Source organism: Leuresthes tenuis, unplaced genomic scaffold (assembly GCF_036924035.1).
Source record: "Leuresthes tenuis unplaced genomic scaffold, fLeuTen1.0.hap1 SCAF_24, whole genome shotgun sequence".
NCBI classification, from domain to species: domain Eukaryota; kingdom Metazoa; phylum Chordata; class Actinopteri; order Atheriniformes; family Atherinopsidae; genus Leuresthes; species Leuresthes tenuis.
In genome coordinates, this window is record NW_027325378.1 from 3,884,628 (window position 1) to 4,028,806 (window position 144,179).

Consider the following 144,179-nt stretch of genomic DNA (forward strand, 5'->3'; position numbering starts at 1 on the left):
GAGCATTTAATATGAAGTTAAAATTAGAGTCAGTGAAGACTGCAATCAGTGGGTGGCTGAACATTCACATGTGAGCTGATAATATGTTTCGCCTGTAGAACTTTCTGTACTTTAACCCACGTTTATGGAAATAAACTGTGGCACAAACAAAGAACATTTGAGAGAACCTCAAAAGAGTTACTGATGTTGACACAACTGGAAAGTGTTTGAAATCTTGTTAGTGAAACTTTGATGATGGTAGTATCATGGCTTGGGTGCATTTGGGAAAAAAAAGCTTGTCATCATTTATGGAACAACAAACTGTGAAATCTGTCTGTGAAGTGAACCTTAAGAGACAGTCGAACATCTGGCAACACTATGAAAGAACAACATTGTTTTGAGCAAAGGATGGTTAAAGGAGAAGAGAGTTAATGTTGTGGAATGGCCAAGTCTTGACCTTTAATATAAATGTTGTGGAGGTACCTGAAGCGAGCAGCTCATGTGAGAAAAGTCATCCACATTCTGGAGTTGAAGCCGTTCAACGGGGCAAATGATACAACAAATGTTTAGTTGCAGGTGCTCTAAAAAGAAGCCGCTCCAGAAACTGAAAACAAAGGTTTGTTCTGGTGATTTGATTAGTTCTGTTATATATGCAGAGAACCAATCTCCTGGATGGAGCATTAGTTTATACATTAATTAAGGAGATAAACTTGATGGATGGATCAAAAATTGTAAAGAAAATGTTTGGATAAAGTCAGGTCATTATTACTACTGTTTTTATTAGCAAACATTGTCCTATTTCAGTCAAAAATCTATGTTTCTGTTCAGAATATGGATTGTTTTGAACATGCTTTAATTAAGTATTTCAGTTCATGCTTTGAAAGATAAAACAATCAGTGTCACATTAAAGTAAAGAGTCATCTCTCACTGACTGATGTTGATTTAACAGTCAACATCACGAAGAATTATTTTCAGCTGATTCAACGTGTTGAAAACAATGATAATGGGGTCTGTCGCTGTCCGTGGTACTTTACCATATGCTTGCTGTATAAGAGCCCTGAAGGCTTGTGGAGAAATATGATGATGTTTTAGGTCATATTTATGCTGAAAGATAGAAAATTAGAGAAGGTTTACAAGCCCTAAAGTGCCACTGTACTTCTAAAACATGACCATCTAGGAAAAAAACATCAAGAATACTACGGCCTGTAATCGTGAGAGATAGAGTGAAGGAGTGATTGGGGATAGATAATCAGAGCTCATAGTCAGGGAGTTGGATGCTGCAGAAGTAAACAAAGACCAGTCTGACTTTGTCAAAGACCAAATCTCTGAAACAACCAGCAGTATTGGAGATTCATTCCCACAAAAATGGTTTGGAAACCGCTATCTGAGTGCAATCGGGAAGATTTCATTGGATTTAAATTAGAGATTCAATTAAAAACTACTGCTTTTATCACTTGAATCCTCCATGACTTCAGATACATGTGTCTTTAATAACCTAGCAATGTGTTTTGTGCTAAAATATGTGTCAAATATCAGAGAGGTTGCGTAGTAATGACGTCGGTATCCATAAAGTCGTAGTTAGACAAAAAGCCTTATCACTCCCACACATGCACATGCAGTTCTTTTGTCAGTCCCCACAGAAGAGGCAGTATTAAAACACATCCACAGCTTTTGACTGCACCATGCAGGCATAGCTAACTTGCTGTTGAGCGTGACGCTTTGTCTCCATCAGGTCTTTCAACTACAAAAGTCTCATCAAAATTAAAGGAGAAAAATGTATTTTTCTTAAAGATAAGAGTGAATTTTATTCTCCTCCATCTTTTCCCCACTGACCCCCTCCTCTCCGGCCTGTTGAGCTCCATAAATGTGCTGAGAACGAGGCGGCAGTATTAAAATGTCGGTTGTGGTTTCTGGTCAGAGACGACTTTTATTTGCATCTGTGGGCACATTCAGATACCCTGAAAGAAAGCCCCTCAGCCTTTTAAGGAACTGAATGTCAATTTTATTTTCAGCAAAAGGATAAAAACATCATTTGCACAGTTCTGCCTCTTTAAAATAAATAATAATACATATCGGTTGCACATGTGCACACCCAATAGAAACATAATGTGTTTCAGCTAGAAAAAAACCCAAAAAACTGGCACAATATGATTATCTTACAGCGTATCCTTTCACCTCACCATCAAATATTCAAACCATACATTTTTTTAACACTTCATTTCAGAATGACAATATATGCTGGACTCTGCAAACTACAGAAGCAAAATTAACGTACTTACAAACTGCAACTTCACCCCAGTAACGGCTGCCACTTCAGAAACAAATGCCTTTTTTTTTCTACAGTCTCAAGTGGCGCAAATCTCAAGCACAACGATGACGGCTCCATCAGCACGAGCCTCTGACGCAGCGCGGGTCCACCTGCCTCGTACACAAGCAGAACAACTAAATCCTGACAGTTATATAGCTGAGAAATTATACATTGGACTTTGCAATAGAAAGGCGGAAGAAGAAGAAACAGACTGAAACACACACTACATCGCAACATCTGCAAAATGTATTGTTAGAAGAAGAAGAGAAATTATGTTTTCCTGTTTCAGCCGGTGGTGACATCACACTGATGAGTGTCACTCTTTTTAGGATTCACATCACTTCCTTAACACATCAACTACGTGTTTATACTGTACTGTATGTGCACAGTTGCACTTCATATAGAGTTGAGAGGTATGACTGAGTCCAAAAGGAATTTGGCTCCGGATGCAAATGTTTATGACAACAGCCCCTCAACACCCTGCTCTACCAAAAAAAGCAGGAAAAAGAAAATAAAGGAAACATATAAATCATTCTCCTACATACGAGCAGTCAACTGACTACTGATTAGCTGCCAGGGAGACAGCGTTTCATGAGAAACTTTTAATGTTTTTTTAGCACAAAGATAGCAAAGGAATGCATCAAAGCAAAGAGTGCTGGGCCCGTGCCCATCGCTGGAATGAAAGGACAGGTGCCGCCCTGTAAAAAATGCCCCAACATGTAATGCATTCTGCAGTCAACACTTGGACTCAAGCCAAAAAATCTGAAACCTTTAATGTCTTCTGCACACAAGGTTTCCTCCTCAGTCAAGCCACTTTTTGAAGTCTGTGTCAAAACTCACCATGGCATTCTTTTGAAAATCCATACTGGGAGGTAAACAAACCAAAACCTTTGAAGTCAAAGTGTTTTTCTTTCAATCTCTTGTGTTGTCTTTGAATATTTTTCCTCCGGTGCACTAAGGCGGACAAAATCATTTTCTCTGACAATAAATTACTTGTATATCTTAAAATCCGAGAAATGTTAAGAGAGACATTTAGGGGCTATGAGAAGACGGTGGCACCGTCGCTGTTGCCATACAGGTCGGCCAGCTTTTTAAAGCGTGGCCCCCAGTTGCTGAGATAGTCATAGTTCTGATCCGAGTCTGTACTTAATGACTCCAGCGAGCTTAGCGACTCAGCCACAGAGCCGCTGCCTTCAAAAGCGTATGTCTGCAGAGAATCATACGGGGGAGCTGATGCGTCCACGTCAGCATCCTTCAGTCGCTCCCAAATAAACTCTCGAAACACCACGTTGTCTGGCAGGGATTTGTAGGATGGGCGAGAAGTTGATGGGTAATGAAAAAAGGTAGGAGTATCCGGCGTGACATCTCGCCGTACGCTGGGATCTCTGATGACATTGAGGTTGCGTAGAGTAACCATGTCAAACGCCTCCGTGTCCTCTTCTCCTCCTCCCTCATCGTCATAACGGACGATGTTCTCTCTGATGTCCCGCTCCTCCTCAAGAATAAGGGGCTCCTTTTTCCTCCGGCGCATTGTCACAATTAGCAGAACCATCACTGGGGAGAAAGGGAGAGATGGTTGAGTCAGTACTGAGGGCTGAGAAGATGCTGGAACCAGTGACTGAAACGGACACACAGATATTCAACACAACAAATAAACAATTCAAATAATGAAACTCAACTGATGAAACATGCTTAAAGCACAATTTAGGCCCTAAACTAATAAGTATTTTGATAATCGCGGATTTTTCTGTGCATTTGCATGTATTGTCCACTTGCATACACCATTTTGGGACTCGGGTATTTGGCTTCTGATGTGCTCCACTATCTCCCTGGTGTACCATCACAATTTGAGCCAATTTCCCCTTTCTTGACAGGGACCTAGCCAAGGTAGCACTGGTGCTAGACTTACTAACAGGACTTTTGCGCATAAAAGAGTTTCTTGCCAATTATATTGCGTAATTTGAGTATCAAATGGGGTTTTATTCAGCACAATGCAACATGAAACAACCCTCCAGTGACACATAACCCAATGCAAACCACTTCTTGGTTGGACCTTGAGTTGAGTGTCTAGGACATCGCTGTGTTATTTGACTGAGCTGCTTCGCCCGTGTATTGATATAACATCACCTCTCAGTCCTGTCAAAATAGTTGATGCACACGGTACGCCTTAGCTTCAGTTGTCCCTGTGTGTTTTCATATGAATCGAGATTTATTTTGTAAATGATGCTGTGGAGGAGTGGAGGAAGGAAAAAGCCTGTTTTTAAAAATAACCTTTCCCATGTGTACTTGGCCTTAGTTACATTGAGAGGAAGGTGGACTTGAAGTCTGACTCAGACTGCAGGTTAACTTGTGGTTTCTGAGAGTTTCTAAAAGTAGCACGTCAGTTATCAGGCCCTCGTGGAAAATAAACCAGCCTGAAAACTTTTCTTTTCGATAACTTTCTTAGGGATGACTCAGGTGACCGTGAACTGTTCTTTGGTTATGCTGCAACAGGCCTCGACTCCTGGAGCTCCTCCCATTGATACACGGAGCATCTTTTCTCACTCTGCTCTCTTTACACTCCATGTATATACGATATTATTCTTATTTTTTGTATTTTACTTTTTTCCTTCTCAGCAGGTATGCCTGGCGTTGTGGAGCCTGTTGAGCCCTGTTTCCTATCCTGTCAACCCCTAACTGGTCAAGGCCCGAGAACCACCCTTCCTGGTTCTGGTTCTGCCAGAGGTTTCTTCCTGTTAAAAGGGAGTTGTTCCTTTCCACAGTCGCCACAGGCACGCTCAGGACGGGAGATCAGACTGAAGACAAGTTTCGGTGCAATCTGTTGGTTTCCTTAGCTAGGATGTTGTTTTTTGAATTGGCTCTACATGAATGATTTGGTTATTTTTTAATTAATTAATTGGAATTAACTGGATTATGATTACAATTAATTGAATTCCAATTAGCTTGAATTGGACTATATTATTTAAGTGCCTTGAGATGACATTTGTTGTAATTTGGCGCTATATGAATAAAACCGAATTGAAGTGAATTAAATTAGAAGAGAAGATTCAATGTCATCTGTTGGCTTACTTAGCTAGGCTACTTTTTATGAAGTGGCGTCAATTTGGATTTTAATGAATCCTGAACTAATATTCAGAATCAGATGTCAAAGTGCCTAGTAATGACTTTTACTGTGAATTTTTACCACATAAATAAAACTGAATAAATATTTTAAACAAATATAACATTCAGTTTGCCACCCCTTCCTCTCTGCTGTGCTTCAGCTCCATCTCAAAATCGGTTGAAAGTGATGCTCTGTTATAAATACATAGTTCAAAGATAAACTTTTTATTTAATATGGTATGGTATGTAGTATTGTGCCTCTCTGTATTTTCCACCACCCACATTTAGCTTCAAGACTCTTTCAAAACTCCACCGAACTGGAATCCATGGTCCTCTGAGATCGTACCAGGAGCCCTTCTCCAGCCCTTGTTCCCTCTCCCATACATTATTACTGAAAATAACTACGCCCAAGCAAACTGGCAAATGTCTAATGATCCCACATCCATCAATGTCAAGCTGATGCCAGAGAAATATCGTTCAGTGGGTCCATATTTCTTTTCCTGCTCGGGATCGAGCTGCTGCTTGCGGCAGAGAAAGAGGCCCAGGAACCAAATTCAAAGACCACTTCACACCCTGTAATAAAGGAGCAAATAGAGGAGATGGAAGGGAGGAAAGTGTCACATGGAAAGACGGCAGGAGATGAATGGGCAGCCCTTTCTTAGCTATTTGGTGACTGCTTGCAACAGAAACTCTTGTATCAGAACTAACCAGTTTTTGTGAAATACTTGAAATGGTCCCTCCAGTCGAATAGTACTTCGGAAATATGAGACACTTTTTGGTGCTCTGAGACAGGCCGCCAAACATTTCTGTGGGAGATTGTTTCCCCTGATTTTAGGAACTCAAGTCATCCTAAATCATATTCAATCCAGTAAGGCTTCTTGCACAAAGTGGCACATCCAAATTGAATATTCTCAATGCTTTCCAGCAAAGCTCTTTTGGGTTTAAAGCCTAGAAGGCAGCCACAATACGTCATAGACTGAAAGCAAGCCAACACCCAGTTACTACAGGTGGATGGCCGAGCATACAAATCGTCCGTGTCAGGTACCGAGGGTCCTGTAAGATGTGATTTCCCACCTAGGCAGTTAACCGTGATACAACAGGAGTCCACTCTTTACAGCACATGTACTGATGATGTAAACTATGCAAACAACAGAAGAAAGGGAGATCAATCCAGCCCTACAAAGGCTTGTGTGTAATTGAATTGTTTAAATGATCTACCCAACACAATCAATAGTGAACAAGGTGAATTTTCTGTGCTGTCCTTTTCTTACCAGCAGACATCACTTTCTCATTAGAGAACTTCTATATGTGCTGCTTGATTCTGGGGAACACGGGACTGATTATTTACTCACTCTGTCAGCCTCACTCCCTCTGAGTGCTGCAGAACACTTTAAAATAGACGTATTCATCAGCAGCTGTGATGCTGTCTGATATGACAAGAGGCCTTATGTTGAGATACTAATTAATGGCAGTTCAAGTGTAAATGTAGTCAATTAAATAGATGAAGCAAATTTTAAAAAAAATAACCTCACCCATAACAATTTATTTGACCTTCACAAACCTTATTCTGAATAATAATTTCCAATCAATATTTGAGTTTTATTTTGATGTCACATGAACAAATTATGACTTGAATCTGTGTAGACCAGGTACTTTTTAGTCAAATCTGATCAAATTCCATCAACGCAGTCTGGAAAACACCTACAGGTTTTTCAAACTAACCAAACAAATGATTTGCACAGCGGGTACCAGAACACGTTGCCGATTATAACTCAAAGTGATAAACAGGTGAAAAAAGTCATATCAGTTCCCTTTAATGCAATTATTGTTATTACTGCTTTAGTGAGGCAACAGAAAAACCCTTCACCACCTTCCAGAGAACACGCCAGCTTAGGTTTTCATTAAAAGCTCGACTTATTCGTGGATTATTTCAACAGCTAGCTAATATAAACACTGGATGAACTGTTACATGCAAAAAAAAAGCATGGATATGGATATGGAGTCGAGGGTAAATGTGAGCCATCCAATCAAATGTGCAGGTTTCAACTGCCTCACAAGCACAGATTCAACCCTTTGGAATTAAGATGGCTCAAACTGTTTTTCTCATTAGAAAATCTAATTATATTCAGTCGTCGGGAAAGAATCTTTGCATTTGAGGAGCTAAAAAACAAGAGGCAAACATATACTTTAATTTTCATATAATCAGCTGATTAATTATCCAAAAAAAGCTGTTTTTTGAACAAACTTTTAATTTGTTATTACGAGAACAAAGGACAACTCACGTGGAAAAGAGCGAGCGGGGAGACAAAGGTGTCTGGTCACATAAAGAGGTGTCCTGACAGATGTTGCACTCCAGGGATGTGACTGTCTGTTGCAGCTAAATGCAAAATGTGATGCGATGCAGAGACAATCGCAATAAGCGCACGCAGTAGCACTGTTTTCCATCTATAGTCCCTTCTTTATCAGTGCTCCTGGATGCTTGCTGCATGATTAAAGCAGCTTTTTTATGTCTATGCTCTTGCTGATATTATCAGTCACACTGTTATAACTGAGCATATGTCAAGATTAGTTGTTTATTAGATCTTTTTTAGCCACGTCAAGGTTTAAAAAAAAATGCTGTAAATGGGCTTTTCCAGACAAAGAAAAGGCTGATTTCCTTTTCTTTTTCTGAATATATTTTCTCCATGACAGAAAGTGCTGTCGTGACAATAAACAACGACACAGTTTACACATTTCTGTGACCACAGCAGAGCTAAATAAAGACACAGAGGACTTACAAAGACAGACGAATGGATATTGAGATTTATGGAATGAGTCTGATAAGCAACTCAGATTCTCAGATAAAAATAACTATCTGGAGAGTTGGAGTGCTACGTAATGTCCTAATTGGCCCTCCAGAGGACTGAGCAAATACCTGACCCGTACTGGGGAAAAAGATGCAGGATCTTAACAAGATAATGATCATCTCAGTTGTTTAGATGTATCTTCCAAAGTGGCATATCATTAAAAAAAAACGGTTTAAATGACATTTTTCAGAGACGCAGTTGTGTTCAGGCATTTTCAGGGCTATTAATGCAAGAGGCACAGGACAAGCTCGGTAATTAAATCTAAAAATATCAAGCGATGATTGATGACCACTCAGCTTATGGGCATGTAGAGCAAATGCGAATGCACACACAGCTCTGAGTGGTTTATAGCCTGGCAGGTGAAAACTGCACATTTTCTATCAGGCAAACTGACGGTTACGAAGACAAGCAGAGGAGTAGCATTCGGCAGGGCTCTCCACACACAACATGCATTGTAGTTATCAGACTCGGCCATGACGACAGATAACTGGAATCAATGCTGCTGGTGGGAGTGCGCCTTCCTCTCCCCTGATGAGAAGGAGAGAGATGGATGGATGAAAGGGAGGAAAGGGAGAAGCAAAGAAAGCTTATTCAAGAGTGACAGCACCTGAGGATGACAGCGGCAAGACGCAGCTCAGCTCGATTGTCAACCGCAACAACACAATCACCCGCAATCATGGACTCAATTGCTACCTACAGACTGAAAAAGATCTTGATGGAAGACTATCAAGGAAGATAAGAATAAAGGGCTGCACAGAGTGGCCATGCATAGGATGTTCATATGAGGGAAGGAGGATGTCTCTGGGCTAATATGCACAAAGGAAGTATAGAAAAAAAAGAGAAAAAGCTGATCCGATTGAGAAAAACTGACAGATGGGGACAATGAAGCATGCAGTCACATTCACACAAACCCAGAGACAAGGTGACTTAGAGGTATATTAAACCAGAGGCCATTAGTTCTAAGCATGTGGCCTGAGGCCATGCTGTGTAGCATAGAGTCGGCTTTCATTAGAGACTCTGGGTTCGGGGTGGCTCTGCAACATATTTTCCCCTGTTGCTCTTTTGAAGTTTCCATTTATCAGAAAAAGTGCTCTCTGATGCAGTGAAAGGCAGGGAAACTTCACGAGAATAAGAACAAAAAGCGACGCTAGACTCCATCAGAGATCTCATCTCGGTTATTGTATGCGCTGTTTAGATGCCCCTCTGCATTCAATGAAGATCAGCTAAGCGTTAAACTGTGACTCGGCTCTGATGGGGTACAGCTTTGTCTGTGGGTTTTATGAGCAATAATGCTGCCTGGAGGTGACGGCTCAGTGCTGCATCATCTGTGAGAGTATGTTAATGAATTCTCATTTACTAACATCTTCACATTTGGTGCTACACAAAACAGAAGCAGAGTATCCTTGAAACACAGTACTTGTCTGTGTGACAGCCTTGAATTAAAAGAATACACTGGCATGTAACTGAGGGAAGCTGTCACGATAGCCCCTCTAGATGACCAAGCAATATCTAGCATGAGTCAACTCTTTTGTGCTTAAATTTGGTGGGAATAATCTCAGCTGGCACAAGATGATTTGAAAAAATATAGATTTTTGTGTTTGATTTAGTGAATGTGTTCATACTAGTGAAAAAATAGAAGCTGAATGTGCAGCAATGCTATCACAGCCAGTTCCTCCTTTAGACAAACAGTCTTATTCCCTTACATTTCTCCAAGTCTGGACCAGTAACTAATGATCTTGAAGTCAATGTGACCGTATAGATTTGATCAGCTCTTGCTTCAGAATTCATTTTACCCCGTAAGAGGGTCAACGAAGCACTCGGGCAAAAATAAAAATCCTCCAAAATTCCCCAAAAACCCAGAGCAGTGACTCTAGCTAATTGATCTTGTTGGCAGGATTACAGCAATGTTTCACTTGTAAACACCCAGGGCGTTTATTCAGAGCTGGCTTACCGAGGTCACATGTATTTATCAGACAGGAATATGAGGGAATATCTCCCGCTAGGTTTGGCCTGTGCAAGACCTCAAGATGCAACTCTGTTTTAGCCAGGCTTCTCTTCGGCTGCCCGGAGATAAGTCAGCATGGGTGATAAACACTGAGGTGTGCCTGGGATCATGGTGCAGTACTGTAAATCTGCATCACCTCCACTTACATCTGGACCTCAGTCTGAACTGCAGAGGTTGTTAGCCGAAATATATTCCCATTGCAACTCAGAAGACAAATGGAGCAACACTTGTACGCTGTAAGTTCAGCCAGACTACAAGGAAGTGCTGCTGTGATAATGTAGAGTCTATAAACACACTGCCCACTCTGTAGATTTGCTAAAGGACTGAATTTAAATGGCAGCACAGGAGGTCAGGATTTCACTGGAGAGTCACTGAGCTTCTTTTTCATTTTTCCCCCTTTGTGAAGTTAATGTTGAAGATAACACTGAGAAAAGATGAAAGTGTTACATCACAAAGATGCTCCTATTGCCAGCTTCAGCAGTCAGACCCTAACAGCAACCCTTATAGAGTGGTGGAACCAACAAAGAAACGAAAACCAGACTTTCGCCGTACAGCCTCTCCCCCAGGCCGGGCTTCAAGGAGAGATATCTGGCATCCCTAATTTTTCACTTTGTCTGGCTTTTCACTCGAGACCAATTAGTCTTGGGAGACCCTACCAGGGACAAACTGCCCCTGACAACATGGCTCTTGGGCTCACCGGGCCATTCACACCCTACAAAACCTTAAGGTGGCGTTTCACAGATCGATAAATAGATTCACGACTTGCATAGGCGACAACATGGGGTGTCCTTCCTGAAGAGCTGGAGTAGCTGGCTGGTGATAAGAAGATCTTGACCCTGTAGATAATCACTAGAAAATGGATGGATGGACAAAGATAGATTTCTTTGTTTGATAATAGGACTCTCTTTGAAGAAAAACTGATGATGGACCAATCCAATCTCACGGCAAAGGTTTATCGTGCAAAACTTTGCAGTTTCACATCGAAGGCTCTAAAGTACACAAATACTTCTTCATCTTCACTCTGTTTCTACTGATAAACAACTTGAGTTTTGATCACCAAGTTGACATTTATCATCAGCATGTCTGCATACATGTTCTTATGAGAGCATGTGCACTTCTCATGTGTTGCTCGTGATTAATTTGCCACAGGAGCCAAAATGGAGGAAGGAGGGAATGGCATGAGGCACCAGTCCCTGAACTATAACCATTTCTATTTCTCTCTTATTTGTAATTTCTTATTTTTCTACTCTGCTGTCATCCAAAAATCATACAGGTTAGAAGTTAAATGTACACGGTTAAGGATTAGAATTAATATACATAGTTAGGCCAACAAAATACCGTGCGAGACAGCCTGAGGATGTGTTACCATCTTACAGTATATAACCATGGATCATATCAGACGAGTGGAGCGTAAAGTGTAAAGATATTCACTGACAGTTTCTAAACCTTTACACACTAAATAGTATTTGATAATACAGGAAAATACCTGCTGGGTTAATCACTAAAAAGAACAATCATTAGCTGCAGCCTCATTCATGGAAACAATCTGAAGACGTGGAGCTGTTTGAAGGTCTAACAATGTTAATGTGCTGCATTCTGCTGCTTCTCTCTTGCTTTTCCTGACTTTGTGTGTATGTCATTTATCATATTTCCAATTAGGACCTCGCAGTTTGACCGTAAACATTTCAAGCTGAAGCTTAGCAACTTCTTTTTCCACCAAACTAATGACAGGATCTGCCTCGACTCTGTTCAGTCATTGCTTGTGCAACATTAGCAGCTATTAGCTGGTGCTGCTGGTGGTGCTGCTGGTGCTGCTGGTGCTGGTGGTGCTGCTGGTGCTGGTGCTGGTGCTGCTGGTGGTGGTGGTGGTGCTGGTGCTGGTGCTGCTGGTGGTGGTGGTGCTGCTGGTGCTGGTGGTGTTGCTGGTGCTGGTGCTGCTGGTGCTGGTGCTGCTGGTGGTGGTGGTGCTGCTGGTGGTGGTGGTGCTGCTGGTGCTGGTGGTGTTGCTGGTGCTGCTGCTGGTGCTGCTGGTGCTGCTGGTTACTTTAGCACTTTTCCTGACAATGCTTTAACTTTTACTGGGTGTTATTTTCTGCAGCCATCTAATAATCTGCTGCAACAGAACCGACATTAATTTTAAAGCTCTTATAAAGTCATTTACACGAGGTTGTCCTTTAATTGCTGAAATCTGAGGACACGAAGCATTTAACATAAAATGTAAATTTACTCAAGTGGAGAACATGACTTTGCAGTGCTTAAAAATATACTAGAATGTTTTATTATACTTCTGCTCCAGTAAATTGAAGAGCTTATTTCCCCACTACATTTATTACAGATTTAGTCACAAGCAATGTTGCTGTAATAGAATTAATAACCAAACTGTATATCGAACAGCTCAATGCTTAATGAAGGGGGCAGCTTTGCATAGGCGTGAGTAGAAGAAGAAATCTCTTGTCTTAAAAGAACTCCATGCTAAAGTTTGGGTTGCTTTATGATAACTTTTTTACAGTCTCAAACCTTAAATGGATTTTGAGCCGATGGCTTTTTCCCAGTCTTTGTTAGGAAAAAGCAGGTGGTGCAAATTTCAAAGTTTTATAAATACTTGAACCATCATGGATTCCTTTAAGCAGCTGCTGAGCACTCAAAGCACGCCCTTAAAGCAGGAGAACCGTTGTACCAACATTACAAGGTTATGAAGAGACTTTCTCAGATCATTAGAAAGACTTTCAGGAAGATTTCACAGACAAATGAGGACAATATACTGGCTGTGCAACACCTCCATCACAAGAAATATTCTCCTGCATTGTCTACTCACAATTCAATGTCGGAAGTTTGATGAACGAATAAAAAACAAACCTTGTGCAAAAAAATGGAAAACAAATCAAATCATCATCCGACTGACCTTCAGACATACAAGACAAAAGTATTGTGCCCGAACATTGGTTTCTAACTCATGAAATGCACAGAAGCAGGAGGAGAAGAAGCAGTAAATAACTACTTAACTATTTAACTTGTCACTGTTGCGGGCCACTAAGTGTCGGGGGGGTCGGCATCTTCCTCACTTGGTCCCCCCACATTTGCAGCCTTCATCCTGAGTAAGCTGCAGTTGCTTTGTTGTCCCTGACATAGGACACGTTACTCTGAGCTATGATGTCATGGCGTTGGATTTGTTTCGCCTGGTTATTTATCAGGTAGCATCAAAGAAGCGAAGGCAGCAGTAATGTATGCAGTGCACAAGATGAAGCCGCCACTAAATCATTGGCCAACATCATAGCTGAGGATGCCCTTTAAAACTGGAGAGAGGCCGGTTTATAACGAACCGATGAGAGCTTCTGAATATGCTCTCATAAATGATATTGTTTTGGCTGACAGAGTATTGATGATCCCTTATGGATCTTTGTGCTTTTTCAATCTTTATGAAGCATGACCCTGCTTATGTTCCTTATATGCAGTCATAAAGTTACGCCGAACAACTTCTCACGCTGGTCCACACTTCATCCATCCATTCATTTTCTATACCGTCAATCCGTCAGTCGGGTAGCGGGTGGGCTGGAGCCTATCCCAGCAGTCGCTAGTCCACACTTATACTTTGTAATTCATTTTCCAAACAAAAGCACCAAATGTGCGATAAATGTGGAAGATGACTTTGACTGAAAGCATTAGTTCAACTTTTCTAAATGAAGTAATTTGGTGAAGATCATAGCGTAATCAAAATCTGATCCGGGAGCATTTCACGGGGTCAACTAAAAACCAACTAATTCTGAGTAACAAAAGCTGTCTATTCAGACTACCTTAAGAGCTCCGAGTGGAAGGTTTTCCAGTGGCCCTTAGCTGACAAAAACATATTAAAATATTAATGAAATGAGTCTGTAGCTTTATTCCTTTTGGAGTTGTTCACAGTAGCCTGTCCAAACTGATGCGTAACACTCTAAGCACGGAAATGAATGTCAGAATTGACCTTTTCATTTCGTATTTGTTCATTGTTGGATTACTGCTGCGGTAAAGTTAGAGATCCAAATGCTAGATTGATGTGAAAACCACACGAATATTGTAAAAATGGAGCATCTGTAACCTCTTTAAAAATATAGCAGCCCACTCTGACTTTTATACCGATCTCTCAGGCTAAAAGAAAGCAAACATCTCTTACTCTGAGATCAAATAGGTCTTACCCAGAAGTGTGATGATGCAACCAAGAATAGCCAGGAGGGCGCCTGTGCTCAGGCCAGTCGCGGTGTAGGCCACCACTCCACAAGACACGGCCACGCCGTCAGAGTCGCAGTCGCACACGCGCACCGAGAGTGTGTTTGTGCTGCTGAGGGCGGGACTTCCGCTGTCCACAATCAACACGGGCAGTCGATACACGGGCTGCTCGCGTCTCCTGAAGCCTCCTCGCTTTGTCAGTATAGACGCCGTGTTGTCTGCAAAACAGAGTAAGAGCAGAAGTGGCAAACTGTACTTATCGTGTGAAATGAAGAATGAGCTTAACTCTGATTCCGTTCTTTTCTTTGGTGCTGCACTTTGAAATGATTTTACAGTATCAAAACAGGAATGCCAACAGATGGTGTCATTAACACAGTTCATTATACGACACGCTGTGGCGTCTCTCCCTCGTCTTGACCACCTGTTGGCTCCTAACAGCTTTAATACGATGCTAAGCCTCACATGAAATCTCAGCGCATGAGAAGCAGCGAGAAGAGAGCAATTTGTCACAACAGCGGCTAAGAAAGAAAAGGCCTTCCATGACAGTTATATCAGGAGACTGAAATGCATCATCAAACTGAGCGGTGACAATTGAAATGTAGATTTTTCCTTGAAGGACAAGTCCTTTGTTTGTCAGAGGGATATACAGATTGCTTTCAGAGTTCAAAGAAAAGAAGGGAGAAATGAATATAACCCCTCTGTTATATTCTATTGTAAATGTCACATTGGTAAAATCTGAAAAACATTCTGATGGATGAAGCAAACCACCTAATGGCTCGACACACGCTGGCATGGGTTGGGAAAAAAACACTTTATGTGATAAATAGATTCGTTCTGGGAGTAAATATGAAACATTATGCTGAAGACACACAGTATATAGCAAACTCAGCACAAACTGAACTGTTGAAAGACTTTGGAAACAGACAGAAACATCAGGAAGGTCAGATGTTTTGGACAAGTCAGAGAAAAGCGACCCGAGCAGGTTAAATGCCACACCTAACTGGGGAAGCCATGTTTTTAGGGATCTCTCAGTCGACCGTGTGCTTCACTAGATGGACAAATCACCCTTTTCCCACAGCTTTTCTGAATCTTTCACAGCTGGGATGAACTTTCCTCAGACTCGTTTTAAGCTGTGGTTTCCGCTCTGTCCCATCAGGAGGACCTGATCCCCAGTTTGAGAACCACTTTGTTAATGCGTTCTGAAAAGGATTAAAAGGAGGAAGAAAGCTGGCTGCAGCCCTGCACAGCATACAGAGCGAACTGGAGTTAACTTTGCAATCTAAAATCTTAAGTTTCATCGTGTGCAGCAGGTGTTGGTCTCAGGTGATAAATATGTTCAAAAAGCGAGTGGCAGACTCTCGACCTTATATTAGATTCTTTCTACATATACCTTTATCTGCCATCTGTAAACACCTGCTCACCCAGACTGGAACAGCTTGCTCCAGTCATGTTATTATACCAGAATCTTTCTGCAACTTCATACACTGATATATAGTTACCTTTTGCAGATACTGTCAATCCGTTCATCCATCCATCCATCCATCCATCCATCCATCCATCCATCCATCCATCCATCCATCCATCCATCCATCCATCCATCCAGAAATTTAAAAAAAAACTTTATTCTGGCACTGTACTAAAAATCTTTACAGATCCAAAATATCAGACCGGATCTGAAATGTCACGGTTGTTTCAGATCAACGACCAGGTGGTCGTATTCCAGTCAGGATATCGGCAGTTTAATCCCCAGCCTGTTGAGTGCAAATATATCATAAGAGGCGCTGTCCATGTGTGTGTGTGTGTGTGTGTATGTGTGTGTGTGTGTGTGTGTGTGTGTGTGTGAATTAACCACACTGTAACCACTCGATCTTATCAGAAATCCCCTCAACTTCAAAGGAATCCGAAGACAATTAGAAGCAGCATGGTAAGTTGTCCCCTAACAAGCAGCAATATCATAAAACTGTCCTGGAAATGGATCTTAGGTATGACAAAAGAAATATCAGGAATATTTAGTTATATTCTCCAGCAACAAGAGTGTCATGTAGAGCAGTAGCTTAACTGGATAACAAATAAGCGTCTTGGGGCTGATTGGGCAAGAGGAAGGTTTTCTGAGCAACTATATCCAAGCAAAGTCTGTGATTTAAACTACAAAAAAGCAACTTTTGATAGAAATTAGGCTGCTCATTTCATCAGATATTTAAATCACCACTGGGATTACGACATATTACATGATTACAGCTAGAAAAGGGCACTCGGCTTCAAGTGAGCAAGTAGAAACACTGTCACACAAAGGCAATAAAACCTCAGGACTGACACATGTATTGGCCCATTTATAGAGAGAACTTAAGGGAAGCACCGTAAGAGAGACCATAAGACATATAGGAGACTCAGAAGAAACTTTCTTCAAGCCAAATTACACTTAACCTGCAAAGAGGTCACATTAAACATCCAGTTCAACATTTCTGCTCTCCGGAAACACCCGACTGCTCCTTCAGAAACTTAACAGGACAGCTTCAGATGAGCTCCCACACGTGTGATCAAAACAATCAACACAGGGTCTCACCTAAGAGAGTCTGTGAGCACTTCTTTCAAAGCAGGAGGGATCTGTGGAAGGTTGTAATTATTGAGTCAAGCACAATTCTCATGGCTCTCTAAAGGTAAATGTAAGTTTTCCTGGGGGAGAAGCTCATTTTCTTCATGTACCCAATGTTTTCTGTGTAGCAGATGATGATGGCACAGAGGCTGAAGGAAAGGTTGAAGTTTTACTGGAATGTAGCAGCAACGCACTGCAGCGCAAATTGGTTATTTCAGTTGCTTTCAGTTTAGACGAATAAAAAAAAAAAGGATATGGTAGGTGGAGTGGGGGGCATTGTTATAACAGAATTATGGTTTCATTTGGCAGGCCAGGAGGCACCAGTTACTCCACAGTTATTCTTGTGAGTTAGCATGCAGTGGATTGTGGCCAGGTATAGAGAGCTGAAGTGAGCAATGGCCAAAGTATCAATTGCATGGCTGCCAGGCTCAATTGAAAGGACGTAAGCAGCAAATAGACCACACCTAACTTTGCCAACACCTTTCACAGACTCTGAAGGCCACTTGACATTTTCACAGGGGAGTTTTTGATTTTACAGCAGCGTGCAACAGGACTGATCTGACACTCTTTGGAGCTTTGGTGAAATATGTGCACCATCTATCCCTGATTTCCTCTGTTGAGGGCACATGAGGCACATCCACACTCTCTCAGAGAGTTATGTTTTAGGAGATTTTCTGTTAAAGTTTCTGATTTTTATGGGGTTTTTTCTGTGTTTTTCAGTTTTTGTCCTTAGTGTTTGGAGTTATTGCTCTTATTCTAGTTTATTCTTTGCTCAGTTCTTGATTTCTGTCTTGTCCACTTTTTCTATTGTAGCCTGTGGTTACTTATGAGGGCATTTATTCATTCCTTTTTGTTTCCAGTCTTCTTCTAGTTCTGTGAACTACAATGATCATCTTCACATGGACACTAAAGAAGGGAGAAGGGTGGTTTCGTCAGTGTTCGTGAAATCTAAAAGCACCCAAAGGAATTAAATATTGTCTGTTTCATGAACAAATTACGTAAGTTTGACCAATAATTAGGGATGCACAATCCGTTTTTTTCACCTCTGATATGATATCTGAGATTTAGTATCGATCCGGTACCGATCCGATCCGATCCGATACCGATCTGATACGATACAGAAAAGCAGCAAGGAATTATAGTAACAAACGGTAAGTTTCATTGTGTGGAAAAGACTGGGATCATTCTTTTGTGCAAGGCAACATCAGACTTGACTTAAATATTTATTTCCTATTTTTATTAAAACAAATAAACAGATATAAATATACTGAATTACTTATTTATTTAATAATTGTGCACCAGGAAAACAATCTTAACCATAAAAATATAACAGGTGTAACTGCTTCAGTCGGTGCAATTAGGCATTCAAAATCCAATGTAAAACAAAATATTAAATAATAAAGAAGCTGAAATTGAGAAAAGAAACAATAATTTCACTAGCGAAGTTGGTAGACTTTCTAAATGAATAGCAATCAGCTCTTTGTATAGTTTAGTGCAAATGGGAATTAAACATCCATTACAGAAGCATCAGAACAAAACAATAGCTTCTCGGCCCATTGTCACGATACCTGATCTCGAATTTTCTTCGATATCGGTACCAATATCTGATCGAAATATCTGATCGGTGCATCCCTACCAATTTTCTATTAGTAGTTTTTATCTGAATGTTATTAATTCCAATCATGTGAAAGGGGTTGAATGAGCAGCAGAAAATGGATGAAAGTCTTCACTGTGTTGATACAGGCACAAAGACATAATTCAGAGTTTGTGGCCTACACAAAATTGTAGCACATATTGTAAATTGGTCATTTTCTAGCCTCATCAGTACAGTAATGTTGCACAAATGGGCCATTACCCATTTGGGTCCCTCCAGAAGAGCTGGAGGAAGTGGCCGGGGACAGGGACGTCTGGGTTTCTCTGCTCAAGCTGCTGCCCCCGCGACCCGACCCCCGGAGAAGCGGCAGATAATGGATGGATGGATGGATGGATGGACAAAAGGTTGTCTTACCTTTGTTATCTCGCAGAGTGAAGTTGAGGTTGCCTGCAACAGTAGCAGCCAGGGCAAAGTAAAAGCGATGACCACCCAGAGGTTCGTCCTTATCCACCGCACTAATGGTCTGAATCACCTGAGAACAACAAGAACAAAAAAAGACATTTGAGATCAACTAACTTGCTGATCTTCATCTAATTTCACTGGATGATTAGGTGTTAACTGAAGCTGTGAATTGTTTAATGTGTGTGTGCAGAAAGTAGCAGCTTCTCTTTATTTCTCAGCTTGAGTAAAGTATCGTCATCAAACGCTAGTATATGCATCAGTTTTTACTTTGTCATAGTTTTATACACATGGAGACATAAATCTTTTTTTTAACAGGCAAAGCAACAATGTGCTTGAATTGGTTAAAAAAAGAAAAAGAAAAATCATTCTGATTGATGGAAAAGGTTTGTTTTATAATGTTTGGCTGTGGTTTCGAGTCATTTATCTCTGAAGTACAGTAAGTGCTTATTTGGCAAGAGCTTGGCAACCTCTTAGGGATGAAGTGTTTTCCTTTGTGGAAGTGATTTCTAAAAAAGCAAATCATTGCACATAGATTTTTTTCTTTCCTTTAATCCCAGCACTCAGACCTCGACACATTCGCTGTGTTCAATATTAACCTCTTGACAGTTTGCACCAGAAAAAACACCAGATCAGAAATGTTTTTCAAGCTTTTTCTCAAACTGGCTTTTTCTCAGGTTCAGGCTCAAATTGCTTTGAGTTTTTGCTCAACATTTAGTCAAAGTCGCTGATTAAACATTCACATTTAGCACAGATTTAAGCAGAATTTCACTATAAATACAAGTATCTTCAGGAACTAAGCTACACCTCCTTATAGTTACCACAGATAAAGATGCTAAATGACTGACATCTTTCATGCTACAGTTAAGGCTAGATATGTATATACCACCTTTACATGAGACAGGAAGTTCCTGCAAATGGATGTTATACTACTCTCCGTGTTAACTGCTTCCTTTAGGATGTCCTGTAAGCTTCAAGCTGGGAGAATACAGCATGCACAGTTTCATAACGACAACTTTTAATATGAAACATTAAATGCTTTAATGACATTTCAGTATGCAATATATATCCAGCTGTGAAATTCAGTATGAGATTGGAAAAATATCTACATATTTACATAAAGACATAAAAAAAATCCCGGCTGGCGTTCTGTGGGGTTTTTTGCGTGACTTTGCAGACTTCAGCTGTGCAGTTTACATATGTTCAGCTGCTTGTGAGATGGGCTAAAAGTGGTGACAATTTAGCAAGAGATATCCATGCCTGAGTGATGGTTAAGACTAGATGAAATATTGAAATTACATCTAACGCTAACTGGAAAATGGCACAGAAGGCTCTCGTTAGGTAAAACTGAATCTCTACCAGAGAGTAATGTGCAATTACAGTTAAAGCAAGTAAGTATTTTACATATAAACACTTAAAATATCAACATCAGACACAAAACATCCCCCATACGGTGTAATTTAAGGACAAATTAGACACTGAAAGTCTTTTTTTTGGTGGTTTTGAAGTAGGGCATCTACAGGAACTGACTTCCCTTTGGAGTCAGACCCAAGATGTCATACGAGGAACTGCGGTTTTGGCTCTTGAGTGTATGTGGGCCTCACGTTTCTCCCTCAGAGGGTTGCTGCTTGGATACACCCATCTCTGAATAACGCTTATAATTACCATTACAAAATGTATGCACAGTGAGGTGTTTGTCACGTTTGACACAGTTGCCAACAGTTGTGCAAACTGCTCCCCAACCTGGGAACTTTCAGACATATTTTCACCTCACACTGTACGTAATCGAAGCAGTCCAACACCAAACAAGACTTTACACCTCAGAGTGTGTTCCCTACCTGAGAAGTTAAGGGATGTTCATGATCACCACAGTTTACACGAACATCCTCTTTAAAATTATTAATCTAATTATTCACTATAAATGCCTCTAATCAATGATAGCTGAATTAAAAATCAATTCATTTTGACACATAAAAACAATCCACTTCATTAATAGTTGATTAACAGATCACAAGGGAAGTCAGAGGATCTTTCAACCCTGTCAAACGCCAGAGGCAATGGGATTGTGTTCCAGAGATGTCTGCTGTCCACAGATTTATTCTAATATCTGTAACACCATCAGACATGCTGGCCTTGAGCGCCACATTAAAACAATGCCAGGTCAGTCCACTGCATGTCCTTACACTGATGCTGTCCAAAATAAATGCGTATGCAATGCAGTCAAGCATGTCTACTTCATTACTAAGAATGAAAGTGACTCATGATAAAAGCTGCTCTTGCCTGAGGCAACGCAAGACAAGTACTCGTATTTGTGAGTTTAAACAAATGATTGCCATTTGTTTTGCCCCACTTCATTTTATCTCTAAACCCAAGACTTGAGAGATTCATACACCCTTCATCATGCAACCATGTTGACTACTGTAGAAATTTCCAGAACATTTAAACTGCCAAAAGAAGCCATATTATCTTCACGCACCAGCTTGGGCTGTACTGATAATTTTTTCATGAAAACACACAAGTTATCTCTTTTCAGGAAAAAAAAAAGCTTTAATTTCAGTATCTGGCAGCAAAGAGAAAAAAGGGAAAATCTCTCTTAGTACATGCTGTACATGAGAGGCACATCACACACCAAGATGCCATATGGACGACAAATGATAGCTGCCGTGACGGCCATCAAAGTGGGTGTTACTGCAGCAGTGTCCTTATAAATTTAGATCAAGCCTCCTGAATCTTTTGTAGGCAATCGAGGAACTCAACCCTGAGACAACTCACACCCGTGGACGGCATCTAAGAGATTCTTAAAAGCAGTTCACACTAAATTATCACATCTTCCAGCCCCAAACAGCTGCAGGTCCAACTCCAAGACAGACAGAAAATTAAGAAAAAAAGGAAACAATTTAAAGAGCGACGAAGAAGATAGAAAAAAATAATAAAAGCCAATGATCCATCAGTGCTCAGACGTGGATTATCAGTTGTCAGCTGTGATTAAATGCTGCTGGTTACAAGCTGTCAGGTATTAAGTGTTTGTGTAGGTGGCAAACGACATCCTGCCAATTATCAAAACTGGCAGGCGGGGTGAAAATTCATGAAAATCTTATTCTGTTTATTAGCAAAAATAGTTCATCAGCAAAAGTAATCTCAAAGTATGATCTTTGTTTACAGTCCAGGGACATGAAGTTGGATCAGAAACATAAAAATGCTCAAAAGCATTTGAAAACGTGTGTGTATGCAGGCAGAGGTGATGTTTGCGTCAGCAGCAGACCAGTGACAGATGCAACAATTGAGTACCTAAACATGCAGCGTATGCATGCTCGACTGCATCACCAAAGCTGCCATTGATCCTGGGATCGTAATAACTCACATGCCTCTCACTCTCTTATGGAAATTCCACATCTGATAGAAAGCATTCTTTGTGGTTCTCATGCTGACGATGAATACTATACACAATTTGAACCCTTTGATGTCCTTTGAATATCGCAGATGGATTCGGAGCTTATCTCGAGGAAGGTTTCCATTCCTCTCTGCTGAGGAAGAGGACTGTAAATCATCTCTAAATCAAACACTTTGTAATGTATAACGCCTTTCATTAGTGTTGCTCTGATGCAAGGCATTCCGGCAAACCTTTGGTGGGGAAATCCTCTAATGGGTTGAGTAGGAGATAGGAGGAGAGAGGCATGGCTGTAGACATAAATTCTCTCTGAAAGACATTAACGGCATCAGCCGACTGGCGCCTGTCGCAAGGCACGACTGAGGAGGCCAATGAATCACCAAATTAAAGGTTTCTTGAGTTTGCACTTGGCTGCATGTCAGATCAAAGAAGATATTAAAGGACAGAGATGTCTTTATTTGTCACTTTGAAGCCAGAGTAAAAAGGAAAATACAAACAGAGACCTGAATGCATACTTATCTTTTTAAAGGAGAAATACCATACAGGCTGCACGGTGGTGTGGTGGTTGGCACCGTCGCCCCACATGATTTGCATGTTCTCCCTGAGTAACCGTGCGCTTCCACGGCTTCCTCCCACCATCCAAAAACATGCATGTTAGGTTGATTGGTGTCTCTAAATGGTCCCTCGAAGTGAGTGTGCATGGTTGTGTGTCCCTGTGCAGCCCTGTGATGGACTGGTGACTCGCCCAATGACAGCTGGGATAGGCTCCAGCGCCCCGCAACCCTAAATTAAATTAGGCGGGCATGAAAATGGAAGGATGGATGGAAATACCCTTTTTGCTGAAGTTGATGCAATTTTCTGACATCTTCATGACATGTCTATGACAAGCTTTGGTTAGAAAAAGAAAAACAAGACGATGAGAGCACTGCAGGACCCTTCTTCACCAGGTCTTTAAACCTTTGTTCATGGTACCTTGTTTTCAGGGGTGGAGTGAGCCACTAAACTCTATTTAAACTCCACCCATCTCTATTTAGGGGGTATCAGTTCTAGAATCCTGTATTACTATAAATTTGAGCACAAATCCCACTCAGTAACTCTTGAAGCATGTTATATATTACGACAGAGCATACAGTACTGACTCTCACGCTAATGAAAAATACATACTTGACAAGTGATTTTATTTTCAGATTCTCAAATATTTTCCTTATTAGCAGTTCAACCACAAACAGTTAGCACTAATCCCCGTCATGCATAGGACAAGGCACATGTTGGGGAAACACCACACCACAGATAAGAACCCAAAGTAATCTAACGGCTACTATTGGTTAATACTGGGGCTGTCAAACGATTATTTTTTAATCGCGATTAATCGCAGTGTTCCATAGTTAACTCACAATTAATCTTTATATTGAAATTATAGAGTTAGAATCAAATAAACGTGTTTATAAATGTGTTTTGTCTTTTATTTCTTCTTGCAAATAAAAAAGTGCATAGACCCACTTGACATGTCTATTTAAAAAACACAGCACATAAAATGCCACAACAATGTGGTTAAAACTGAAGAGGTAGTAGACAACAGGACCTAATGACAGTTAAATGAATGAAAAACTGCAGTCATTAGACACATCAGATTCAGATCGCATCGTTAGCCCTAGTGAATACTTAAGGTGAAATCCCATTAAGGTTTGGCTAATGCAAATCAAAATGTAAAACTTCTGAGTAGAAGAAAAAGAACTGCAATTAAATGTCAGATTTCTTAGTTGGGATACAGAACATAAAAAAGTACCAGGGGAGCATTATAAGCTCATTTCATTCTTAAGACACTCATAAATGCTGATGAGAACTTACTTTTAATAGAGTTTAAACTTCTGATGTATAGTGAATGTGGCATGATTCGAAGTTGAACTTAAATAAACATAAAAATGGAAAGACTGAATAAATTGATAATAAATGAAGAGGGGAGTGTGATATAACATAACCCTGCAAATCTGAATTACATATTCCATGAATTAGACATTCTCAGAATTACACCATGCGACCCCAAACGAAGCAAACGGGTGGTGTTTTAAAACATTTGAGTTGGTAATCACTTTAAACACCAAAATAAATGGTCACATACGCATAATTTATATAGAAAATGGTAAGATGTGCATTTCCATCCAGTCAGGGTAGCAGTCAGATATTAAATTAAGGAAAAAACATGAAAAAAACATGATCGAAATAAGGGATTTATGTACTGAAGGTTTGGTCAGCTGACACCTTAATTGTTTCAATCACATGCTTCATATACATCATGACTTCTTAACTCAACTCCAAGCCAAGTTTTGAAAATTTCAAGTAGGATTACTGATTATACTACAATTAAATAAAACATACTGATAACAGTACCTTTTTAGGGCTTTCCTCCAGAGGTGAAATGCAAAAGTATTGTATACGGCAGTTCAGGCAGCTCAGATGTGTGCTGCCTAGTGTCCAAAGTACAACAGCAAACAATTACTGCAGACCACAAGCCTTTGGAAATAAAGGGGCTTCAGAGCACACGAGCACCATTTCTTGTTTGTTCTGTCCTAAAAGGGCCATTAGTCAAGCCGATGAAGCTTGTCTGCAGTATTTTAATATTCTATTTTCTAATCAATATGTTTGGAAGATAACGTAAAACAAAAAACAGAGAAATTTACTTTTTGTATACTTAAAAGTTTTACAAGAAAAGAATCAAAATTATAAGGAAACTGAAAAAAATCTCTGGTGTGGACAAGGAGAAATCTAATGATTAGCATAACTAGCATGAATAGCATAACTAGTTACTATTACTATTATTATTATTTAGTTATTCGCTAACCAAAATACTTAGAGTTTACGACTTCATTTAGAGAATTAAGCAGTTTTATTGCAACGCCTGTGAAGTCTCTGACACCAAAGTCAGAAAACACTTTGCGCTATAAAGGGACTGAAAACAGACAGCAATCCAGAACTTTCTCTAAACTCGGTGTGAATAAGGTTCTCATTTTGTGTTCAGGAAGCTATTTCATGTCGTTCTCATCTACGGACAAAGTTTAATCTAAGTTAGAAGACGCATGTATTGTCAACAGGAAACTTATACTGATAGTTGACGCTTCCTACAGTGTTAACAACAGTCTGATAATAGAAAACGTTGAAAGGCTTTGATATACTTCATCATACAGAAGCACAGCAGTAAATGACAAGAAAACAGCTTGAATATAGTATGACCGGGTAACAAAGAGAAATGTATCTGTTTCAGAACTGAGTGTTAATGTGAAAAATATTCAAAGCAGAACGTATCTGACCACATATTCGGATGTAAACGGTTTTGTGCAAATGTCTCATTTTGCTTCCAAGCAGCCAGACTTTCTAAAAGCCTTTTTTCTTTTGGACAATGGCTTCTTTTTCACTCAGTCCTGTCCTTGCCCCTGACCATTTTCAGAGGAATACATATAAATAAATATATTTTTTTGTATTTTAAGCTACTTGATATGGGAACGTGGAGGACAAGGCCTGGAAAACTAATAACAGATGAACAGTATCTCAAAGTGATGCCCTTAAAAAATAAGAAAAAAAAAATCCTGCAAAGGCCTGAGAGATGCATCTGGACCTTCAGCTGATCCATCTACTGTTGGCCCAAGTCTCATCACTGAAAATCAGTGGCAACAATCCTCCCCAGAGCCTGGAAAAAATGGACAAGTGGAGGACGAACCAAGAAGTGTCAGGCCTAAAAAACTATCTACAGCAGATGAACAGGATCTGAAAGTGATGTCCTTAAGAAAGAGGAAAAAATCCAGCTGTGACCTGACAGGACCTGAGAGATGCATCTGGACCTTCAGCTGATCCATCTACTGTTGGCCCAAGCCTCATCAGAAATGGTCTCCATGGAAGGGTGGCTGTCAAGAAGCCGTTCTTAAGGAAGGGAAACAGGGAGAAAAGGCTGAGCTATGCCAAATGACACAAGAAGTGGACTGAAAATCAGTGGCAACAGGTCTTATGGAGGGATGAATCCTCCCCAGAGCCCGGACCTCAACATTATTGAAGCAGTGTGGGATCATCTGACAGAGAACGGAACAAAAGGCAGCCCACATCCAAAGAAGAGCTTTGGGATGTCCTTCAAGAAGCCTGGAGAACTATTCCTGAAGACTCCTTAAAGAAATGACAGAAAGCTTGTCTCAGAGGGTTCAGGCTGTGTTGGAGAATAAAGGAGCTCAGACCAGAGATTCACTTTAAAGCTCTTAGAACTGAACAAATGATTTGTTTCTGTCTTATATGATGCATTCATGTTTGCACATGTTCTAATAAACTGCTGCAGCGATATCACATCCAAAAGAGTAGGAAATCAATTCATTCTTGTCCTCTTTTAGGAGAAAGAGATTAAGAAAACCTGTTTGAGGATATTCTCCAACCACAAGTGAGTAGAAAAAAGGTTTTGTACTTTTATTAAACTTTTTCCAAATGCTTCTCATCCCTCTCTGTGAGCATCAGCTATTGTGAGAAAAAACTTTTGCCTTTTATCCAAAGCCAAATTCTTGATCTGAACTTTTTCGACTGAAGCCTCCACTCTCCAGAGCGTAGTTATTTAGATTCCCCAGATATATTACCACCTGGGTGATGGAGCTGAACTTTCATAGAAGAAATCCTGACTGTTCACTCAGCACTCGCTCGCAGTAACTCCACAAATAGCATCTCGCCAAGAAAAACGTGTCAGTTGTGACTGGTGTGCCATCCAAACAATCAGCAATTTACTCTCCCAAACACCTAAAGTGTGTCAGTGAACTGCAATGACCACAATTCCCTGCAACCGTTGCACAAAGCATCTGTGCTGCCCGGAGTTGTGACTCAGACTCTAACTCGATAGACTGAAATAAAGCCTCTTTAATGAGGGAAGTAATGTCAGCTAATGTAGCATGGCTACAAAGACGGATTACAATACGAATGATAATGAGCTCTGATCACACTTTCCTCTGCTAATAACAGCAAAGCAAATACTGCAGTGCATTTGAATTCATTTTCCTTCAGTTCTCTAAAGTCTCCGGTCTAGTTAAAAGCATTAGACTGTCTTTAAAGCGTAATTATCAGATTCTTAACGGATGCGATTGGCTCTACAGCTAAGAGGCTTATATTTAAGCCATCTAAAGTCCTGTTGGCAGACGAGTCACACAATAAGATCAAGCCAGCCACTTCAAAGTTGAACCAAGAGTATAAATAAGCATTGCATCTAATAGGTGGCACTCGTTGTTATGGTGATGACAGGGCATGCTGTTTTCACACCCTTCACTCTGTGCTGCCTCTTATGACAGCGACGCCCCAAACATCACCCTCTTGTGACACCCATAACTTTTCTCACCAGCCCATCAACTGCACCCACTCGCACATCCCAAACCCGCTTTCACACAGACGCACAAATGAACGTGCAGGTGCTGTATTGGCAATCAATATTTACCGTTCCACAAACGACATCTTTCAATCTCTCCATTCTTTTTATCTGCAGGGCACCTCACGAGTCATTTGCTGAGACTCGTCTTGTCACAAGCGTGTTTGCTGACATGATCCTGACAAGCCAAAACTGCTCAGGCTAAGTCATCTCCCGGTGAGATCTGAGATTAAATCTTTTTATAGAAAAGACACTATGCTGCCACACACTTGTGTTTTTTGTGCCCCTTACGCCGTGACATATGGGTTTTCATCTTCTCCTGTGATGCAACACCTATAATAAACTGATAATTTGGATGGTGGCTGGATGTGTGGAGACATTTTCTGTTGTTCAGTGACTCGTGCGACAGTTGAGGATGCGCTCTAATTAGAGAAAGGTATGGGAGGTAGTTTTGGTCAGAGGAAAAACATGACAAGAGCTCCTGCTATTGAACAATGTTTGACACTGAGGGGCGCAGAACGAAAGCCCTTCCAAAAATACAGTTTTCACAGCATTAAAAATAGTTTGTGTGCTCTTGAAGGGTTTTAAGATGGGGTCTGACGACAGAAATCTAATTTCAGAACAAAAGACTCATGCTGATGAACAGATTGAACCATAGCACTGTGGAATTTTTGTTTTATTTAGGGTGCCAAAGAATAAGTTATTCCTAGGGATGCCCCGATTGCTCTTCTGATGATTGGAAATGACTGATTTTCAGCTTGACTGGCGACCAGCACATCAGGCACTGAGAAATATAAAACACATCATTTACATAGACACAGACAGACACAAACCCTTAAAGGTTTTCATTTTACTAATATTCTTTAAAAGAGCCAGAAAGTGGGAGTCTGAAGTTTTATAAATAATCTCCTCTATACAGCAGATGTGTGTTGGGAGGCGGGTCAACTTCCAGTCAAGCAAGATCTATTTCTGGGCTAGCGGGGTTGTGCAACAGTTAGCGTTGAGAGGGACGCCACAAACGGCTGATAACAGATTGGAAGGGACGAGCAGGCTTTGCTTATTCCGTACGGAGTGGAGCTCACCTTTTCTTTTACGACACACACATGCACAAATGTAACATCTCATGGGAGATCTGACACTTAGAGCAAGAGACATGATTAACCGATTAACTGCATGCAAGAGAGCTGGCAGCTCACCCTCAATCCTGCTGGGCAGGGTTAAGGTCCACAGTCAGGTCAAAGATATTATAAAAAAGTTGTGGTTATTAGGACATTTTAGTCCACTAAAGGCTTGTTCTTGATCTGCCTTAAGGCCAAAACACTGATCTATAAATTTGAATCCATATGGAGCCAGAGTGTGCAACACTTTTTTGTATAATTGTCCTAATGGTTTGTTCCCAGCGATCAGCACCTCACTATAATGTTTGGTATGCAATGCTTTCCTGCTTCATATGCTTACAAGCCACCTGGCGTAACTCTTGTTTTGAGCATACACTGTGAGTATAAACCCACAGCACACATCAAAAAAGAGTTTACCATCAGAAAAATGAAGTTACACACACTATCACTGGCAATCGGTAAGGATTTGGTTGCATTGTTTAGGTGCAGGTGTACGCAGGTTTAACAGTAGAGCACATTTTACTAGTAGTACCAACAGGGTTGGGAATCAAAGCTGTTTCAATTAACTGGTGCCGCAGTTTTCATTTTCAAAAGAACAAATACAAACACATTATTTCAAAGGAGAGATTTGAGAAATTTTGACCAGTTACCAGGCGACTTTTCTATTCTAAACTGGGTAATAACAACATATAGGTTAATGCTCTAATCTGGTTCATAAGGGGGGAATGTAGTGTACCATCTTTTTGGCTGAATGTAATTTGTACAAATACATCTGTCCAGTAACCTGCTGCAGTTTCAGAGAAAATCCACTAGTTTTTTCTCTAGTCGGAGATTTCTTATGACATCACAGTTGAATTTTGAATTAATAAAAGAAAAGATTTTGCATGCTGTCAATTCAATTCTTTAAAAGAAAAATCTGAAGGTCAGATATCTAAAATAAAAAGAGAGTGCAAAGCGAAAGTTGCATCTCTAGCAACAATTAAACATGATTTAGACTAAATTTGAGATTGACATTGGCATAATATGTTTGTCACAGTCCTCCATTCATATATGTCAGTTTTGTTACTCAAAAAGAAAACACTGTTTAGTTCCATTTTGTGGCAATCAAGCACTGTGAGTTTTGCACCTCAATTTTAGCTAATTCAGCCTTGCATCCTCACATCAGCTGCTGCAGCGCTAACTGCTGATCGTGCTGGTAAACGGCTCAAATCACAATAATTAACTAGAAGGATGAAAGGGAGCACAGTCCTCTGCCAAGGCCAGTGCCCAGTGTTGCACTTTTAAGGAAAATTATTCATGGTCCCTCTCTTTTGCTCCGCCTAAAAGTGTAGTCTTGCTGTCGGCAAGAAAAACAAACACCAAAAACAAAGATCTTGAATTATTTATTGTGCCTAAATTCCATAACTCTCCAGCTCTGCTTTTTCAAGCTTTCAAACTTCATTCATCCCAACAATCCCACATTAAGAAACTCTGCAGGACACTGCAGGGATTCGGGGAGGGGCAGACAGCAGACTGGGAGCAGCAGAATGTCAAGTCCACTCATGTATGTAATGGTTACACTGAAGTGATTGTACAATGTGACCCCCCTCCCTCCTCATTGTCCCCACTGCCCCTTCCACCCCATCATGATATCAATTAATATCATGGCAGAAGACAGACGCACCGATGAACCGTAACAAGTGGCTTCTCTGGAGAGAGCCAGTGCCGTGAGACTGCCTTAATTAGGCCTGAAAAATGGCAGGTTATTCCATCCCTGCGTTCCCTGTTAAACTGCACTACAGAGCCACAGAGTCAACTCTGGCCCCAACTGGCAAATGTTATTATTTCATCTTAGTCGCAGCTGTGAATAAGCCAATGGGCGTGACAGCCAGTGGGCGCCAGAGATTTTTTAACAAAGTCTTACAGGAAAGCACGTGTGGTGACTACAGCCGACGGTTCACTGCTACAGCCACACATGCTGTACACAACATGAGCCTTTTCATTAATTAGGAATCAGGGAGGTGGAATATCTGACAGGTAATGAGTCCACCCAGTCTGGTTGCTAACAGACAGCCAACACCTAGTTGTAATTCAAACTGTGTTTTCACATTCAAATGTCAACCTCTCTCCTTCCCTTTGCTCTGTATGTGTTTTTGGGTGTAAATTTCATCATGAAATTTCCATCTTGCCTGCCTTCATTATGCAGTCTGGAGGTGCTATCCCACTGGTGCACTTCAGTGTTGCCTGACAGAAGGCTGGATTTGAAAGAGACTAAATAGGAATTGGAATTAGCGAGACATAAAAACAAAAACAAGTCGCTATAACAATTAGGTGAAAGAAAGGACAAACCCTCCCCCCTTCCCTCCAAAAGAAACAGGCTCATTCATACGAGGTGCAAATATATCTCAGTGACAATATATATTTAAAGACTCTATACAGTCATTACAAATAAGGATATGCACCTATGTCACTGCTTAAATGAGACACCTTAAATGCTTGAATTTAAGTGTAGATAAAAAAAAACAATCTTTGTTATGTGTAAGCTCAGTCGTGACTTGTGAGACAGTAAAAATATTCTGGGGCACACTTTTTGCTGCTTTAACAGTGGTCTGTAATAACCTTTCTACAGTTACTCCCTCAATTTATAACATCAGGAAAACATTGATTTGATTTGAAATCTTACGTCCTTTTTGTACAAATTCACAAAGAGGATTCACTGGATCCTCTTTGGTTGTCTTGATTATCAATAATGCAGAGCATAAACTTATGTTGAGGTGTCGTTCCACTGTTATGGACCTCGTCTGTGGAACAGCCCACCAGAGAACCTCAGAGCTGCAGACACTGTTGATGTTTTTAAAATGAGGCTCAAGACCTACTTTTTTAGTTTAGCTTACAGCTGAATTTTATTTCATTTATTTATTTTGTTTTAGTTTACTTTTATCTATTCATCTATTATTTTAAACATTTGTCTTTTAATTATTTTATTATATACTTATTTATCCAGTGTTTTTCCTCACACCGGGGACTATGCAGGGTTGTTGCTGTGGTGATCGCCCTGGTCGGGGTGGGGATCCTGCACTGCAGCCCTGGCTGTGGTGTGGACGCCGGCCAGCCCTGATCTGTTGTGGTTGTCAGTGTGATGTTGAGTGAGTTTATGTATGTATTGATTTTATTATTGATTTGATTATGTAAAGCACTTCTATCTAAATAACATTTGATTTGCTTTGATAAGGAGCATTGTTACGCGTGCTCTTTGCATCAAATGTAAACACTCTGATGCGGTTTCATGAACTATAAACAGGAGATGCTAGAAAAGCTCATCACGTCTGTGGTTTGTCATAATATTGTCAAAAAATGTGATACTCGGAAATCTAACATACCAGATGCAAGTGTTCACTTCAAATCCAGTTCCAGGATTCCAGTTGAATCTGAAGTGCATTTGAGTCTCTTCTCTGTACTTTCTGTTATTTTGCAAAATGTTTAAAAGCAGTTATAAGCAGGAATGTTTGTCCACACGTTAATGTGTAAAATTTTCACAATCTGGGCTTAAAAATGGTAAAATGACAACGTTTTTGAAGGCAGTGTAGTCCGTGACGATATCTAGTTCTCTAACCACAACCTTTTTAACATCTAAACCGAACCACATGCATTAACTGTAACCATCTTCTATGTACTTTTAACTCCTAACAGTAACCATGTGTTAGAGTTTAAAGGACCATGGAAAAGGTGGTGCACGACGGAACTTGAAATGTATAATTCACATAGTTTACGTGTCTGTTTTGGCTTTTCTTTTTTTATTAAAAAAAGGTTCTCTTACAGGTTTACATGTGAAATATTACACGCTATGTACAGTATGCATTATATTCTAATTATCTTCTATATTATATGTACTAAAAGCATCATCAAATATTTTGAGAGTAACTCTTTGAGTAAAAAATCATTTAATCCATCTAGGAAACTGGACGTTTTACTGCAGCTGAGTAAAACAGAGATTTTGCAAACTATTCTATATGTTGAGAGCGTCTTCACCATTACCAAGTTAACACCAGCTCCAAGCTACGGAAGCTCATTCTGACTGCATCACTTTCAGCCAGCAACGACAGAATTTTAATGCATCATCTCGTTGGACGGACGAGTTTACGGACCTTCGATGGTAGCAACTCCTCACTTTCCAGCAGCTGGGCTCCTGGCTACATGGAGGCGTAGCTAAGCTAACAGTCGGGTTTGGTGAGCCACCAGTTGGCTTCGGCTGCATAATTACAGATGTGTGGTACCATTTCCTGCTGAGGATACTGTCTGGCAGGCTGGTATTATTGTACAGGAATTTAGTTTCAGTCTGTTCGACATAATTTATCAGCTGCTACTGGGAAGAAGTGTACAAACTACTGTAACTGCAGAATTTGACAGGTTTTAGGCAGTTGCTTCCTTTTCTTTAAATATAATCATTGAGCAACTACAAATGGTAGAATGCATTCATAAAAAGGTTTGCATCTCTTAAAGAGTGTTTATTTATGACAAAATGTAATTACTTTTCAGTTCAGCGATACCTTGAAAAAGCTCCAAGCAGGCTGATTCATATATGCTGATCTCAGAACCTGTAGGGTTGTCTGGCCTCATAGAAAAAAGAGCCATGCTGTGGTCAAGCATTATGCACACGGGAAAAAAAACAAACAGAGATGAAATATAGTGTCTCATTTCTGCAAATGAAATCGTTTGCTATTTTTGTTCATCCTCTCATGAGCACAGTGACAATCAACTCTGAAATATGAATGCAAATAGCATTATTAAAAGAGCCTAATAGCCATTTCCAATACAATGCGTCATTCTGATCAATTGGACTTATTCAGGGCTCCACGCCTCCTTTAGCCTTTGCCTCTGATTGTATTTTCCAAATGCCAAGAGCAGATAAATCGCTGCCACAAACACAAGTCATTTAGCAACAATGGAGCAAAATGTGATGCATGGACACAGCTTCTATGCCTTCCTTCTCTTCCTGGAGAAAGTCTCCAAGCTCTGAATCCCATCTGCTCACCACTCCACGATACTGCAATGATTTTCTGCCCTGCTACCCCCCTGTGGTGATCATCTAATTACACCAGGCTTTAGAATGACAAGTCATACCTTCATAGAACACCACTCCATCCCACTACTAGATATAAGATTCAGCTGTGATATTACTGTGGATTTAAACTACAGCCAGAGTCAGAAACAGTCATGAAAAATGAATGAGAGTAACATCTCTAATGAACGGTAATGCTTGCCATACCTGCTATGAAATCCTAAAGCTGGGTCTCCTCCTAATGATGCTGTTTATCTGGCATAACCACAAACTGCAAAGTGGATACTGTGTGTGCACAGCAGATTTGTTTTGAGGAACAGGAGACTTTTAATGGCTGTGAAAGTCAGCAGGCTGTCTTTGTGTGTCAAGCCTCAAACGAGAGAGAGAAAGAAAATGAAAAAAAGAGGGGAAGCGAGACCAAATGCAGAGAGGCTTCTGGGTCTTACCTGTCCTGGCATGGCATTTTCACACAGGAGAGTTTCATAGTCTATGGCAAAAACCGGGGCGTTATCATTTATGTCCATCACTGAGATGAGTGCGATGCCTTTCCCAATTTGGGTTGGGTCCTCTGAAAAAGAAAGAGAAAAGAGAGCCCTGGTTTGTGTCAAAGATTTCAGCAAAACTTTTCTTTATTTCTGCCTTGATGTACTTGGTCAGATTATGGATTATTGATCTTTCTCTGGTATTTTAATTAATCGCAAAGATGATGGCAAAAGCGCTGCTGTAATAAAATGTGAGGCATGCTTCCAACAGCTGGCGTCGTTACCCACTCTGCTGTGGATCAGCCTGAGTGATTAGAGTCGGCGCAGGCTTGTTGTCGAGGATGACAGCATCTGTGATCGAGCCATCTTCTACGGAGGGGCTTTGCGCCTCTGTCTGGTTGACACACAGCTATGGCTAAATGGCTGCGTCTGAGTGGAAGATGATGATTTAGTCTGGCGTTGCCACGATGCCGGCCAGAGAAGACGCTCTGACATTCGGGCCGGCTGATTTGATGGTGATAAAAAGGGCGCATGGAGCCTCGGGCCACAGACTTGTTGTCATCAGCGTGGTCTGGATGCAATGTGAGTGACCACAGCTCAAATGCACACACAACCGTCCGCCAAAGTCCCTGCACTCTCTTCTGTTACAAGGAACCCATTTACTATAAATATTGTCACAAGGCAGTACAGGGCAGTGGATTTTGTCGGCAGTCCTTGAACTCAGAGATGTTCTCAGCTGAAAACAGTGCATGAGTGTCACTATGTGTCAGAAGTCAGTACCTCATGCATGAGGGACTGTTGTGACATTTCATATGGCTATTAATATATGCTGCCTTCTCTTTGTTGCTATATCAGGCAACACTCACACTCGGGAATCAACCTAGGAGTACATCTGTGTGCTGTGAGATGTAAATAAAAACACGGCTTTGAAGCAAAGAAGCGTAAAAAGGTTCTGAAAAGAAGAAAAAAAGAACACCCTTTTCACAGAGTTCAGTCTCAAGATATGAAAGAAGAGGAAGTGCCAGGCTGGCAGGCTGCTTGTCTTTTTTAACTTATACTGATGTGACGCAGCTGTCGAAATTGCTCAGACGATGATGTGCTGATGATTGTTGTCCATTGTGTTTGCAGGCTGGCAGTGGAATGATGGGAATGCGAGTGAAAAAAAAAGGTGTTCGTGTCCTTGGAGCATTGACAGATGAACAAAAACGGCACGCGGCACTTCTTCACATCACATTAACATTGTTCACCCGTGGGTGAGACCGCCCGCCCTTAGTCAGCATCTTGTCCCCACAGCTCAAGGAGACATGGAGGTCAAAACGACCGCTCTTGTGTGTGAATTAACATTCCCCGACAGCCCTACAACAACTCCACACAGTAATGTCCTCAGCGTGGTCAACTAATAGGCATTATAAAGTGGAAAGATTTGATATACTCTCTCTTTGAGCCTAAAATGTCAATACTCTCACTAGTCGAAGTAGTGGACGTAGAAATAAAGACACAGCAGTATTCTATTTGTAGCACACGGCCAGTTTTTGATTTTCTTGCTGCATTTGGTGACATTTAAGACACCTTAAAGAAGAAGCTGGTAACTTGGATAAAAATATCTATACCACACTTGCTTAAAAAGTCACTGTGACGCTGAACTTTTGGATCTCACCCACCCATATTACGCTTCTCTATGCAGGGAGAAAATCTAGAGGAAGAGCTGAAGCACAGCAGAGAGGGAGGAAGAAGAACAGCTTTGTTAGCACAAACAAACACACTGTTTAATCCAGTCTTTACCGCACTTGTCCACACTTTTTAAAGAGAGATATTTGCTCCAGCTCAAGGGCCGCGTTAAACCGTTGTTGACCGGTTTTTTAAAACGGTGACAGAAAAATGTGAATGCTATCTGTCATTTTGACAGATTGCAATTCACACCCCTGGCCACTTGGTGGCGAATGAGCATATTAATTAGTAGGGGTGTGACGATACACTCAGCACACGAGACAAGACGAGACTTTAAGAAAACTACCAAGACAAAAAGATAGTTTTGACTGGACCAACAGACTTTTATTTAACTGAGTTGCACATGCATTTTGAAATGTTTTATTATAACTCTTTACATGCATGATGTATGTGAGCTTTTAATAAACTTCTTCTTTCACAAATTAAAACTAAATTGCTGCGGTGTACGGCTTTATTCTCATACAATGCTTGCATTATGTCCGTGTTTTATCAGTCACTCTACTGCCATTTATCATTTACCCAAAATGCTGCCAAACAAACAAAGTGGCGAGATTTGAAAGAGGCTGCTTACTGCTTCCTCTCCTTCTCCTCCTCTTCTTCTTTTCCTTCCTCCTTCTTTAGGTTCTGGTAGGCTAGACTTAGCAAAGGCGCATTGCTGCCCCCACAGGTCACAAATAGAAGTTTAGATAGCTCACAAATCTCGCGAGACAGATTTTTAAATAGAGAAATATCGTTGAGTTTAATCTCACGCCTATTAATTAACTATATTGTCTCTCTTGATGGATGATGACCTCGTTGGCTTCACTAGGAAAAATGTCGCGGCAGCTGAGTGTCCGAAGTCTCTTCAAAAAGCCCAAAAACGATGATGGTGTTGAAAAAAGAGGGAGTGATGCAGTGGAAGATGAAGGGCACGCGATTCAAGTCCATGCAGACCAGGAGGAAGGTGTGATACTGTGCATTCAGGCCACAGCAGGTGAACTGTTAATATTTTAAGTGCAGTCGTTTAATTTAATTGTTCATTTGTAGCTACTGGGGCCACAGTAAAAGAAAAAGTTACATGTAGGCTATAAATCTGCTTGATGTGTGATGGCACGGTGTGGAATGTTTGGACTGAATATTAATTAAAAATGAATGAAAATGAAATGCTGTTGAACATATGTCATTATTATCATTTTTTAAATTCAAGCGACGGGTGAAAATAGATTATGACAGGCTTTTATGACCCTGTCAGTCAAAATGACCTCTGCTCCAGCCCCTGAAAACTTGACTTGAATCGCATGCCTGCTTATGACTGCTTGGGTATAACTGGACAGCTGTTCAGTGAAGCGGTTCAGCCAGCTGTTTATTCGGACTCATGTGGCATTTCTGAGAGCATTTGTTGTTGGTAAACTTACGAATCTCAATGGCGAGGATGGTGAGGTTGTGAATCAAGTTGGCTTCCCGGTCCAGTGATTTGGCTGTGCTGATGACCCCAGTGAGAGCATCCACATTAAAGAAACGCTCCAAGTCCGTGTTCCTGTCAATGGAGTACCTGTGGGGGGGGGGATTACACTTTTAAGAATTGCTTTTAGGGGTATTGAGTTAACATTTGTTTCCTCTGCGTGTATCTGCCATAAAATCTGATATCTGAAAAACAAATAACAACAATAAATTTCACCAACTTGTAATTTAATAGCACGAGTGAAACCAACCCCTATTAAATTCTGATAAATATTAACACTGTCTACTTGTCCCTCAATACACAACTTTAATCAAGCCCTTTCAATACACATCAACTCATATTTCTGGAGAAAATTACAACTTCAATTAGCATACATCCAAGGGGTATTATTGCAGTGTAATTTGACTCTCGTGGCTGCATTAGTTCCACAATCATTTTAATTCAAACAGATGGGAGTGAAATATATTGCTGATTCTGATAACAGTCACAGGGGCAAAAAGAGGCAATCTAAAGCTACAATGGTGCAGTAATTAGATTTTCTGATTAAGATTACTAACAATCCTAACAGACCGAGCATGAATACCATACAATATTCATTCAATTAAGAAGGGGTTGGGATCTTGAGAGTAACATCACACAGACTGACAATTCGAGTGCTTGTTTTGAGTCAAATGCCACGGCACACGTATCAAGCCTTGACCCTCCTGCAGGAATGCCCTTCTCTTGTTCAAGATGGCATTTCACTTTTGCAAATGCTGCACTCCTTGGCCCACCCACCATCTGGCACAGTCTTTGTGTCAGCCACATGGGGACTTTTTAAGGCTCTGTGTTTGTAGATAATGTGGAGGAGTTGATTGAATAACCCCTTTATTTGACGTTTCTTCTACAACAGCCCACTTGGTAAAATAAATTCTGATCTAATAGCAGAAGGATCAGTTCAGTGTACCTGATTGCACTGTTGGATGTATCTGGGTCATGGGCGGAGACTCTCCCTATTGAGGTACCCACTCTGGCGTCCTCCGGAACAGACATCTTGTTAAGAGGCACGGAAAAGACTGGTGGCTCATTCACATCTTCCACCGTCACTTTGACTGATGTCGTGTCGCTAAATGGTCCCAAGCTCAAAAAGTTGGAGTCAATGTTCCTGTTCGTGGCTTCTATTCTCAGAGCAAAGCCACTTTTTGTCTCAAAGTCCAAAGGCTGAAAGAGGCAAATACACAAAAGGTAACAACACATAGGTTGGTTAAACTCTGCACTGCACTGTACGACTATGGATATTCTGCTTTTCCAGTCAAATGAATCATTCACATGTACGTAAATCTGTACATCATTCATACAGTGCTGCAACACAATGAAGGACAGGGCCTTCATTGGCACCTTATATTTTAACACACAGTCAGACTTAAAGTCATTTGGTGAAGGATTATTGCTACTTTGTTCTGTGAAAGCCACAGCAATGATTTTAAGACAGGCGCCAACACTGTGAAAAGCACTCTGAGATGAATGTGTTTGAAACATTTTGTCTGGCTTATTGAACTCTCCTCTGCAACATATAATATACTGCTGGAGCACATTGATTTGACACTTTCATTGTCAGAGAGTCTATCCAATGTTGTAATTGTCTGAGTTTGCTGCAAAACAAACAAAGGATCAAATTGGCTGGGCTGACAAGAGCTGCTTGTGGCCAAAAATTGCTATACCTCTCCAACAAAAGAGCAGCAACAATGAGCTGTCAAATCGATGTGGCCCAGGGAGGCCGTTTCAAGTCTGAAACCCTGAATTTTGACGTTTCAGCCATGAGCTCCAAAGTATGCAAAATGAGGTAAGAATGTGCAACAAATTTCCTCCACAGACGAATAAGTGGCCCATTTAACTTGACAAGTTTATTTGTTGCTGTAGTCAGAAGTTAAGAGTAATACTGGTGAGAGTGAGGTCTGAACTGTTGTGCTGGTAAACCTGCTCAGGACTGGAGGCTGTTTCCTCCGATTGGATGATTTGCCCTTTGTGATCAGCGCTTTATCCAGACAGGATTGTGAATCAAACTCTATTCCAAATAGAAGTTAATACAAAAATGCCTCATACTGGCTAACCAATTAAAAGTTTCAAGTCGTCTTATCAGTTCATCCATAGACAAGTCTCGATTTCCCCACTGAATAAGCTGCCAATTAGCAAAAAAGGATACACGAGGACTAAGAACTGATCAGGATAAAATATGAAAACATTCAAATGATTCCCAATCCTAAATCCAAAGGAGAAAGGAGAGCCTCCATTAAACGAGCACAAATGATCTTGTATTTTCAGATCTGAGTAGGCAAAATATTCTAAAAAAAAGAATCTGTTAATCACATGGAAACTATTTCATCACTTCCTGTTTAACACTACAGTATCGGACCACTCAATCATCATTACTCCCAACAGGCATTTCCTACTTATGTTGCACTTAGTTAAGATAATAGTGTCACAACATCCTGTAACATTCAATTACAGCACTGGAGGAAATGCTGCAAAGACAGGAATAGTTTTATCCTTCGAGTTTGTCTTCGATAGAAAAAATCCATTAAAAAGACCCTTATCAACACTGTTCAACCTTGTAAACCTCAGGTCTTTTATTTCCAAATAAAGATGTTAGCAAAAACATGGTTTCAGTTTTCTAATGTTCAGTAAGTCATTCAAACTAATGGGTGGATGAATGAGTGTAAATGGAAAGTACCCATTTTTTTCATTCTAAACTCATACTTATCAGGACATAATACAAATAATTTGTCCTTACCAAGTCTTGAAGTCAGGTAAATACTAACAACCCCCTGTGAAATTATTCAGCACTTTGTTTTTCACACGGCTGCAGTTTGAACTGTAAAATATAAAGCTGCAAATTTACATGTAACATCCAAATCAAATGAGTGCCTCATCGGTGTCTGTGCAATAATAAAACTCCATGTGTTCATGTACTGTTGCTGGCCAGCTTATATACAGATCTTTTGTCTTACTGACGTTCAGGAGCGCGGGTTCAGCACTTCTCTTCTGACTGAGATACTACTTCTAACTCCTTACCATTGACACAGACAGGTTTTATGCCCTGACAAGTGTGTCTGTTGTGCAAGCTGCACCTTTTGCAGGATGATGACCCCTTCTTGTGTGTCTTCATCTGTTGTTATGTTGAACATGCCGGGCCCGTCACCGTCCATGATCCTGTAGTCCATCTCGGCATTGGAGCCTATGTCAGCATCTGCTGCTTTGATTCTGGCCACCACAGACTTCACAGGCAGCGACTCCAGCACTGTATACTGATAGCTCTCTGGAAAGGGATTGGAGAGGATGGTTGTAATGGCAGGAATGGAACACGAAAAGGCAGGAAAAGTGAGACATAAAACTTTTTTTGTTTCTGCTTCTACCTGCAATACAAACAGCGGAGAAGACAAAAATTAATTAGTAAGTTTAGATAGCAAAACCAATTTCAGTTTTCTGTAAGTTTGACTATGAGTGGAATCTGTAAAGCAAAATAGAAGAATTCATAATTCCTGCCTGAATGTACCGATAGGCTCTCTGTTCAATGAAAAAAAAACAAAAAGGCGAGAAGAAAAGAACAACAGGAGTCACGGTAGGTCCCTTTGTCACATTTCACAGGATGAAATGTCCACTCAAGGATTCTATTACTCCGAAAATCTCCATTGTGGTCCCTGAGCCTTTGTTTGACCCCCTGGATTTAAAGTACTCTTATAAGAATAAAGAAAGGAATCATATTCATAATCATAATCTCTCCAATCACCATGGCAGAGCTCATTACCAGACCTTTCTGTGTTCCTCACAGTATCTCCCTCAGCCACCGTCTAAATGCTAATCTGCCTTACATTGTTTGCTGCCATGTAATCTTTATAATGGCTTTTTAATTTGCCATGGAATAGCGGCTCTTTAAAAGACCAAAAAATGACTGTCCTCCCTGCCGTATTGCCCCAGCACCTACCTCCCCACCCCTGCCTAACCCTGTCTTCTGCTGCCTCTAACCTTGGCTTCTTTCCCTCTTCTTGCTGGTGCCCCTGGATTCTGTCTGCTCTGATGCTCCATAATAGCGTATCGATTGTGACCCACGATCCTGTGAGCGCAATGGCAAGAGCAAAACCCAGAACTCCTCTAAAGTTCTTTCTTCTCAGCGTGACAGCGCTGGGTTAAAACGACACTGATGACTTGTTGTGCAAACTTGAACCTTTCTCTCCCCCAAGGGACCGGCAAATTGATTCAGCGTCATGGCAGGCCAGCAGTGGAGTACACCACCAGACAGCGGTTGGGCTATCAGCGGCAAACCGATTGCCGGTGCTTCGGATTATCACGAGAGGCACCGCGTGCCTTTGAATCTCAAAGCTCGGCCTGGAAGCCATTAGCAATCCATGAAATAGGCTGACAACAAAATTGATTGATCCTGGTATTCAAGGCTGTAGCAGACATCAGCATTGATGAGGAGTGAGCAGGGAGTTGCACATATTGCAGGAAATCTGGCTTTTAATTTTTTTATGAGACCAAATGTTTACTGAAAAGAACAAATGTAAGGTAGTAGAATACAGAGAGAGCAGGATTAGGAATGGCGTGAACAAGGTTTAATGTGCTTTGCTTGTAAGACACATTACAAGAAAAATAGCTTCTTTGTTAATGATAACTTAACAAATGTAAAATCCCAGCTTTTGTGCCTTTGCCTTCATTGAATGCCCTCATTTGTTTCTCTCAGTTCAAGTGGTCTTTAAGTGATAATAGATCTTTAAGCCATATTCATCTGAAAAGAAAAAAAAAACTACTTAAAATGAAGCACTGAGCTAGTGCTTTTATTCTGATTGCTAAGTAGCTGCTGAACAATGTATGTACAAACTTAATCAACCATGTGGAGGCAATCAGGAACAGCGTCTTACTGTGGGTGAACCGCGGTGCGTTATCATTCACATCTGTAAGCGTCACCGTGACGGAGGTGGTACCGGAGAGGCCGCCCATTTGGCCCACCATGTCTTTGGCCTGGATGACCAGCACATACTGGTCTCTTGTCTCTCGGTCCATGTTGGGCAAAGCAGTTCTGATGACACCTGCAGATACAACCAGAGAGGAAGATGAGGATGAGTCATTAGTGTCTAACATGCTCTACCCACACATACACCAACACGGTCGGTCCCATCTGCATTCATTTGAACTGGTTCAGCATGTTAGTACTTTCAGCTATATATCTTAGCTTTAAACATATCATTATATTAAGTTATTACTTAATACTCTTCCCTGGTTTGAAATTGTTTTAGCTCTGGTACCTAATAAACAGGCAGCTACATCTATTTAATACTTGGAGTTTTTGACTACTACTTCAAGAAAATAGTGTTTTATACATTCACATACCTCTTTACAACACCATTTCAAATATTACCATTTACTCACTTAGGGCTAATGCTCTTATCTGAGCACCAGTGCCTTTATTTTGTGGCTCCCAATGAGTAGAGAGCGCGAGCGGTTGTGTGTGCTGTTTCGCCTTTTTTGCACAGCTGAAAATCTTTCAGACTGTGGCTTACTTTCAGAATAGTTCAGTTTTTACAGTCACCCAATCATATGGGCTGAAACTGTCACCGTGGTAACCACTAAAAACAGAAATTACGAGCTGGAGGTTCTGACATCTCTGACAGAAATATCTGAACAAAAAAAAGCCCATTTGTATGAGCAGATCAGCTAAATGCTAAATGTCAAAGTGCCGAACAAACCTATAATAAGAATCAGGCACCTTCTAATAATAGCTCCTACACATTGTTGTGTTGGATTGTGTTGATTTTGGATTGTGTCGCACGCCACAGCTGCCTGATTCAGATGAGACGAGCTAATTTAGTTGTCAGGATGAAAGGAAGTGTCCTCTATTAACTTTATATGGGCAAATAGGCCTAAAATGACATCATGCATAGGGGTAAGCTAATGCTGAAACAGGAAAAGGGGAGACGTGCTCAATCGTCTTCATGTTGTTATCAAAGAAATTTTAAAAAGCGCTTTCTTGGTAAAACTTTTACCCACTGCAGCAAACAATATCCATTTTCCAATTATTTTAAGCATGTATCTCTTAGTTAGCAAGTCAAAATTGTATTTATTAGCTAATAGGTTCAGCTATTAACTCATAGGTTTAAAATGTAAACTGAGTGCTTATTCCTTGTATTTTAAGGAAATTTTGCAGCATCTGTAGTAGATTTAAATTGGTTACAGGTTTAGTTTTTTCTCCACTCTTTTGTATTACTTCTTAGCAGCATGTGTGTCTTTATGTGGCGAATAAACATGTGAGGACCCATATGGTTTGGTCCGCAGGTTTCCATAATTGTCCTGTGTTAATTGCCCGTGTGCCTTTGCTTGGGTGGGTTTAATGCAGGATCATTTCATGACTAATTCATAAAATGCCAAATGGGTCCAATTCATGTCGCTTATTTTAAGCCCACGAACACATTTCCCATATTTCTGTTATAGCACACGTATGGAGCCTACCTTAATTGGCCCGTGTGATTGACCCAAGTGGGCCCCAGATGAAGGAGCCAATTTAGGCCCACATCTATCCAGAACCCATGAACCCGAGCACCGTCAAGATGGACAATTAACACTGGGCCAACACTGAGTCTGTTCACAAAGTGCCCATTTTTCATCACATTCATTATCCACAAAGGCCCCATGTGATGCACTAATTCACTCAATGTCCTTTGACCATTTGCTATTTCAGCCTAATTTACAATAAAGAATCATTTTCAGAATACTGTTCAAGCATGCATCATTTAGCTTTTTAATCCTTGTTTTTATTTTCAAACACTTATCCTGTGTTTCTTGCTTGAAATTTGATACTTTAAACAATCTAAACTATCGATTAGCTAAGAATGCTAAACGTTTTTGTCATTGCTTTAAGCTACTTTCAGTTGTTTATCGGTCAGGCAACGATATTAAATGTTTACTCCTCTTATCAAACAAACAATTACAACTTATTTGCTTATTTCAAACATTTCAACTGTTGTCTGTTGTTACTTTTAGCATTTAAGATGAGCAGTTTATCGACTTCTTCCACCCATCTGTTACCATCACCTTCCTACCACAGCGTCTCCTTGAAAGTTCAAAACCTCACTGAAAAACTACCTTGACTAACAGCACAATGTGCTTCTTAAAAGTCTGACGCCCTTGTTGTTCTGCTTAGTTCTTATTCCTTTTAGATGTGCTGTTCTTGTAGATAATATTCAAGTTGGACTATTAACTGCGTTGGCACCGCTCTAGTCCCAGAGGGATCTATTCTTGTCAAAGTGGATGATCTGAAGATATCATTTCAGACTGTAAAAGATGGTTCACATCAATCTTTCAAGAGGCAATTATGAGAGAAGTTTGACTTGAGGTGAGAATCCATTGTGGCCGTTGCCTTGTTTACAATGATTTGTGTGTCGTCTTTGCCTGAAAAGGGCTGTCATTTCAAACGGCTTGATAATCGGATGAGGGACGAGGCTAAAGTGAGCACATACAAGGCGACACTTTAGCCGGCAGGGTAGGCATCATCTGTCTGTCTCCCTGTCATGATTGATGTGTATCAGAAAAAGATAAGAGATGTGACAACACTGGCACAAATGACTGCCATTTATCTGTTTGCACCTGAGCCACAGTGTGCTGAAACAGTGCCCACGAGCACAAGATATCAAAAAGCTTTGGGAGAAATATTTTCAGTAATAACATTTTTCTAATCTCAATTTTATCGCTTAACGACAAAGATGATTATTCCAGAAAAATTAAAGCAACACATTTAAATGCAAAGAAAAGTGCCCTAATCCTTCAAAAGCAATCACTGTTGCTTTCAAACTTAATGACTTACCACACAATGTGTTTCATTCATTAAATGACACTTATTAAAGATTCCTACAGAACATGGAAGATTACTCATTAAAAACTACACAAAGCCACGGTGCACAGTTCCTGAATAAATGAATCGTACTTAGTTGCTGTAACATATTCAAAGTCTGGTGAGGGAGATCGAAGGGGGGTCTATTTAGAGCTGGAACCTGATGAATTTCTCATAATCAAACACAATCTTTTAAGGGAAAATGAAAATGTGGGAGATGTCTGCAGGTGTCACTGAAGTGGAGGTGGAGATTTATCAGATTTTTTTAATGCACAATGGGTCATTAATGTGTGATGTTAAAGGTAAATTACAGAGACTATAAAGTGTTAAGCCTTTCTCAACTGAGTCGTGACATATGGCTGCATAAACAAAGTGAGCGTTTAGTAAGACTTTACCAAATGTCGAGTTAGAGCTGTACTGGTAATATGAAAAAGAAAGTACACCCTCTTGCCCTTGGCAGGTAAAGACAACCTTTGGATAAACAGCACATCCCAGATTACACAGAGTCATTTATCATTAAAAAATCAGACGTATATGTCACATGTTTGTATGCTGCTGCAGGTGTTTGGCTGCACTCTTCTTATTAATGTTGCTTCAGTTCATTGAGATTTGCAGGAGTTCCTTTATTCACAGCTCTCTTAAGGTCCTGCCACAGCATTTGAGGTTGACGTCTGGACTTTGCAATGATCCAGTCGGACGTTTGGTTGTAGATCTGCTGCTGTGTTTGGGATCATTGTCCTGTTGATGAGCCAGTTTCAGCCCAGCTTTAGCTGTGGGACAGATGGCCTCACATTTGACTCTAGAATACTTTGGTATCCAGAGGAGTTCATGGTGGACTCAATGACTGCAAGGTGCCCAGGTCCTGTGGCTGCAGAACCAGCCCAGATCATCATCCCTCCACCACCGTGCTTGACAGCTGGTATGAGGTGTTTGTGCTGACATGCTGTGTTTGGTTTCCTCCAAACGTGCTGCTGTGCATTATGACCAAACATCTCCACTTTGCTCTGGTCTGTCCAAAGGACATTGTTCCAGAAGTCTTGTGCTTTGTTCAGATGCAGCTTTGCAAACCTAAGCTGTGCTGCCATGTTCTTTTTAGAGAGAAGAGGCTTTCTCCTGCAGCCCTTCCAAACAAGCCATCCTTGTTCAGTCTTTTTCTAACTGTGCTGTCATGAACTTTGACTTTTAACATGCTAACTCAGATGTAGATGTGTGATGACGTAACTTTCCATGCTTTTGCAGTTTCTCTGAGCATTGAACGGTCTTATCTTGGAGCGAACTAGCTTGGACATTCACTCCTGTTAAGACTGAACGCTACCTTCTTTTTTCCATTTGTGAATAATATTTCTCACTGTAAAATGATGAAAATTTGCCCAGCAAACTGGCAAAAACTCAGCTTTTATAGAGGCGCTCACACCTGTTGATGATCAATTAATCAAACAGCGCACGTCTGCTACTTGCCTTCGGAATCCCTATGGAAGGAGTTACAGATCATTGTGTTCATGTCTCATATAGGAGCAGAAATTAAGGTTGAATGAGCAAAATCATTTTGTGTTGGGTTTTTAATCAACTCAAAGACTGTCTGTTTTCCTAAATACCAGTGATGAAACAAATGAAACTAACTTATCTAATCTAAACAATTACCTCAATTTACTCTAATGTTCCATTGCTAAACATAACAATTTCACAATATTGAGTAATTTAATTATTTTCAAAGTCATATTTTTCAATCAGAAAAGTTGTAAAAATGAGATAAACTTGTGTAGTGTAACATATCTGAAAGATGCGAGCAGTTGTTTCACTTCCACTTTCAGTGAATATGGTTTAACTTCCAGCCAAGCACAGTTTTACCACAGTCAGAGGGTTAGTTGCTGTTTGCTGCAGCCACCGCAGGAGAAGAAGCTCAGCGATGGTAAGTTGCACTTCCCCGTGTCAGTGTAATCATGAACAAACAGGAAAGCATATATACATATGCAAAAGATATGTGTTTGGTTTCTTTACTGAACAAACGTTGTTGTCATCTGGTTTCTGTGAACTGGGCTGATGTAAGATGCTGTGCACACAAACGTTTCCTCCTCAGCCAAAGACTGCAGCTCTCACAGCTGCATGGCTCGCCTCGTTCTCATCCCTTTGCTTTAAACTGAGCAAAGGCTCCTGGGAGACCAAATGTACGAGCGCAAATCGAGAAAAGTGGACAAATTTCTGACTGTCAATCGCAGCCGCACTTGAAAATCAACAAGTCCCTTCAGCATTTAATTTCTTCTCACTGCAATCCTTCGCTAATGTCATTACAATCCCTCCAGCCAGCTCACAACTGTTATAGGTCGCTCGAAGTAAATGGCTCAGTTACTTTAATCATAGTGAGCTGCACACTTTCCTCTGAAATCCCAGGCAGTGGGATAACGCTTGTCAATAAAACAATCATCTTTATCTAAGAAAACATGCCTTTTCAGACTAGCATAAAATAATGAGCGACGAGGGACGCTGTCGCAGAGCACTGAGGGTAAACACAGCTGCCTTTCTCTCCTAAATGGCAAAGTGAAACAAGTCATCTGTTTCAATCTTTATTTTTTTAACTAAATCCACTGAGAAGTTATACTTCTATGTTTGTGCTGTGGATTCACCCATCTGCTCTGTTTATCTCTTATGGCCTTTCCCACCTATCTCCTCTCTGATGCTTCTTCACACGCCATGTAACCCAATTAAAGAACACCAACCAATGCTGCGGAGCCTCACGCAGTCATATCTATGAACCTTGTTTACTGAGTTACATCAGATAGGTGACTTCAATCCTGCAAAGTTCCCTAAATACTAGCTAGATGCAAACAAAGCAAAAGTTTTATGTTCTCTGCTTCATAGGAACCGAGCATGCATGTCTAAACTTAAAAAGAGGCATCTTTAAACAGTCAGGGGAAGTACAGCTGAGGAGCAAGCTGGGTAATGGTTGGATTATCATAACAGCTGCCAAAGGTGGCTCCTAAATGGTTAAATAAAAAGATGTGAAGTTTGTGCAGCCAGCAGTGAAGCAAATGGATGTTCCCACTAAACCACAGATAGGCTTCACACACAATTGATATACTTATTTAATATCAGCTCGGTGCGCTGCAGTTTGAGAAATATTGGCTGTGGTTAATGATGCCATGATTTTTGATTCCAGCAAGCTAAAAATAATAATAATAATATGCCAGCAACATGTTTCTCCTCCTGCCTGGCCAGAAGCAAGCGTACTTTTCATCGAGCGACACTGCTGATCTACAAGGCGATGTCACAAGCCTGTTGTTTGTCTGCTGGGTGCCAGCCCTATAGCTCTCTATCTCTGTTACCCCGTGCGGCGCTGGTGTCATTCCTGGGGAGCGGCGATGATTAAAATCCTTCTGTCGCTGCCGCGGCGCGGCCTCGCATTGCGCCGTGACTCCTTGCCTCCGGTGCGCGCCAGACGCATTGTAGCCACGCATTCATCTAGCTGTCTCCACACCACTGGCGGCAGACGGGTGGGCCACGCTCCCTGCTAAAGCCCGGATACTTGACATTTGTCTTGTGAGGAGGAAATAAGGCTTTGGAGGAGCCCTCTGGCTCTGCATGCAACTGCGAGATCTCCTGATGAAGGTGAAGAACACTTAAACATGAAGGCTGCAGAGTGTGATTTGCGGAGCCCTCGGGCGGTCCACTTACAAAGAATAGATCCCATAACACAGAAAAACAAGCCATACAAACAGGGAATAAAACCTGCAGCCCAGGTAGTTTATTACTGTCTGACATTCAAGCATCATGCTTTAATCACAAGTCACTATAGCGACCCAGGGATCCGCAAGTGTGAAAGAGCCCCATGCTATGATGGCACAAAAAATAATAATGTTGCAGAAGCACAGGATCCACACGTTTGTATTGTTAATTAGAGAGGAAATGTGTTTGTCTAGCACACAATCAAATGTGCCTGCTGTTTGGGATCACAATTAAAAAGATTGCTCCTCCCACTCTGTATTACCTGCCTGAACAGCAGGAGGCAGACAGATATATATCCAGCCTTCAGCTGTAATATTCTCGATTTAGTGGAGTCGCCATAGCAACAAAGCCACAACGACACGCACACACTTTTAAAAGTGGAGGGTCAAGAGAGGCACACACGGTTCTAAGAAAAACATATTAATATCTTAATCACTGCCTGATCAAAGCAATCCCATCCTCTCCTCTCCTAACCCTCACAGCTACAGAGTACACAAGGATTGGACATGGCCTTTTCCTTTTATTTGAGCGATCTCGGTTTAATTAGACTCTTAGTCTGAGAAAAGACAAAGCTCAGTCCATCCAGACTCCCTCATCCTGAGTGCCTGTCAAATTCAGATGTCATACCCGTGTCGTTTTGAGAGGCATGCCGTGTCACATCTTAAATAGCCCTCTCAGAAAGTAATTGATCCTCTCATTTGGACACCTGGCATTCCCTGCACACTAAATATTTCTCTTGTCATGCCAGCTATTGGGGTTTGTGAGCATGCATGCATGCTTAGCAGTGCTAATATGCATGAATAATTGTCTCTGAAGGACTTTCCATATTGCCAAGGTGTATGGGGCTGGAGGCAGCTGCTTAAACCTCCTTGTTCCTGTCATCAATTAGAACACAGTCCTTGACAGCATTACCATTTCAGCTTCACCTTCAGACCAAACTACAAGCAATCAGTCAAGATATATTACAAAGCACAGTCTTAACTGAGCACCTTTAGGCACAATAACGTATGTATTTTGCTGGTATTGCGCACTGCCTCGAAGTTATTGGAGCTATTTGGGATTAAGTACTTTTCCCAAGGGCACCTCGGAGATTCAATTTGGAATTAGGAACCAAAGTAAAGAGACTTGTAAGATGCAAGAAAGCCAGGATGCTATCCACCTAACGTCGGCTCACACGCATCCCTCCCCTGACCATTAGCCCTCTATCATTTAATCGCTAGTGCAGTATTGCAGTGTACAGCTCAGAGTGTATTTCAGCTCCGGCACTTTGTCAAAGTCAGTCGGCGCTATGGTCCAGGCGTGCTCTGCAAATGGGACTAATTAGAAACGTACAGAGACAGAGGCGCAACGCTCATTACACAACACTCAATCCTGGACTGCTGACTAAAAGCTGGTGTCTCAGCCCCACAGTGTATTCTGCAGGATGCATTTATTGACTTTATGTTAGCGACTCAACGGTTAACAGAAACTATGTGGCCCTTTTCAAAGGCGCTTTGAACAGAGCACAGGATTTAATATCTCTAGAGTGTAATCCCGAAACACTGAGGCATGGAATGAACTGTCATTAGAAAAGTTGAATACAGCTGTCACTTGCACAGATTGTCTCTGCAACGAGCTTTTTCTTTTTAATTTTCCTTTTTAGCTACTTGTTAACACCAAGGTCTTCTGTGCTGTTGTATTGGACTGTTATCAGCTGATCATCCCTCTCCTCCCCCTAATGCTAAGACTAATTACACTATCAATTTCATGGCTGACTGCCTTTTACTCCTCCCAACTTTCATTACAGTGAGGTATAACTTTTGCTAACAGCCACCGAAGCAACAAGTGGTAATCAGCAAAAATGCTGAATGCTTTAATTAGTGTGTATCAGTAGCAGAATTACAGCAGAGCCATCGAGTAAGTGAATTTAAACCCTGCTTACACATCAGCACACATCACGACTGATCTGATCACCGGGCGACAGCTCTAAGCATAGGTGGGAACGCGATGATTTTGAAGCTGGCCTTTTTTTAACAGTTCAAACATGAAAGTCGAAACACACGAAACATCATTCAAATGAAACCTGCTGTGTTGTATTTAGCAGAAACAAAAGCGACTGCGAGTGCAGTTTACCCAGTGGGTCTTTCTCTGTTTGACCCGCATGTTTAGAGCCAAGTCTCACCTTTAGCTGATCCACAAAACGGGTGTTTAGATGGAGCATAGCAGAAGTTAACGTGCACCAACAGAGGGAGGGCAAATGTGTTGTTTCAAGTTACAAGGCACACACTGTACAGCCTGCGGATGTATTGCAGGCAGTGAAGTCAGTTTTTACAGTGAGCTGAGTGGTTTCCAGTTCCTCAGGCTTTTTCTTTACGATTCTGCACAGAGACTGACTCAGTATGACAGGTGCAAAGACTTTAAAAGTCTCAGTCTGCATGTTTTTATGTCAGCAGATCTCATTTAAATCATTTCATTTGTTTGAGTTCTTCTCTCATTTCACATCTATTGCCCACCAAAGCCCATTTCTATGACAACATGCTCCTGTAGATGTCTATGTGTAAAAGCACAGCAATGTGACCTTAATCTAAATAAGATCATGGTGCTTGCTAGAGTTGCAGATGGGATAACCCACTGATATTCCCATTCACATACATTGTTTGCACCCATCCAGTCTTAATAACACCCATATCCCTCAAAACAAAGAGCATTAACCTTCTTGGGTGTCTCCCTTGCCTTCACGCTCTGTTTTTCTCTCCCGTGTTGCCAGATCTTGTGACAGAAACAAGCAACCTGATCTATGAAAACAAGCGACTGTCACTGTTTGTGGTGCAGTGAGGACAAAGTACACGTGATGCTCTTTTTCTTCCAGCATTGTTCGTGCACCTGACTGCACTCCCCCGATGCTGCCGCTGAAAACTCAATGCACACTTTAGTTTAGCCATCAGCGGATTACGACCTTTGCACGAAAGCTCCAGATAATCAGGCAGCAAACCTAACTCCTGTAACTGTTGGAACTTGGTATCATAAAGATATCAAAATGAGAAAACAGTTGAAAGTTTGTAAAAAGGATAAAAAGGCTTTAAGATGAGATGTGAGTTAGTTTGTTGACTTGTGGGGTGTTTTATCCTGAGAAAGTGCAACAGCAATCCTCGCAACATCTTTATATCCGGCTCATTAGCCACTGCCCTGCCGAGGCTGAGCTACTTCATGCAAAGCACACGAAATATGGACCATCCCATAATATTAGGCTTCATCCTCTGCTTCAAGAGCAACACATACACACATTACTGCGATTTTATGAATGTAGTTCCAATTTATGAACTGGTGAAAGGCACTGCAATGCAGAGATTTATGTTGCTTATTTTTCACACTCAGGCAGACACAGAAATAAGTGGGATGCTCAACAAAACAAACTCCTCTGTGACCTGCAAGGTTCACGTGGACGTCCAATAAGGCTAACCACTGGAGGAGACAAGCGCATTCAAGAAAAATAAACGTACGTTACAAGAAAGGAAATAACTTCCTACTGTGCTGGCATAATGGATGTGGTGTCAAAGGAGGAGAAGAGGCTGTGAACAGCTGTGAATCGTGCTCAGTAGCACAGAATTCCTATGCTGTTTTTCGCTTTCTGGAGACCTCCAGCTAATGAAGCCTCCCACTGAACCTTTCACTTCTCCATGTGAACATGTTTTTTGGGAACATTTACGTGTTTTATATCCTCTGAATGAAAAAGTTTCTCACTGGTTCTCTTTAAGCTCCAGCAGTTCCTGAGGGACCTCTCTGGTGCTGTGAGTTCTTCAACTTGCTCAGAAGCTAAAACTTCTGTGGGCTAATTAATGTGTTAATATGCTGTGATCACCCTCCTCTTGAGTTCATACTTCACTTGTTTGTTCAGTACCTTTTAAAGCCATAAACACAGCTGGTAATAAAGCAGCTGAGGGCTGATCAGGTTATTTGTCAACCTTTAAGCCACAAAGTAGTTGATATTCTGAATAAATCGTCCTAATTTAAGCTCTTTATTGACTGCAGACACACCTATGTCTACATGCAACTAATTCATCAAATTCCCCTGATTTATTAGACTTCCACAAATAAACCAACACAAAGTGCTGCTTTAAAAACCACTTGATACCAACAAAAGGCACAAATAAAAGCTTTTACAGCTTTAAAAGTGTACTCATCTGCATTAACTGATTTATATGGCTGCTTTGACAAAGCCCAGTAAGAGATTTCAGCATGGACATATAATAGAGATTGATATGATATTGATTAGGCCCTGAACTTGTAATATTTGTTTATTATTTTTGACCTTGTGAGTCCAAATCTTGACCGTCGGTTGCTAAATGCTTCACTATGTTTACCAGCCAGAAGCCTTGATGGCAAACACTGTTTGGGCCAAACATGGCTCACATCTGCAGTTTACTTTGGCCTTGAATGATGGTGTTCATACAGCCAAATTCAGCCACATTTCCACAGACATGCCCCAAACATACATTTTCTTTGGACCTTTAGGCCATATAAAACTTGCCTGTGCCATAAATGAGCTGCAAGTGTCAACTTTAGCCCAGTTTAGACCCATCTACAGGCCTAATTGGGAGCTAACTCTAGTTCGAGGTGAAAAGCTGCAAACATGATGCAGAATTTGTCTTTTTTTGCTGAGTAACTATTTTAGAATGAAAAGAGAGACAGAATAGCAACTCCCAAATTTCATCAATAAATCACATTTACTTTACTGCTGCAGTTAACTTGTGTGACCACTAATTTATTTAGGGAGGAAAACTATGATGCAAACTAGTCCCCTTATTCTTTCCCTTTTTAACCAAATGTTTTACAGGATTGAGCATGAAAAGTAGCAGCTGAGAGTATAGAAAACACAGTAAATTCTCACATTCTGTTGGACAATGGCAGGTTTTATTAACCTGTCAAACAAGAGCACACACAAACACACACTTGCAGCTAAATGTGCACCCAGATACAGCCTCTGGGCCCCTGCCAGCACCACGGCTCATTGCTGCACATCCCTGGCCGACCACAACTTGGCTCTGTTTTCATTCAGGCAGAAGGTGATCGGATCTCTCGACTATAAGATGCAATATTGATGTCAGACTTTAATAGCATGGATGGCTGTCAGAGGAGCGTGACTTCAGGTGAGACGAGATGCGAGGAAGCATGAAGAAATGTTCACTTTCACTCAAATAGAACAATCATTTTGATTATCACTTGTGATTATTGTATTTCTCACTGAACAGCTAACGAGAAGCAGGTGTAATTGGGAGAAATATTATGAAGCGCTCACTTGGTTACCTTCATCTTCTTTAAGTTATCTTTCAACAACGACTACCTCGGGGAAATAAAATACCTTGCTAGAAAAAGAAACAAAAACTGCTTGTTTCCTGTTGTGTCATCATCTTTGAACACTGAAACCTCTTTTTTTTTCACAAATTTGCAGCCTCCTGTACTTTTTGTGTCCATTTGTGGTTCATGTATTTGATTTTCTGTGAAGAATCTCAGCAGCTCTCTTCACTGAATAATGTATCCAAAAATACCAGCAGCTTAACTGACTGGTGATCCAGCAGAAATATCTGAAACTGGCAGAGCACTGATGAAAATATAACCACTCGCCTCTGGCTCTTCAACGCTCTCTAACAAAGTTTGTGAGAACACTCGCACCCACTGATGACTCTTGAATGAGATTTCATTAGATCAATATCAATTAGGGTGAGAGCAGACATTTACATAAATGATGTTCAAACGGCATGTCTGTCCCATAAAGTCCCCATTATTCTCATATCATGTTTTTTAGACTCTCAGCTCAATGACCAGAGCCCGTACTTTCACAGCCTCAGCTGAGGAGTTTCATTAAGCTAAGTGGATTCTTTGAATCCCGAAGGTTGATATTTGGAAAGCTTTAATGGGATATGATTGCTTGCTTTAAGTGGACTGTGTTCCTCCACAGTCGAGCTTGATGATCAGCAGGGTTGAGTCTGTATGTAAGTACATTTGCAAATGAACACGCTGCAGACGGTAAGTGAAACGATGTGTGTTAGCTTACCTACGTTTTAGGTTTTATTCAGCTGTCAGTGTGTCGAGGTGTTTGTTGTATCACTTCTGATAAAAGGGCCACTATGTTGACTTTAGAGAACTTTTTAAATAAGTAGATAATGAAAAGCATAATTGTTATTCTAATCTCATTTGATCTAGTATGACCGTTAGGTTATGGTGGCAAGTGTTAGCAATCTTTAAATTATCCATCAATTTGTCCGCTGCTTATTCTGTGCTTGGATGCCCGAGCAGAAGATCCCCAAACCTCCTTTTCCCCAGTCGCCTCCTTCAGCCCGTCAGAGGAATACCTTGGCGCTTCCAGACCAGTTTGGAGATATACAGTAATGCCTCCTGTTCCTGTCTGCCTTAAGACCTCCTTCTGGTGGGACATGAAACAGCTTCCCCCTGGGAGAGGTCTGAAGGTCATCCTCACCAGATGCCTGAACCACCTATGATAATGTGGTATAGCAGCAACTCTGCTCTGAGAACCTACCAGATGACCGAGCTGGTCACGCTATTTCTTTTTGGTTAATTTCAGCCGCTTGTATCTGCAGTCTTATTCTTTCAGTCACCACCCACAGCTTATCCCTATAGTTAAGAGTTGGAACGTAGCATTTCTAGTAAATTGACAGCTTTATCTTTTGGTTAAGCTTTCTCTTCACAAAGACAGACTAGTACAATGTCTGCAGATGTTGCACCTATGCATCTGTCAGTGTCCTGTTCTGTTTGAGCCCCACTAGCTAATGACATCCTGAGAGACTCAAACTCCACTTGAGGCAGACACCTGATCCCAACCCAGAGTGAACAATCCACCCCTTTTCCATTTGCAGTCCATGCCATCAGACATGGAGGGTTTAATCCCATCCTGGATGTTTCCCACTCAACTGCAAACTGCCCCAGTGCATGCTGGAGGTCTCCATTCTATGAGACCTATGGGACCGCTAAAGGAAAAACTAAAGGAAAATGGGCTGAGGCAAAGTGGAGAACTGTTCTATGGTCGGATGAATTGAAAATTTGAAAGAATTTAAATTATTTTTGTTAATCACAGCGTGCTCTGGACCACAGAGGAGAGCGATCATCCAGCTTGTTATGAGAGCTCAGTCCAAAAACCTGCATCTCTGTTGGTTTGGGGATCCATTAGTGCCTCTGGAACTGGAAACTTGCACATCTGGAAAGGCACCATCAGTGCTAAAAGGTATATACAGGTTTTAAGGCAGGAATTTCCACATCTGGTCCTACGCTGTCCTGCAGGTGTGAGACGTTTCCCTGCTCCGACACACCTGATTCAGATCAATGCATCATTCGCAGGCTTGTGCAGAACTTAACAATCTTTCGAAGGGATCCATTTCATCTGAATCTGGTGATATTGCCTTTTCAAGCTGAACTGGCTTCAAATCAATGTGCATCAAATGCAAACTGCTGGGATGAAGTAACACCTACCTGTTTTTGGCTCCACGGAAAAGTACGGCTGACCATGAATGATGCTGTAGACCACCCGGGCACTGTTCCCATATGTTGGGTCATCTGCATCTGTGGCTGCCACTTGTACTACCATGGTTCCTGTGGGCAGACACCTCTCATTAGTTTCCAAGACAACATCCAGAAACCAAGTCAAACAGAGCTAAATGTGGAAATGGTCATATCAACAGAACGTGTGACCAATTCTACTTGAAAAGGGATGAAAGGGAGCGATAAAAATGCAACTTCTGAGACACAAAAAAACTGTATCAGTCATTGTATTCATGCTTTCTTCTTTTATTGAAACTGGTGTTTAGCTTTGTATTTAATTTTTTTATGAAATTTGTTTGAGTGAGCTTAAAGCAGTTTTCCACAGACATGTTAAGCGGAACCAGAAGATCTGACATGCACCGTGTGACTCTTAGCCTCAAAGGCTGCTGAACAAACAAAGCTTTCTGTTGTTGCTATAACTCACAGAGAGACTGAAGCAGGATAAAAGTCTAATTCTGGGCCTTTAGAGCTCATGCCATCATCATTATTAGCCATTTGCTTCATGCAGTTCAGTTATCAACACCCTTTCTAGTAAATTCATTGAATCTGCAGCTCATCTCTGTATCTAAAGTCACTTTTACCGAACAAAGACAACAAAGCTAAATCTCTTTATATTTCTGGAAATAATCTGAAAACTGCAACTCTGTGGTATCAAGAGTTTACTTTGTCCTTCAGCAACGTCACAGGAAGACTACATCTTTTCATCTTGTACTTATTGGGGCTGAATTAAACTCTATTAAGAGTCTCATGTCATAAAGTCATGTAAAAAGACACATTTGTATGTCTGAAAAAGATCTATAGCTCTAGCTTCCACAGATGGCAACCCATCACGTTACATATTTAGGGTCTAAAGCTGGAGAATATGTATTCTTCTGCAGGATGGAAATCGTAACAATGAAGACAGATTATATCTCCAGGCAAAAACGCAAGTTTAAAAGCCTGCAGCATAAACATCTGAAAGAGTGTTCAGGATGCTCTGTCAAATTCTCGTCTTAGTTCACAGTCTGACAGATACTGTTGTTTAATAAAGTGAGTCCAACCTTTCCTGAAAGAGTGAAAACAGACTTTGATTTGATCAAAATAGCTTTATCCATCGCACTTTTAGCCTGGGGTCATATGAAAGAGAAGCCATTAATGCCGTTAAATAATTCTAAACCTGAAAATTATAGCAACTTTCTGGTCCATTGTATTTAATATCATAGCCTCAGACCTTTTTCATTAATTTCAAAGACCAACAAATCAAACCAAAGCTAATTCCAAAAGCACTTTATTGACTTTATTGAGTTTAAGGTATGTATAACTCCCATCAGTCGTGTGATGGACAGGCGACCTGTATCCTGCCTCTAACCCGATGGCAGCTGAAATAGGCACCAAATTATGCTGAAGTTAAAGTCTCCAGTGAAAATCAGTGACAACAAGCGGTTTGCATCCAGATGCATTTATTACTGCATTCTTTATAGTCAAATATATTTGCCATGTGTATCTTGTAAAGCCATGTAAAAAAGTTACACAAATCTCACAAATGTATTCTTTTCATAACCAGAATTTAATCAGGAATCTTTAGAAGAAGTAGTTCTGCCGGCGGATGAATACGAGACGGAGCAACGTTCAAGGAAACAAATGGGGCAGAGCCTTTGAAAACCAGTCAGCAGCCATCCAACACCGACCCGTTATTTGTAGGCGCAAATCGAAAAGTGGTGTTGCCAGATCTTGTGTGAGAAATAAGCAAAAAGATCTTACAATTATTTGCATTCAATCATAGATCACCAAAAAAAAAGGGGAATGAGAAAATAACTGAATGAAAATATCTTTGGAGGTGTTTGAAAGTTCATTGAGTGAAGGAAGGAAAGAGTTTTCAAACCTAAATAAGTGAGAAAAATTCCAGCTCAACTTAAGTTAAGGTAACCTTCACAAGAATTTACTTAAAGGGGAACTCTGGTATTTTTAAACCAAGACCTTATTTTTGGCATGAAATACATTCATCTACTTACCGAGAACAGTTTGGTGAAAGTCGGTGTGTGTAGAAATCCCTCCGTTAGCTTTCCTGTAGCCGCAAGTAGCCACATAACAGCAGCTATGAGCTAACAGAGCTATAGCACACGTTCATTCATTCATTCTTCTTAAAGTATTGGTGAAATAAAGACAGATAATGCCTTATTTAGAGGCTGCATCCTCTAAGCCCCGTTCACTCCGTTATATGGATCTGGAGGAATCTAAATATCTCCCAAAGGACGCCGACTTTTGCCAAACTGTTCTCTGTGAGTAGATAAACTATTTCATGCCAGAAATAAGGTCTAGGTTTTAAAATACCGGAGTTCCCCTTTAAGTACGGTAGTAGAATAGTTTATCAAATGTATGCAGGCTTAACTTGTATACCAGTTATAAGCCAAGTAAGTATTTACTAAGCTTAAAATAAATGTAGTACAGTACAAAGCACAATAGTTGCCCCGAAATACAGTGTAGAGGAAGTAGAGAGCATCAAAAGGTGGAAACAGCAAATGTAGGTGTCATCAGGTCAAACCGACACTTTGCACTGTCATTTAAAAAGTTAAGATACAAAGAATCATTTTGGAGTTTTGTCCACCAAGTGCCCCCCTAAATCCCAAGATATCCACCCCGTCTACAAGAGGAAAATTTGTTCTCAAACTCAACTGTGAACTCTGCTGACAACCGACAACTGTTGTGCACACAGAACAGCGATATCCTCTCCTGCATTTCCTCTCAGGCAGAAGACAGAACATCAAACATGACCTGTGGCGCTCGCCTCTTTAAACGCACCAACTGACGTGCCTCAAGCTGGCAGTTGTGGCTCAGAAGGTGAGGCTAAATCACGTTTGAAGATTTTACAGCAAAAACATAATCAGCAACAATCAGCACCAATCAATTTCAATAGGTCATCCATTACGGTGTAAATGAGCCTCGTTATTCCGACTGGGTTAATTTAATGGGTATAGATTTAATTTTTTTCATTTTAATTTGAGTTATTATGAGAGGGAGAGTCATTTTACGTCAAAGGATTGATATCCATCTGATAACGGGGTGGAAAAGTCATAAAAATGGCTAAATTGCCACAAACAATCATAACGGTTCAGGCGGATCTTTTTATTTTTGCTATTAGACTGTACGTCAGTGTTGGTCTTAAAGCTGACGCCTACAGCAGTCTCACACTCGGTGAAATCATCAACACCAGACATTGTTAAAATAACCTTGAAAAGCACCATTCTCAGTGAGAGTGGCTTTTCCAGTCTGTCACAAGAAAAGCTCGAATATTTCACTCTACCTGGCAAAGCCTGAGCCAGTATTCCAGCATGTGACAGAACGGGCTGTCTTACAAGATGGCGATATTTTACTCTGAAGCAAACATCCCAATAAAAATCTCACTTTCTAACATGAGATGTATTTTACAGGCTTTTACAGAATGAAGTGATCATGGAAATTGAAGATTAGAGTCCTCCATTCTGGCCGTAAAGCAGAATTAACAGGCTCTGGCCCTGGATGTGAACAATATAACAGGGGAAAAAAAGCTTGGGGGAACTGGAGAAGTTATCACCGGGCCGGTTGTGGAAGGACACCTAGATTATATCATCACCTCTTAGTCATGACAGGTTATATTACAGGTAGTTTAAAGCACCAAGGTCAAAGGATGACTGTATGAAAGAGAACCCGGGCGACAGCAGAATCTCTGTTATAGGTTGATAGTTAAAAATCACTTCACACAGGGTGCGGCAGATGAGGTTGTAAATTCATATTTAGTGCAGAATTGCGTTAAGCAAGTAAATTTTTTAGCTGTTTACTGTTGTTTATTTGCTCTGTGAGTCTGACAAACATAGACATAAACAGATGAATATCCTGATTTTTCAACCAATTCTTTCTGCTCCATCAGGCTGTCGTCTGCTGCTTAATTAGCCCCTTCAATATGTGTCCATCTTCACTGATGTGACAGGCCCAATCTTTGCATTTCTTTATTTATTCTATGCACCTGTTTAGTAATACAGGCTTCGTATTCAGTTCTATGTCTTTTGCAAGCAACTGTCATCTGCCAGTAATGAAAATAAATGTGGCGTGCTTAAACTGAACCGGAGACAGGTATTCTTGAGCCACTCGCACATGCGGGCAGCATGCACCTGTCCCTTCCAATACGCATTTGTGATTGCAATCACACGTCGTTAGAGGAATTTGAGTCAGGACGTGACGTAAAGCAACTGTTGTATTAATGTACTGTGGAGCTTTGAGAGCCCAAATGCTTGAATCACTCAGACCGGACATTAAACAACCCTGCCAGCTCCCTCGTACAAACTGTGCATAATGTCCGACTGGCAGCCAGAAAGTGTTTTACGGGGGTGGATACGCTGAGGCCGTTACTCTCGTCAGGATGGAACAGACACTGTAGCTCAGTGCTGTGTTTCCTGCATGACACGTAGCTGCAGGGTACAACGTTAGCTTGTTTTGATCACACTTATTTACATACGCAGGCATGACTGCCATGTTTATGTAACCCTTGATTGATCAAATAAGATCAGGAGCAGTTTCTTATGTTCAGCCGTCTGAACTATTAATAAAAGTCATGACAGTTTCTCATTTAAAGGAGGAAAAATGACAGATATCTTACAGTTTCCTCGTTACTTAAGGCATTTTTCCAGAACAAAGTACAGTACAGTTCGACTCAGTATGGCTCTTTAAAGCTTTGCTTTCAACTGCATCCACGATTCCCTCGGTGATCAGCTGTTTATCATTACAGCATGTGTGAAGCAGCAGTGGCACTGACAAGACACACAACTTCAATGTGTTTGCGCGTTTTTAACTCACTACGGTGCTGAGCTCCGGTCAGCGGAGAAACAAATCAAACTGTGAATCCATACTCGTGGTTAATAAACATGTTCATGTACTCATTACTCATACCAACAAGATGCGATCCATGTGCACAAATGAGATATCCGTGTTGCGAATGCCTCCTTGACCAATCAGTGCTTTGCAGTGTTTCCACATCTCCATAAAGCAGCTCAGCTCGCTTGGAACCTCAGCTGAGGTAGTAAAAAAGTAGAGGTTGGTATCAGTAAGTATTTGCATGGTCAGAGCTGGGCGATAAAACAATAACGATAGCTATCAAGGAATAACTTTTCCTCGATAGAGATATGAAACATGGTCGATATACTTTTCGATAGATTACATTCGTCCATCTTTTGACAGACAATACGAATAGCCAATAACAACGAGAGTTGCGCTGTGCTGAACCAATCACGTCTCTGCTTTATCCAGCGCCGTATGACAAAAAACAGACACCGTGATATTACAAATGCAGTAGCTTATTGTATTGCAAAATACATGCTACCAATAAGAAAAGTGGAAAATAAGGGGTTCAAGTGGTTTCTAAAAGTTATGGACCCGATATATATATCGATATCGACTGATATAAAAAAATATCATGATATGACTTTCTCCCATATCGCCCAGTCCTATGCATGCTACTATCTACAATGGAGAAAAAAAGAAAGCTAGCCATACTGTACCAAACCAAACCATACATAAGTTATTTAGTCCCTTGTTTTGGGGTTGTTTTAATTCACAGGACAAGCTGGGATGCTGTAGGGCGGGCTGTGGAAGTATTGTTTTCAAAGGCGATTTGTATTACATTCAGTTTGTATGAGAGGTTCTATACAATATGAGTATATGAGTAATACACGGGTGGTGGCCGTGACCATCCCTCTTGGCTATGCCCCTGCCAATATGGAATACTGATGAAGTTTCTACTCATGTGACTGCAATAAAGCCAGAAGTAGACACACATCAGAGGTTGTGTTTTGTTCATATCAACACCAAAATCACCACATAAATCCAAGAAAAGGAAAGATAAGACTGTCTCAAGTACACTTTTCTCAGGCAAACCAAACACAGGCATGTGTGACATGCCCACAGATCTCCTGCTTTTGATACTGTTTATATGAACATCTACTCTAGGCATTAATTAGCACTGTGTTTTATCATTTCCATTGAGCAAATGCACCCAATGTCCATTTGAATAGGTGCATCTACATGATCTAATCATCAACAGTGATTTCCAAGATTAAACCTTTAATACAATCAGAAATGTGAAGATTTTAATCGTATGTTTACACGTTTTCTCACTGGACAAGGTAGCAGCTAGTCCCAGAACTATTTGGACACTTCATCAGGGCGAATAGGGTTCATAATGGTGAAACATATTCAAAGGCATCACGAACAGAAGCGCCAGAATAGATCAAGTTACAGCTTAAAAATCCAGGATAGTACTGGAAAACCGTTGTTTGGGCACAACAATCAGCTTGCATTAGAATGACAGGAAGAAGAAAAAATGATCTGCTCTGAGGCATACGACATTATCTGTAAAACATCAGAAGGTGGTATGACGGCACGGGTATGCATGGTTCCTAATGCCACCGTGTCATTATGTCATCACTGGCTATTGATGATCTGACAGAAGACAGAAGCAGCCGGATGAATTCTCAAGTGTATCTGAATAAATTGTCTGCTAACATTTAGGAAAATGCAGCAAATCTGGTTGGGCGTAAATGAAAGCAAGCCATGAGTTTTCAAGGTAAAAAAGTTATACATAATGCGATTTCAGAGTATTGAGAAAAGTGAGGCAGTGAAGGCACTGGGAGTATTTTCTGTATCTAAACAACAGCAGAAAGGAGTCACAAAGAAGAAGATCCATTCTATAGCAATGTCTATAGGTTCCACACCTCAGGCAGTCGTCGCCTGCCTAGAACTTAACAAAATGAGAATTTATTTTGTTAACTATTCCAAAACCCTTCCATTAACCCAATATGAACGCCATTAAATTTAAGCTTTGAGCTAGCATGTTAAGCTCAGCAAATAATGTCTCTTATAGTCCAAATATTTGTGGGGTTGGCTATTAATCATAGGGTTTGTCTACTGTAACCCGTTTGGATTATTGGAAAAGGTCTCTCTAATGTAATCCACTGTAATTAAGATGTAATTGAATTTAAAGAGTTAGACTGTTAGACTGTTCATCTGTACCTGAGTGAGTTCATCTGTTTTTGCTCCTTTTCATATTTATGAAAAAGAGCAAAAACAACCCCTAATCTTAACTTGTACTAAAATATACATATATATATATATATACATATACACATATATGTATATTTTAGTATACATATATATATATATATATATATATATATATATATATATATATATATATATATATATATATATATATGAATGAATCAACTTTCCCTAAAGTGGAAGGAGTCTTTCATTTCCAGAATTAAATGACTATTTCCCATCCTTGATCTGCGCTCTCATGAATTAGACAGGAAATATGACGGCTGGATATAGGACTTCAGAGTAGTAAATTCAAAAGCTGTGGCCTTGGGTTGACATTACATTCCCTATGCTTGTAATGAGCCCTCAAACTGCTCCTTTGGCCCTTCGCTGTGCAGCTGAAGAGAGCCAGGCCTCATGATTGTCACACCTCTAGCTGTCCTCGAGCTCTCTTGTCTTTTACTTGACATCCCAGCCGTGATTAAGACAAAAGCCTTCAGAGATCCTTGGGCCATAAGGTCTCAGTGTGTATGGACGAGCTCTGCATCTAATTACTTTAATTAATTAAATTCATGATTTTCCCTAAATTGAACCCATTCATCACCGGCACAAAGCTGTGACCATTAATGATTTAAAGACACCTATAAAGGAATTATTGAGGACAAGAGGTGCTCGGCCCTTTCCTCTTCTTTACTGCATTGATAATTGCTTTGGGCAGTTATTTACAAAGAGAAGCGATGCATTATACTCCTGCTGTGCCCACAACCCGTGATGAAGACCTTTACTGGAGCTGGAAGAGTAAATAAAGTGCCAGGGGTGACCCTGCATCTCAACGCTTGTGGTGCGAATGTGTCCTCCTCTGTGGTTCACGCAACGAGTTGCCGTCTTATCTCGGGTCGGACACAAGACTCCGAGCCCTTGTACTCTAATCCTCTGGTTCCTTAAGCCAGAGCTCTGTACCTCCCGTTGACAGTCAGCTGTGTAATCCTTCAGAGATCTCTGTGCCTGTGCTGTAAGCAAGGCACTGGTTCCCTTGGAACGCCTCCCTGTGCCACTGTACGCCTAGTGAAATTTTCATTTTGACTTTGAACGTTCTAAAAATGTCACTGTGCCTTTGTTTTCACTGATTTCCTCCTGGATGGTAACATGTGTTTGAAGTACTGAGGGGAGGCTGACTTTAGGCATATATAAAACAATTAAATGTGACGCAGGCGACTGGGTTTGAAATTATCTATAAAATAATCTGTGGTGAACTATAAAGATAAGCCGTATAGCCTCTCTGAGCTCTTTTTACCTGTTTTCAATCACTTAATTACACCACACATGTCATTTTTAACTGTGCACATATACTCTTTTTGATTTTCTTTCCTTGTCAGTTTGCCATTGAACTTAGTTTAGTCAAGCCATCTTACAGTTTTTCTAATTTATTATTCCTTGTGTTCCCAGCTTAGTGCTTCCATTTGTGCCCTTTTAATATTTATCTAGTTTTTGCATGTTTTGCTCGTACCTTTTTCCTCCTGTGTTGTTGAAATGCTGACAGATCATACTGCCGTAGAGGCTTATGTTGAATCTGCTTGATTTTATTTCCTTTTAATCTATATGAGTATGTTCAGAGCCGATGCCAGTCTTTTGATGTAGTTGTTTTAGGGAGGTTTTCACTGTGAGACTCGGGAAAGACTGACTATATGATTAAATGATTGCAGCAGCTACTGAGGGAGAGCCATGCCACAAAACATGATCTTGTCAGACCACTGTAAATATGGCCCCGGGTGATCTGACAGATACATCTGACATGTGTCAAATCCTTTTACTGGTATTTTTTTCACAATTGTGACAGAGAAGGATGTCTTTTGTAGACAGTGTGAGAAAGATTGCTGTTCACCTCTCATATTTAAACAAAATTTCAAGCTGTCTTTTCCTCTGCACAGCGAGGCTTTGCTTGGTGGGCAGCGCTCACTCCCCCACCTTGACCCCAGTTACCACTTGACTACTAAAGCTTCCACTTACAGTTCTCATAGTGTTTCATTGATGCTTTCTGACAACATTCTGTCTCTCATTCCTTTTTCTAGAGGCCAGTTTCACTCAGTCTTCTTCAAAATGCCAAGAACTGTGTTTGCAGTTTACCTTGCAGTCTGATACCAGAATCTTTAGTGTTTTGAAGTGACTGTAGACACTTCAGACATCGATTATTTTTATAACTGACACTGCTAGGTGTTATATGGTCAGTCTGAAAGCATACACCTTCAATGTCCCAATATAATACCCGTGAAACAATACAAACTTGTTTTAACAGCACATGGGGTAGTGCTCTCAAATATGAATGCAAAGTTTAGAGCATTGTTGTCCACACTACTAAATTAACTAAATCAAACTAAACTAAAAGAAATCAGTTCCTTTAGTCTTTTATTTTTCACATTTTCTAACTTTCTCGCGACAGAGAAAAAGGGACAGTGGCTGATTTTCAGACCTTTGCGGAGGTAGATAAGATCGCTTTCACATGCAAGTATCGGCCGATCGCCCAAAATTAAGGAAAGATAAGATCTGTTTCACACGCAAGTATCGGCCGATCTCAGATCACCCAAAATTAAGGAAATCGGGGCCAATCAATCGGCCAGCACTCCTAATTTAGAGAGAAATTATCTGGTCGGGTTATGTTCACATTGCGTTTTATACACACCGTTATCGAGGTTTAAAATCATCTCACCATTTGTGTTTATTTCTTTCTATCAAAACCGAAGAGTTCAGGTCACCCTTTTCTGTCTCTTGTATCCAACTTATTGCTTGCCTCCACATTGCCGGTCATAACTCACTTGCGATTAGACCAAAGCTCCCAGTGTGTCTTGGAGCACCATGGCCCCCCCTGGAAGAGCTGGAGGAAGTTAAGGATGTCTGAGCCGCTCTGCTGACTGTGTTGCCACTGTGAAGAGGCAAGATAATGAATGGATGGAAATGTGTTCATTTGGATCAGACATTTTCAGTAGGCAGGTACCTGAAAGCTCTGGCTAGTATGAACACCAATTTGTGGAAAACTGCCTGTGGGCTTCAAACCTGATTCAGACATTAGTTTACTTATTTTTGCAACCATGATAGCATATTTGAAGGGATAAATATGTAAATTACAGCACATCGAACTTCACATCACAATATAGTAAGCCTGGTCTTTTTAAAAACACCAATTCATGATCAGCATTAGCCATTTCCTTGGTGGCACTTTGCAATGTACTTTTCTCCCATAATAATATTTATCATTTTTATGTTTTCTCTCTATTACTGGCATACATGTGCTTGTCAGCTATCACGCCACTAGTTGTTCATTCTGCTGTTCACCAAACAGTACAAGGTCTTCCTTCTCTGTGTTTTTGAGGATCTGTCCTTTGAACAAACCTTAATTACCGATGGAACTAAGGCTTGTTCAAATTTTGGCTACATATTTCATTACAAGATTTATTTTCTGGGCTTAAGAAAGAATTTGAAATGTTTGAAAAGTTCCCATATGGACGGTTGTGGGGGCTGAAATGAAGAGCTACGTGAGGCTCAGTGGTTGTCGCTAAATTTCACAATCTTGGTTTGTGAAAAATTATAAAATAAATATGTGAATGGGGTATTTTTGGATGACCGTGAATATGTCTGGAAGTATTAATGTCGCATGGGAATCCCTACACCAGGTGGGGTTCATCCTATAGACTGAGACGGCACATAAATCTGAGAGCAAACACTCACAGGTCTACTCATCTCGCCATACTTTTCCGCTTTGCCACGCCTACCTCCTCAGCCAACTCAGCTCACCTGTGCATCATTAATCTTCCACTCTCCAAGTAAACCAGTATATAGAAGAATAGAATAGATAGAATAGAATAGAATAGAAAAATACTTTATTCATCCCCCAGTGGGGGAAATTCAAAAAATATATATAAGCTTCCCCAGTTCATTCACTCCTTATTGGATTGTCTTTGCTGCTCCTTTGCAAGACCTTCCAGCCTTTTTCCCTGGTTTGATCACCTGCTGCCAACCGTGCCTGAGTATTGTATTGTGGACTATTGCTGGCTTACCTTCTTCGGCCTGTTTCCTGTGGAGTTTTATGCCTGCTTGGACCTTTAATTTGGTTTGGACTTGTTTTCCTGCTCCCTTCAGTCAGAACTGTTAAATAAATCATATTGAGAACTGACCCAGCTTGAGATCTAACACCTCCCGCTACACAAACTGAGAGACAACCCTGAATAGAAGAAGTAATTTCCTTCTTCCTTACTTTTGGACTTGAGACTTTCACAGTTACAAATCTTTGACTTAATACTTTAATAATTCCTTTTTTAATTGACCTTGTTCCTGTGTCGTTTGCTTTTATTTTGTTTCTATGTCTCAGTGTGTGAATTTGTGGTCGTAAATGAGCACATAAATTAGTTTAGGATCAACAGTCCCTAAATTGCGGGGAGTCTTGCAACCTAAATGTCTTCCGGTTAACTTTTCTCTCAAAATTAGGTTTGAATCTCCACTCCAGTGTTGTTGCTATAACACAAACCATCTCGGAGGAGGGACAGATAGTTTTTCTGGCAATGTTTCCACCATTTTGAACATACAGTATTTTCCATCTAAAGATGATCCTAGAAATAATCTAAACCAGCTTTAGTAAACTGATCAAATATCTAAAACACAAACTGCTAAAGCACAGCTTATCATTATGGAGGTGACTGTCTTTCTATTTTTTTTCCACATCCACCTACTAAGTAGAATGGCCTCGGGATGTTGTTGTCACTCATTTGCATTTGCTTGCATTATGAGCGTGAGGAAGACCGGTCCAAAACCTCAGAGGAAATCTTAACCGTGTGGTCATCGAGGAGTGATTTTAAAACAGACGGATAAAAGGAATACCTACAGTATTAAATGCTAATGTGATGTCAACAGGATACGAACTGCCAAGTCTGTAGAACAGCTATATATGCATAACACGTTTATTTGCTCTGGGTTAGATCACTAATGTGCTGCCTGGTTCCACTACTTTTCTCCAGACTGAAATATCTATTATCTATGATGTTAAAATGACAGTCTTAATGTTTGATTCAAACATTAAGGAATGTCGGAGAACAAATTAAAAGGACTTTGGCAATTACTTAATTATACCACTGACTTTGGTGAACCTTTGACTCATCCAGCACCAAAAATCTGTGAAATATCTCTTAATCCAAATAGACACATTAGAACATTAGTCATTCATTAGGGTCAATCCTAATTAGGTGAGTGATCCGCCTTTATTAGTGCAACAAATGCTACTTTCATTCTGTTCTGGGAGTAGCATAGCCACTGGGACTGGGACTTAACCTATGGATACAACCACAGAAGGGAAGAAATAGTCCATATCTAACATGTTTATCGCCATTTCTTGTTAAAATTTGATGTTTTTGGAGGCTTTCTCAGATCACCTCCCCAGCACTCTACAGCCAAATCCCTGTAAAATTATTACGGACAGCATTCAGCTGAGAGCTCCAGCCATCAACAGGTTACACTGAACTGCTTTCTCAGCAGTATTAGTATCTTTACCTATGTCCTAAATGGTATTCTAAATGGTACAGCTGCAATTTTCTGACCACTCTATTTTTTTTATCAGGAATCAGTTACTTGTGTCGGGGTTCTGTTTGGTGTTTATGTTTATTGTGTTACTGTGAGAGATAGAATGAGTGGTCAGACTCAAAAAACACTACCTAATGCCTGATGTGGATACAAGAGAGGCAGAGCATCATGGACACTCCAGACATTACAGATGGCCGAATGTGGGCTTGGTGTGCAAGAGCCCCTATGTCTTATCCCAGTGAAGGGGAAGGTTGTAACAATGGAACTTGTTGTGTCATATATTTGGTGTACTCAAACACCATCAGCTCTGTAGGACCAAAGCTGAGCCCTTTTCAGCTTTTTAACTGTGTTATTTTTCGGTGCATAAAGCTTAAATGCATAACAAAAGAATATATGCACAAAACAATCCATGTGTTTGTTTTAACAGTAGGTTTCAAAATGCAAACATGTTAAAACAGCCTGTAAGTGAGCTAGAACCATGTTGAATAATGAAAACCAAACTAATATTGACCTGACTTTATACAAACTTTGTTTCGTTTACATTTTTTTACCTTACTGAATAATTTATAGCCTCCTGCTCCATTCTGCATGCCAATGCTGGGTCGTCTCGCGTATACTGCTCATTGGAGTCTGCAGGTTGTCTTTACGGTGTGTTCAAGTTTCTTTCCCCTGACGCCGCCCACATGGGGAGGAGGTCTACCATTACTGCTTGTTCTTGGCATTGGTTTATTTTTTAATACAAATAAGTGAGGTGAACTAAGACCATGTCACAGAGTTTCTTCAAAACAAGCAACACTTCAACAACTTTCAGTGGTCCGCTGAGGCAGACTACAATCCAGAACAATGAGCAGTTGTTGACTCCATAGGCTACAAAGCCACACGAAGAACAATGTTATTGTGTTACTATTTGATAAATGGACTGTACGTATGTTGTGCTTTTCTAGTATTCCAGTTGACCACTTAAAGCGCTTTTAAACTACAAGCCAAATTCACCCACTCACACAGGTTAAACAGCATTTTCTTTATCACAAACAGTCACACACCGATGGACGCATTAGAGGTAATGCAGTGCACAAAAAACAGACACAGTTTTATTCATTTAATCAAGGTTACAGTGGTGACAGATGTAAGTCTGCCACAGGGGCAATCAGAGCTTAGAATTAAAACATCTGATCCACTTTTCTTTGGCTTGGAATTACCAAAGGGCATTACTGTCTTTTTCTGCCTCAGCTCATTTGCTGCAGATTTAAGCAGCTATGCAGGTACATCGCTGTCAGCTTTTTATCTCCCACTATCTAGGAAGACAGACAAATGTAGTAGCACAGAGAGAATGTGTTGTAACCACCATCCCCTGTCAGACAATTTTTAGGCATCTATAGCAGCATGGCAGCTTGAAATAAGCATAAATGAAATTCCTCACATTTCACTTGAGAGCTCATCAGGAGTACTTTCTCATTTAAGACAAGTCACCAAATGCAATCTTTAGAATGAAACTGCTTCCTTTTAAACCCTTGAATCGGGTTAATGATCAGATACGTCTCAGCCAGAGTGAAAGTTGCCTTTTACTGATTGGAACCAACGTGCTCTTTTGCACATGCGTGAACCACATGAGGTTGACATCATGCGTTTCCTGCGAGGGTTCAAACGCGACAACAAAACAGGTCTGTTTCTGGGAGAGCTTAAAAGCTATCTTTTTTAACAGCTCCATCATCTGAAAGGCTGAAAACAAGTCGGAAAAGTTGAACAAAGCTGGAATCCACCGATCGACCGACCTTAGAGGAAAGACATCCTACTGCAAGGTTGAAAGTCAAATGAAATTTAGTCAGAAGTCAATCCGACCCAGCCAGTTTTTTATGGTAACTGTTTGCAACATATGATTCAGCTTCATCTTATTTGTTTTCCATTCTTCTTCCTTTGTTATAGCTCACACAGATCAACAAGCATGACTCACGCTAACAATGCTTAGAGTCACCAATTCACACCAGTGCACGACAGTAAAAGGTTAAGGAGTGAGTCTTAAAAGTCTATCACCGTTACCGTGACGACACGTCATGCCATTACCACTTAGAGAAGTGATCCCCGGCGGTTTGATATTTAGATTGACTCATCCTCATCTTCAGTGACCAGAAGGCTCATGACTGCAGCCATCGTCCCAAACCCTGCTCATGGTGGGAGCCTCCGTCGGGCATGTGTGTCTCGTTTGAACGTACAGAGGTGGTTAAAGGGGTTAAAGTTGGTGCACCACTTACACTCCTCTGGTTTGGCAACAGAGGTATTAAAGTCAGTTGACTTTGCAACACCAGCGTTGAGCCGTCTATGTTCAGTCTGCATAAAGAAAGGGGAACAGCAGCGGCTGCCCGCTTTGGGAAAAGAGCTTCATTCTAAGGTTATAATGGGAGAGGAGCCACATGTTCCACTGAATTTCTATAAGTCAAATACTCCAATACTTCAGCGATTGTGAAGAAAGGTTATGGCTTGTTTTTATCCTTACTAGTCCTCTTCTTAATATCCTTACTAGAATTATCACTCACCCTTACTCATGTGTGCTGCCATTACAACGAAAGCAAGCCTGAACACAGTGAAATTAAAACGTGAAGTCTTAAGAGGCTCATGACAGAACGTGTTTAAGAAGGAGCTTAACCGAGCAATTTCACGTGGAAGATTGGGAAAGAAATAAAATCGATCACCTGCTCCTTAGTTTTTATCTTTATGGTGAACACGATGCTTCTGCTTATTTGCTTCCTTTCAATTTTCACCCTTTTATTCTCTAATTCTCATATCTTATTCTTGAGGCCTCTCGTGAATAATTTGTATTTCCATATGTGCAACACAAATACCTTTTATTTGCCTTGACAAATGTTCCAAGGGGACGGGATGGCTTCAGGAATCAAAACAAAAGGATTTAAGAGCAATACCTTAAAAGCAAAGATGTGCGTGCTTTCATTAATTGACTAAATTAGTTAAAAATAGGCCGGTTCAATAAGCACATTGTCTGAATCTCCCCCAACAGGCAAAGAGATGAAGTCAAAGAGAAATTGGGACAAAGTTATGGCTCTATATCAAAGACAAATAGGTAGGCTCACCTAAGGGCGACATCTCTGGCACCCCTGCCAGGTACGGCCCATCGAGAAACTTGGGCTCATTATCGTTGATGTCCTGCACCTTAACCACAAACTCAGACCTGGGCTCCACAGGTAAGTTGGTGAGTCGGTCGACAGCTTGAGCTTGAAGGGTGTAGTAAGCCTGGGCCTCGCGATCAAGGCGCTTTGTGGCGTGGATGTCTCCGGTGTTTTCGTCAATGGTGAAGATGGAGGTGGCGCCCTCGCCAGATAACACATACTTCACCTTTCCGTCCCCTTTGTCCACATCTGAGTGCAGCTGTTGAAAGAAAGGAAACCAGAAGGCAGCCATATAAAACACTTAATAATCCGTTGGGGCAAAACATCTTTCATATTTTAGTGGTGATACTTGGCTTAATAAAAGATGACTTGAGGGCTTCTGTCTCACAGGACTGCTGCACCAGCAATGATTAAATTATGATTATACCAGAAAGGTTGATACTACACTTTACCTATTCAGAGATAACAAGCTCAAATTCGTTGATTGGACTGGATTAGAATTTAAACCATGTTGCATTTTACTACATTTCACATCGTTCGCATAATCTAACACATTTCAAACTATCAAACGCAGTCAAAAGCTAGAATGCATTATAAATTATTTAACATTCAAACCATGTAAAGTTTCACCCACATGTCAGTACTAATACACACAAAGAAGAACAGCAAATACATGGTGTTTATTGGACAAACATTCAAATCAGATCAAAAGATCAAAACAGGCATTTATGCATAATTTAGTTTTCACAAAACTCACCATGATTTGCATTTTGCCACAAATAATAGAATGAAATGCAGCCACTTACTGTAATGGCAGCATTACTAATATAATGGTCATTATAAATCGAATTAGTGATATTCTATTAAACCTCCTTACAATAACAGGCTCATCTAGAATGATGAACACTACAAAGTGCATCTGAATCAATACAACAGCAGCGATCCACCAAACTGAGTTGTTTTTTTCACATTTTCCACCGAGATATTCATCACTGCTGCAGAGATAAAGGTTTCCTCGGGAAACATTTGTACACTCTTTTAAAAGATTTATTCAAAGTCCTTTAAATGTGCCATGTAAAGCTGAGATGGGAACCGTTCGGCTTCAGGAGAAAACCTTCTATCAGGTGAGGCTTTGTCAAAATGTCAGCTCGGAGACTGAAACCACCAGTGAAAGCATGCTGGCATCTCCCTCATCTTCAACAGTTCCTTCTTATTGCCATTAAAAGCAGACATGTGCTGGTCCACAAGCAAAAGGATTTAACCGAGAACATGCCCCAAGATACACTCCAGTTAGAATTAATACTCTTGGCATCTCTGAATTTCAAGTAAGTAATTAATAACTTGTTCATAAATAAAAGCAAACGATTCAGACTTTAATTGTAGTCCGCAGTCAAAAGTCAAAAGAAAAACAACTGTAAGAAAACTGATCATCTGATACAAATAATGGAAATTCTTTGCAGGAATTACAATGATATTAGTATTAATGTTAGTTTGTGCCACTTTAGACCTTGAGCAACATTTGTAGGCTTAGATACAAGTTATTTTTGTCCTTGTGTCTGAATGGGCTTGAAAATTCAACCCTCAGTAAAAGTTTTAGATTAGATCCGAACTTCTCCCTGGATCCTTTTTCTTTTGAATCATTCTGATAAATGCTCCTTAACTGTAAATGTCTTGGCAACCGTCTGATTTGATCCCACATCATGCTAAAGCCTCCACCGTGTTTTACGGTAAATATGAGCTTCATTTTCTCACAAAAAAACTAATGAACTCTACCGTTAGTTTTGGCAATCCAGAGAACATTATTCCACAAACAAAGTGCAAACGCATGTCTGGCATTTTTATTGCTTTTCTGGCTTCTTCTTTGACCTTTGATGGCCTACTTGGTCCATCGAACAGTGTATTATACAGCCTGAAACCACCGCACCAGATCGCTAGACTAGCCCGAAGCTCTTTGCATGACCTGTGTGTTTCTTTTCTATCAGCAACAACCTCCACAGGATTAAATTGACTTTCCTCTCAGGTTTTTTTGCTGTGATGCTTCTTGATCTTGTGTCTTTGTTTCTGCTAACCTTTGGATCTGTTGTGTGTTGTTTTTATAATATCAGATCTTCACCACTGTGTAAAAGAAACAATAAATTATTTCATGCTGTTAAAAACATCATTAATTAAAGAAGACCATGGCTGAGTCAGAAAGGGACTCATTTAAATTTATATTTTGGAAGCCTATTTGCGGTTGTTCTTGAATAACTTTGACTTGTTTTTTATATTCTGATTGATTCCGAAATTGGTTCATTTGCATTTATTTCTTCCAAGTCGTGTCAGTAATTATGAACAGACAGTAAAGAATCTCACTTTAAATCCACTGGCCCAGCAGGATGGCACTATATCTACAACGATCCATGTTTATCTCAAGGTGCTGCCATTTCAAAAGTGAACTTATTAATAGGACTTGTTCTGATGTTGCACTGACAGCCAAACTGTGCACGGGTTTAAGAGGTTGACATTCTTATAATGAACCTTTGTAGTTGCCACAACAATGTTCTGCTGAAGACAGAGATTAAATCTCAGAGGAGCAAGTCAAGATTTTAAAGCTGACCTTTAGACCCACTCCAAAGCAAGACTCCAACAAAAAAGCCCTTGAATAATTCTGACGAAAGGAATTAAAATTATCACGACAAGTAACCAACCTTGAATAATCCCATTTGAAGTCTGAGTAGTGTTGACGGCCGATGACAATATATCTGAGGGGAAGGCCGTTGTTGGTATTGAAAGATGGGCAAACAGAGCGTTTTAGCTGTCAACACTTAGCAGAGAGCACATTTCTGCCTTCATCACATCAAACAGCAGAGCACACAAAGCGAGTGCATGATTTCCTTGATTCTTGACATTCAGCGTTAAAACTTTACAGAATAAAGCTTCAATTGAGGCCCTAACATCTGCGTTTCAGTGATGCTTTCAATCTACACATTTCAAATGTTGTTTCTCCCGATCAATAATATGAAGAAGGATAAGCCTAAATGAATGTATCTGCCAAAGCAAACGCTGCTCTGACTGCTCGACTCGAAGCTCTCTATTTCTGAGGCTAGTGTAACAGACAAAGGGCAGCATCAAGTTTACAATTCTGATGATTGCAAGGTACCCATGACTCGAATCTGGCTAAAGATCATCAGAGGAAATGGTATCAATAAGAAAATGACCCTTTGCATGTTTTCTGTTCATGAATGACTTGGAATAATATCTAGTTTTTGTAAGAAATGTGAATCCACTGCAGGCAGCAGATCATGTCAAAAACATTTATGCCCCAGTTGAGACTCTACTGTTAAGATTACAGAGCAGGGCAACATTTCACACTCCTTCCCTTCAGCTGTGCCTTGAGATTTAGTTGTTTAAAAGGATAATAAATGGTTTAAATGCCCCTTTCTGCGCACACAACAGCTGTGTCAAACTACTGGAAGCTAAATCACATCTTACTTTGGTTTGGATGCAGCCGATGCTGCATTGTTTCAAGCAATTCCACAAAAAAAAAAAAACACTAAACGAGCTGCCATGTGACCTGCTCTGAAGAGGAAATGTCTGATTGTAGCAACGAGTGGATCAACATACTGAAAGAGAGTTTCTTTTTGTCGGGAACTGCGTGGACGGTTGCATGAGTTAATCACATGAGTCCTGCCCTAAGCCAGGCTGGAATGTTTTACTGGTTAAAAAGGTCCCAATGAGGAATTAAACATGTAGTGTGAGCCATTAACATCTGTTTGCATCTGTCCTACTCACCATGCTCTCATATACTGTTGTTCTATACAGCTGAAATGAGTCCAATTGAATAAGACTACAGCTAAACATCATCGTGAGGCTATTAGAGGGACATTCTGAGTAAACACACCCCTGTTTAATCAATATGTTTATCAGTGTTGTCATAGAGAGAAAAAAGTTGGCAGCAATGAGAAGAAATGAGAGTCTAGTTTACCCAAATTTGCTGGCAGACATGGAAAGAGTGTTGATCAGACTGATGAGGAGTCTTAATATCACCCAGCCCGTCTCACCACCAAAATACTTGGAAAAATGTCTCGTTATGCCATCTTTAAAACAAATCGTGTGGTCATGATTCAGCTAAATCTAGAAGCAGATTCAGATCATTTTTCCCCGTTCTACCAGACAGTCACCACTTGTCCTTATCAGGCTTCCTTCAGAAACCCGACGTGACACTGAAGAGACACGTAACCAATAACAACCAGTAAACACAACCCTTTGAGTCAATTTCCCCCGCACCCAGCAGCATTTAGCTGCTTTGCTTTTCGTGTGTCTTAGTAAACTCATAACTCGTAAGATAACAAGCCTGCCAGCACCTCTTGCTCTCGGACATGTGACATTTGGGTTCAGGAATTCTCCTCTTGCACAATCTGTGGCTGAGGTCAGCAGCTAACTATGACGAGTGAAAGAAGACAGGGCAAAGGCTGGCTCTCTTTCTTCTTCAGCTGCCTGATGCTTTGCCAGAACTTCTTTGATGCAAAGAGACTTTTAATATTCTTGCCACACCTCAGCTGGAGCTTAGGAGCAGAAAAATATGCAGCACAAGTTTATCGGGAGAATTATATTGAAGCAGTTTGATAATTGTCCATTGTTGGGACTATAGCACAGGAACACTTTATACGGCACTTTTCAATTAAACACCCTCCTTTCTTGTTTATTGCAGCCTCGAACCGATTTTTATTTATATTACAATGCACTCGTACAAGATGATTGTTGAAACTCTTCTTTCAATTTATCTGTAAATGTCAACATCTCATTATGGGATAAATCACAGTGTTATTTCAGATTCCAAGCCGGCGCTGCAGGGGTGCAGAATGATTAGGTCAATATTATTTTGTTGGTGCAGACAGAGTACATGTTGAACAGCGGATACAACAGCAAAGGTCTTTTATTAATGGAATCCATCTGCTCGCTGATGGATGTCACACTGAGGGCACGATGATTGCATTGGCTGTGTCCTCAAGCCTAAGCGTGCATATGTGGCCTCTCTTATAGAGCTCACCGTGTTTATTCACCATCTCCCACTGTCAAAGTAAAGCCCAGGTAAACTGTCACTCCTGGAGAGAGTCAACATTTAATCTAGAGGAAGCCATCCGTGGCAGTTCGTTTCCAGTGAATGCCATGGACACGAAGGACAAAGGAGACGGGCCACAAAGCATGCAAGTCAGGTCAGGGGTCAAGCCCACCATGAGATCTTTTCAGGGAACAGCTTGGCTTCATTTCAGACTTTCTGTCTGCCGGTGCAAGACACAACAGAGGAGCTTCTGGCCCACATCTCTAAATCTAATCATTTCTGAGCACAGCATAAAATATGCATAGTGAGAAGTTCTGATTAAGAGTACAGCCTGATCAAATACTTTTATCTCTCTTTAACCGTTACAGCTCAATTTCAGGTGCTATTTGAAGTCTGGAGCCAAATACATATATAATACAGCTATAAACTATAGCTGGTTAACTTGCAAAGATGTAAAAAAATGTCCTTTTTCTTTCCCTCGCTCACAGTGAGCATGAAAACAGCTGCAGCACGGTTCAGCACGGCAGTGTAGCTCAAAGGCACTCCCGGGGATTGTGAGGAGGGATGGGATGTGAACACGAACCTTTCTGAAATCAGTGCTGACACTTATCGTCACTTTGTGTGCCGGCAGTTCTCTGGGGACCAGCCTGTTAGCTTTGTGTTTGCTTGTTTACCGTGTAGTGAGGGAGAAGGGTGAAAAGCATGAAAGACCCCAAAACCACCCACTGATTCATGTCTGTCCTTTCATTAGATCTGCTGCACAGTGCGTTTCAGCATTTGAATTTTCAGTTTTGACATTATGTGCAACAAGAACACACATGATAGAACGTGTGCACTTCTGTTTTGTTCCAATTTCGGTCAGTGTGGCTCGGCTCAGTGCAACACCAAAGGGAGAAACATCTGGGGTCTTCAATCAGAAGAAAAAGTAAGTGCAAATAAAGATTCTCAAAGCCCGAGACCCGAGAGTGTTTTAAGAGTTCTGTATGTCTCTATCACTCTCTCAGGAGAATAAAATGTCTTCTGCTCAAAAAGCTGTGCACTAACATGGACAAAGGTGTGAGCAATACTCCATCCAGCACACTGAAACAGCCTCTGCCAAAGCTAAAGAGCCCTCAATCAGCAGAGCAGCTCAAACAGCTGGGCCAGTAGCAAGCTTGTGCAGGATGCATCTGAAGAAGAACAGGGGTGCCGTGTCCTGCAACCCTTCCCGAAGTGCAGATCATGCTTTCGTTTGTTGGCCGGTTAATAAAAGTTACTCTTTGGCACATGATGTTCAACCTGCAGGAAGTTCATAGTCCTAAAAAAAGACAAACATGAAAGTCAAATAAAAACAGAACAGCAGACGGGGCAAAGAAGGGTCACAGAGGAGGAAAAAAGAGGTGAAAATGCAGACTGGGGCTGCAGAGCAGCTGTCACTGACAGCGGCTCCTGACATGCTTGGCTTTTCATCTATTCACTGAGCCATGTTCTGGTGAGTAGCCATGGTGCTGTGCTTTCAGAGAGGTTCATCGGCTCAGCAGCTCCCCTTTCACTTCAGGTTCGGAGGAGGGGAACCAGCGGTTGTTATGGAGATGCTGATGGCTGTCACGCAGTGGTGCACAGATGTATAGGATCTGTATGCACACTTACACTTATTATGCCTGAAATAAATTAATTCTGTGTTTGACGAGTACTCTGTCTTCTGTTCTATATTTGTATTTTTGGTTTATTTTGGTGCGTTGTTTCAATCTACAGGGTCATAAGTGGCACGTCCTGTCATAACAAAACGCGCCATATTTGTGAAGGCGATCTCATACAAACAACTTTTCTCATGACATGTATCCCATAGAGAGGATGAATTCTCAAAAGAGAATGAAATAGAAAGTGAATGCATCATTCCTCACATTAAACCACAGGAAACAACTCACTCTAAGTGATTTCAGCAGCTGTCAAGGTCGTGGAACAATGCTGAATCGCAGAATCTCACACCAGAGAAGCCAGTTCAAGCCTACTTCACTCTGGGTTGGTTAGGGGAAGGCTTAAAAACACATGGTATGAGTTAGATATACTTGGGATAATCATGTGTGATTATGTGTGGTACGTCTGTAGGGACGGGGCACCATCTTGTGACTTTTTGCTTCTTTTTTTTTGTTTTTGGTGACAAAGTATCTGTCGACATTCATTGTTAAGTGTGATGGAAAAGAAGATGGGGACAAAGCGGGCTTTACTGCACTGCCTCTTGCCATCTTGTGCACTGCAAACCAAGCTGTTGGATTGATTGAACGCACTTTGCGTGAGTTTAAAAGCTACAAATGAAAGGAAACTGATGAACAGCTTTAATGTGCCGGGGTGTCAGATCTATTAATTAACAAGCTGATGACTTGACAAAATCAGAACCCCGCCTCCACCCCACACACTTTTCATCCCAATTATTTAAAATATACCAAATATTAAACTTCCAGAAACATGCAGCTGTGCTCGTTAAACTGAGTCAGAGCGAGTGTGTTTTTATCAGTTTCCGTGTGAATAATTAAGACTCGCTGTAATCTCAGGCCTTGTTATAATTGTCTTTTTGTGTATATGCTTAGTGTTTGATCAGGCAAGTGTAAAAACTGACTGAGTGATGATTTAAGAGGTTGGTCCAACAGCATGTGCCTAAAAGCACAACCCTGAGCGTTAGCATGAAGCCTCAGTTTAAGCATGACCCCAGAATGTGGCACGTAACCGAAACAATGACCCCAAAATTCAGTGTGGCGTGACATTTAATTCAAATTCTTTTCTTCTCATCAGTGAGAATGACTGCCGGATTATCAGTGCCCCCTCTTCCTGGGGGACTGGTTCATAAAACATCACTTTTCAGCATGTGCTATTACATGAGATGAGTGCATAAATATCAGGCCTTACTCAAGGTCTCTTTCATAAATGTGCGCACACATGCTGGCTGTCTTATAGCCAAGTTGGCACGCTGGTCATTTGGTGGGAGCTGATACAGGCTACCTGTACACAGCAGGCCAAATATACACCAAGCGAGGCCCGTATTTGCTTGTTCTGCGTCTGAACGCACAGGAGATGAAAGACGTCGCAACTAGCATCCCTGACATTTTTGTTTAACGTTTCTGACAGCTGAACTGCCAGGTGTGTAAAAGAGAAAAAAGCAGCCGCACTGCCAGTTGAAGGTGGTGCGTCGGAAGTTGAAATATGTATGTTGGCAGAGACAGCAGTTGAAATATAAACTAAAGTAACTGAAGTGTCACTTTAGTTTCCTCAAAAGAGTAAGACATGTTTCCGTAGCTCTGTAACCCTGGTCTAAAATAAGTTGATTCCAAATGCAGCAGGAAGGTAATGTAAAATGACGTAAATCAGTACAAACGGATACATTTGTCTGATGGCTTGACAGCAGGCACAAAGCAAAGCGCAGGCAGCTCTTTTTGGAAGATAAATACGAAAACGCTGAGGAGCAGTTTTCAGCAGGGAAAAGGCTGCTTTGTCTCTCAGGTGGCAACTGTTCACGCAAGAGAATCACTTCTCCAGTGAAAGTCAGAAAAATGATTGTTAGGATTCTGACTGCCATTCATACACTTATTTTCCTCCGAGAGCAGCAGCTTCTGCACCTGCTGGCTGACTCATAAAACTGGAGAGATAGAGGCTCTGTTTCGGATGGGAAAAAGAACAACCAGTTACTTATTCAGTCATTCCATCAAAATAATAAGTTAAAAACTAACATGAATGTGGGTGTAACTTACATCTATTCATCCGCTGGTCTGGGGCTAATGAAACATTAAGACACAGAACAGAGACTGCCGACGGCGGAAAAGACGCCCTGGTTGTGAGATGAATAAAAAACCATTAGATCTGTCAGGAAACAATGGAGCTGGCTGTCTCAAGATGGTGAAAATTTGAGGGTTGAAAAAACATGAGGTCGAAGTCCAAATCACACTGGAATGAATGAATATTGATTGAGGCAATTTACTCATTTTATGGATTTGCAATAAACGCGTGCAGCGCATTTAAGACCACACGTTTAAAGCCGAGAATTGAACAATTAGGAAAAATAATTAGACTAATTTAACTAGCAGCATCTGTAATTCACCTCGGCCCATCTGAAATGTGAGCTCTGTGAACCTTTATTTAAATCATGGTGAGTCCAATATGACACCCTGTCAATGAAATGAACGATGCAACGTCACCACAGATATTTATCTTATGGAAGGAGAGAGCTGCCTCTTCGTTTCTTTGACATTGTCTTTCTCTTTCACTGAATCTTTGTACAATGTACAACATTAAGAAAAAAAGCAACACAACATAAATTTATTTAGGGCATCCAAAGTCAATTCACATGCAGGCTCACTACACCCGTTTCGATAATTAATTCAGTGGTGTTGACAGTTCTAAAATATCTTTCAAGTTGCCAATGCCTCTTAACTTTCTGTTTGTGATCATGATTGACTGCAGCTGGAAGCTTCTCTGCGCCAACATGAAAAGTGTTTGTTGGAAAGCTCTGATTGTACACACAATGTGAGATTGGAAAGTCAAGAGCTCTGAGCGATTGGAAGAAAGACGTTTGTGGCGATGTCTGTTGGGGAGATTCTGCAGATTTCAGGACTGCTTGTGAATAAAAACTGTGCAAGTTCACGCCATTTGGAGACAGCAGCCACTCTGTTACTATTAACCGAGGGGTTCGGATGGTCAGGAGAGCTGCAAAATCCTCCAACCCACAGCAGATTTCATGATCTGCGAGCTGCTGAAGCACCACTGTTAGTGTTTACAGTGCAGCCCGTCTCATATCACCTCCACTACACTGCACCAGACATTTTTATTCCACTGTTATTTGTCTATCAAATGAAACAAGAACGTAGAAATTCCCACAAAAGCTGCCGACCAAAAGGTGGCGATAGCACCTACAATAACAATTCATTAAACTACAAGAGGAGAACATTTTCAGCATATCTAATGAGCTGAAAACGTCTGAATCAAAGCATTTGTTCGTGCAGAAGCGTAGAGGTGTTGCTCAGTAGTTTAAAGCAATGAAAGGCTGGGAAAACATCTGAAAAGCTGGTACACAGTGCATGCTCACCACAAAAAGCAACAGTGGGCATGCTCCAAGAAGCCTGAGACACCTGAAACATCAGTCTGTGGTGTACAAACAGCTGAACCGAGAAAGGAGTTAGCAAAAATCCTCACTTTGCACCTCTCATCCACAAGAAGAAAGCACGTTACATGCACTCTAACACAGATACTTTAACATCCCGACTATAGAAAAAAACCTGCGGTTATCAAAATGCTCTGGTTAGTGTGTTCAGGACCGAAGATGCTGCACCTGCTCCAAAAGAGGCGCCTTAGAGCGGGAGTCAAGTTTGCACCTGACCACATGGACAAAGAAAAAAGCCCTCTGGAGAAAAGTCGTATTGCCAGATGAGACAATGTTGAATCGTTTGGACACGTCCCAACACAACACTGTGACAACATGAATAAAATCCCAACTTTCAAGCACGAGACCACGAGGTAAACTGTAACGGTAAGTCACGCTCTGGATTTGTTTTGCTGCCAGTGAGACTGGCATTTAGCTGAGAGTGGGTTCTGCTGTTTCTGACACTGAACATCACAGCCGTAAACAGCACCAGCAGAAAGTGGATGCTACAAAAACTGGAGCCCCACCTTTCCTTCTAAAACGACGCCACATTTAAAGCACAAACCCACAAACTTAGAGCCGTTTTACAGCAAGAGGAGCAGCATCTATCACACCAACACGAACGTTTAAATCCCATTCAAATGTGACAAATGCTCTGCTTATTTACTCCAGCACAAAAGTCCACGTTTAGAAGACATCTTAACGTGCACGTGCTAATTACAGACATAAAGGAGTTCTTCCAAAACCTTTCCACCTGCTGCCCTGATGCCTTCTCTTGTTTGCCACCATTCCGACTTGTCATCCACATCAATGAAAGCAATCAAGCTGGCAATCAGGGCAAGCTGTCCCTTCATTTTTTATTTTGTGTGCCTGTGTATGACAGTGTGCACGTTTGTGTGGCATTCAGCTGCCCTCATCACAAGGATGCACATAAATGGAGGACAGGAATAGGCATCCTTTTCAAAGTGTTACGGAGGATGGAATCAAAGCTCCTTTGTCACAAAAAAGGCTGCTTAGATGTTATCGTTGTGATGTTGCTTTTTCATGTGCAAGTGAGAACGGACCACAACTGTGACGGCAGAATAAAGGTGTATTTACATATCCGGTTGGTGCTGTAAAAAACTGCATGCTGGACCAGTTATTCATCTTGTCTGCAGGTTGGTTTGAAGTCAAATAAAGAGAGAACATCTGGACACAGCAGGTAAACAAGTCCAAGATAACCACACGATTTTTTTTATTTCCATTTGTTTCGAATAGATAAGTCCGTTTATGAGTCACATTTTTACAAACAAATAGTTAAAAGTGTTTGTTAAACATATTAAATATGATGGCTTGCTACAGACGCATTCTCCAATAAATCAGTGACACCTGTCAAGATTCTGCTGAAGACAAATTGATGAAGCAAAACAAGAGCCTGAGTTGTTCACAAAAAAAGAGCAGCTTCAGGAAGGGGAAAGAAAAGGACGTGAGCAACTTTCACTTCATTATGTGTTGCAGTGCCGTAAGACTACTAAAGGGCTTATGAAAAATAATGAGAGGCGTAGCTCTATTGATATGTTGTTTGGCAGATAGATGTTAAATCATGCTGTGCACAAGCCTCAATTCAATCTCAGACTTTTAATAAAGGGTAGTGGGTCTCCAATTAAAAAAGACAGATTAGTTTACGTGACATTGCTACAGGCATCTGAGTCAAACAATGACAAAACAGCATACAGCCCAGTGACAAAAAGACCTAATTTCTACAGCTAAGGTCATATGCAGGATATACACCACACCAGTGGGCTGGAGTGGGCTATAAATATCACCTGCCACACCGTCCTGAACACTGGCTCCAAGAGTTTTCAGGCGTGAGCTCGGCTCATTCTCCTCACCGACAAACTGTGTTGTCATGAAATTCACACCGACTGTGACAGCAGGTCATGGATTATGAGTGTCTCCTAATGAATATATCAAAAACTGAAGCTTCAGATTTCAGAGTCGCGACTTCATGCAGCCATTGAAAATGTAAAGCTGAATATCAGACAATTACGTTTGCAGCACAGGCGCTCTTTTGGCATTTCCTTTTGAATCAAAGCACCTATACAGCAGAATTAGGCTTTCATGAGAGAGTGCAGAGAAATGTAGCTGCTCGATAGCCTGTGCTGAAAATTCTAATTCAAATGCAATGTAGAAGGAATGTGCATCTTGGCAGGGAATTATACTGTATGTCTGTATCAAAAAGAGAGGATTCAAAAACCCTGACGATGAAGATGAAAAGTGCACTGTGAGGGCGCAGGACTCCCACCACGCGCTGGCTACATGGTGGCCAGTAATGGCACGTTTATACATGGAGTCATACACACAGTGTGTGTGGGGGGGAGTCTGAATATGCAGGTTTCAGCTACTTTTATGCAGAGCCAGAAGGATCCTTAAAGAAAATACTGCACTCAGCCACAGCTTGTTCAAACTGCTGCTGTCTGGCAAGTAATCTAAAGTAAAGTACCGTACCATCCGTCTCAGGAGCATTTTCTTTCCTCAGGCAGTAACATTATTAAATTAAAAACTAAAATTTATGGTTCTGACTGTGCAACTATTAAGCCGCTTCTGTGAGTAGAATAAAAGAGAAAGCGTCTCGCTTTGTTTTTATGCAACCTCTGACTGCTGATAGTTCCGCTCCGACTGGGAAACTGAGAAAAAAAGTTCTTTTGGGAGATTCTTCTGTACAACACTGCCTAAGAATACCTTGTATTTTCGCAGACTTCCACTTTTGTGCCTTTATCTGTATCATATTGTGAGCAGCCATTGTTTTTCCCTTCGCTGTGAAACATTCTACCGAGCTTAAGAGCGCTTTAAAAAATGCAGCAACCCTTTTGTTTTTTAACAAAAAAACACAGAACAAACATGAAAGAACACGTTTACTCCCTGCAAACAAAAATGAGACGAAACACTCACAATACAAACTGTGTCTTTTCAAGGCACAAGCCAAACTTCCACATTTCAAATTTGACTACGAGTAAGGTTCATGACGTTGTGTTACTCCAAGTTTTCTCTGTCCCACATTGTGCAGAAGATTACAAAGAAGTTCAGTCGAAAGGTGCTCATCTGTCAGTGCATCTTCCCAGCAGAGCGCTGCGCCACAGTAGCCTCTGCACGCTGCTCTGCTACTCAGCTCTTACAACATGTCAACCGGGTAAGGGGGCATATCTGACACATCTTCCTGTGATTATTTGGCTCAAAAAACACAAGTTTCCTTCGTGCAGTTTCCTCTAAAAATTTGAAATGCCCTGCATCTTTAGGAGGTGCACCACTTTGCCAACAGAGATGACAGATCTGTCTAAAGTGGCTGCTTTCCATCTGTTTTGCGGCCGCTCTCCATTGGGGGTCATATGAAAAAAGACCCGAGCAGCTTGTGAATTTACCAGTGTTTTTCGAGGCGGAGAGAAACTGATCTGTTTGTTGTGTACGGATAACATCAGAACTCTCTACAGTACAGAGGCCTCCTCAGTTCTATTGATGGAGAGCTCACAGATGTTTAATCCATTACAGGTGGTTTGGGGTTGTTGAGATCACATCCGGGGTCATACGCCACTCAGGAGAGTCATCATTAACTCACGTTAATTAAAATGTAAAGTGGTGACCTGCCCGAGAAGGGATTTTGGGACGACACTCCAGCTATAATCACAGTTCCCCTTCTGTGCAGTAATTATTTTTCCATCCGACAAGGCCGACAAGCAGCATTCGTTGCCAGTTTCTTGGGGAATACCTTCTTTCCAGGATCAAATATCTGAACATCTAGTTTGTGGATTTACATGAAATTTACTACATTTATCGACAGTCCCCAGACAATCAATCATAAGCTGCTATAATACATAACATGAAGCCCTGAATTTTCTTTTTTGAGAATATAAATATCCAAATGAGTCCCACTGGAATCACACTACGGGTGTGCTATCAGTGCAGGTGTTGTCTAATTCATTAGGTTATAGGTAATCATTTGAACAATGCAGCATGCAGATGACATTTGCTACTTGCATGTGTTTTATACATTTGATCAGTAGTGTGGGTACATCTTAATCATGGCTTACATAATATTAGATTTTCACAACACGTTATCGTGGAAAAAAGCATTCACAATAGCAGTATTATTGGCATTACCAGCATCAGGATGCTATTTGGAAAAGTATTGTTATCAGCTAATTCACCTTTGCTTTTTCAGCCTCCTTTTTAATTGGATAATCAGAATCAGCTTTATTTTGCAAGTACGTAGACACATAGAAGGAATTCTTTGCCAACAGTTGTTGTCTCTCACATGCACTTATCATAAATAATATTAAGAAGAAATAAAAATGTTTTATGGATACATAAAAACTGTAAGTGAGAGGTGTAAAATCAAGGGTTCCAGTGTTTTTCAGCCGTTCACTATGGGTGACTGCTGTGGGGAAGAAGCTGCTCCGCTGCCTGTTAGTCCTGGTCTGGAGGACTCTGAGGCGCCTGCCAGACGGAAGCAGTTCAAAGAGACTGTGTGCAGGTGAGAGTCTTCCACTATGTTCCCTGCCCTCCTCCGAGTTCTGGAGCAGTATAGATCCTGGATAGAGGGCAGAGGGGCTCCGATGATGTGCTCTGCAGGCCTTACAGTACGCTGCAGTCTGGCTCTGTTCTTCTTGGTTGCAGCTCTGAACCAAACAGTGATGGAGGCACACAGGACGGGCTGAAGTGTAGTCCTGGGGCAGACCATGTTTCCTCAGGAGCCGAAGAAAGTGCATTCGCTGCTGGGCCTTTTGAGGATAGAGCCGATGTTCTGTTCCCACTTCAGATCCTGAGAGATGATTGTGCCCAGGAATCTGAAGCTCTCCACGGTGGCCACAGGCTGCTGAGGACTGGGAGGGGGAGCAGACTCCACTAACACCTCCACCGTCTTGAGCGTGTTCAGCTCACCAGAGCACCAGCTGATATTGTATCACAATCAAAAAAGGAGGCAAGGAATAGTTTTTTCCAATGCTGAAAACACATCTCACACAAGCCTTTTGTACTGTGACCTGACTCCGGTTCCGATGCAGCCTCTAAATAAGGCATTATCTGTCTTTATTTCACCAATACTTTAAGAAGAATGAATGAATGAACGTGTGCTATAGTTCTGTTAGCTCATAGCTGCTGTGTTGTTGTTATTGGCGCCTATCGTGGTGGCTTATAGAGGACTTTCTCCACACTTGTCTATGCCCCGTTCACTCCATTATATGGATCTCGAGGAATCTAAATATCTTCCAACTTTCACCAAACTGTTCTCGGTGAGTAGATGAACGTATTTCATGCCAGAAATAAGGTCTAGGTTTAAAAATACCGGAGTTCCCCTTTAATGTGTATCCTCTGACTTTCCCTCCATCCATCCAGGGTGAAATCTCAACACCGACTTGAAAAGAAATTCACGGCTCACTGAAAATGTAAAGAGAGGTTTGATGATCCTCTAATTGTTTACATGAAACTTCACAAAGACTCCTGAGGTTCAGTGAAGCAAAGTCACTTTTATTTCACAGCCAGTCGAACGTGTTCGCCTGTCATGGTCTGGCTTTTGTTTTGCAAAATTCTACATTCCTTACACTTTGTCAGCTTTAATTCTTTTCTTCATTGATGCCTGCCTTGATTGCGTGTTTTGGTTTCTAACAGCCTCATATCTTGTCCATTGCTTCCTGACTGTCTCACACCTGGGTACCATCACTGATTGCTACACCTGCATCTCGTTAGTCGTTACTCTACTCTTTACATCCTTGTTTGCTTTGTTCTTGATCCTTGTCGGCGTTCCTCTGCTTGTTTCTGTTCTTATCGTATCTCTTTGTTTTCCAGTGTTTATGGATTTCTGTTTGGACTTTGCCCAGTTTCGTGCCTGTTGGGAGTTTGTGATTCCCTGCTTTGCTGTGCTTTTGCATTTTAGACTACACCAGACTATTCTGATATGAAGGTTCAGACATTAACTCAAGTGATCCAGAACCGTCAGATCAAAACTTGAACTGATATTTATTTTCACAATTACATCTAATGATTCTCATTAGCCTCAGCTGTGCTTAATGTTTAGTGCTAATTTGCAAATGTTAACACATTAATCTGTAATAGTAAATGAAGTAGATGTACCCATTAGTCTTTTTGTGCATGTTAGAATGCTGCTAAGGCTGCAGATGTTTGCTAAATATTCAATTAGTTAGTGAAATGGCACTTAATAGTTGAAAATATGACATTATAATATTAATTAACATTAATCAAGAAACAAATTGTTTTCGGTTAGAAGAACACTATAGTTTACCTTTAAATAGAACTTCTCTTAGTGTCTAACTCATACAAATCTCCCTTTTCTAACTTAACTGCATGATGTCATTACATCTACAAAACACCAAACATGTGGTGCGAAAGACAAAAAAACTTGTCCTTTTGTGACTATAATTTATTTTGAATATATGTGAATATGAATATATATGTGAATATATTTTGTAACACATGCTGCTGTGAGGCAGGGTCTCAATAACAACATGACAGTAGTTAGCATTTAGTTTAAAACACAGTGCAATGCAGACTTACAGCGGAACTTCACATTATTTGTCTTCTTAAGAACATCTTGCATATTCATTCATTTCAATCGTACTCCACGTATATGTGCCCCACTGCCCCTGATAGGGTCAGTCTCACAATCCTGCTCTAGGTTTTGACTCTCTGCAATGCCATGCATGTGTCTGCTTTGCTTTGTGGTGGTAGCTGTATATGCATCCTTAATGGCACACATCAAATGCAAATCCAGAGGGTTTAACATAAATAGCTGCAAAAGACACAAAAACTTGTGTTTGGTTAGCTGAACAAATAATCTGTCTCCAGATGAAATGTCAAGCAAAAGCTCATTCAGGAGGAAAAATATACACATAGCTTTAAGTTGATTACTGTATATGTGGTACCAACATTATTCAAATTCCTCTTTTGGCTCCCTGTGTTAAACTCTCCCCTCAGGCACAGATTTAACCCTAAAAAAAAACCTCTCTATACATAAAAGCTGCATATTTAGGGCATTTTTTTTCATTCAAAATTTCACATGTATTTCTACACCTTCGCTTCGTTTTATATGCAAATGCAAATTAGTCTCACCCCTACCTCTACCAATCACTTGCAATTAACTGAAGGCAAACAGCTAATAATGCATTGCTGTTCTGTTCAATCAACCTTGTTCCCGATCAAAAGCTCTGAAAAGTCCTATCCCATTGATGGGTTTGTCAAGGTAAGTTATGTGTGAAATCTTGTCTGAATTCATGTTTTTGAGACTGTTATTAGTTAGCTGCAGTTTCTGACTGCACATTTCTTTTATACTGTATATCTCCTCCTATGAAACCATGCAAAAACATCATATGGACATGTTAAAGGCTAGTTTGAGCTCTGTACAAGACTGTTTTCTGAAGCATGCTACCGTCCACTGCGATGCCCAGGCTGCTCTCTGGTTTGAATCATCTAACAATTGTGCTACTTTTCTTAGCAACAAAATGCTACCAAACTATTGACATTTAGCCCTTTGATAATCTAGCAAACTACTACCATGAACTTCCAATTAGAAAGCAATATAAGAAACAGCAATTATCAAAAATGGGTGAAAGTGTAGAAGGTAAACTGTCAGGAAAACAACACTTAGTGTTATATTGTACTTTCTTTCATGAACCTGAGAAAATTCTCCAAATGTAGTACAAAGCAGACCATGCGGAAAACCTTTTGTTCTGACCCCGACTCACCCAGCTTTGTTTTCGTCCTTCTTTAGACTTCTACTTAACTTCATTAGTTCATTTCTTGCATAGCCAGAATAGCTAGATATTAGAGAGAACTACAATTTATTATCTGCATTCTACTATGTTAAAATGCTCATGCAAAATTGGCATTTGGTCACAATCCCACTGCAGTATCCTACAACACATTGTTTTTTCACTCCATCCTAATATATGCCCACATACCAGCACCAGCCTGAGTCCTTATTAAGATTTTATGCTCTTTATCATCTTATTCCCACATCCTTCCTCAAAATAAACCTTGACTTTCTTTATCCTAACAACACAACTGAAATATTAAAGGTGATGTTTGTTTCTTTGCCTGTTTTATTCACTGTCCACAGCAAACAGGTCTCACTGTTTTTTGGCACACATCATTTTGATTGAAAACCCGTGATCCAGTGAGGAGCAGTCATCGCTCCGAGCTCTCCGAGGTGACCGCCCGATGACAGTGACATCAATAATCTATTCTCAGGGGCTAGTCATCCACAATACATGGATGAAGATGACCGACAAGGACAATGAACAATCCAAATATCGGAGATGTGGATCAGCAGTATGATAACCACCACATTATTAGTCGTAAATCACAGAGTTTGAGGAGCCCAGGACTGGTATTCCTTAATCATTTGAGCTTCTTGACAGACAAAGAGTTTCTTTGGGTTGTCCTGGTATCTGGGGGTTGAGAGCAAGTAGTCCCAACATCTCTGGTTTGAGCCCCTCCATCTGTATGGTAGTCATAGCGACGAAATGCAAAGATACTTAAAAGCTTATGTCTTTGATTTAAGAAAGAAAATCTACTTGTATTTCTTATCAGAATGCTATCTGTCATTTGAGTCAGTAACAGACACACTATTTACAGCATTGCATACCTTTTTATTTTTACATCTATTACACATCTATTAATATCAATTTTCCTCAAAAATGTAATATTTCAGACTTAATTGCAATCAATATAAGATGGAATATGATGAATACCACATGAACTCAAAATATAACACTGACAATATAACAACATATTGTATATTTGTCCAATAAGTGTTTAGATGTCATGTGTTTCTATTACAAAGCCACATTATTTGCTTTCTTCGTGTAATGATGATGTTACAGCGGCTTTTTGAACTCCCAGGAAAATAAACATCCATCAGATCACAGGTACACATCAAAGAAAGGAGGAGGAGAAAACTACATGATGCAATCTTTGTGCTTCAAAGTGTCTGGATCAGTGTTTCAGTAAGACTTCAAAACTGACGAGGCAAAACAACTGATCCACACATTTTAAATAAAACGATTTAATCAGTATTTCCTCCGTGTAACTGCGGTGAAACAAGCTCTCATCAGTAATGGGCTGGGCGGGGGAGGGGTTTAACGTTTGGACGAGTGGGACGGGAAGTAAAAGGGCAGGCCTTCTCAGTGGTGGGAATAAATACTGCCGTCACCAGAGGGAAATGCTCCATTTGTTTAATGTGCCATTTCCGAAGTGGAACCCGTGTAATCCTACAGACATGGCAGCCTCACGGTGTATACCACCCCTCTGGAATTTGATCAGAGCTAAAACTGTTTACCAATGTTTGGAGCCTGACATTTATTGAAAGTGGCCTTTAGTAAAAGTCATAGCTGAAGCGTGAAAAGGTTTCCTGATGAGCCTGTGAAGTTTCTGCATCATCTGGGCCAGTAAGATGTATCAGTCAAGTTAGCTATTCACAGGCGCCCTTGAAGAACTCGACCTACACACACTTCTATCTGCATTTACTTCCATGTGGTGCTAGAAAATGATGCTACTCAAAGCTTGATAACGTTTCAGGTAGTTGCCATTTACAAGAGCTTGTGGGAGATTCATGAACATGCTACATGCTAATCTGCTGAAGTGATGCTGAAGTTCTCAGTTTATGAATAGCTTTAACACCAAGTCGCAAGTCATGCCTTTTAATTGGGCGACTGGAATTATTAACAAAGTTTTGGAAAGTTTTTTAAAAAGTTCTGATATCAGATTTAAAAAAAAAAACGGATGTACCGTCAATGCTCAGCATTTTAATCCAATCACAAAATCTTTCACTTCTTCTAGAATTTCGTCTCAAAAGAAGTTGGGAAAACGTGTCAATTGTAGATTTAAAACAAAATTAGTCTCAAGGAAAGATGTGAAGTTGTCATGGAAACGTAATCTATCAAATTGTGTCGACAAACACAACCTTTTCATGTGCTGCTGGATGTAAAATAACTACGTAGAGCTACACAGTGTCACAACTTTTGCCTCACATTTAAAAAGTCACCTTTTGGAAGTTGTAGTAGCTGTAGGGTGGCGCTTCACGGGTGACTTTCAAGCTCCTCTGCTGTGCACTGATGTCTTTACTTGGTTTAAGGTTTGGCTTTAAAAAGCCAGCGAGTAAGGCTGGTTCCTAAAAATAATATGGTTAAGCTATGGATATGGTTAGAAAAGCATCATCATCAGCATTTCAGATGTCACCTTCTCTTGCTCTGAGTTAATTTAATATGAATTAATGTGAAGTTAAAATCTTATGTGTGGTCTGCTGGGTAAAAAGTTTAAATTCCTTTAGGAAATCATTGACACAGCATGCTTGAGGCTAAAGACAAGGAGGACCAACAGCTTTCTCATCATTATACAATAAAAAAAGAGATGATATTATATTATACATATATAATCACAAAGCTTTGGACCAATATATGCTGACATTCAGCCAGGATCTTGTTCAGGGAGGGTCTTTTTTTAATTTACAATGGCGATTCATATTCAGCATGAATTACAACAGTATGGCTCAGCAGAAAAAGAGCCAGGTTGCTGAACTGGTCTGTCTGCAATTCAACCCGTGGCCCAATTTGTATCCCATGAGACAGAACTGGGACTATGACTGTGGACTTGTTACTTTGTTATTAAACCAGCAGAGACAAGCACCCGACACTTAAGGATTACATGTATTCATACATTTCACCTTGTGCAGTCTGAGCATTCATCTGAAAATCTGAACATTGCATTTTTAGGAAGCACTTGCAGACACTCATCCATGGACCAGACTTGTCTCTTTTGTGTGTAATCTGATATTACAGGACCCTGCTTCCCATATACTGCTCACATGACACTTGGGAATCTTCCTGTCAAGAACATGTAAGCTTTGATTTCAACTGGCACTTGTGGGAAACCAGCGCGGCGTTTCTGTTACGTGCCGTTGCCTTAAGTGCCCCAGACACTACAAAAGTGAGTGTGACATCTCTACTGCATGTGCCACCATCTGCTGAAAAGATCCCGAGGCCAGGAGATGAAGAGTCAGCAGAAGTTTGTGGAAAGCAGGCGAGTGATGATTCCTGGTGGTCCGTGATTCTATATCAAATGGCTACTGCATAGTTCGGCAAGACGTGAACATTTTTCATCGCCTTCTCTTAAAAGGTGAATAACAGAGCTGCTTAAACAAACTGTTTATTCATAATAGTGTTGTAAACTGTTCATTTAAGCTATTTTGTGTCACAGTTGTTATAAAGTTATCTTATCAGATGCAAAAGAAGTTTGGCAGTATGGTGTTTTCTCTAATAAAACCTGAAAAACTTAATCAAATTGACAACTGCAACATTTGCTCATTGGAGTCTATGACCCTCTATGACATTTCTTCTTAAATTAAACTGTCTTACATGGAAGATGACAAATTAATATGCACGTACAATTATGTGCAACTTCCTGGTGATGTTAGCTAGCTAGCTAAGTGCTACCGGTGTTAGCACTGGTGCTGACGATCTTACTCTGTCAAAGAAGTTGATCTGCCACCGATCCATTATGGATCCATTGCTGTGTATTTACATGCATTACGCTGGCGTTGCACACTCACCGATCTAACAAATGACGCTGTTGTCACTCAGGTTATGCGGTGATGATGGCTTGATGTGTAAGCACACATCGATGCAGGGCTGAGTCGCCTCTATCTGGCATGAATGAATTCTAACAGGGATGTCTGTTTTGCATCAATAAGCCACAACCAATATGTGAAAAGGGCTTATCTTTATTGTTCTGCAGTCAAGGTGACCATATGTGGACAAAAACGTGAAGCAAGGAAAGTGATGCTTGAAAGCTAATACGACAATACGTACCTTTACGAACAAATATCTATGAAATTAAAAGAAATCGTTTCAATGTGAAAACCAGCAGTGATCAGAAGGAGATAATCCAGCCAATGGCAGCATAACGACTAGCAAAATATATATATTTAGTATTTTGTGAGAGAAGTTGTCACTTCTAATGACTGGAAGCATAGTTGAGCCAGAGATCTTTTAAAGCCAGCACCTCTCGGTGATATAGCACGTTAATGCTTCTTAAACTAACATGAAAAACACAAAGTAGCACTTGAACACACCACGAAGACCACATCCAACTCCTGTTCGGACATACTGTCTGATCTATGCCTGCGCAAGACGACGCATGTTTGCATAGCTGTATTCTATTCATAATGCCAAATGGGGAACCACGAGAAGTGTTAATGAAGCAATGTTAGCATAAAGTCAAGTCATCACTGGTTCAGTTTTTAGAATAAGAAATGGTTGCAGCTAAATTCTGCTTGTCTAGATGACTCGAAGACCAGAGCATTTCAGCTTTATGCATAAAAAAACAACACAATTAACTTTATGTTAAGACACATCATCTTAACATAAAAAGTTTTTTCATTGCACTAAACAGCCAATCAAAATGATCTCTGACAAACCCAATGTCAATAGGTGTTGATGAGCTCAGTCAATGCCGATGGCGGTACTCACAATCCCAACAGCTGACTGATTAACACATTTCTGCTCTGACTTTATTATGTATTATTTCTACAGTCCATGCTGCAGTTAGCTCAGCAGGGACTTACATGCCCTAAAACAGAAGCACAGAATACATCTCACACAAAACATCTTTGTTTCCTACTAAAAAAAAACACATTTGCCTCCGTATATCTGTACATAGCCAGTTGTAATTTGCTGTTGAACTTCAATACACTGTATGTTGGAATTTAGGTAAATACAACCAGCATAAAAAATCAGTATAGATCAGAATAGAATCAGCATTTAACAATATTTTTGGTGATTGTTAAAACATATAGTAGACTGATTTTGGGGATTTATAGCATTATGATATGTAAAACCTTGATAAACTAAGGTTTAATTAAGTACAGGAAAAGGCATAGCTCTAAGGAATGCCACATGGGTAAATTTAGCAGGATTTGTTTCTTTTTTCATGAGTTGATATGTGTCTATGGCCATTAATTCTATTTTGATTAGCCTCAGAGTGTTGCACATCATTTTGCACCACATTTACACAGAGTTAACTCCTGTTAATAGTGTAGATTTGGGTGAGATCTGTTTACTTATGAGTGTGGTCTTTTCCGAGAGGAGGCCAAACAAAAGCAGAGGCTCGCACTGTTACATCCGTTCATGCATTATTCATGCTCAGTGCTCCTACTGTAACATTTAATTTCAACTGACCCTGTCTTCTTGTCTGCTTCACTCAGTGATTTCCCTGAAACCAGTAACATACCTGAGGCTGTTGAGGCTTATTTTCTATTCATGTTGGGATCTCAATAAATGCACACTGCAAGCACAACTCTGCAGTCTGTGATTGAGAGTTTGGAGACCTGCTCTGGTCTTTGTTTTTATCTGTAAATTAAATTCATTGTTAGAGGTGGTATATATATATTTTTTTGCATAAAACTCCGGTCAGAATTAATATCCATTGTGATCGTAGCCAGATTTTTCCAACTTTATGACCGCTTTGATTAAATTTGCAAACTTTTTAACCTACTGTGTCAATTTGAGAGGTGAAGACAAAGAAATGTATTAACATGTAATAAAATCTGTCTTGAGATTTAATCCCAGAACAGAAAATCATATTTATACGAGCCAAAGGGTTTTAATTCACTCCACATTTATCATTTATGAATTCACGCAGTGCATGTGTTTAACATAATGTGAACAATGTACTTCATATAATGGGATGCCATGTACAGTAAATCTGCTCATTTTAGGGAAATAAAACAGACACAAATGATCCCACTGTGCATTGACCTGGTGGCAATACAGTTCACTGCTAATTATCACGAAAGCCTGCAGCTCACAGGCGGCGCCGGGCCCTATATGTATACAATAAATAATAGCAGTGTGTTGATGGCACACCATCACGCTGAACTTTCTTCTCTGCACAGGCGACATCATTAGATGTGTAAAAATCAGGTAAGCCCTTTCCACAGTTTCTAGCAGTTGAATAAATTTTAGTGCTGCTGGCAGCTCACAGTGTATCAGCCACGAGTCAATATGGATAATGTCACTTTTGTTTTCTCATTTAATCGACCTTCAGTTTCTTTGCTGCAAGCTTTCGTGTTCGTGATTACATTTTGGTGAATTTACCCACCACAAAGTGTAAAAAACAGAGGAAAAACCAAACCTGGTACAGATTCACCTTTAATAAATACCTGTTTTTTATTAGTTTAGAATATATCTGGAGGACCGCAGCAAGAAAAAAGAAACATCTGCCAATTCTTTCCTGTTTAGTTCTGTTCGTTTGGTCTTACAGTCTTTACCCAGCTCCCCCAAACCCCCACAGTCTAATATAATATATAGTATATGCCCAGTCTATTTCTTTTCTATATGACCCATCTCTCTGTTGGACTCACGTCAAACTGTGCTCCTAAAGTGTATTACATGTCACGCCAATTTTTCAAGTCGGATGGCCACTAGGTGTTTTTTTTCCTCTGACCAATCTAGTTATGTCCTGTAGCCTGTCCACTATCCATACGGGAGAGGATCCAGCGTGTGGTTCGGGCTTTATCGTACTGTGCAGGTCTCCGTTTTAGTTGTAATTGGATTAGAATTTCTAGAGTGTTAAACAGAGAAACAAAACTAAATCATACACAGTGTATTTAATACTGGGACAGCCGTTTCCCTCCAGGATGTTGCAGCCTAAACCCTTTGCAAAATCTTACAGTGACACCGGTTTTGTGCAGTCCAGTGTCCCACGGCAACTGTGATAGTTAGCCAGAAGTGCGAAATAGATTAGATAACAGAATCATTTGTTTGTATTTTTCATCTTTTCTCATTGGCATGTGTCTATATATCAAGTAGAAACAGGGAAACCTTGCACTTTCAAGCCTAAAGGAACTGGTCTCTTCTGTTCCCAGACACTTAGAGAGTCTCACAATGAGAGATGATGCAACACAGAGGTAAACATGCCCCTCTGCCAACTGTTTTCAAGTGTGCTGGCATCACACCAAAATGAGCATATGTGTTTCAGAAACAATAACCGCTTTTATGTGTTCTACTACTACAAATTAAAAAGAAGGTTTAAAAATAAGCGAATCATTTTGTTATTATGTTTGTTTGTCCAACTTTTGGAGGAAAAAACTTTCGCATTCGGAGAAGGCTGAGGTTTGTGCCTGGTCTGATAAATATTCAGTTATTTCTCAGCTTAGACAACAGCATGATTTGGATTAAAAACTGCCTCTTGGGAAGTTTAGCTCACATGACAGAGAGAGACTGCTCTTTTGTACATACAACATACATTTCTGCAAGGACAGTGCATTCCTTCATTCAGCAACATGTGGGAGTCAAGCTTGACTCCCACATGTTGCTGTTTCGTGTTTTTGTAACAAACAATAATGTAATATTTTCCATCAAATCTACAATTACTTTGTGAAAATGCTTAATTTAATCTGAACAATTCTGCAGCTTCACTAACAAGAAAACAAAGTAGGAATCATGCAGGATATTGGAAACTGCTAGAAAACCTTACTTTGGGGCAGCTGGAGCTCAGGAGGAAGAGCCCTCACCCATCGACTGGAGGGTCGGTGGTTTGACTCCGGCTTCCCTGGCCCACATGTGGAAGCATCCTTGGGCAAAACACTGAACCCCACGTGGCCACCGACGCATCCATCGGTGTATGAACGTGTGTGAATGAGTAGACTTAAGATGTGCTGTGTGATATGGGGGAATGTGGCATGATACAGATACATACCATCACACCGTTTAATAAAAGCTGAAAGCACTGCTCATTATTCTCTTTATGCACTTTAGATATATTTTGTGTTAAACATACTGCTGATTTATACATCTGTTCAATAATTGCTACTGGGACACTTTAATACTGCACAAGTGCACATTTTGTTGTATATAAACGATATTTTTTCTTGAATCTTATTTGTAATTACAGTCTTAAAGGTTGAATTGTACATTTTGTTTATACTACTACTTAATAGTAGGTGCTTTGTGCTTTTATGTCTATTTGACTCGAGTGTAAATGCTGCTACTGTGAAGTACTTTCCCAGTTTGGGATGAATAAAGTACTTCTATTCTATTCTATTCTATTCTATTCTATTCTATTCTATTCTATTCTATTCTATTCTATTCTATGGAGTGTTAGAAGCGCTTTGAGTGGTCAGCTAGACTAGAAAAGTGCTATTCAAGTACAGTCCATTCAGTATTTCATTCCAAGCCTTGGTCATGGATCCCCTTTTAAAAGGAAAAGCAGAATAATGTAATGTGAAACTACTTTAATTCCATCTTCCTTCAATACTAAAAAATATGCTAATTCATATATCCAAATCTAAAACTGAGCAAACCAGTCTGCAAAGTAGGACTTGTGAACAGTTTGTGCTCTTCGATCGACTACATGCGGCAACCTTCATGCTTCAGTGTGATTAACTGACTGAACATTACATTTTCAGGTACTTCCTAAACATCCCTGTGATAAAAGCATGTATGACTCAACTAAAGTTTCATGAAGTTGGTTTGTTGTTGACCGAAGCTTATTTTCCCCATTTTCCAGATAACGCTCACTAACGTTTAATTAGCAGGAGAAAAACCACAAAACTCATGGTATCTTTTAAAGTTTTACAGAACATTTTATCATATGCTTATTGTAGCTCCACCAGTGATAAGCAGCAATGGGGTTGGATGGCTGTTGGTCATATTTATCTGCAGTGAAGGTGCAATTTGTGTGAAGATTATTGAGTTTGCATGTGCTATTTTGGATTTCTTCAAGCAAGCTGTAAAGTGTTTAATTTAATCTATGCTGTTTTATGACAAAAGATTTATTAGACATGCACACAGCATTATTTCTTTCTTTAACCCAGTTCTCATGGTTGACCTGCATTAAAGCCCAGTATTTATTTTTAATCAACACTATATTTCCTCACTGGAGGAGCTAAAGAGAGAACTCATTGCTGCTTATCACAAAGAGGTGCTAAACTTCTCTCTTCTGTCTATTTCTGCTTCTTAATATTATGTTCCATAACCATGACCGACAGAAATTAACACGCTTTCGCGGAGGGTTCGTGAAGGTGCGTCGCTCAAAGACGCTCAGGCGAAACACACGAGGAGGAACAAATAATTAGTTCCGTCCAACTGTAAATAAAATAATAAAGTGCCAATACAGAAAATAAATTGGCGACAGGGGCAGTTACACTTCTGAGGCATAATAATTTGGTTAACGGCACTAATATTGTGGACAAACAACTCAAATACTCAAAAAGTTCAAATACTGCTGGGTTGTTGGGTCATTTTCACAGTTAACTGAAGAGACTTTATTTTTTTCAACATGATCCTAATTTATTTTATTTTTTTTGCAAGAACCTTGTTGTGATGGTTAAACTTGAAAGCATTTTTCAAAATAAAATAAAAAGCACAAATACAGCACAGTTACTCACAAGACTGCTAATTCCATGAGGGACAGAAACAACATGGAGCAATGACCACTGACTGCACAGGTGCAGTTACCACACTCAAAAATGAGATGTTCGAGGACCACAGCCATGCTACATGAGCTTTTTCGCTTTGTCTATTCTTTGTCTGTGCTGCAGCTACATGCCGTCACCAAACAAACATGCCCATCTCCGACCACTGGCATTTGAGTATGTGGCATGAACCCTGTGACTCAAGCCTGCCTTTAGTTCCATGAGGAGAGAATGAAAAAAGCCCTAAAACATACCTGAAGCCCAACACCGGTGAGAAAGAAAAGAAAACACAAGGATAGTGCCATTTTTTCACACTGAACTGCTACAATCCAAAGGGATTATAAACAACCTCAAACAAGCAGTACTACTTCAAACAATAAAATACCTTATTAAACCCCAACATGGGAAGACCTTTGGGAAGGAAGACTTTTGATGTGTACACAATCCCTGCAGTCGTGAATATATTTAGTCTTGCACCAGGAAAAAGAGCAAATCACTCTCCTGACTCCATTCTTCATTCTGAGGGATATCAGGAGCCAAATTCAATAACAACCTTAGATCGTAGCCCAATCCATCTCTGAATCATCCCATAGTCTTTGCATAGCCCAAGCCCCTCGGCATAATTTAAAACTGTCAGACTATGAACTCATCTCCACCATAGAAAATGAATGGGCTGGGTTCCAAGAACAGGATATCTTCACAGAAATCCCTCACACTTCTGTGGAGCCACGAGATTAAACAGAATCTCATCTGTGTGTGGCTAAATGATATCTACAGGCAAGAAAAAATGGAGACATTTAGCCTGAAAAGAGGGGAAATCATTTCTCGTGCCCCTTTAGTCAAAAGAAGGCAATAACCAACCACCAATTTGACTCAAAGTAAAGCTGAATACGGATCAGTTTTGATGTTTCACTCATTTTCAAGCTTTCTACAAAAGAATCACACTAATATAAGAACAATGGATAAAGGGATGATAGACAAAACTTGCAATGTCAAGGAAACTCCAAACAGCACGTTTAAATTCAACACACGGAGAGCGTTCTTGGTTCATACAAGCAAAGAGAAAAAAAGCAAAGACAAATTACTTCTGAACATTATCTGCGCCAGCCAACATCCACTTATCCCTGTTGTCCGCTGAAACTGAATGAATGCTTAGAGGTAAGAGAATTGAAAGAAAGAGAATTGATTCAGCCACCAGCGCTTTTCAATAAAGTTACTGTGGTTATGGTTTTATGAATTAGCCTCAGGGTCTCAAAGTCTGATCCTAAATGCATCAAATGTTGAAAATAAGTCCTGTGGAGTCAGTAATGAAGGGGGTTACTTTTGTTCACTCAAGCATCTGAGACCTAAATCGAGCAATTACGCTTACCACCCCTGCACCGCAGATGAAGGGAGAGAGCAGCAAAGATCATCTCTTTCATTCTGAAAACATCATTTGGTCGTTAAGCAAATGTTTTGACTTGAATACCTTTGAACAAAGTGATGCAACTTAGGCCCCCTGTCCTGACTTTCAAGATCAGATGAAGATTAGTCGTTATAAATCACGTCAGCATGGCTAGAATTTCAATAGCTGTTTTGTTCACCACTTTTAGTCTGAAGTATGTCAACAAATACATGATGGATCACTGCTGTCATGGTTCAAAGAGGATGACTCATGGTGAGGGTGTTAGTCTGCTGGACTTTATTCTAATGCTACATGAGGTTTCATTTTCAATGAACTGTCTTGAAAGTTAGAAGATGGACTTTGATCTTGATCTACCAAAAACCTAACTTAAAGAACAACCAGCATCGTCTCATAGGGCAACTTACATCAGATATTAATGCTTTAATTAAAGTTCTTAAGATGATGCATTGATTGAGGATGCAGACGTAGAGCACAGGTCCAAAAATCTAGAGTTTCCAGAAAAGGACATAGACTCCAGAAACACCAAAAGCATAACCAAAACTTTTGGAAAAGCAAGAAGACTTACAGTTAGCCTACAAAGAGAATATGAGAACAGAGAGATGAAGTAGAGTACAGAGGTGAGAAATGAGCTGAATGAACATCGGTGTGAACGGAGAACTGTAGAGCGGAAAGCTAAATACAGCGCAGAGGAAAGGCTGACTGGAAGGCACAAATGCAGAACATTTCAAATTTGCTACTAAATCCCTTAATATTCACAGATCGTCTGTGTCTAAATTCAGCCTCACAGACTCTGCAGACTTCATACAAAGAGAGGTAGAATCACGTCTAGAAACATCTAGAAATACGTGGTTTGGTTTAGGCGAGATCATGAAAGAGGCGGGACATGAAACAATTATGTTTATGTAATTTAAAATTCCATCTTAAAAGATCAGAAACTGGTCATAAACAGGGAAGTCTTTGCCACTCTTAAGAAGATTTATGCATCAGCTTGGTACAAATGTAACCTGTACTCACCCTCGCTATAAAATCTTTGGACAGTTAGCGACTCTGTTAACACATACACGAAATCTGACATTTTAAGGACTTTGTGAGAGACAGATGGTGTGAAAAAAACGTCCTTAGAATCCATTTACACCAAAAAATAACACAATTGCTTCTAAAATATATATAAACAATGTTCCTCAAGGTGGCCTTGGCCAAAGTGTTTCTGGGCGAAATGTGCCTTGCACTGTGATTTTATCTCCGCTTAACACAATCAGAACAGTGTGACCACATTCCTCTCCCAGCAAAGTTGAAAGGTCACTTGACACCTCCTCTTCCTGCTAGCTTAAGCTAACGGGCAAAAACTGCAAGTGCAAGTTTTCCTTTGCAGAAAATGATCAAAACACGACTGATAGCAGGCACGGCACTGATTGCTAGTCACACCCAATTTAGCAAGTGCACTCATGCACTATGAAAACGAGGATGAGGTGTATTTCTGCCAGGTGTTTGTGGAATTGGATGTTATTATTTAGATAATGCATACACAGAATGTTAGCACAAGGTGTAAACAGGGCCCTAGCCTTGCAATTCAGGGGAAAGACGTGCACAAGAGAGAACATAATTAACCAAAAACAACAGTCTGGCTACACAATAAAATCAGTTTTCAAGTGCCACATGTTCGATACTGCATCCCCATTATTTGGCAAGAACAAAAGCTTGAATTAGAAGCATAAATCTGCCATTCTGCGATTCAATTACTGGCTGTGGGCAATTAAATAAGAAACACTAATGAATTGAACGCAGTGATTCAGGCACAAAACAAAGATAGAAATCATAATTAATAGACGTCCCTCCATTGCAACAAGTTCATAATTTCTTCTCTATCTGAGGGCATTAAAAACCTAATAACAAAGTATGCATTATCTTTGTGTTTTCCAGCTGCCAGCTGCGTCTTCCACACAATGAGCCGCCGACAGTATCTGTGGCTGCAACCAATATGGTGAGCAAATGATAAAACACACCTCGAACAGGAAAGGTACGGAGGCACCACCGTGAATCACCCAACATTAGCCCGCTGACTTGCTCATACAATACCCTAATTGCCTCGTGCTACTATGCACAGATCCCTCTGTACGGAGCAATGAGCCGCTGCACATCATATTGGTATTCATGTCACAAAACATTAGCCGAATGTGGAAAGTCTGGAAAAAAGGTGATGTTTGGCCATATTATTAGGAAAAACTCACAAACTGTGACATGACTTGGCGTGAAGCTTTTGAAGCTGCAGCTTGATTTTGTTAACTTCGCCCTGTGTGATATCTAAAAATGAACAGCACTGATATGGAAATAAACATGCTGCACTTGTCATTTACCCTCAACATGGCTCAAAGTGAGGTTTGTGTGTTTGTCATGGTTCTGCGACAGAAAGCTGTAGCAGAAAGCCTATACTAAGAGCTTTTCCAGTACATGTAGGTCATTTCTCCTCCCAGTGGAAATACAGGCTGTTTTAGGATTAGGGGCTATGATTCATTATGACTGAATTTAATTACAGCGAGAGGTGGCCAATGCATCCCCGGTTTTAGCGTATTCGGGTCCCTTCATCCATTGGATGGTAAATGTCTAGGAGAAGAGGGGTGGGGGCTGGGATGAAAAAAGCGAGAGTGGATGTGTGGATGTGGGCAGAGGTAGAGAGCTTCAAGTTACTTTAGCAGAGCTGCAATTTCAACACATAAACATGAGCACACATACATAAAAGCAGATTACTCAGTGTAATCAGGTTAATGTGAGATAATGCGTTTATGTTTTTCCCTCAACCATTTCCAATGATAAAAAATGGTCTGACTCCAGAAGTCTTCCTGCAATTGAGATATATCACAATCTTATCTTACAGTTTATTATAAAAAATACTTAATGCCAATAGAAGATGCATTATTGACCCACAGAGCCCCTTCAGATGAGCTTAAGTACCCATTCATCTACACCAACCATCTTTTGGACACTAATCTCTATATGTATAGGGTGTGTTTTTAATCCATCATGGTTCATGGGTTGTTTTTATGCTTTTTTCTGTTGGCTTATGCATAATTACTATCTGTCACTGAGTGTCAGATCAGTTTCTACCTATCTTTAGTCAGCAGATTCAGCTCAGCAGCATCTCTTTTATCATCTGTGCTGCATGAAGCTTAGGAGCCACTCTGTCCACAAATATCTTTCCAATCCCACTGTGGTTCCTCTAAGAAGAATTCTGACGACTTTAGAAATAATCTAGCTGTTCAAGCCTGATCTAACCAAGAAGCCTAAGTTAGGAGTTTGAAGCCTGACATTTTATAGCCAAATTGGAACCAGTTTTGAATCCTTGATCTGATGTCAAGTTGTAATGACCAGGGCTTTTGTCAAGTCAGACAGGAAATCTGGAAAAAAAACAACACAAAGAGAAGAAGAGTGGGTGCAAATATATTGTCATTTAATATGTGGCAGGAGTGTCAGAGAAACTCAGAGAAGCTCATCTAAAGGACAAATCACCCAAACACAAGCTGAGTCCAGTACAGCAATGAGTGTCCAGAGGAACCTAAACAACCACTTCTCAAGTGCTTGGCCCAACACAGCTGATCCAACTGTTCAGAAAAAGACTCAGTGGTCCACCTACAAGAGTAAGGAACACACCTTTGAGGACAGTAATGTACACATTTTAGACGGGAAAGACAGATGCTTTAAGAGAGGAGCTAAAGAAGCCATCTTTAAACAGAGGTGGCCTCAGGTATCACCTATTGAACACTCTAATTCAGCTTTAGCTCTCCTCCAAAAGCAGTTTCATTTCTATTCTCACCTTGGATCTTGTGACCGACGTGTTGGTACAACCAAAAGATTGGTCAGAAGTGACCTCTACATCTCTGAAAGTGTGTCTTTATAAGAGTTTCGAAGGCTGAAATGCCAAACCACCAAAACAAAAACAAAACAAACGAACAAACAAGAAAATAAATCCATCTGCCTTTTATTTAAACTCTTGGGATTACCATAATTCAGCATCTACACAACATATAAGCAAATGTTAGCAGTTAGCATGCTAAAATGCTAACCTAAAACAGAGTTTAGGGAACTTCACGACAGCTTTCTAACTTATATCTAACAACACACTTATTATCTGCCACCTATTAGATCATTGGCAGGTTGTTTTAGACATTCCTGTTTAAACACCAGCTACGGTTCTACTTTTGTTTCCTTCTTATTAGCCAATGTTACCATGAAACTGTGATAAACTAAGATGAAAAACGCACCAAACAATCCCATCTATACTGTAGGTGTACAAACTGTACTATCCAATGACTCATTCGAGTAGGGGGGTTATTGCTTATAGTGACAAAAAATATATCATTAATCAGCCAGTAAATCCCAGATAATTGCATCCATCCATGAAATAACCCTGATTGGTGCAACATTCAGCAGCTCTCACAAAGCCAGATTAGGTTTCAGAGCCCATGACAAACTAATTGTCTTTCCCCTTGTTTTAATACAATTACTCTTGCCCCCCCTCACCTGAAAGAGGAAACCTGTTTGTTTTTTTTACTGATATGAATGGTTCTGAAATTAGACTGTGTCTGGAAGTGGGGAACAATCAAATTACCAGAGAACTGCAATGTTTGTTAGAATAAAATCTGTTGGAGTTTTGATAGAACTCAAACTTGGAGTCCCGTGAGCAGCAGCAGGTAACAATTAATCTGAAAAATTAAATGAAAAAACATGTGATGTAATGACTAACTCTTTGTTCTGGAGCGAAAGAGTCAGGATAGATCTTTTCGGGAGGCATGAAAACCCATTTCTAGAAACACTGAGATGGAAATCCTCTCATTTAAGACTGGTGTTCATTTGAAATGTCAGTCGATGAAAAATGAGCATCTTTCCATAACGCCTCATTACATTCAGTAGAAGTAGCCTCTGCATTCGCTCATCTGAACAACTTCTCTTTCTTCTGTCTATTTAAAGACTTTTAAGCAACTTAAACACATTCATGCATTTTCCAAAAGGTAAACAGTCTACAAATCCATATTTAAAAGCTCTTCAAAACCATCAATGAGGCACAGAAGTAGATGTTGAGGCAACTTTGCATGAACTGTCTGTACGCAGTTAAGCCCTGCCAAGCCCACTTTATCCACCAAGTGTAGAAGAATGCTTGATAACATCATACAAAACGCAATAAGCTCCAGGCCATCTGTTATCCACTTTGCAGAGGAAAAATAGAGAGATCTAAAATCATAACTTTTGTGTATATTCATAATACATCTACGCTCTCAGTACAGGCTGAGGACCTCTCCTGAATTATTCAAGATCGGACCTGTAGGGGGGTTTGAAAACTCGATACATCAGCACTTCAGGAAACTTCAGTAGCCCCATATTCACACAAAAAAAGCTCATGAAATAAAACACAGGCAGACTATATAAAATAAAATACACAACAGCCTATATTTTACAATGACCCCCACTGCCCACCATATCCTTTAATATTTAATTGAGTTACAATATTGTAAGTGGAAGAAAGACAAGTAGAGTCTCATCACTCTGTCAAGTCTCTACGTACTCTGACCTACTCCTCTGTTTTTCCTGAAACACTAATAATTAAAAAACCGGGACGTATCTGGAGAGAAACATTTCAGTTTAGAAGATTCAGTTCAACTGAAAAGTGAAGACGGACAGTTTGAAATGGCCTTCACAGTCTCAGCAAAAAGTCAGAGGAACCTGAAGCTGTTTCCACGAAATGTTTTCAGACCAGTCAGTCAAACTAATGATAAATTCAAAACATGTCTCCACGGATAGAATATATAAGCAGAAGAAGGCGGATTCTCAGATATAATTAGACACATCCTCACATCCTGTTTGCCATAGAAGGTTTTGTCAATTCATACTTTATGAATTACCATATTCTATCTTCTCTGGACTTTATGTAAATAATCAGTTACTAATGATAAATGTGTCAGCAACATGATACCTAAGGGAAAAAAAGGCAGCTGCTTTATTCTTATAAAACTGGAGGTCAGAGCTCATCGGGATCAAATCAGCTCTGTGTGGTGATAGCTGGTGATCAGACTTATCCTGATCTGCCACCCAAAGTAACTGAAGACACCTGTCTGCAGGTGAGACGTCTTCCTTAGACAGTCTTTTCTTGTCAAACTGTTGTGAAGATTTCTCTAATTGTTAAAAGGAACCTCAACTAAAAAGGTCTAATTTCTTCTAATTACCTTATCCAACTTAAATACATTGTTAAAAACCCATTAAAAGGTTTTATTCTCTCTAAACCCTCCAGAGGCCCCGTGGTGCTGCTTTTGGTCTCATTCTACTTTTGAAAGGCAACAAGGGAAGTAAAGCAAGTCTTCACACCTTTCCCAGATAGCAAACCAAGCACAGACAGTTTCCTTTAACACCATCACATTTTATTTTTCACCTATTTAATAACTTTCACAAGCTTGTGCTAATGAGAAAGTGCCAGCACGTGTTGCTTGTTGTCATAGAGGTCTACATTTACTTTTCACAGTATTATATCCCACTGAAATTACAGAAGGTAGCACACATAGCAGCTCTTAAAAAAGGTTGCCACTCTTTTTACTATCATTTTGACGTGATTTCCAGCAATAAGCGGTGAACCTAAAAGCTAGCCACACTTTTTGGGCCAGTGTTTGCACCCCAAACGCAGCTATTTATTGTTTTATTGTTTGTTCGCCACAATACTTTTCTCAGGCATTCATAACGAAACAGGACTCCAACTGCATCACAAACTAAGTGAACAGTCCCACGAGTCTTTACACTAACCAGCGTTAAGCTGTCTCAGTCAGTCGCTGCCCTGTCGGCTCACTTCAACACTTGAACAGCAGAAGGTGGCGCTCTTCTATGAACATTCAAAAACAGCTGCTCTTAGATCTCATTCAAGTAGCGTCTTCAGTCTTGCTTTCACCTTTTTTGCTGTGGCCGCGTTCAATTGGAAAACGCAGAACGGAGGTCACGTTTTTCTCACTGTAATGCATAAAGACTGGAGCCATTCAGGGACCAAACGTAGCCAGTGTTAAACTAATATATGCCTTGGCTCCAATTCAATGCTCGATCAGACTAAAGCTACGAAAAGCTGAAACAAAACATGAACTACATCAGCAAAACAGGCAAGCAGCCACAAAAAGGTGAAGGTGTAGTCTAACCATTATTACATTCAGTGGTGTCACCGTTAAATGAAACGAAACCTTGTGTTTTTGTGATAATTCACATTTCCACAGTGTTTTTGATCGTTTTTCTCACTGTACAATAGTATCAATAAGTCAGGTGGTTGATCTGGAACCAGTCTGGTTCTGCGCAGTAAAGGAATAGACTGTCATTTTGGTTAATACACTTTTTTTTGCCAGAACAAGTCTTGGCAGGGCGACGGTAACTTCCAGGAGAATCGTCCTGGTTGCCAGGCAACTGCTTAGAGCCAAGAAACGGCGCGTAACGCAACCAGCAAAGTAAACAAATGAGGAAAGAAGATGTTCATAAGTGAGCGTTAGTGGGGCTGTTTGGTGCATTTTGTTACCTTTCTTCCAGGCGAGCTGTTTCCAGTCTCTGCTGCGGCTTCATGTCTAACTGTCAGACATCACCGTGGTATCAGTCCTCTCATCCACACAGTAAATACGGGGCCCAATGTTTAAACCTCTGCATTTAACTCTATGATTAAAAGTTAAATGTCTTGAAGGGTATGACTTATAATCTGTATTTGAATAGTTGTACATTATCTGGTGGCTTATATAATATGACTATGTAAACGGAGCCTGCTGAAGTCAATTTGCTCCGAAATAAGTCAAATCTGATAACTCTGTGCTCATTTTCATCTATCAGGAAACTTCTTTGAGGATACAGAGTCATGCTGTCTTTTACATTACCAGTCACATTGTTCAGTTATGATTAGATTACAATGCATCACAGATCAGATTTGAGTTCACAATCATCACTACGAGTGTCTTGCCTCTGTGATTGCCCACTGAAATGGCAAACACATGCTCCAGGTACCTTGTTGTGTGTGCCTCATGTGTGACAACAAATTTGTGAAACCACTTGGGAGATTAGATTGAGACACACAAACAATTCTGAAAAGTAAGTTAGGTGACTAGAATGACAAACGTTTGTCCATTTCCACAGTAAAAGACTGAGAAGCACCAGAAACGGCAGACGGATAGCGTTTGCTATGATAGCAGCTGTTGCTAACAGGGCTTTTGCAGGGCTGCAGGTAAACGTCGACCTTGTGTACATGCAAAACAGCGCATGGAATCAGTTTTGTCAACTATTTCTGAAGTGAGGCAGCTAAACGTTGCAGGATGATGTCATCTGGCAGTTTCCATATGTATTATATGTCACATGCACAGTCTGCTTTGATCTCTTTGCTTTTCTCCAGTAAGACGAAGCATTCAGCTGTGGTCCATATAAAAGGCTTTATTTTGAAGTACACCGACCATTCTTAAGCACATTCCTGGGCCTGAGACTGTCTTGGTGGGCTCGGGGGCTGAGAACCACAGTTCCCCGCACCACATCGTTTTGCTTTGTGGTCCCTTGATATTTTTGTGGGCTTTTGATTGCATATTTGTGGCCTCTTCATCGTGACAACAAATGTGTGTATAAGGCTGTGCTGTGCAGGGCCCACGGGGAGATTTGTTTTTATGATAGTGGTGGTGGTTCACCTGACTGTTGTCAGATGGCCAAACATTTACTTTAAGTGAAAGACACTGCAATGACTGCAGTGATTTTGGTTATTTTAACATCTGCTCAATCAGAGAGAAAGTTCAAAAAGGAAAGTCTCTGCATTTGTCGTTCGGTGGCACTTGAGCATGAGATAGTTAGCTTGCTTGCTACTTCTGACTTAGCTCACACACAACAGACAGACACAGCGACTGTCTTCTCCATAATGTAGCTAATCTTTGTGTTAGAAGATGCCAGATTTAGCACCTGTTGCTTTTTTGAACGAGGATAAATTTGCTGAGGTAGCTGAAACGCTGTTCCTCTCTCATGCTGCATAGCCACACATCAAACATATATCTGATCTAAAACGTCAAAATAAAAATTTTAATTTATGTCAATTCAGCCTCGTACTGTAGGGATAACCATAGTTTGGCACTGGAGGGTGGACCACGATCTGTATTGATCTGGATAAATGCTGCAGTGTACGATCTGTTGCAGCCTCCATTTAAACTGAACTGCCCTCACTGGGCTCTGATGTTGACTCCAGTCCATACAGTGGATGTGAGAAAGACTCCAAGTGTAAACCTTGTTCCTGTCCCAGCCCTGCTGATAACTACCCCCTTGCCTAGTTTTCTTTGCTGCTTTTATCCTCTTTGATTCCCTGGCTCAGATAAAGGCTTCCCCACTACCCCACAGGCCCCAGGATGCCTCATGAGCTCCCTACGATGTGAGCAGTTGTCGCTGGGTACCGTGTGTGTGATGTCCCTCCCCGTCAGCTTGTATCACCCTCCTCTCCGGCTCAACAAGCTGCTCTCACCACTCCCTGGCTGCTGCACCGGTGTGTCTGCGGCACCAGCAGGAGTAGGTAGACGCTACTGAGCTTGACCTTTGCAACAGCGCCTTGTGCTCTATGATTCTACCCTATTTTACAGTGAAAGCCACGCAGAATGCTAATGAAGTGGCTTTCATAGCAGCATGTAATGCACACTCCAGTATAATTATCTGTGGGATTACCCTGCTGCCCATGATGCATATTGTTTGATTATTAAACCAAATTACTGTTGTTCAGACCACCAGGTTCTCAGTAGCAGGTCAGAAATGACTCATGATGCATGCTCACCAAAATATCTAACAGCTGCTGGAATTAATAACAGCTTCTGCACAAATAAAGGAGTTTAAAAGCAAGATAAATCCAGATGAATCCATCAGATGTTCTACACTTATTTGTCCTTTATCTGGGTTATTTGCACTGGAAGAAATTCTTTTGTGAGTGTAGCAGAACTAGCTAACTAATGCCGCTTGAATGCAGTTCGAATTACAAGTTGAAATAAGTCCATCTATTACTTGGATGGTTAGTCAGACTGCCAGTTTGGAGGACGTCTCTATAAATAAGTCAGACTCACCATAAGGGCTGTGTCTGTGCACTTGCACATCCAGTGATTTGAAGCTTTTTGGCATGCTGGCTTTCCAAAAAGTTACAGAGCAGAAAAACACACTCCAGATTACTTTGCACCAAAAGCGTGAAACCAGAACAGGATCGAAACTGTGACTTGTCTCTTCTCCGGTGGCACAAACATTGCCTCAGAACATTGCTTATTCAGCAGATGATTTGCAAATATTTAGTCACACGACCACCCTGCAGGAAACCTTAATCAGGACGTGTTTAGCAGCGCTGTAAATGCTTTGCTAAGTGGCTGGCTTTCTGCGGCGTTTTCGCTTGCTGAAATATGTTCGTCACCAGTTCGTGGCGGAGGCTGTTTAGTTTGAGGTTCTTTAATGTATGTTTCTGCGGGTTTGATGTGACTGCAGCTGATTCCAGGCTAGTACACTTACCCAAGGCTGAGTGCCAAGGCATAATGAGACATTTGGTTGTGATATTCAGAATCTGACAGAATGCATTAAAGCCAAGCAGACTGCAGATGCAAAGAGAGCAGCCAGGCCAAAGTGATGACTTTCCATTTCCTCCCCACTGTATCATATTTCGGTTTGCTTCCAGCCACACAAATGACCAAATTGTGCAGCAACTGTGCCTTTGTTTGGACACAGACTTCTATTGTTTGTCATATTAGATACCCGAATACATCTGACAAAAGCAATTACTGTTTATGCCACTCTTTTTGCCTGCAAAGTGTTGAAAAATTTAAAGCTGAGTGGGAAAAACTAGCTGTGGCCTCATCAGTTTTCCCTCTATTGCAGACGCCACATGAAGAATTCATTTCTATTAAGGTCATTTTCTTGACATGGCAGGACCTTCCATGTCACCGGAGGTCAGGGCGTCCCGCCCAGATTCTTTTTTACAGCAGCATCGTGCCGTTGTGTTGCCAAACAAACACACACCGTGTGACAACAATGATCTGAGGGAACAAATAATGTGACAGCCTCTCAAGCTCCCAGGCTTTGCCCGCAGCTAAATGAATGAGATTTTTTACGTTACTGAAAGGGTCAGATTGAGCCTGGCCACAGGGTCAAATTTAAAGATATAGAGGGTCTGACGTTTTACACTCCTGCTGATTTGTTTGCTGTGTCCTCGACCAGGAGAACTACAAAAGCAAACAAAATTAAAGATAAATCAATGCACATAGGAAAAAACAAAAGAGACCCTCTTAGAAAGGAGCTCGCAAATGAGTTTGTGTATATTCGATGTGCATAAGCAGATCTCGACTACACGTCTATGAATAAGTAATCAGTCTGTTCACATCCTTCAGGATTTACTAACAAGAAAAGCAATCAGACACATGAAACTGTAAAAGAAAAGAGGCACTTGAAATTCCTGAGTGAGACACTGGCCTTTCTGTTGTTTTTTTTCTTTTCCACGCTTAAATGGGCAACGCAGAGCAAGCACGAAACATTAAAGCGTGGTAAAGCAGTGCTGCTCTACCCACAAGACAGACACAACAGATCACTGGGAACGCACAGATCAGACATCACAATATTTTACTGTGGACACTTGGACAAGAAATGACCCTTAGCTGAACTCCAGCAGTGTTACAAATATGCTCATTCTGATTTAGATGCTTTCCCTCAGCATCCCTCTGGCAAAAAAAACCGAGAGGAGAACAACGGGACAGTCAAATGTATCCTAATTCCAGCTGGAGATGCTAATCTAGTTCAGAGAAGGCAAGGAAATGGGCTTACGAGAGCAGACCTGGCAAATACGTGCAGATGAGAATGATTATCCTGCAGATGAGCAGAAAGATGAAAACTAATTTAATAATAAGACCAGAAAATTCCCCAAGATAACGGGGATCAGGAGACCAATCCAGGACCCATCTGGCTTGCACTGCACGCGCTGGTGCCATTTTCTCCAGCAGAAGCAGTTAATCTGTTCTGTGGAGCTGAAAGCTGAGGAGCAACATTACTTTATACCCCAAAGCAACAGTTTCACAAACACAGCCTTCAACATCAGTGCTCATTTTGGCTCTTAACTCGATTCATAGCACACATCTGTTTTGAGGTGCTCTGTACCATCTCTTGAGTTCTGCTTAATTTTTCTTCTACTTCGCACGTCTGTGAAAATATGGCACTGTTTTGTTGTACCACAAGTGAACAATAGTAACCATACAGATATTTTAGGCTTTTACACTTAGTCAAGTTGACTGCTTGGAGTTTTATGCAACCTTTATATTTTTCTTTGCTACATTTGAGAGAAATATTGTACTTTTTACTTTCCTTTTCCCGCATTACATGTAAAATCCTACAGAATATCTTTAAATATACACTCTGCTGTGTACACTGATAAGCCAGAACATTCAAATCATCTGCAGCAGTTCCTTTGGTTCCTTTGAGTTGCAGGTTGGAGCCTAAATAATAGTAATCCAAGTAAATAAGAGTAATCCCAGTTTATTGTTCGAGACAAATTGCCCAAATTTGAGCAAAGTATGAATAATCTTTAATTATACGTATGAATCCCTCAAATGTGTGATTTTTGAGGTTCACAGACACATCTTAGTCTCCGACTGAATATCTGGCAAGCTGTCTGAGCAGGAGTAGTTGGTATTTGCGGAGTTACAGCCAATAAGAGCGCGAGACATGGTGTCAGAGGATAGGACAGAGGAAAACAAGGGAAATAAGAAAAACAGCAAACACGAGAGAGAGCAACTGTGGTGTGCTGAGGAAACTGAGCAGAACGTGGTTCATCAACAGAAATCAGTCAGATGACTCGGGGAGGTAAATCTGAAGAAAATCTTGTAGTTTGTAACCCCCCGCTGCAGATCATTTGTGTGAAGCCACTATGACTTAAAGCCCTCAATCACAGGAGAAACATACTGCGTTGTGGGATCAATACAATCATGTAACAACACTGAAAATCTTGTAGAGTGAACTTGGCTTAATCTTTAATGTCTGCTCTCTGTGTAAGTCTGCACACTTGAGGATGTTATTAACCAGTTAAGCATACGTATGCCTACATTTTAGAGTCTTTAGAGGCTTTATCTTATAAAATATCACAAATAGCAAGCTAATACTTAAAGAATGTAGTTACATAATGTACATTTGGTATATGTTTTATACCCCGAAATAAAACCTAGATGCAATGTAGGTCAAGTATTTTCCTCTTTATCATCAGTTTTGAGTCAAATTTCCATTGTCTGCTTCTGCTTTCAGGCTGTACCTGAATAGATGTGATCCATAAGGAAACAGCAGTCTTGCCACATCTCATGAAAGCACGATTAGTCACTTTGTTAGTACACCCTTACATTAACTATGCCATTTGTGCTTTGCTTTAAATGTCACATGGAGGGTTTAATACTTATTTACCTGCCAAAACAGGAATCACTTTGCTCCGTCTGCTTGGACCTTGGCAGAACACCGACGGCACAGTGAAACATTTGTGTAATGTATACCTTTTCTGGAGACTGACGACAAGGCAAAGGGCCTTGTCACATCACTACCGATCTCTCCACTAAAAGTGCACATTTCTGTAAGCACAAACTACCTCTTGGCTGGAGTAAAAGGCAGCTTGTCTTCCCACTCTGTCTGTGAGCTGTCATTTGTTTGTTTCCTACGCTATAAAGGACACCGAAAATTTGCTCAACTCTCTAGAAATCAGCCGTATTTAGCTTGTCATTCTCATAGCAGACTATTGATATATGTATAAGAATACAGGTGAACTGCAAAGAATGGGAAAAAGCTGTTTTTATTTCTAACCAGAGAAAGATTCAGTCATGGTAACCTCCTTGTTTTTCATGCATGCAACAACACATTGCTAAATTGTGCTAACCCTGACCCACTAACGGTCACGGATCACTTACCTTGCCAACATAGAGTGGTTCATTTCCTGTGTACTCCTCCAATACGAAGAACTGGTTCCATACCCAGCTGCGTTTGTGTCTGTGCAGGACCTCCCAGGGGTCTGGATCAGAGTGTGGGGACTTCTCCAGATCCCCTGAGGTGGGATTCAGCCCCCAGCAGGCCCTCTCCCGCAAGGCAAACAGGAGCACCACAAGAGCCAAAGCTCTGCATACGCCTGAGCAACACCAACCCATCCTTTGGGCCCCCATCCAAAGAGCACTGAAGCCCGAAGAGGAGCAAAAATTAAAGGGGGGAGGGTCTGAAATGTCAAACCCTTCAAGGTTTTATCCGCACAGTCCTGACCCTGTGTTTCAGTAGAAAGAAAGAGCAGTCAGAACCTGAAAAGTGCGCATGGGTTGAAAATAAGTCAAGCTCTGCATTTTGCTGTGTTGCTCTTCTTTTCTTCCTGAATGGAGACTAAAAGTGGGGTAATTCCTGCCACTTTGGAGCCAGAGAGCTGACATTAAAGCTGGTTAAGAGGGTCACTGACGAGTGGGGAGGCTTTGACGCAGGCCCTTTGTAATTGGCACCTATCAGAATAGAAAGAAGGTGAGAAAGAAGGAGAGAGACAAAGACATGAAGGAGAGAAGAAAGAAAGGAATGTCAGCAGAATTGTCTCCATGACCGCAGTCACTTTAGACTGTAGATAATGTGCCTGCTGATGCAATGATAATGACATGCTCCACTAAAGAAATTGGTCAAAAATGGATAGAGTGGGTGTGGAAAACACAATAAGCATCACATGTGGCGAAGAATCAAGTGTGAGGTCAAAATGTTAATCAGGGTAAGATGGAGGAAAAAATGTCCCGGCTTTTCATTGAATGCAAGCGAAGGGATCTCACACTGAGTGGAACGATGGCTGCGCGGAATAACAATCGAACACCATTCAGCTGGCTCACAATTATCTGGGCTTTACCTCACCAAGGTCATTATTTTGTCACATTTTCTTCATAGAAGACGGTGGCGAGGGAGGCGCTCGCCACTCAACGCTAACGAGCCACATGATCTGTGCAGTGAGCCCTCATCACCGGGATTAAAAATAAATCTGAGCTGTCAGCGGGACGGCGGCCCGGCCGCTCCTGACCTCTACTCCGAGCGGCAGCGTGTTGCCCGGCCCGAGCACACGCCAGAGGTTCTGTCTCCCTGCCATCGCCGCGCTGTGACAGCTCCCCCAAGATGCCAACACAACACATGATGACTTGTCAGAGTGGACAGAAGCATTAGCGCCTGACAGATAATGTTCCTCATGTCACAACACATCCCAGCAGGCCTGAGTAGTTGTGCAATTCCATAAACTTAATAATATTGCTGATATTATCTGTCTGATAAGAGGCGCAACAATAACTTCGACAAATTCACTCGATACATATTCTGAAAGAGGTTCATGAGAGCAGAGTGCACTGGTACATTTCTACAATATTTTGAGGTGAGACATTTTAGGAGTTCTAGCAGCAGATGTTTAGAAAAGTGAGCATTTGACCGTACACATATTCATTTCCTCTCTGACCTCTCTTTGTCTCTGTCCATGTGGAGTATTGGCAGATCTCTGGATGAGGAAGGTAATTGCTTTGGCATACAGTGACCTCTTTCTTCCCACACAGATCCTCCACTTCTCATTTCACTTCCTCTCCATTCCCCCAAGTAAAATAAAAACAGCACAACACACACATCCCGTGGAAGTGATTTGCTGTACTTCACCACAGGAAAGTCATTAGCCAGCACTAATAATTAATACAGGCATAAATCACTGCTGCATGATTGTCATATCTGCAGACACCTAGATGTTTGCCTGAGGCATCATCACATGGTGGAAATTTATTCTGAAACTAAATCCTGTAAAAGTGCAAAGAGCACACAAACCAGCACAGAGCTGCACAAAAAAGCCAGAGAGCAATCCTGATCCGCGTGTGCTTTTCATAGGAACAAGTAAAAAAAACTGCACACACACACATTAACGCACAGGTTCAAAGTCGCTGCCTCTATATGACAATTTAATGGTGGAGGTGGAAAGTGGAGCAGATCTGGCTGCAGGGCAGCAGGACTTGTGAAGGCAGGTTGCAGTGATGGTGTTGTGAGAGAGAGCGGCGCAGGGTCAGTTTTATTCAACCTAATGCATGTCATTTCACGAAACTCCGAACACTACAGGAGATCCCAGCCAGATATAGGCTGCAGATAACAGTGTTGTAGTTGTGAGTGCCACAGATGGCTCAGGAAAGCAGAATAATGAGTTTCTGTTGATTTAACGTTGAGTTGATTCTAAATTATCAGGCATGTCATGCACTGGAGAAATCAATGTTTTCCAAAGCAGTTAAGTTGTTTATCATTTAAAAAAATTAAAGCGTCAAATCTAAATGAACTGCTCGACTGGCAGACTAGTTTTTTCATGAAGGCTTCCATTTTATCCTCCATGAAGCTGATTAGGAACAAGCAGAGTGTAACTTAACACAGTGCTGGTCTGAAAACATTCAAAAGTGACAAGAACACAGACAAAGGTTTGATAAAAGCAAAACAAAAGCCTCATATCTAATGTAAATATCACTTGAGGTGATTTGTTTTTGTGTTGTCTACAAGTATTAAGGGAGCTGAGGGGAACAGGCCTCACAGCTACAAGCATGAAAAGCTGTGAAAGGATGTAAAGCATAAAGAGAGCTTTCAATACTGGCACATTTTTTTTAAAAAACAACAAAAAAAACAGGTGTTTTACTTTGACATTCAATTTTAAATCCTCCTTCAATTTTCTGTGGGTGGATCAACGTGCCTGCTTGAAAGCTTTTACAATTATTTGCTTTAGAAATTTTTTTTTTGCCATCATTAAAACATATTCAGAAATCATCATGAAATATCACCAGTCTGTTGGCTGAGCCTGGCAGCCGCAGCCTCTCAGAGCGGTCAGTCCATACCGACTGCCTGTGGAGACTCATTGCTGGCCAGTGTCAAAGTGATGGAGCTAAATTAAGTGAAAATGTGAGATAATGCTATGAATGTAAAGCCTCGCAGTCCTCCCCCAGCTCAGGTTCTCTTACACACGGCGCTCTAATCCCATTTGTCAGTCTCACAACAGGATTACCAGCGCCACTGTGCTCAGTAACCAATCACACGCCTTCTCTGATCCATATTTCCTTCCATCAATGAGAGCACGGACCAGGAAACACTACTCAGAACTTAAGTTAATTATGCTTTGGGACATTTCATAAGAACAAGCTATCTAAGCAGATTCTCTTTCATTTTAGACTATTTGCTGTTAAAGCCCAACATGGATGTGGCTTTTAATGGGGCTTTGTGACACTTTGAGCTCTGTTTGTACAAAGAAAAAAAGAGATGAATCTGAGCAGTTTTCAAATCAGTAAAAACATTTTTCTTTTCTATCTGAGGATACTGGAGCACAGGGTCATCAGTGTTTTACTCAAGGACATTTGCAATGCATGCAGACCATTGCTGACGCAGGATCTTGAACCTGAGCTCTGTGGCTGAAGGGTGGTCCTCCTTCACAAGATTCCAGCTAACAAATCCTGCATTTGAATTCATCTGGCATCTCCTCAGTAGCCGACTGACGCTCTGTGCACTTCATGTGCTGCACGGAAGAGGAGGATGTTTACATATAGCTGGATGTAATCCTCTTGGTCTTAAAAAGTAGAATTTAGCTTGTTTTTTTAAGTGAATCACTTCTGAAAATGATGCCAGATATGCAGGGTGAAGCATTTCTGGCAAACAAACAACAACTGCATTTAGGATTGATTAAAAAAGGAGGATTTTAAAAGTCACTGTGGCTCATTTTCATGGAATAAAAGGAAACTATTGCTGTGATTAATAAATATTTCTCCATCTGTGAAATAATGTTTTTATAAAGTTAATTAACACATTCAGTTATTGGCGTATTTTTCCCTTAATTTAAGATATTTCACGCAGCTGATGAGTACAGTTGTCTTAATGTTCAACTCACTGTGGTTAATAAAAGGCATGCGCAAGCAACCTGAATTTCAACTTGCAAAACATGTCCATCTCCAGCCTATAAATCGGTAAAATCCACAGTATTATCAATTTCTTTGTCCTTAAACAGTGAAAGAGGAATTCTGTTTTCTATCCTCTCTGCAGTTATTAGTTTCTTGAATTTTCTCAAACCATGTGGGGATATCTCAGCCTCAAATAGGGCAGGTCTATTAAATTTAGCCAAAATCTCCAATCCAACTGTGACTTAAACCAACTTGATTGATTTTGCCGCTCAGCTCAGTGTACATATCCAGCAGGTACTCGTGTGACCCGGCTGCTTTGACCCTCCTGTTAAGCATCAATCGTTGCGCATTAGCCGTCATCACCGGCACAATGCAGAAAAAGTTCGCAGCGTGCAATTGTACGCGATCGACAAGTCGTTTTCCCTATAAAGAGGAAAAGCAAGTACCACTGATTGCGCATCCGCACAACTTTCGTGAAATAAAGCAGTGGCATTTAAAAAAAGCACATGATGGGAGTCGGGCAGCACGAAAGCGCCGACAGTAAAAATCCCCGTGAGCGACCGCCGCAGGAAACCTGTGTCCACGGAATACTAATTACATAATTACAGGATAAGCGATGGGACAGAAACGCACAGCAAACCTTAGCAGACCACAAATGAACTAAGACGCAGCTGGATTTATGAAAAACTGCGTTTGCGCTTCGAAATCCATTAGATTGACTCACCCAAAGAAGAACTTCATCACAGAAATTCTGTCCTCTTGTAAAAGTTAAGCTTTTTTTCTCTCCACACACCCCTCAGAGAATAACAGTTTATGTCGAAATGAGTTTAAAAGTTGTCATGATGAAATTAGTCCCGATGGCCGAGCAGGGCTGCTGGAAATCGGCTGCTGGATCGCGCGTAAATGCTCACCCTCGGCAAGGATGTGGCGATTCTGATTCTTCCCTCTCTCTTTCTCTCGCCTTCCCTCCCTCCTCTCTCCTGCGCAGTGCTGTCTCTGTTCAGGGAACCCCAGCTGCAGGGTTTCGGGTTATGTTTCTACATCCCTCGCGTACAGGCAACAGGGGGACGCGCAGCAGCACCGCGGAGTCGGAACACTGGACGACACAGGAAACGCTCTCATCTGAGCCAAATCCTCTCTGACTGAAGAGGATGGAGCCTGTCGAAAGAGTTTGACCAAAATAAGTTGGCGAGGAGGGAGCCAGAGACACACGCAGCGCTTTTGGCAAAAGGAATGAAGAACCGAAATTCAGATCTGCCAAGTTTTTGGCAGCAGATGGCATGTGTACTGTTAAATGGATGCCTTGGTGGTGAGAAGAAAAATCAATGCAAAATTCCTGACATCTTTAACCAACGAGAGAAATCCAGCACCCTCCCTCCCTCCCCCCCCTCCCTCCATCCCTTCACCTTGAGAATTAATTAAATCCTGCAAGCCACACGTTAAAATAAGCAAATTTCTCTGAAAAATTTGTATTTCATGCAGTTACATTCGTATTCAAACCATTTGGCTTCCATACCCCCCCCCCCCCATCAGCTTTTTCCCCCAACCTAAAACCCACTATAAAATATCCTAAAGTTGAACATTTTAGTGAAGTTCTGCATTTGTTTTTCATCCAATTAGCTGCAAAACTGAACTCCTGCAGTGACAGAAGAATGTAGCATAAGGCTAAACTACATCATCTCTACACAAACAGACCTCTGAGACAAACCAGCACTTGTTATGAGGCCTAATTAGTGACAGCAAACATATAATACTCACCAGCTTTCCTAGTTAACAACACTTATCATCCTAAAATCTTGGCAAGGTCTTCAGTTTGGTCTTTGGAGTTTGTTTAGGAGCAGGTGGTTTACACATTCTTACACAAGTTTAAACACTTATTTTCACATTCAGTTTCATTTGAGAAGCATTAGTCATGGATGGATTATCTTCTTTGTATTTTTCTCCATGCTATTAGCATTGTGAAGATGGTTTGGTGACAATAGCACAGGTCCTTTTTGGCTCCTCTGCTCTGCCATTTGGGAAGGGAGCACTGACCCAAACTAACAGAAAGAGCAGCCTCTGTCTGTCATACCTGGAAGAGCAGTTGGCAAAGTTGTTATTCAAGACACAGCAGGTGAAATAAGCTACTGTAAACTGTCGTGGGGAAAAAGAGAAATAACAGTGCTGCTGGACACAAAGGCAAAGAAGCTAAAGAGAGGAAGTTTAAGATTGGATAATGTCAAGACGATAAAGGGAGGAGAGTATATAGCCGGACTGAATAAGAGCCCAGCTTAAAGGATGTATGGAGGCAGAGTGCAGAGGGAGAGTGGGTGTGTGATAAAAGAGAAAGAGGTGAAAGGGAGGAGACGAGGGAGGTTTATCGCTGGAGGAGGAGGAGGAGTGGTCCGCAGCAGTTCAGCGGTGAGAGTTATTTAATTGGAGAGTGACATTGGGAGCTTGGCTCGTCAGCTCTTCCCCATCAATCACGCGCGGTCAGGAGATGCCTGAGGTGATGTGGCCCTCGTCCCGCTCCCCCTGGATCCTGCAGCCAGCCCAGGCATTTAACCGCCATGCCTCCATTACACCTCCTCCACCCTTACCTCCTCCTCCTCCCCAGCCCCACCCTCTGACCTCCGCTCACTTGGCCGACTATTGTCTGCCCTCCTGTGCCACACTGTTTGATGGGTCTTTTTGTTCACAGACTAACAAGAAAAACAGTGAGGGAATGCCATCGAAGCTGATGGAACAGTAATGAAATATGACCTCCAAGGACAACAAGGTTTGATTTTCTCAGTTCTACATCTGATTGATATAATATAGATCATATTATGTTGGTTGGAAGGCTCAGGCAGTGGGTGGATATTCAAAGAACCGCTTCTGAGTGGTTCTCTTCATATATTTCTGGAAGGTCTTTCTGAGTAAATGTTTGTAATTTCATGTCATTGTCTGAACTATCTTTAGGTATTCCCTCTGGTTTTGTTCTGGGCCCAGTGCTGTTTGCAGCATATTTGCTTCTTTTGGGTCACATGAGTACATTTAAAGGTGTATCCTACCATTGCTACACAGATGGTATTCAGCTATATGTTGCTTTTAAGTCTAATTATGTGTCTTTGTGTGTTTTTCTTTGCTTCTGAACTGCATAAAGTCTATAACAGACTGGAAGGCAGACAACTTTTTGCTGCCAAAATAGCTACAGATAAAACAGGGGTGCTTATTTCTGCTCCAACTGAAATTTTATGAGCCAGGAATTAAGCCTTGATCAGCACGTTTAGCGTATTTGTTCACGTTTTTATCATGTCTTTTGTGTCTGTAGCGGAGATAGAAATGATTATCCATGATTTTATTTCATCCTGTCTTGATTATTGTGACGACCCTTTCACTTGTCTGAGCACTGCTTCTCCAAACAACTGTCAAATTGGTCCAGAATGCAGCTGCCAGGCTGCTGACACTCGTCGGATTTCTTTACATTGGCTCCCGGTCAGGTTCAGAATCCTGTTCAAAGTTATTGTTATTACATTCACGGCCATGAATGGTCAAGTCCCTTCATATGTCAAAGATCTACTGCAGCCCTATCACTCCGAAGTCCTTTGATCAGGCTTAGTCGGTTGCTCCTCGGTCAAGGTTTAGAACTAAATGAGGCTGTGCTTTTGAGCTTGTTGCTCCTACACTTTGGAACTCTCTCTTGTAAGCATTTAAAAAAAAAACCTTAACACACATCTATTTAAATTGGCTTTTGTTGAACTGTATTATATATTGTATTGTATGTATTTTCCTTCTTTGATATTGAAGACTGTTCTTATTAGTTTTTTTGTGAAGTACATCCATAAAAAAGTGCACGGATAGGAGTAGAAACTAGAAATGTGAAAACATGTTGTGCTGTGTTGTATGCAGAGATGCTTGCACCGTCTTGTAATTATTGCTCTACCATTACCTCCATCAAAGACCATCGTTGCCTGATTAGATATTGTTTTGGGGGGCTAAAAATTGTCAAATCTAGTAGAGATGAGACGGAGAAAGAAGCGAGATCTGTTAATTAACAAAAATTTGTCTTGTGCCGAAATCTGATCCCTCGCAAAATTGAAAGTTAGAATTAAGAGTCTGTACATACAAAAATGAATGAGAACCCAATTTGGCATTAAATTGCTTTCTCTTAATATGAACTACAGAGTTTTATTTGAAAGTTTTGACATGACAAAAAAAAACACTGGATTGTGAACTTATTGGACATGTGGACAAATGCTCAGATTTTAGTATTTGTGGTGAGAAAATGTAAGAAGCATGAAACATAATAACTTTCATGAAGGAGGATGAAGATGCTGGACAACCCCATCTCATTACAAAGTGTGAAATAGCAACGTTGGTCCACTAAACATTGCGGTTTTATAATAAAGAGTCAAAAAAGGTTGACTTATTAAGGTTTCCTGAGTCTGCTCCATAGACAGATGCAGCTTTAAGCAAGTCAAAGTTGTCATTAATGTTCATATCACCACAAACGCTTAAAAAGAGGAAGAAGGGGATGGCAGAATATTCAAATCTACTTTGAGACTCATCCTTCACAATTTTTTTCCAATTACCTTCTTCTCTACATCACTCTCATCAAAATAAATTTACAAAAACCCACATGGTAACAGTTTCCACGTTTTACTGTGCGCTGCCGTGCAGAAAACAGCACAGGGATTCGGCAATTTACATCATGACATCGTGACACTACTATGTTAATGACATTTGAACAGACGTGTATTTTGCATGTGAGACTGGACTGTACTGGGAGACCAGGCCTTAGTTTTAGACCATCCTGTTTCATCCCCTTTTAAAACATTTGGTTTTGTAAAGTGAGATAGGGTTGTATGTTGGAGCTGTTAAAGCTCACACCATGACATTTTAATGCAGTTCCACTTTAACGCCATTAATGTAAGTGAATGGATTCTTGTTCCAGTTCCAGTCCAGTGGACAATGGCAATACACACCAGCAACGCTGTTAGCCTGCAGAAATGATACACTCAAGGAACAAGTGAGTTTAGCATCCAGCGGCGTACATGTGGTTAACAACAGAACATTCAAGTGAAGCACAAATCTACACCAGCAGGACAGTTTTACTGATATAACCAGATATATTTCTGCTTTGGAAAAACTGCTGAAGATTTGGAAGAGCAGAGATTATCTACACAGTTAATGGATGATTATGAGTGATCTAATCACCTCAGTCAACATGCATTTGCATCAGGTGCATTGACGCCACCGCCCACCTCCCTTCGCAGATATGCTTTGCACATTCATAAGAAGCATATTTGCTTTAAAAAATCTTTAATTTGGGTAAACATTTCAACTGTCAAAACTTTACTACACAGGCGCATGTAAATGATTGCAATTTAAGGTTTTTAATCACTTGAAAACTCAAGTTGCAACTAAGATGCTAAAGCAGCCATTCATCAGCACAACTCCTCATGTTTCAGTTGTGTTCATTTACCTTCTAAACAGGATGATGCCTGTTTATCTGCTCATTAGACATAGTTTGTGATACAACCACATAGAGTCTCATCCAACCGGTTTATCCTTTACTTTTAACATCCTATTTCTAGCACTAATAGTATCACACTGACCCTTATTATGCCAACTATTTCAAGCATATGCAGTATCTCATTCCATTTATCCTCTGGACTGCTTTGATGACACACCTATTGAACCTTTTCAGCCAGCATCCATTACGTTTAGTTAGCTTTTTATATTCAGCCTGTTATAGCTTGTCTTTTCTTAGAAACAGGCCATCAGTAGGCTATCTAGTTGCATACTTCAAGCTTTTATTATTTAATCATTACCATCTCCAAACAGTTTTAACAGTTGATCAATTAGTCTGCTTTTGGATGACAAAACATTTAGCGCCTTAAACAGTTTTAGTTTAACTTTCACTGTCATTTACAACAGCCTATTAGTTACTTTTAGCTAACAATTCAAATGATTATTATTTTATGCTATTGTTTATGCTAGGCTATGCTTTTCTTTATTTGTATTTTATCTTTTTATCCAGCGTTAATCACTGTTTAACACCCTCTAACCACTAACACTATACTATTATAAAGACTGGAGTGTTACATGGACTATCTCACTGAGCCATCTGACTTGTAGCTGAATGCTGAAAAAAGAAAAGGGAAAAAGACACATCAGGCCTTGGGCAACATTTCACCCTCAACAAGACATCATCTGAAAAAAATAGACAATTCTCAATGGAGTCAGGCTACAATACCAATGTTTTGCAACAGTATCGCCAGAATCTGGATCTGAATCAAATCAATGCAGGGAGCGAAAGCCCAGAGAGACGTCAGAGTTGCCTTCAAACCTCAAAACTTGCCAAAAGACATCCAAAATCCCAGTGGAAACATGCAATAAGCTTGTTAGCAGAGTTATCTGAAAAAACATTTGAGTTAAAGGATTTAACTGGATCACAAGGAAGGGACGTGAATCATTTCTGACATAAAACACAAAAACAGTGACATTCCACCTTCAGTTGTCCATCTTTTACCTTCATTATTTGTTATCTGCAGCCAGAATTAAACCCATTGCTCAAAACAATATATGATAACAGAAAGAATAGCAATGTTGTGACTAAACCAATGTGATAGAACTGAACAACATCACATTTTGACTGCCACAACATAAGAATGAGAGCATTTAGATTACAACCATTCATCTTACTTTCAGCCGTACGCTTTCAACTGTTCACACTTCGTGCTTTTTAACATCATATTTTACTCATTTATCCAGCAGAATAATTCAGTTTATTGAACTGAACAAGCAGAAACTCTACTTTCACCAAGTAATTTTCTGCCCAACATGATGATTTGTGTTAAAACAAACTAAACATAGCAAATGATATTTCTATCCCACCATAATATCTGTTTTGTTGTTGTTCCACTTCAATCTCTCCACATGGCTCTAAGCTACTGCTGAAGTAGCCCTTGAGCTATAAGCTCTGGGGCTCTAACATAATGCATTATGAATGGATAGATATGGTTTGATACGAGGAACAAATAAGTGCAAGTTAAATGTTGATTATGGTTGATCTCGAACGATTGACATTATGGTTCCAGTAACTGCCGTTTACTGCCACTGGAACAGATGATGGTACCATTAACTGTCCAATTCCAGCTCTAAACAAGGTATTGATTTCCCCAGTGGACATTTAAAGAAAAACACGTTGCTGTGTTCACAGCTAAAGAGCTGTCGTAACATATGTTCGCTTTTAAGAGCATTGCAGCACAAAGATTAAGCCAGGCACCGGAAAAGTAGCGAGGCAGTGATGGAACAGCCACATACGACCCAGATCTTCCACAATACATCAGAAAAATGTTCACATTTATTCTTCAGTGAGTCCGATTCTGCTTTTTAATTGTAAAGCAAGGAACTGATTTCATTGTGCCGCTTTTTCACTTTGTGATTCTTATTTATCATTAAATCGAATTCCATTTAGTTTTTGTTCTAATGTATCTGATTCTTTATTTTCTCAATAATTGCAGCAAGGTTTTTACACGCGAGTCATACTTTCTATTAATTGTTTTTTGTGTCTGTTTGTTTGTGTTCTTTTTTTTTATTCTAATTTAATTCTTTGTGTTGATTGATTTTTTTTTTTTTTCTGTTGAGCTCAGACATATCAGGGCCAGTGATTTTCTCCTGAGGCTCAGCCGGCGTGGGCAATGCCAGACAATATGCAAGCGTGCATTTCGGTACATTTTGAGTTCACAAGGAGATAGAGAGCTGGGGATCAGACACAGCAGAGAGGCCTTGATGTTCAAGAGACGAGGCCGGGATGCTGACGTCCCACCGACTGCGGCACCGCGACCGAAATACAGAAGCTAGAATTATTTGCATATGCTGCATCAAAACATTCTCGCTCCTTCCCTTTGAGAAGCAGGGATTTGGGTAAATCTTCCAGCAGGTATTGAGCGATTACATTTTCATCAGATGCAATGTAAGAGGGTCGAAAGATCAAGTGAACTAATGGATGACCTAATCATGGGGGATTGGCTGTATCGATTCAGATGGTCATATCCTCATTGTCTGTCAGGCAGCAGGAGCTGGAGGCGGATACATTCCTCACTGGCTGAAACCACCATATTGAAGCAACCCTTATTGAGATTATACTAATTTAGCCCATACCTCTGCTGTTCCCTTGAGGGTTAAATAGATTACAGGGGCGGGATGGCAATCCTGCTGAGTTGCATCTTAGAAATGGTCTTGAAGAGGGTTAGACTTCAAATAACTCACTGTAACAGGTTTTTATCTCCCCTACTCCCTTTTTAGCCATTTTTTCCCCCCATATTTCCCTTATGAGGATATTCTGCTGCTCACTTTGCCTCTGGTTGAATAGACCATATATAAATTGTCTTAATCCTCATTGATATACAGTGTGTTGAAAATATTGTCATGCTTGCGGATGCAATTTTGCACGCAAGCAAAATTATGACTTGGTGGTTGGTGACACGGGCTGCCAGCACTGCAGAGACAGTCATTCTTCAAGGACAATCTTCTGTATCTGTGTGAATAATCAATGTTACTCAAAGTTTATCATGAACTAACCGCATATTTCATGTGGGAACATCACTGCTGCAAAGCAAATCCAGAAATAAAAACAACATCTTGCTTAATACGATCTGGACAGAAAAACCTGAAAGAGAGGAAAAATATTGAGGTAAATACTTGAGATTGTGAAGAGGTGTGGATAACAGACAAGTACAGAGGTCATACTCAGTGATTTCCCTCCAGACTCGTCACAGCAGGTTCTAAAGGAGAAGCGTCTTACTGCAGACAGACATGTTCATTCACCTCAGTTTGTGTCGACTGAGCCCAGCTTCCTGATCCGAATCCTAATGACCCACCCACTTGCAAGCGTTCAGTGGTCTGTGTGTCAAAAAGCAGGAGATTCGTGGCAGCTCAGGCAGTGCTCTCAATTCAAACTCAGATCTACAAGTACAAAATCTCTGCAAAGGGGAAACAAAGTTATCAGGGGAGATCCCTGTCTGCACAGTCATTTGCCAATTAATGTGTAGAAGGTGAGAGAAGTCTTTATCTTTTCTTCTTTCCGTTTGAAGTGCTTTTCAATAACAGACCAGATGACTACCTACATATGAGAGGGGTTACTTTTAGTCACAAAGCTGGCCATGTTGTTTTTAACCTTTTTTAGCTCATTGCACTGAAATATGCTAATTTTAGCTCTTGTGAATCTGGTTCTCAGTGGAAGCAGGCAGCCCTTTTGTTTTCTCTCATTGTAAGAAGTGAGTGAATACTGGACTGAGACTCAACGTATGACCAACAATCAGACTCCCAATAAGGTGCAACTCATGTGAAATAAGCACCGATGTATTACTCAGTGGCAGCGCACGATGTGCAAAAATTACATGGCGGCACCATAGAAAGGATGCCAATAGAATGTAAAGTAGTAGCTCACTCAATTAAGGAATTCTAAAAACAGAAGATCATGCATGGGGTCAGGAGGTGTCAGCAGAGGTGGAGAAACAAGGCAAGAGACTTCATTTAATTTCCCAGTTCTTTTGTGTTGTTTAGGCTCCTGTTACTTTCGCCTTCTGTCACTTGTCAGGTTTCCATTTTCATTCTCCCAAAATCTAATCAGGCACTTCTTTATCCACTGGTTGTAAGTGAATAAAATAGGTTGTGTGGTGTCACCACAGGCTATGTTGCTTGTGTCTGTAATTCAGCAGAAGAAGTAATCCTCGAGGAGGGCAAAAATAACATCAGCTGCGGTGGACATCCACATTAGCAAAAACAGAGAGAGTTCATCATTATATTTCTTATCTCCTATCAAATCATATCGAGGAAGATGCCAGTCATTAACATGTATCTGTTGTTTGTCAGCACTGGTTGGAAACAGCTGGTGAGTCACATCATTTTAACCTTTGCCTTGGTCAAACATGGCTTGCAAAGCTGTTTCCATCCCGCCTAATGTGTTTCAAGTAGTAAAAACAGGGAGAAAAACCCATCTCAATAGGGTGGATAAATGTTTTATTGATTCTTATCATCTCCATTCAACCTTTAATTTTCATATTTGCTAAATTTGAATCGAAAAAGGCAAAGCTAACCAGGCCAGTGTTTTGTTAGGCTTAGACACCAAAATCAGTGCTTAGTTAGCACCGAACAGTGTATGAGGGGATAAAAGCTGCAAGCTCCCTGCAACTTTAAAAAAGAAAAACGATTTACAAAACGATTCATGTGAAGATCATAAAGATCAAACACTTATGATTTGTATACCTAGCAGATCCCAAAGATTTAGATTTAGAAGCAGGGATATGGCTACATATTTTATGACGCAGTTCACTCATTGGTTATTGGGACACAATAAAATCATTTTTCAACATGTGATTAGATGACATGCAGACCAGACCAGGGGACAGCATCAAAGGGTTTTAGTGAACTTAAACTAAAGGTTCTGATGGAGCTCATGAGCTGTCATTTTGAACAATGAAGCAAGGTTAGCGTGCGATCAAAGCAGAAATGTTGCAACATTTCATTGATGCAGCCATGACTTTGTAAAAAAAATATAGCTTGATATCTAATATGTGATATCTGTTCTGACAGAGCATCTGCTTTTTTCAGTCTAAATAGGTCATCCACATAAAGGTGTGACTGAGTTCTGAGCTCATAGGATAACATGCAAATTTATGGAGGTTTCAAATGATGTTTTAATACTTCTTTTATAACCTGGCCTCCTTTCATCTGCTAGAACTGATTCAAATCTAAGGCGACTGCAGCTCCCACAATCTAAAGGACCTACAATTTTTACAAACTTTCTGGACCTGCATCTCAGCTCTGTAAGGGGTGAGTGTGTTTTTGATGAATGCGAGACAAATTTGGTGTGGAATATAAGAAAGAAAGCTGTTTCTTTACATTAACACACACAGCTGAGTAAGGGAAGTGCTTGAAGATGCATGTTTAATTGCATCTGTGTTCATTTACAGTTAATTTTTGCTCTATTTGCACTAGCTTCAGCATGTATCTTCTCATTTAGGATTACTGTGAAAGGTGTCAAATGTTGCAAGCTTCTGGCAGCAAGCCCTGCCAGCATGTCACCCAACTATTTTTCTCTCGTTGTCGAAAAAGGGGGGAAATAATGTCATCTTGTGTTACACACAATGAGGGAAACGAAAGAATGAGGCAACAACTAGCACAAGCAAGACAGAAATGAGGACAGGATGAGACAGAGACATGCTGATGAGGAGCAGGAAAGGACAGTCAAAGGAAAAAAATGGAGGCAAAGACGTCGCCTTTGTCATGACAGTCTGCTCTCCCATGGCGGGGAAGATGTGTGTTCACATGCTCCAGCAGTCAGGCTGAAAAACCCAGGCCTGTTGCATTCACTCCAGCAGAGCAATAGCACTCATGGTTGCCTGGTTGGCAAAAAGCTTGTTATCCCCCCTATCCCTTCATCTGGTTGCTTCTCTTCTTTCCACATCCCTTTTTCCCACACCACAAGCATCTGCATTCTGTTTGCTTCAACAAGCCCCCGCGTTTCCTGGCCACCATGTAACAAGGAAACAAGCAGTGCCTTTTTATTCTTCTTGAAAGACACAGGTGTACACAGACAGCATGATCAGCAGCCCAGGAGATGTTTATGTCAGGCAAAAATGTCCGGATCCTGAAAATCAAACGGCGTCCTGTCAAGCTGAAGCTGGTGTCTCTACTAAGGCGAACCATCCTGCTTGTGACAGAAGTCAGCCCCCAATTTCAAAAAGATGAAATGAGCAGAGATAATCTAATGTACTTCATCAACCAGGAAGTATCCGATGGGAATACACGAGCACAGATGAGAAACTAGTTTGACTGAATACACTAAATAATGAAGGCTGGAGAAGAACAAGAGGTCTTCTTCCTCTGCTCTGGAGAAGTACAAATATGTTTTTACTCTGGGAGTTTCTGTTCTGCCTATTAAGATATCCCTCTGTCTTCATATGAATGGGACAGTATGAGCCATGAACACTCACTGAGTCAGTGTGTGGACAGCGAATAGAACAAAATACAATGCTACTCAAGATCACCTTGAATACAGAAAGAGAGAACACAGTTAGAAACTGTTTTAGAATAACACAAGCTGAAAAGATTCTTTTTTTTCCCTTGTAGCCACTCGCTTCAATGGGTTTCCTCCCAAAAACACTGATTCCACAGTTTTAGCTTAGCTACAGTCGGTCAACAAATCAATGGCAGAACTAAAGAGAATCGGATCCTTGATGATAAGATGGTGCCTCATTCAGTCCACACAAAAGTTGTTTAGTGCGGTGAATGGCAAAAAAGTTTTCAAAGCTTGTTACCTGGACGTATACCACACTAACGCTAATTTGGGCCATCGAGCATGCTTTCCATTGACCCTGAGAAGAACTCACTGCAAGGTTCCTGTTCAGTCCTCGATCCTTCCACATATCAAATATTCAAAGCTTTGCATTTAAAAGGTTTTTTTTCCCAGTATACTAACTAAAACAAGCCTGTCAGTAGTAGCGTGTCTACCCTCAGTGCTCTACGGTTCACTAACTTCTACTACCTGACATGACACCAGCTTGTTACTAAGGCAACATAAATGGATGGCATTTAATTTTATACTGCAGGCTGCTTGGGACTGCATATTCTGATGATCACTGACTATCTGTGAAAATGATGCCAGTGTCTTATTCTTGACCTGACCACAGACACCAGCCAACCAGTCATGCATACAGTCAAGATAAATCTCATCTTTTTGTCCACAGGTTGTTGCTGTCAGAGCTTCCATGTGAGTCAGTGTTTTACTTGTCACAAATCTGAAGTCTTTCTGTCCAAGCCAAGACAGATAGGTCAAGGTCAAGGTCAAGGTCACATTTATTTCTTTAGCACATCTGAACAACCGAAGTATATCAAAGTGCTTTACATAAATATTAATAAAAGTATCATAAAAAAGAACAGTAAAAGAAATACAACAGTCTCCAAAACCCATCACACATAAAACAATACAGGAATCACCAGGAAAAATCAAGTCTGACTCACAGCAGGACCAAGAGAACCAAGAGTTTTTAAGGAAGACTTAAATGACTGCAACCGTACGGCATGTCTAACTTTGGAGCAGCCACTGAGAACGCTCTTGGTTTTAAAGGGAAGTTAGTTTTTTTTAAACCTGGACCTTATTTCTGGCATAAAATACGTGATAACAGTTTGATGAAAGTCGGTGTCCTTCGGAAGATATTAAAGTTGCAGTGTTACGTGTCTATAAATATCCGTTTCACTCAAGCCACTACAAAAGGAGATGATGCAACGCTGATTAAGCCGTTCGGCTCCTCTAACACCTCGCTGTATTTTTCACTATTTGTTCTTTTTGTATTTGGTGTCGACGGGCGACAAAATGACGCATTCTACTCGGTTTTAACGAGAAGGGAGGGGGAGGAGAGCGCTGCTGGAAGCAACATGGCAGAGAACCCGAAGAAGCGACCAAGAGGTTCAGAAGTGGATCACGCTAAAAAGAAAAGGCCTTCCCGTTCGGCTGAAGGTCTGTTGTTCAAGAGAGAGAGTGACAAAAGGAGAAGACTAAGTAGAGTTTGCATGGGCGTCGCTTTCCCTCGATGGAGAGCCCTGAAGGAGGAGATTGGACTGAGGTCCGACACCGATGTTGCCCTGATACTGCTGGATAAGTAAGTGGCTCTGTTCATTACGAGCAGGATGTGTTGCTGTTACGTGACCGAACACTTTATTGTTTTCTTGGAAATGGTGCTTTGAATGTATTGTTAGCAGCCTGGTGTTCGCCACATTGTGTAACATTAGCCTAACAAGCAGTAAGGTTGAAGCTCTTGTATATGTTGCGGATGGCTGCCTGCACACACGTCTCGGGGGATGACGTCATCGACGCTCATTCACTCCGGTCAGGACGTCCATCTTACTCAAAGTTGTCTTTCAAGTCGTCAAAATCTGATAAATATCCTGCCATGTTGCATAATACTAGCAGTAGCAAACTCCGTGTGAAGTTGGCCGACCACCACAGAGCACGGATGCCTCTGAAGCAGATTGAAACATTAACACCAAAAAAAGCAACTTTGACTAATTACGCCCTAATGTTCATCCATTATTCTTCTTAAAAACCGACTCATACACAGTCCATGAATATATGTTGCATAGATTCTGAGGGGCACACAGACATAACATCACATCTGAAAAGGATATATATGTATTTACATGTGTTCCATCCCGTCTTAATGACTAATTTTGGTATAATTTACCCCACTGATGCTCAATAATGTGACATTGCCTCTTCATTGTGATTTCATGTGATGTGATGCAGGGAGCTACAGTATTAATTGTGCTGCATTAGGTACAAACCTGCTCATATAGATGATTAATCATAAGAATTAAGTAGTGTTTGAGAACAAACAGCCAGCCCACATTTTCCTCGAATGAATGGAAACACCAGACGGTCCCATCAAGGCAGACAGTGACATACGTTGCTCTTCCTCCTGACTCACGGGGGAGGTTCAAAACTTGATCACTGATCCATTCATTTGCACATCTTGGGTCATCTGAGGTTGGCAAGTAAAATTCTGTTGACAATCAAGCTAGGTGACTGCTAATTAGCCCAGAAGATGCAGTTACACTGACATGCTGTGTCATTACGGCACAATTAGCATCCCTTGTCATATGGTTGTTATTCAAGGTACTTAATTGATTTATTCCTACCAGTCATTGGCCTGAGCTTGAGTATCAGGTGGAGCCACAATACTCAAGTCTAAGGGAAATTAATACTCGATAGCGTTGCGCTTAAAGTCTCTTAGTTAAGTTGCAAATCTTCTTTAATTTTGTTGAGTCTGAAGTCAGAAAGTTTAGAGTCTGACTTGACTCCAGCTTGTGTGACTCAAGTCCACACCTCTGGTAAACATGTTATAGGAGAGTAAGGCGAGTCATGATGGGCTCCTAAACCTCACCAATTTATATTCAATGCCTAAACTTACCCGGTTTACAGACTGAGGCAAATGTTAAGTTTAGTTCAGGACAAAAGTAAATGGAGAAAGTATTGGCTCAGATGGTACATAGGCCTTTTTGCCCTTTAAAACTGGGAATCACTCTATTTCGGTCCACATAATTCAAACATAAGCTGTGAATGAACAGTGACACTTTCAGTTTCTCAGCATCAGCGTGCTATAAATATATAGACACCTTTAAATTAATCTGTGGGAAAAGGTTCACAGAAAGCTTTGTTAAACAACTCATGGAGCTAAATAGTACAATTATCAAGCAGCTAAAGTTGAGCAAAGTTGACATTACGGACCACGAGAAACCCTCTTTTATTCATCTCAGTCTAAAGAAAAGGAAAATTATGTGAAATTTTCTACTATTGTCACTGAAATTAGTGCCGTGCAGTGGGAAGGGTTAGTGAGCACTTCTCTGAAGCCTCAGATGAATTTCAACAGTCATGTGAGGAAAATGTCAAGTTGTTAGTCAGAACACATCTTTGTGTCTCTGTTGATCAAAATCTCACGCACAAATAAAAAAGATTAAAAAAAATACAAGAAGGGGAAGATGACAAATGGTAATTAAATCTGTTATCCGATAAATGGGTGCAATCAGTGTGAAATAAAGATTAAGCAACAAAGAGCTCAGTTAATTATCAGTGCAATTAAGATGAAGAGTCCCAAACTGCACATTATGAATCAGCTGCTCTCTGTTCTTTAGTTTCTTATACTCGGTTGATTTCTTTCATTCAAACTTTCAGGCAAACCCACATTTTCCAAAGTAGAAAAGTTCTCTCTCTGGTGCAGCAGCGAGGTTCAGTACAGAGTGGCACAAGTTGATGGTTTGAAGCTCTGTGAGCCTTTTAAAGAAAGGCTCCCGTGGATTTTCCAGTGGTTGAGGAATATGCCGGGGGCCACGCTGGCTTCAGCTGACGGGGCCCCCCTCGGGCCCTGCAGCTGCCAGGATGAAGAGAATGCTCTGAGTAGACACGCGGTGACAGGAGCTGATGTGGTCGTCCGTGTCCGTCACAGCTTTCATTTCCTACACTTTGCCATTGATCCCTCAGCTGGGTGACATTAGTGACACTCTCTTTTAATCTGCTGCAAAGAGCTTGGCCTGTGGTGCACGTCTCCTGAGGATGAGAACAAACCCTTGGCTATCGGAGCCCAAATGGAAACCATCCCTTTCTGCTGGCGTACTTCAAGGAAAACCTAACCGGAGTGACACGTCTGGATGTGGGGCTTGTTTTGCTTTCACAAGAGACTCCCAAGGGACAAATATAAAAGCACGGCAAAGCAGAGACAAGCAAAAGTGAGCAAATTGCAAAAGGAAGTGGGCTGGAAAGGGTGTGTTATTATCAGACATGATAATGATCAGAGAAAATTGTTCGAAACCATTATTCTACGGGGAGTTGCTGGCATATCATTTTCTGATGAATATTTAAAGCCTGAGAGTGCCTTCCATTTAAACTTTGAGACGCTTCCCTTTAGCGAGCGCTACCTTCCAACGTGCGTTGTCAAAGTGTTTTGACATATTGTTTCAGGAGCGGGAACGAGAGGGTGTGCCGGTGTAGACACAAGCCTGCATTTGGGGAGCGAAATTAAAGGTTATTTTGAGAAAGTGAAAATTAATGTGAGCTATCAATTTCAGCCTTTAAAAAATGTGACATATTTCAGCCTGACACATCTTAATTAGGCCATCAATAGTATGGCAACAGTGGCTAATGGTGCAGAAGACACAACCAGGATAAGTTGCTTTCACACACTTGAAAGGCATTGTTAATGCTGTACATGTTTAAACTGATACAGAAACATGATTTATGCTGTTAATATGTGCTGATTCCACAGGTAAAGCATATGCAAATGAGTGTACGTGTCGACCAATCGGCTGTGGTATCTCACTCTTTGAATCTTACATGTGAATGTGAGTACCCTGCATGTGATTTAATTAAGTTTTCTTCTTGAAAAGCTGAGCAATCTTCTGTCAGCTGATTTAGGTTTTCTAAAAGCAGGAGCCGTCTTAATCAGCGCTACATTCTTTAAACTGTTGCTGCTCCCTCCATCCATCCCCTTCTACCCAGGGAATAAATAAGATAAGGGGCCCCAGTGAACGCATCTATCATTCAAAGTGGAAAAGGGTAATTTAGCTTGGCCCCTCTGACAGCTTTACAACTTTGTATGCTATTCTATTTTAATTGGCAATCATGAATTAAGTGAATGAGAGCCCTGTTCGCTGCCAATGTCTTCCTCATTGCAGCTTTTAATTGGGTTGACTTGATGAGTTCCTGAGATAAAGCCAGACAATATATTCTCATGATTGGCAACTCGTTTGTTGCCATACAATTAGGCCCTGGACAAGTGAAGCCCACGACTGTTTCCTCCTCAGACGGGCCAAATCCTGCCATCAGAAACGTCTCACAGGATCAAGGGAAGTGCAGTGAAGCGTCACATGACGGACATTTGGCGCTAAGTTCACACAGCTGTTTGCTTGAGATCAGAGGGCTGAGATCCTTCATTGATCTGTTAGGTTTCCGTTTGTCTCGAGCCATTACAGATCCTCCAGATGAGGTCACCTGCTCCAGCTTTTCTGTCATGATTTCACAGAAAAAACACAGAGCAGTCAGATGCTGCAATTATCCGATTTTAAATGCATGTGGACCTGCTCCAATGGAGTAGTTTTTCTTTTATTGCTGGTGCTTCTTAATGATTAAGACAATCCCGACGGCTTTTCAGACTCACCCGGCGCTTTTACATGTAAGGTCAAATGTTCAAAGCTTTCCTTCATTCTCCCTCTATTTTAAAAATAGGGGGAAAAAAGGAATTAAACATTAATGGGCTGATGAATAAATATTTTGTGTCTCCGGGACTCAGCACTTTCTCCCATTCCTGTAGCTGGCTTAATTAACTCTTCCGCAAGCCTTTTATAAGTTAACACATCTCTTTCAGTGTCCTTCGACATTGTTTTTTTTTCTTTTTTCTTCTCTCGGTCAGAATTAGTTAAGCAGCTCTTTAATTCAGCATTGTGCCACATGAAGGGACGCATAATAATTCGACCTTAGAGTCACTATTTTAACTTACAGTGCAGAAATACTTTTCCTCAGATGTAACTCACACCTTCAGCTCGAGGCAAAAGCAGAAAGAGGATTTTCTGTTCGCCAAATAGCGTGCGTATCGCTTCTAAGTAAGACATTCATTTATGATATTCAGAACACTGCAGGCCAGCAACTTGGACTAGACTTTGCACAGCTCTGTATCTCAGTGTGGGAAAAAGACAGGGTCACTGATACTCTGTTTCTTTCCGTATTTCCTCAGCTGTCATGAACAGAGACGCAGGCATCCACCTAAAAAAAGCTTTACTAATCTATTATTAAGTACTTCCTCCTTTACTATTCCAGATAGAGGTTAACCTACCCTGCATTTGCTTTCATCTTTGTTCTTGGACTGTTAAAGGTGAAAATCCTGTCTAATTCTCAAAACAACTGACCGTATAATGGGAATATTGGGTCTTTAGAACATAGCACCCTGGATGCATAAAAAAAGCCTGGGAATATAACACCCAGGGAACCTGGGAATATAACACCCAGGGAACCTGGGGATATAACACCCAGGGAACCTGGGAATACAGGGAAATGTGAATTTAGGCCCGTGAGAACATTAGATCTTGGACTTGGAACCTGGAAACAGGAATATATGACCCCAGGAGCATAGGATAATGGGACCTAGCTCCTGTTAAACAATAAGGAAAACAGTGTGCTATTTTTTACTATCATGAACGTGATAATGGGGGAAATGTCGCGCCATTGATGATGTTTCCACTCCTGTCGTGATGTAAAGACCCTAAAGTTCACAATGTATTGATTTCAGCTGTTAAAGTGCTTGGGCATTAAATATGAGATTGCTGGTTCAAATTCCAACGTGCACAATCTTTTTCACATTGCTTTCAGCTTTAACGATTCGTTACTTTTGGTCATGGCTAGAATTAATCTGAGGCTGAGCTGGCTTGGGAAACAAGAACGACAGCCAAGTGTGTACTTTAATTACAAAAATATTTAATTATTCAGTGTTTTTTTTTCTCTTTTCCCTTGAAAATGTATCAAACCGTGACTACAAAACCAATATATGTGCCAAACTGAATTCTGCCAAGCATAACATCCGAGGAGTTCATGTAACAGCACTTTCAGTAATGCCAGAGTTGCTTAAATAGACAAAACAATTCTAATAAAGAGGTGAAGAGGTGGATTAGTTCATATAGTTCATGGATTATTCAACATAACATGCATTGTTACATCACCAGTGTGTTGGCCAGCTGTTTGAAAGCTTTCGAAAGACAAACAAAAATGAATAAAATTTAAAAATACATTTTATGGAGAGATCCATACTTCTACCAGCTATGAATCTCTTTGGCAGCTGGTCAATTGATTCGGTATCAGTAGGACATTTTCCTTTTGTGGGTGCCTTACGAAGACGTTCATCCCAAATATCAATCAAATGTCAATCAAAAACACCCATCTTTTTTTTCTTGTTTAGCTCGTTCCATTTGCTCTTTTTGCTTTGGCTCTCTCTTCCCGCCTTGTGACATGTGCCGGCAAGTAATAAACGTAATGTTCCTCCTTCAGAGGATCATTACGTGTCAGGTCCCGCTGTGACGGCGGAACGTCATGGCAGAAAGTCAATGGCATGAGGGGAGGGGTAGTTGCAAGGAATCACACAGTGGAAGAGCCCGCTGGGAGGGATCAATGACTCATCTAACACCCGCATGCCCACTGCTGAACCAGGCAAGACCACTCATTCCTCTCACACACTCCCTGCCTGGCGATGAGGTAGTCCAGCTGCTAAGAGATGAGTTTGCACAGCCAGACGCAACTGCTTGTGGTGATTTGTTGATGTAATACATGGAAAGGTTGTGACAAAATGAGGAAAGTTGACTGCACTCTCACGTGAGGTTTTATGGGGGGAAAAAAATCTAATGGAAAGCTGAAACTAGTTGAAAGGCAGCCGCTACATCACAAAATAGTGGACATACCAGGCAATAGACCTTTTATTTCTGTCATTCTTATGTGTTCTTTCATTTTATCATGCTAAGGGCAGTTTTCGGGCTGCCATGTGAAGCTTTTGACATGCAAAGTATCCTTTAAAGAAGGCTTCAAAAACTCTCTTTTAAGGGCTATTTTTAACCAGATCGACAGTAAATGCAAGGTGCCAATCATGCTGTCACCATCTGAGCAGAAATGATCTATCAATGTATTTGTCTCACCCAGCTTGGCTCACTTTTCAGCAATTAAAAAAAAAAAAGAAAGAAATACCTTTGCTTGAAGATACAGCTGTGCACAAGGTCACTTGGATGATGTGTGTTGTGTGAAAGAAAATCACTCGTTTCTCCTTTGCGTAGCTGTAAAAAGGGCACAGAGTGGGAGAAGCTACTGCAGAACAAGATGCAAATTACTTTTCAAACAGATTTAGAATCTGTAAACTTGTTTTTGTGTTTGACCTTTCAAGATGGATATTAAATCATTCTTATCTGTTAATGTCTCCTGCTACAGGAATCTTCTTTCAAAGATGAGATTTCTCGTTATTTGTCTTCCGTCTGCCACCCTCTTGTATCGCCTACATTTTTCAGTGGAGCATCACAGTTTTGAGGTTATAGAGATTAAAGAGGGAAGGTAGATAAATTAAGTATTTAAATAATAGCTTGACATTTTGTGTTATTTGATTATTCAGCCTTCATTTCTGAACAAAACCAGCCCAACCCTTGCTTAAAAGTTGCGTTTTGAACAGCAGGCTGCCAGGTAGAACACTAAAGCTCGATTAGTTAGTTGTTAGAAAACCTCCTTTGTGTGTCCGTCTCTCCAGGAAGAAAATATGAGCTACTTCTTTCAAATGGCTTTCTGTGTACAATGCATGAAGTGTGACCCTGTAGAGTTTTTTTCGTCTGCAAAAACAGACACAAAGGCTTTGTCTGTGAACATGAATCAATAGATTTCGACCACAGGGTTAGTCTGAAACCTCTTTTAGTTTTCGTCACTGTGCTCTTCAATGTTATCTTGATAACAATTTGAAAAGTCCTTACCAAACTCAACCTTAATGACAAATAATCTGACACAGGAGTCATTAACTTACCTTCCATATCGTCTTTATCCCATTCAGGGGGCTGGAGCCTGTCCCAGCTGCCACGGAGCCAGAGACAGGTTTACCAGTCCATCGCAGATAGTCTGAAACAGTTTAGAGAAGTAAGTGTCCCCCGTAAAGAACACAGGTTTCACCGAAGAGTTGACCGAAGCTTAAGTTTTATTTGTCATCCAGCAAAAGGATCCACATGAACACCTGCAAAGCATTCATATGCACACCTGGGAAAACAATTTCCTAATCATCTATTAATCCATTTTCTATACCCGCTGAATCCAACTGTCGGGTCCAACTGTGGGGGGGCTGGAGCCTATCCCAGCTGTTATTGGGCGAGAGGCGGGGTTCACCCTGGACGGGTCAATTTCATGATCAAAAACATCTAATTATTGATTATGTCAAAAAGGTGACAGGGTCAGCAGGGATCTAATGGTAAGAGACACAGTAAAGTCAAAACCTGTTTTCAGTTCCAGTCCTGAGGTGTCCTGACATTTTGTTTTACAAATGTGGTTATCCTGGAAAGAATGTGCTGTCATTTTTTTTTGTTTTTTTTTTGTTGCATTTAAACCCCAAGTGGATAGTTAATGTGGCATAAAATGTGGAACAGAGGCGACAGCAGCGTCACTGCAAGAAAGTTACTGCACCTGGGCAAGAAATTGCAGGGCACTCCCAGGAGGGAACTGGGAAAAAAAGAAAAAACAGAGCCATGTGTAAATCTTTTCTTTCTGTCACGGCGTATAAACCGTGCTCTCACATTCAGAGCCCACGGCAAACCGGCACTTCATGGTGCGTTCAGGAGCAACTCGTGAACAGGAATCTACAGTTAAATGGCAGCAATGATTTTTATTTTAGGTACCATTGTTTTCTTTTGCCCATTTTTATACGATCTCCCATGCACTATACAGTTCTTATACACCAGTACGTGACCCAACAATTAAAAAAATTACATTTTTTTAAATTCGTGGAAAGAATTTTTGAATTGTTCGTAAATAATTCTGGTCAGATAAACTTTAATGCTGCAGCCAGTCTAAACCTGTGAATGTGCAGAGGGAAATAGTGCTGTGCTGGCTGTTTAATTTCAGCTTTAATGCAGGAAAGATTATATATTTTTCCTTTTTTTTTTCTTTTATTGAAATGCATACAGTTATGTCTATATATAAGTGAACACTTACGTAATTTTCCTAAACATACTGATGTTAGTTATATATGCTGATTGGAATATTGGAAGAAGGACTTTTGAACAGATACAAGAGGATAGAACATACTTTAATTGAAAAGATGACTCAAAAGTCTTTTTAAAGGCGGATATTTCTTGATAAATTATACATGTGGATTTTATTCCATATGGCCAAGAGAACCAGAAATATGTGCTCAGGAAGTTCTCGGTTCAAGTGAGTTAGGCAGTCCTTACTGGCTGCAAGATTAAACGAAATTAATCTGAGAGACAGCCGGAACATCAGGAGATGCCATATAAACAGGTCGGTACATTCGCAGAGAAAAAGAACACATGTTGAGCTCAACAACATTAGAAGGCCTCGACATCCACAGATCACAACACTGGTGGATGATGGCAAGAAAAATATATATTCAAGTCATCCAGCTATGTGAAGAACTCCCTGCAGATTGGTGGATCATTATCCAAGTCCGTCGTATAGAGAAGACTTTACAACTGCAAATATAGAGGTTCACCACAAAGTACAAACGCCTCAAAGATAAACGGACATCTGACTTTAAAAGGACAGAAGTTCTGGAAAAGGATGAAATGATCTAAGTCATGAGACAGCATCTGTAACCCAGATACAGCCAGATGAACTCGGAAATGTACAGGATATACAGCACTGTGTGCTCAGATTCAGACATACTCAGAAAAATTTATGGGATCGACGGCACTCCACAGTACTGATGGACGCAGTCCAAAAATGGATTATGAAGAAGTACAATATCCCCCAGTGGGCACATCACAATATGACCTAAACCCCAACGCATTGCACTTGTGTTTTACAGTGGTTGAGCTTCTGGATTGTTTCATATGATTATTCTGTTCAAGCCGTTTGTTTCATTGCTGTTAAAATCTTCTACCTCATAAAAACAAGGTGGTTAAGGTTAGGAAAACACCACTATTGAGGTTAGAGTGTGATGGCACTTTCACATCAGCTTCGTTTTTCAATTCCGAGTGTAACATCCATCTCTTAATTATTCTTCTTCTGTAGGTTTTGGAGCCAGCATCTTTCAAAGCCCCACGGTGGCTTTGACCCGGGTGGTCTGAAAGCTTTAACCCATTACAGTTGGGCTCTTTGTTGGTTTCCATGTAGTCCTTGAATAACAAAGCTGAAGGTTTAATTTTTGTTCCTTTTTTAATATATGGTGGCGCCAAAGGATAATATTACGGCATGAATTCAATATGTTGAGGAGAAGGAACAAATGCAATGTGCTTGCTCCAGTTTTAGCATCGCAGCCCAAATAAAATGGTTGGAAATTATTTGAATGAGCTACACAACCATTAAATATTTGGTGACATAATAGCACAAACCGTGCGGATTTAACATATGATAGTTGGACTTTGAACCATTTAAACAAACATTCTGATGCCTGACCTCAGATGTCAAAACTGGCCAGAAAAATTTAGACACTTGGTGATAGAAAGTGTAGAATTTCTCAGCAGAAAATGTGGAGGAGCCCTGTTGCTTGTAATTCTGGTTCTTAGAAATCTTAGACAGCAATGCATTTTCCTGGAGACTAGGCTAAAAGAAAAGTCTGGTGCAGAACCCCTTAAAGAGTTTGTGCTACAAGCCAACTGCTGCTGCCTGTGGTTTCATAAATAATGTTCAGCCAACTTGTGATTGGCTTTACTTTCCCAGTTTAATTCATTATGAAGCAAATAAGCATGCTTTACATGTTAAATGTCTTTTTTTTTGGTTCAAAATGTAATCTTATTTAATTCAGTTTGTTTTTTAAATTTTGTTTTTACTGGTTTGGTGTTGCTTTTATTGAATAAACACTCAAGATTTCAGGCAGTTCCATTTCTCCAGCAGTGCATCTAGTTATTGTTACCATGGAATCACACACAGGACAGAAAGGACAGCGTTCCTTGAAAATAGACCCATTTTTTTCATGCGGTAATAGTCTAAAGGCTATTGAAACAGTAATGCAGTTCGCCTCAAGGAGTGCAAACAGTCAGACAGCCAGAGGAACAATAAGGATTCATCAAGCAGCAGCCTCTAAAGCCTCGGATCGTGACAGAGTTAAATGAATTGGTCTATCAGAGCGACACCTGAGAGACAGTCTTTTGGAGTCTGTCAAGATAAACTCCTAAGAATCTTGCGGAGGGTGCGCTGCAGCAAGGTCATCGTCACATTGCATCAAACAGGGCGCCAGGAGGAGGCCTTTTGTTCTCTTATGTGAAGTCCCATTTGCCGGAGGTAACAATTAAAGACTCATCTGTCAGCACACACTTATGTGTTCATTTGCGATTCCACTCTGGAAATCGTCCCTTGTTTTCATGGGTGTCAAAGTCAAAGGTGGCGGCCAAGTTATACATCAGTTGGAGGTGATTTTTAAAGGGCAATACTTTTGGAGTCAAGGGTCAAGGGTCAGCTGCCTTTGAGGGTGTGACACTTATTTATTAAACAGCTTAAAATGATGATTTGGTGAAAACAGGAGTAAAAGGTGCATCTCAGTGTCACATAAGTTTGGCAAAAACCAATCTCCTGGTCTC

General features: G+C 40.7%; 1 protein-coding gene across 1 annotated transcript; it reads right to left on the reverse strand.

The window, feature by feature from the left end:
• Window positions 1-1,942: 1,942 nt before the first annotated feature.
• LOC140284630 (cadherin-7-like) lies at window positions 1,943-120,526 on the reverse strand. The gene is made up of 12 exons (XM_072378545.1): window positions 120,130-120,526; window positions 115,416-115,985; window positions 72,456-72,750; window positions 56,698-56,817; window positions 42,554-42,721; window positions 40,766-40,953; window positions 38,605-38,858; window positions 37,612-37,748; window positions 34,454-34,575; window positions 19,042-19,159; window positions 14,410-14,658; window positions 1,943-3,841 (listed from the first exon to the last, which is right to left on the reverse strand). The coding sequence occupies exons 2-12, from the start codon at window positions 115,662-115,664 to the stop codon at window positions 3,327-3,329; spliced, it is 2,415 nt and encodes an 804-aa protein (XP_072234646.1). The 5' UTR covers window positions 115,665-115,985; window positions 120,130-120,526; the 3' UTR covers window positions 1,943-3,326.
• Between the last annotated feature and the right edge of the window lie 23,653 nt (window positions 120,527-144,179).

Bases quoted from the DNA above. Each gene is read 5' to 3' on its own strand.
- LOC140284630 (XM_072378545.1), bottom strand. From the start codon at position 115,664: ATGGGGGCCCAAAGGATGGGTTGGTGTTGCTCAGGCGTATGCAGAGCT. The intron at 72,751-115,415 runs GTAAGTGATCCG...TTCTTTCAACAG, and splicing joins AACCACTCTATGTTGGCAAG to CTGCACTCAGATGTGGACAA. The intron at 38,859-40,765 runs GTGCAGCTTGCA...TGCCTCTTTCAG, and splicing joins GGGTCATCATCCTGCAAAAG to CCTTTGGACTTTGAGACAAA.